Source organism: Drosophila mojavensis, unplaced genomic scaffold (genome assembly GCF_018153725.1).
Source record: "Drosophila mojavensis isolate 15081-1352.22 unplaced genomic scaffold, ASM1815372v1 contig_72, whole genome shotgun sequence".
Classification (NCBI taxonomy): domain Eukaryota; kingdom Metazoa; phylum Arthropoda; class Insecta; order Diptera; family Drosophilidae; genus Drosophila; species Drosophila mojavensis.
This window is the reverse complement of record NW_025318897.1, coordinates 3262181-3384076: the sequence shown is the minus strand read 5'-3', so window position 1 is coordinate 3384076 and position 121896 is coordinate 3262181. Positions and strand designations below refer to the sequence as shown.

Below are 121896 nucleotides of genomic sequence, written 5' to 3'. Positions count from 1 at the left end.
AGTATATACATATATTCTTTCCGTCTGTCCGTCCATCCGTCCGTCCGTCCGTATGAGCAAGCCGATCTCAGAAGATATATGAGCTAGAGCTACTAGCTGAAATTTGGCATGCAGTACAAGTTTATCTTATTTTTTGGATAACTCATCCGATAACTTTTTTATCGAGAATAATCGAAAAATCGATTTTTTTCAGCCTAATTTGAACACTTTTAGACCTAGAGACTTCAGATTCACTGTGTATATACTTTAGATAAATATGAAGAGTTTACAGATTTTGGATACCACGACCCCTTCGCCCCCAATTCTTAAAACCGTATTTCAAGTACTAGAGACACATTTTAACATTTGTATGATCACGCTCTGAAAGTTTCATAATGAAACTCCTACCAAAAGATAAATTATTCAACTAATAAATTCTCATAATATTGCCCACACTGCAGCGTAGCCCAAGCGCAGTCAGCAGAGCGCATGATTACACGTGCGTGTGGATGAGTGTGTATTCATGCTTGCATAAAAGAAATTCAGAATGAGTAGAATATCAGCTTGGAGGGTTCAGGGTATCTCCCAGTCGATCAGTCTCGACTGGAGCCGTCTTACTTGTTGAAATTGTGATGCAAAACTGAAATAGATTCACTGATGCAGCGCCATCTAGCAAAACTAAACCAAACCAACTGCTGATGTGATTCTAAGAATGAACACGTATAGGAAAACTGTTGTAGCTGCTGCAGTGCGTTTGTTAATTGGCAAAACATTAACATTAACATTTTTTACGTCGATTGACTTAACGAAATTTAATGAAACTTTCAGCTTATGACTCTATTGAATACATATTCTACATATTCTATTATTGAATATTTGACAAATTTAAAAAAATGAAAAATCATTCACAATTAGCTATACTGGCATCTGACTTGAACCACTAACCATAGAACGCATAGACCGGACAAGTAGTGTAAATCATTTTGCACATTTTTTTTTTCGAGCGTTAGCACCCCAGACAACTTCGTATTTACTCAGCTCCTCACTTTTAGGTTTGGGCTACGAAAATATACGAAAGCACAATCATTTCGCTTCATGCGCTCAACCAAAATGGTCAACATTTCATTTTAAATGCCTCTATGCTCTATTTATATACCCTGAACCCATTGAAAATGGGAAATCAAGGTATAATGGTTTTGTTGCTAGCTACTAAATTCCTTATGGGATGTGACTGAGTATTCTGCAGTTGGTAACGCCCGAGTGTAACCTTCTTATTTATTTTGGCTTAGTTTATAGGGAAGACAAATGTGATCGACAACAATTTTCATTATAAATCCTCAATAACTGGTTTCGTTTCCATTAAAATAAAAAATGGCCAATATAAAATGTATTTTTATAACTATATTATGGTACCTTCATTGTTGTTTTAAATAATGGTGTTAAGCAATAATACAAATAATTAATGCTCTTGAACCGAGACTAAGGACTTTATTTTTTTTATGTATATTATATATATTTAAACATTAACTGCATTCTGCAGTGAACTTTTATCATCGACAATAATATTAGCAGCTGCTGTGGTTGTATTAGAGCTAAGCAACTGCTTGGTTGATGAGCTCGATGAGTAGCTGTCACTAGAGCTTCGCGTAGATGCTGAATTACCACTTATCGGGCTGTCCAACATATCTGTAAATTTATACTGTATTTTAGATATATGGGTAGACATGTTTTAATAGCTTACCAGGAAGTGAGCTTATATTATTGCTCTTTAAATCAACTCCAGTACTAGCAGGAGCTACAGATTTAGGGCCAACAATATTACCCGCGGAAGTAGATTTTTTTTTTAGATTTTGATTTATTTTCACCATTGCGTTGAAACCTATCCCAGTAGCATTAAGTATATTCATATCGCAATTACCATGATTCAAAGCAGCGCAGCTACAACACAAGGAATCACCGCTCTTTACTCGCTCTGAAGAATACAACGGACTAAGTATATTGCTTTGAATGTCATCAGGTGTATAGTAATCAGAATCCTCAGCACTCAAGTTGGTTGCCAATAGACCTGGATCTTTCAGTGGCCCATTAGCATCGGTACGATCGAACCCATGTACATTGTGCTTCGTCGAAATATCATCATCACCATCAATATTAACGCTGATTGCGGTATCATTAACAGGGTCGTTTGTTACCATATCCTCGTTATCACTATTGTCGAGACTATCCAATACTAGCTTCACCGACTTATTTGAACTATTCTTGCTATGTGTCTCTGACGATAATAATGGTGACAGCTTTTCGCTCTCACTATCTTCATCTTCATCCTGCATGGCAGCGTTACTCTTCTGGTAATTTAGACCATTGCGTTCGTTGATTATATGCACATCCTGTTTCTCAGAAGATGAACGAAGTGTCTTGGGAGAAGGGCAGGTAGTCGGAGATTTTTTTGAATTACTTTCTATTTCCATCACTGAAAGAATGGAGCTATCTCCAGTAGTGTTAGTAAGCGTACCCACTTCATTGGTGGTGGTGCACGTAGAAACATTCTTTTTGCTCTTTGGCCGGCGTTGGCTACCTGATTTAATAGGCGAACCGGATTTTATGTCTTCACTTGTCAACGTTGAAGCGGCCATCGAAATACTGTCCATAATATCGTGATCACTTTTTCTATAGAAATATTTAAAAATAAAAATGGATTAGTCGTAGCTTAAATATGTATTTGTATATACACATATCATACATTAAGATAGGAATAAAACGTTGAAAATGGAAATATACAGTGGTTTTGTTAGCTCGAACACAAAAGTGGACCACATAAAAAATATGTTTTTTTGAACCGGAACCGACCACTATTTTACTCCTAAATTTCACTATAGCAAGCGGCGATCGTTAATATTAACAAAGCTCTAGTATCCAAAATCTATGTATTCGTCACACACATCCACATGTCCTCCATATGAACTCAATTACGCCACTAACCAGACAACACATAGACCGGACACGCAAAACAAATTTTTATACTCATTAGTATATTGGTTTTGTCCGTCTTGCTGTCCGTCCGTCTGTACGTCTGAACGCAATCTATTTCGGCGTTACTGAAGCTAGAGACTTGAAATTTGGAACACATACTCGTGTATATCCGATTTATAAAGTGTTAAAATTTTCCTGATCCGCCCACTAGGGCGTGGCACTAGGCGTGGCAAATCGGAAAATGCATTTTCCAAAATACCAGAAATCAAGTTTGTTGAAGAGTGCTATATTTTAAGCACTATTGATGCTAGAGACCTGAAATTTTGTATATATACGCGGGTTGACCACCCACGTCCAACGAGCTATGGTAGATATATGTCCGCCCATGGGGGGCATGGCAAACCGCAAAAGTTTATATCTCCTACAGTTTAAGAGCTAGAAACTTTAAATTTGGATAGTTGAATTACTGGTAGCCTCCTCTATCGATGCCCCAAAAATAATTTTAACGCCTCTTTAGGGGCGTGGCATATCGAAAAATACCATGTAATTTTCACTTTTTTTGAGCGTAAGAATTCAAATTTGGCATATATGCGTCAGCTATCTATGTATGTATTTGTACATATAAATAGGCCTAATAAATATTCATAATACGGAAAGAAACATTTTTATGAAATTCAATATATATATAAAAGAAGCTAAAATAACATAAATTTGCCATTTACAAAAAGAGTTTTCCGTGGGATTTGAACTCGCACCCATGCCAAATAGCATGTTTGTCAAAATAACTAAAATAAAGATCGCCGGCACTTCTGCCTACAGCACCACCGCTTCGTTTCGAACAACAATAGTTAAAACGAAATCACATTATTGTTATGACGCCATATAACAAAGAAAAGCCAGTGTAGCTGGCTGGAAATTCAAAAACAATGCAAAGACAAATCAATCGCAACGAGATTCTTAGAATATGCTAGAGTACGCATTTATGTCTGGCTGGAATGCTTGATGCTATGCGTGCAGACTTACATACATATATACATATGTATATATTTGCGTATATGTATTTGAGGGCTATTTAAGAAGAAACAAATTTAAACTTATAAAATTAATCGACTAAGAAAGAGAAAAGTATTAATTGCCATTCATTCAAGCTCGCACCTTCCCAATAAAATATCTATTTTATAAAAAACGAAATATGTATGAAAAAAAAAAATATCATCGAAGAGGCTAAAATAGAATAACTTAATAGCAGAGCGTCATCCGAAAAAACTACAGTAACGACTAGAAAATCCAGAAATCAATCGAAATTCTAAGAATGTGCTAAAAGGCGCGCTTCTCTCGGTATGCATAGAATAGACCATGAGTGTGTGCACATGTATAGGAAAATCGCGCTGATCTGCTGCTAGCTTGAAGTCGGTATCCAAAATATGGATATAAATATATAATCAAAATCAAAATTGTATAAATGATATAGTATGTAATTTGAAAATCCTAGCTGCAATGATTCAATGATGATAGCAATAGCTATAGATGATTTTCCAATTTTAATGGGATCATGCCCTGTTTTTTGTTGCGCACTAGACTTGAAAATTGCACTATATACTCTGGTTGACAGTGTTTGGGCTGTGAATGAGTATTCTGCAATCGGTATCGCCCGACTGCAACGTTCTTACTTGTTTACAGCAAAAAATGTTAAGTTGGCGGACCACTACACTTTGTAATTGGTCGGGTCGGTCGCTGGAGGCTCGGGCAGTGCATTTCAAAAACAGTGCGCTGCTAACGTCCCGTTGGTCCCGTTGTAATATAAAGTACAGCTTTGCGCTATTTGTCCTACTCTCTCTCAATCTCTCTCTCGCTTTCTCAGGTCATCATTAATCTCATGAAATACGACAAACTTTTGGGTGAGGGGGTGGAAATAGGTGTGGGGAGTAAATTTTAACAAAATCCGAAATTGTATAAAATGCAAATTTTAAATGTATACATTTTAAATTTGGAAGCTCTAACTCATATATCTTCTGAGATCGACGCGTTCATACATACGGACAGACGGACAGACAGACGGACAGGGCCAAATCGACTCAGCTCGTCGCCCTGATCAAGAATATATATACTTTGTGGGGTCTGCCACGCCGCCTTCTGCCTGTTACATACTTTTAACAAAACCATTATACCCTGATTTCCCATTTTCAATGGGTTCAGGGTATAAAAGTTCTCGTGATACACTAAGCCTGATGTCAGAGTGGCCACGATAAGCGATGCGATGCTATAAGCGATAATTATCGCAGCGATCTGCAAAGCGATGACATGACAGAGTGAAAGCTATTCGCAAAGAGAGAAACATTGCGAGTATTCAAATTGTAGTCATTGCGAGTGTTCAAATTTTAGTCTCAGTCGCAATGTTTTCTGAAAAATAGCAACGGGATCCATCCAATGCTATCAATACTTTTGATTATTGACAGTTTAAGTATAATTGAGAGTAAATACATATATACAAATATAAATAGGTTTGAATCAAACTGTTATTAAAGCTTGAATTGCGAAAAAGAACATGCTTCACCGACTAAGCAACGGATATTTAAGCTCAGAACGCAACAAAAACACACGTATCAGAAAAGCATTTTCATGCGATAAATGCGATGCTATAAGTGATATTTATCGCAATGGTCTGCAAAGTGATGACATGACAGTGAAAGCTATCCGCAAAGAAAGAAACATTGCGAGTATTCAAATTGTAGTAATTGCGAGTGTTCAAATTGTAGTCTCAGTCGCAATGCTTTCATGAAAAATAGCAACTGGATCCATCCACTAAATGAAATCCGTGGAAACAAGTAAGAGAGCTCTAGTCGAGACTGCTCGACTACGAGATCCCCTGAACCCTTCGAGCAATAGTTATTTCAATCATTTTTCGCATCTTTCTGCTTACACAACACACACACACACATGCCAATTGGTGGCCCAAATACAGAGTGCCTGCAATAGCAGCATGTTACGCCGCAAGCAGTTCACGCGACAACAAGAGCCTACGTATTGTGTAAGAGGGAGGCGAGAAGAAGCTATCAACGTCTACATTTTTCGAAAAACAATTAACTTACCAGGCAGCTAGAAGACATTGAAGAAGGCCATTCGGGCAAGCAAAAGAGAATGCTTTCTAGAGTTGTGCGACTCAGCCGAATATGACCCTTGGGGCAGGGCATATAAGACAGTAGTTAAAAGACTATACGCAGGTAAACAGGTGCAGCCGACGGATCGTCTGGAGCTTAAATCGATTGTGGAAACGCTCTTTCCAGAAAGATTAAGCTCCATTCATGCCCCGGAGTCCGAGTCTGCTAATCAGGGCTCAATGAGCACTCAAATTGTTTTAGTTACAGACGAAGAAATCTTAGTAGCTCTCAGAGGTCTTAGAACCAACACAGCTCTAGGGCCGGACGGGATCCCAAATCGTGCGCTAAAGCCTCTTAGACACCATAGGAAAGGTGTTTGAGAAATTGATCTGCTCTAGACTGGAGACTGCTATTGCTAGCGCCGGGGGCCTATCACCAAATTAATTTGGATTCCGGAAGGCCCGGTCAACAACGGATGCTCTAGAAAAAGTTGTTGGCCTGGCAACTTCCGCCATCCAAGGCACCAGATGGAGGCACGGGACGAAGCAATACTGCATCATCGCGACCCTGGACGTTAAGAATGCCTTCAACACAGCTAGTTGGGATATGTTACTGAAAGCGCTGTCACAATATAATATCCCTAAATATCTAAAGGAGATAATAAAGAGCTACTTCAGAGGAAGAACACTGGTATACAACACGAGGGTCCTTAAACTCATACAGTGTCAGCTGGAGTACCCCAAGGCTCAGTCCTGGGGCCTCTCCTATGGAATATCATTATCGACGGCGTACTGCGCTTGGAACTACCAACAGGTGCGCACACCATTGGCTTTGCTGATGATGTGGCTGTCGTCGCCATAGGCAAGGAGCTTAAAGATACAAACAATATGTGCAGCGAAAGTATCAATCGCATACGAAGCGGGTTGACAGGAGCTGGGCTCGAGCTAGCGGCGCACAAGACGGAAATCGTCCTAGTAAGCAGTCGCAAAAAGTGGAGACTGTCAATATAAGGATAGGCAGCGTTACCATCGCGTCAAAGAGGGCGTCATGGCGTCATGTTAGACACAAGATTAACTTACCGCGAGCACTTAGAATATGTGCATAAAAAGGCAGCTGATTCTTGTAGAGCTCTCTCAAGAATTATTCTTAACACGCGGGGACCTAAACAGCAACGACGTGTTCTTCTAATGAGCGTCACTAGGTCTTTCATCCTCTATCCCGCGCCAATATGGTCAAGAGCGATGGCAACGCCGAGCTACAGCCGGGGCATTTGCGCGATCTACAGACTGAGCGCAATCAGAGTCAGCTGCGCTTTCAGGACTATCTCCGATGATGCGGCGCTTGTCATGGCATGTCATGGCATGGTGCCACTGGAGTACCTGGTCGCCGAAGCCGTGGAGCGGGATTCGCACGCGCCTGTGCGACACAGCGCTATCAGGGCGAACAGCATTGCACGATGGCAAAGAAAGTGGAATAGCTCAGCTAAAGGGCGGTGGACGCACAAGCTCATCCCGGAGCTCGAGCCATGGGTTAACCGCAAACACGGCGAGGTTAACTTCTACCTTTCGCAGATCCTCTCGGGCCATGGATGCTTTCGGAGTTATTTGAAGCGCTTTGGTCACGAGGAATCTGGCGAGTGGCCCTGGTGCGGGCGAGGGCATGTGGAAGACGCCAACCACATCCTTTTCGTATATGGACGGTTCAACGCCATGCTGGAATCGGAGGAAGCTTGAGAATTAACAAGCACCTTCGCGACCACAGTGATGATGGAGATCCGCAGAGTCGAGCGAATAAGAAGACGAGCTGTCCCAGGCTAAGGTAGCGAATAGTGCTTGCGAAGCAATGCTTTACGGCCATCCCGCAAGCATCGCGTGCTATCCTAGCCACCACACAACCTGCAACTTGTAATATAATAAGATTGTCAATAAACGAATATCTATATATATAAAAGAGAGTTGTGTAAAAGTGTCCAAACACTTATAACTTGATATGTGCTGGACCAATTTTCATGGTTTTTGATTTGTTGGATTTGTCTCCGCCCCGAGTAGGTCAGTAGATCTTTAAAATACTGAAAAAATTTGACGAATACTTGAAAACGCAGTGACAGTTTCGGTCATTTTTTTTCCAAATCAAAAAGAAAAGTATCGAGCAGACCTGACTATTCAACACAAAAAAAAACAAGTAAGAAAGCTCTAGTCGAGACTACTCGACTACGAGATCCCCTGAACCCTTGGAGCAATAGCTATTTCAATAATTTTTCGCGTCTTACAGCTTACACAAGAAACACGCACACACACACACACGCGCACGCACGCACGCACACACAGGCAAACATACACATACACACACATACATACACACATACACACACACATACACAAACAATTACATACATATACACACACACAAGCATAAACACGCATGGGCGGCAGTGAGCGCTTACTATGAGAACTTAATTGCTTAATAACTTTTTTGTGGACGTATGATCATCATGAAACTTTCAGATTATGATTATGACATGGATATGCATGTAATTGCCAAAGCACAAGTCTCTAGTATTTGAAATACGCTTTTTACAAAAGTGAGGGTGAGGGGGTGAATTTAAGGGTGGGGGGTAAATTTTAACAAAAACCGAAATTGTATAAATTGCATATAGGCATACATTAAAATTTTGAGACTCTAGCAATAAAGGTGTAGAAGATATAATTTTATAACTGGTTTTCGATAAGGTTTTTTATCGATAAAAAAAGATCGGGATGAGTTATCGATTTTTAATGATAAACTTGATATGCGCGCTGTAATTACGAACATTTAAAAAAAAATTTGAAGTCTCTAGCTCTTATATCTTCTGAAATCGACGCGTTCATACATACGGACAGACGGACAGACGGACAGACGGACGGACGGACAGACGGACAGACGGACAGACAGACGGACAGGGCCAAATCAACTCAGCTCGTCGCCCTGATCAAGAATATATATACTTTATGGGGTCTGCCACGCCTCCTTCTGCCTGTTACATACATTTCAACAAAACCATTATACCCTGATTTCCCATTGAAAATGGGTTCAGGGTATAAAAAAAAAAAAAAAAAGACTATTAAAAAAAATAATTTTTTTTTTCTAAATCAAAAAGAACAAGTAAGAAAACTCTAGTCGAGAGTGCTCGACTAGATACTACCCTGAACCCAACATATAAAAATGCCCATTTAGTATGGCTGAAAATTCAATTTCGATGTATTTAAAAATATAAATAAAATATCAAACTCATTTAATAATATATAAAAATATTTTGAAACAATTAAAAAAGTTAACATCAGTTGTACCGATCGGGATTCGAACCACAACTTCTCGATCGAGCGTCATGCAGCTAACACACCACGCCACCTCACTCCTGCTAGTGGCGCTGGCAAAACTCAAATAGATTCACTGCTGGTGCGCCACCTACCAAAACTAAACGAAACTAACAGCTGATGTGATTCAACGAATGTTTCTAGAAGAAGTTTGAATGTATGTGTGGCACACGCATACGATGCTGTTGTAGCTGCTGCACGTGCGTTTGTTAATTGGCCAAATATTTGATTATTTTTTATTAATTTTTGACTGAACGGAATTTAATGAAACTTTCAGCATATGATCTACATATTATATTGAATATTTGAGAAATTTAAAAAAAAAAAGAAAAATCATTCACAATTAGCTATAGTGGCATCTGATTTGAACATGAATGTTTTTACTCGATAAAAACATAACGAGATTATTTATCGAATTTTAAAAGCAAATTCGACGTCCGCGCTGTATATACGGTCATTTAAAAAAAAAATTCAAGTCTCTAGCTCTTATATCTTCGGAAATCGACGCGTTCAAACATACGGACAGACGGACAGACAGACAGACGGACAGGGCCAAATCGACTCAGCTCGTCGCCCTGATCAAGAATATATATACTTTGTTGGGTCTGCCACGCCTCCTTCTGCCTGTTACATACATTTCAACAAAACCATTATACCCTGATTTCCCATTTTCAATGTTTTCAGGGTATACAAATATTTCAAATCAAAAATCTGCAAAAATCAAAAGATTAAAACCTGACTGTTCAAAAAATAAAAAAATTCAAAATTCGAAATTAAAAAAAAAAAGTTCATTATTAAAAAGTGTATTTTTGGCTTTTTATATTTTTGGACTTTTAAACTTTATAAATATTTCAAATCAAAAATCTGCAAAAATTAAAAAAAAATCAAAAGATTAAAACCTGACTAATCAAAAATAAATAAAAAATTCAAAATTAAAAAAAAAAAGTTAATTATTAAAAAGTGTATTTTTGGCTTTTTATATTTTTGGACTTTTAAACTTTATAAATAATAATTGTGCGCGTGCGTACAAAAGCTAAATATCTCGAAAGTTCAGGTATTTGTTTGTCTCAAACATAAATTTGTGTAAATTATTTATATTTATATTTCTCGATTGTTTTATATGGTTTTGTGCGAGGGCAGTATTACTATTAATAAAAATGCTGCGTCCTAGAAGATCTAATCTTTCCCGGCGGACCCATAATGCAATTAGGCAACGGAATATCGCGAGTCAATTATCTGACGAAGAGCGAGAAATCGCCCGAGAAAGGCGCCGCGTTAGTACCCAGCAAAGAAGGGCCTTAATTCGTGCTTCTCAAAGAGAGGCAGCCCGTGAAATGGCAATAAGAAATGGTTCAAGGATTGATTTGAATCGAGAAGCGTTTCGATATGATTGCACCATTGACTATAGCTTGAATCGTTTAGTTTGCATTGGTCCAATGCAAATTTTATAATTCAAAATAAAATCGTTGGTACTCTGTATTCATTCAAATCTATCGACTGTGTAACAAACGAAGAAGAAGCCACTAATTATCCAACTGAATTTTTGAACTCCTTGGATGTGCCTGGTTTACCACCGCACAATTTACAACTGAAGGTTGGCTCGGTAGTTATCATGCTTAGAAATTTAAACCAACCAAAACTGTGCAATGGAACGCGTTTGGTGATAAGAAAACTGATGAGCAATGTGATTACGCGTCGATACTCAAAGGAAAATTTAAAGATAAGGAAGTTCTTATTCCTAGGATTCCGATGATCTCAACAGATATGCCCTTTGAATTTAAACGAATTCAATTCCCGCTTCGTCTTGCCTTCGCCATGACGATCAACAAGTCACAGGGCCAATCTTTGACTATTTGTGGCCTCAATCTAGAAAATGCGTGTTTTTCTCATGGTCAATTGTACGTGGCATGCTCACGTGTTGGCAAACCATCCGCATTATTTGTTCTTGCACCCGACCAAAAAACGAAGAATGTCGTTTACCACAAGGTGCTTGAATCAAAATACGATTAATAAATTAATCAGAGTGTATCCCAACCTGAACAACATAGCTTTCAACGATTTTTTACCTAGAAATAATATAGAGGGCAATGCAACGTTTGCCGGGCCAGCTAGTATAAAAATAAAAAAAGAAACACACACACACAAGCACCCACGCCTAATCACGCATGGGCTGCAGTGTGCGCTTACTATGAGAATTTAATTGTTTAATAACTTTTTTTGTAGATGTACTTTCTTCATGAAACTTTAAAATTATGATAACATCATGGATATGCATGCATGCTAAACCACAAGTCTCTAGTATTTGAAATACGTTTTTTACCAATATGTATATATATATATATAAAAAAAATATATATATAAAATGCATATACATATACAGTTTGGCAAGAAAGTGTTTACACACAGGGAAAAAATTTGAATTTTTTACTTTGAAGCGAAATATAAGCAGTAAGAATATGCATATTCAATTTTTTTAAAATGAAAGTAGGTATATTAGACTATAAACTATATTAGTAAGTAAAAAAAATTACAATATGTTTCCATTAACAAAAGAAAATAACAAAAAACAAAAGAAGTAACAAAAATCAGCTGACAAGAAAGTGTTTACACAACTAAAACAATTAATTCATTATAATGTTTTAACTACTTTTTAGTTAAAACTAATACTTTTTTTGGCCACCGTTTCTGACATATTCCACTGGGATATTTCGCCATTCCTCCAAAACAATGGTTTTCAGCTCAGTTTTATTCTTTGGATGCCTCTTGGCGGTTCTCTTCTTCAGATAAGCCCACAAATTCTCAATGAGGCTTAAGTCCGGGCCTTTAGTTTGCGTATCCAACACATTTTTTCAGTTATAAAGTAGCCAGCACCTCACAATATGCGCCTTATGTTTGGGATCATTGTCTTGATAAAACCTTATAGTTGTTTTGCCATTGACAAAGAATCCAAATTTGTTGGCACTGGTTACTAAATGTGTGCGCAAAATGTCAAAATACTGTCCAACATCCATGGTGTTCTCAATAAAACATAGATATCCAACTGCTTTGCTTGAGATGCACCTCCAGACCATTACCGAAAGCTTTCAAAAATCAACAGTCGGTATTATATTTTTCTTCTCGAGGGCTTTTAGGGGCTTGCGCCACTCTCTAGTTGGACCATTGTTATAATATACCATCATTTTGGATTCATCGCAAAATATTACATCATCCCGATATGAATCTGGCTGATTTCCGTGCATTTCAGCAAACGTTAGACGCTTTTGAGCGTGATCTGCCGACATCAGTGTTTTTTTCCGGACTAGTCGGGACGACAGATCATTACTTTTTGTATTGCTCTTCTGACACTTTCCCGGGAAATGGTTATGCTACACTCCTCCTTCAGCTCACTGGCAAGCATCCTGGTCAAAATAGTTGGTTTCTCGTCCATTTTGCTGAGCATAATTCGCTCTGCCCTGGGTGATAATAGATGAGGGCGTCCTTTAACTTTAACCTTTAACCTTTAACTCAAGCCTATCCTCTTTTTTTGCACGGCTTAGTATATTATATACTGAAATCCATTGTTTTGGAGGAATGGCGAAACATCCCAGTGGAATATGTCAGAAAAAAGTATTAGTTTTAACTAAAAAGTAGTTAAAACATTATAATGAATTAATTGTTTATAGTCTAATATACCTACTTTCATTTTTAAAAAATTGAATATGCATATTCTTACTGCTTTTATTTCGCTTCAAAGTAAAAAATTCAAATTTTTTCCCTGTGTGTAAACACTTTCTTGCCAAACTGTACATTTAAAATTTAGAGACTCTTGCTTTAAAGATGTAGGAGATTTAATTTTAAAACTGATTTTCGATAAGGATTTTAATCGATAAAAAATATTTTTTGTGATAAAGGATAAGGACATTTACAACAAAACCATTATACCCTGATTTCCCATTTTCAATGGGTTCAGTGTATAACAAGTAAGAAAACTCTAGTCGAGAGTGCTGCGTTGGCGCGCATAATGAAAAAGTTTTCGCGACGAGCATGCACACACACACTTACAGTACTATGAGCATTTGTATGCCTGTGTGCGAGGCTCTTGCTGGCTGTAGCAATTTTAAGGCCCAGCATTTGCATTTGGTTGATCTTGTGAACTGCTCACAGTTACATACATATGTTTGATGTATTTGATTATTTTTATACCCTGAACCCATTTTCAATGGGAAATCATGGTATAATGGTTTTGTAGAAATGTATGTAACAGGCAGAAGGAGGCGTGGCAGACCCCAGAAAGTATATATATTCTTGATCAGGGCGACGAGCTGAGTTGATTTGGCCCTGTCCGTCTGTCTGTCCATATGTATGAACGCGTCGATTTTTAAAATGCCCGTAATTACAGCGCGCATATCAAGCTTATCATTAAAAATCGATAACTCATCCCGATCTTTTTTTTATCGATAAAAAACCCTATCGAAAACCAGGTTTAAAATTATATCTTCTACACCTTTATTGCTAGAGTCTCAAAATTTTTAATGTATGCTTATATGCAATTTATACAATTTCGGTTTTTGTTAAAATTTACCCCCACCCTTAAATTCACCCCCTCACCCTCACTTTTGTAAAAAGCGTATTTCAAATACTAGAGACTTGTGCTTTGGCAATTACATGCATATCCATGTTATAATCATAATCTGAAAGTTTCATGAAGATCGTACGTCCATTAAGCAATTAAGTTCTCATAGTAAGCGCTCACTGCCGCCCATGCGTGTTTATGCTTGTGTGTGTATATGTATGTAATTGTGTGTGTGTGTGTGTGTGTGTGTGTGTATGTGTGTGTATGTATGTGTGTTTATGTATGCCTGTGTGTGCGTGTGTGTGTGTGTGTGTGTGTGTGTGTGTGTGTGTGTGTGTGCGTGTTTCTTGTGTAAGCTGAAAGACGCGAAAAATTATTGAAATATCTATTGCTCCAAGGGTTCAGGGGATCTCGTAGTCGAGCAGTCTCGACTAGAGCTTTCTTACTTGTTTATTATTTTTTGACTTATCGGAATTTAATGAAACTTTCAGCATATGATCTACATATTATATTAAATATTTGACAAATTTAAAAAAATGAAAAATGATTCACAATTAGCTATAGTGGCACTATTCAAGTGTGTAGCTCTTATATCTTCGGAACATACGGACAGACAGACAGACGGACAGGGCCAAATCAACTCAGCTCGTCACTTTGATCAAGAATATATATACTTTGCGGGGTCTGCCACGCCTCCTTCTGCCTGTTACATACATTTCAACTAAACCATTATACCCTGATTTCACGTTGAAAATGGGTTCAATGTATAAAAAGAGTTGCATATACACAATTTAACTATAGGATCACGTTTTGAAAGTTTCATAAAGATAGTGTTACTACAAGAGAAATTATTCAGCTAATAAATTCTCATAATATTACCCACACTATAGCGCTGCCCAAGCGCACTCGCTGCTTACTGCAGAGTCAATACAACGCATGATTATACGTGCGTGTGGATGCGTGTTTATGCATGTGTACATAAAAGAAGTGCAGAATGAGTAGAAAATAAGCTTAGAGGGTTCAGGGTATCTCCTAGTCGAGCCTTCTCGACTGGAGCCTTCTTACATGTTTCATGAAAACATTGCGACTGAGAGTAAAATTTCTCTCTTTGCGGATAGTTATCACTCTGTCATCGCTTTGCTGACCGCTGCGATAATTATCGCATCGCCTATCGCGGCCACTCTGACATCGGCCTTATCATTTGCAGTTTAAGAAATCTCGGAGCAATGGCTCTCTATAGCAACTCAGGTAATCAAATTGATTAATGGGGTCCGCCATGCCTCCGTCCTTGATTTCCTATATTCAATGGGCTCAATGTTTTTTTTTTTTTTTTTTTTTTTTTTTTTTGAAATATGTTTCATGTTAACTCTGGAAGAATGTAGACGTGCTTCATAAAAATGCTCTACTTCAATAATTTTTTTGCTTATTTCCTCACATGAACAACACACACATACCTGGGACGAGACACATACTGTGGCGGACCATTCAAGGCTTCTATAAGTGAGACAGGTATATATCCAGGAGGAACATCTGGAGGGGTTGGCTCGCCAGACACTGTTGTTGGGGCATTCTGGTGCAGCATCTGCGTGCTAATTCCCTTTTGAACGGCTCGTATTTGTAAGAGTGCACGAAATGGCGCTCGACAGATGGGACAGTTATTGGCTTGGTAACGCAGAGAATCGGCACAAGAGTTACAGAGACAAAGATGTCGACAAGGCAAAATAAGTGTGTCACGGGTTTCGCTCATGCAAATAACGCACTCACTGCCATGATCGTCAATTTCTTCATCCATGGACGTTTTGTTTACTGCTTTGTTTTCAATGCCGTAGATCTCTTGCAGTAAGTAGCATAGACCGTCCACAAAAATTTTTTGCTTAAGTGCCCGTAGCACATAACTGCATGTTTCTGGGTGGTGGTCTATTACGCAAATTGTAGTATGTGACTGACGACATTCTTCATTGCCTTCTTCGATGACGCAATGTATAGCAACTGGGTATTGCTCGCGACCAGCATTGTATATAAGATCATCTTCGGGTATTACGTGTGGGTTAAATACATGGCTAGGTTGTGAAAAACATTGATTGATACCTTTTTCGTAATAGTACGTATCAGATGTCAGAGAATATCCATCGCGTGGCGTTAGTTTAATGCCACTGGAACCCACATCTTCTGTACAAAAGTAATATATAGTTATAGCACATTTTGCGTCGGAATCGAAGGTAAACTCAACATTGTAGTTTGGTGGCACTATCTCTGTCCCTTTATCAACTCCACCCATATTACAAAGAACGCTGCCGTCCACTTCCTCTATAGATGCAGTTTCCGTTAGTTTCTTATTTTTTTCATTTTGTTGCAAGGTCTCAACATCAGCACAGCTTGATATTTTCTCATTTGGTACTCTCACAAAACGCACAGATTCTTTTCTTATGTTGACGAGGCTCTTGAGAGTTTTCGTAGGTTCGTTAGCCTGTGGTGGCGGATATGGAAATGCTGTGGGGCGACTACCCAGGAAATTAAGATCCGCATTCTCACCAAATAAATATGACTCTGGTTGGGGCGTGTCAAATCGCTCACCACCCATTATAAAGTGGGTGCCGAAGAAATTTCCAATACGTGGTGGATATTTATAGGCATGATTGGTAATATGGTCAGCTTCCTCGACAGCTGCGTTTTGTCTACTTACAAAATTACCCATTTCTGCAGATATGCTTATTAGTTTCTAGCTTTCGTCCTGCACTGTTTTCTATTTTATCCTTAACTTACTATTTCCGTAGTGATGCTAAATCGGAACATCGATGTTTTCTTTATCGATACTAGTCGTTTGCTCGCAAATGTAAAAACACGATTGTGTGATAGTAGGGTATACAAAGCGAACAGCTGAATTGACAGCGTGACGTCATGATTTCAGAAAATGGTTAGAGCGCGCTTAACTTTGTATTAAAATCAAACAATTTTGACACTGTTGTTTGTCTTAAAACTAGTATAGTATATAGTATATGTGGATTCATTAATCAGACAATATAAGGGTTTTTGCTAATTTTATATTCTAAGTCGTTTTAGGCATTTTAGGCAGTTACTGACTTGAAATCCCTTGACTACTTATACTTTTGCATAGAACGGTTTAAACCTTACTATCTAAGGCTTTAGTTTGTAAAAATAAATATTTACTACTAAGTTTTATGAATTTCCCATCAATCCGTATCAACATACATTTGTACTAATTTCATTCATTATATTACGAATATGATGGCTATAGATTATTTAGGCAGATTACATGTTTCCGGAAATTTCTGACATGATAGCAGGTGTGAGCGGCACCTTTATTGATGAAGCTTCAACATGTACTATATTTGAATGTGCAAGTAAATAGGCATAAATAAACATTACTGATGGCGAAAACTCAGATAAAATTCAAACATTCCTGCTGACATATTGGACATTTTGGCGGGAGGCATCTCAGTTCATTCCATTATATACGAAGTTTCTTTATTATAGGGTAATAATATTAGTAACTGGCCATTTTTATGGTATTTACTATTAAAATTTGGTCATATATACCACTAACCTAAACCTAACGAAAAGCACTGACCAGAGGACACGTAGACTAGACATGTAGAACAAATTTTTCTACAGCAGAAAATGTTAAGTTGGTCGACGACTATACTTCGTATTTGCTCGGCTAGGTCGCTGGAGGTTCGAGCAGTGAAAATATTGCACGTCAAAGTCAGTGCGCTGCAAGCTAGAGCTGTAAAACTATCGATGGTTGCAACATTCAATAGTTTCGATTGTTTTACAACAATTATTCAATAGCATCGATAGTACTATCGAAAGTATTTTCAAGTTCAAAAACAAACTAAATAAATGCATATTTAAAAGTAAAAATAATAATGAGATCCTTCATGGACTACAACAACATGTCCACATGCTTAGCTTTTAAGGCAGCTCGTCGTTCCGTGATAATCTGTCCAGCCACCAACACCAACGAAAATTTACCTACAAATAAATACTTATTTTTTACTTAATTGCTTCTTAAGCTAGGTACACACGATGCAAACAATTTGCAGCAAGTTGAAAATAATTTGCACAAATGTTCACACCAATGCAAATATTGCATGCAAATTACTTGCTGCAATCAATTTTTATTTTGCACGCAAACATGGCTATTTCGTTCAATATATTGCATTAATGTCTGCACAACAATCGAGAGCTGCTGCTGTTGCTATATTAGCAATTTTGATAAAAAAAAATAAAATAAAAATGAGAAGATCAAAGTCTGCAAAAAACAAAAAAAGTTTTGGGTGAAAGAGTGGATTTCTAAAAGAGATGAACAAGGAGTGCATCAGAACCTTTTAAAAGAGCTACAATATGGTGATAAAAAAACTATTACAATTTTCGCATGTCAGTCAGTTTTTTCAATTTTTTATTAGAAAAAGTACATTTTTTTTTAGCAATTTCGCGATAAGCCTTTTGCTTTTTATAATTACTTTTAGTCTGCTGACGAAACATCCCATAAAACTCAAAAATTCTCTTACAATTCAATTAATTCAATCGTTTTCTCGCGATCCCACATTTTGCTTTGCTTGCTGCAATATTGCGGCTGAAAGCAAACAGCACATGCAAACAAGCAAACAACTGACTCAACCAAGCTAACGGCAAAATTCTGTGTTCAGACGACAAGTAAAAAAAGGTTACCGCAAACAGTATTTGCAAATTTTTTATTTGCAGCAAAATGTTTGCACTCGTGTTCAAACGTGCAAATTTGATTGCAGCAATCAACTTGCTGCAAATTGTTTGCATCGTGTGTACCTACCTTTATAAATGTATTTCTTACCAAAAAGAGCCGCCGACTTGCGAAGTTGCGCCAAAGTAAATGATGTTCAATGCACGATATCATCTCTATCGATAGTATAAAAAACAATCGTTATGGACGCAGAAATATAAATATTCGATAGATCGATAGTTCAATCGATAGTTTTACAGCACTACTGCAAGCGCTCAAACGAAATGGTCCCATTCTTATATGAAACACAGCTATGCGCTATTTCTCCTACTCTCTCTCTCTCTCTATCAATCTCTCTCTATCTCTCTCTATGGTCGCTCAAATCACCGAACTCAGCAGCGCTCAAAAATTGATATTTGTTGGCGACGATCCCAGCTCTTTCCTTTTGAGTGAAGGGTAACCTAAATCATAAAAGCGTTTGTCAGGCTCATGCAAACAAAATGTAGCGTTTCGATGGATATTCGTGGGGAGGGTATGAAAGCGTTGATACGCACAAAGAATATGAATTCGCGACGGGCAAGCACACACACACTTGCAATCTCTGGAAACATGTGTGACTATGTATTTGTGGCCGAGCAAATACGAAGTTGTCCGGTCTTTTCAGAGCATTTTTTCATCGTTGAAAAAATTTGTTCTAGTCTATGTGTTCTCTGGTTAGTGCTTATATGCATTTTATACAATTTCGGTTTTGTCCACCCCTAGGGAATTGGGCTTTGGCAAATACTTGCATATCTATATTATATTCATAATCTGAAAGTTTCAAAAAGATAGTCCATCCACAAGAAAAGTTATTAAACAATTAACTTCTCATAGTAAGCGCACACTGCAGCCAATGTGTGTTTTTGCGTGCGGGCGTATGTCTGTGTGTATGCGTGTATGTGCATATGCGAATAATTATTGAAATATTAGTTGCTCGAAGGGTTCAGGGGATCTCGTAGTTGAGCAGTCTCGAGTAGAGCTTTCTTACTTATTCTCTTTTAACTTTAAGGGCAGGCAAAAGCTCGTCAAAGAGAAAAGCAATAACAGAAATTTTACCAAGGAACAAATGAAAGCACTATACTACAAAATTAACAAAGTCAAATAATTAGATTTATACATACATATGTATGTATGTACATAAATAGATATACTTATATATAAGTATGTATATGTATATACATATATATGTATATAGCATATATTATATATGTATGTACATATGTATATTATAGTATGCTCGTACTTGTACATATGTATGTGAAAGAGCCTCCGCTTGATACATCTTCGCTTTTAAAGACATTCGCTTATATCGCTTATATTGTTCAGTTATTCAACGGCTTTTACGACATGCAAAAATACAGCGAAACGTATGCACACATATGTACATATGTATGTATGTAAGGACAACACATTTAATCAACAAAAGACATTGTTAGAAATAGGGAGATAATATAGAGGAAGAGAGAGACGAGCTGCAATGCCGACGTCACACACATGTTTCTATGTACATATGTATGCTTCCACGTATTGAAATAAATTAAATTTTTTTATTGTTTTATCACAAAGTTATTTAATTTTATTTTACAGCCCATTATAAAGTCAATAAAGTCACCATAAAAATATATACATACATATGTATATAAAAATCAGAAATAAACACAGATTGTGTTTCCATTTGTTTACTTTTTTGTGTTGCACAGTGTAATCAACCTTTATATGGAAACAGGGTGTAAAAGCTATAACAGCAGCGCGACAGCAGTAGGCCGCAGCAATAGCAGTAGTATCACCAGTAACGGCGGTGGCAGCGACGCAACTTTTGGCGCTTTGTGAACATTCATACATACATACATGCATATGTATAAATACTCAGAGCCCAACGCGAATGCTTTCATTCTCCTGTAGTGTTTAAAGTGACATGAAAGTGACGACATTGGTGCACTACATCAAGTCATGTATCAGCATGTCCAACCAAGCAACACAAACCATATTTATGCCGATGGTGAGTGGACTTATTACGCCTTCAAATGGCAAATCAGCTACCAGTATGGAAAATATCACGTATCATGTATGTACATACATATGTATGTATTGTATATTTTTTGGCAAGTGTAAATTTTTTGTGTTCAATATTTGTTGTGTTAAGTGGCAGATCATACAGTGACATTGTATGTATGTACATACATATGTAGACATATATAGAGTGTGGTGCAGCATGTGACACCGTTTCGGTTGCACTAAAAAAATAACTTACTAATCACAAATGAATAATATCAATGCATACATACACAGATGTGCGTAAAAAAAAAAAAAACGATGTGGGCGTCACTGAGACCTGAAAGTTGAAACCTCAATAATACTCAGAATTTACATGCACTCATACGCATGCGCTAAAAATAAAAACCAACCTAAATATTTGGCGGGGAAACGCACACCATGGTGGGCTACACACGTACAAATGTGGATAATTACGTGCAAAACAGCTGTTGCAGTCTCCATACATATGTATGTACATGCGCATATGTACATACATACATACATATGTTTGTAGGTAGCTAAACCGAATGAAAATACACTTCACATGGGGACAACATCCTAATAGTGTGACAATGAAACAAACATACTCTCCCAAGCCTAATAGAACTGTTTTAACATAAATATATATATATATATGTACATACAAGTGTGTATGTACTATGTACATATTGTTACTGCCCTCTTAAAAGCTTGTCAATTACTTAAGATACCGTTGGAGAAATAATACGTGATATACATACATACATACAAGTAGGTATACATGCATATGTATGTATGTTTATGTAATAAAATACAATATACATACGTACATACATACATCTCTGTTTATATGAATTAATGTACATATACATACATACATATGTATATGTCCATGTATACATACATACATACAAACACAGCTGGGAATTAATTTAGAGCAACGCACCCAGCATTTTTATACCCTGAACCCATTTTCAATGGGAAATCAGGGTATAATGGTTTTGTTGAAATGTATGTAACAAGGCAGAAGGAGGCGTGGCAGACCCCACAAAGTATATACATATATTCTTGGTCAGGGCGACCAGCTGAGTCGATTTGGCCCTGTGTGTCTGTCTGCCCGTCCGTATGTATAAACGCGTCGATCTCAGAAGATGTAAGAGCTAGAGACTTGAAATTGTTTTCCTAGGTCCGTGTATATCACGCGCATATCGAGTTTCTCTCTATATATCGATAACTACTCTCGATATTTTATTTTTGATTAAAATCCTTATCGAAAGCTAGTTATTTAATTATATATAATACGCCTTTAGAGCTAGAGCTCTAATAATATTTGTTGTAATATGCCCCCCACCCTTATATCCACCCCCTCGCCCTCACCTTTGTAAAAGGCGTATTTCAAGTACTAGAGACTTGTGCTTTGGAATGTACATACATTTTCACCATATGATTACTCTCTGAAGTTTCATTAAGATTGTACGTCTAGAAATTAAATTATTCAACAAATAAATTCTTATAATTTTGCCCACACTGCAGCGCAGCCCAAGCGCAGTCACTCTTACATCGCAGTTAACAGAGCGCGTTCTAATACGTGTGTGTGTATGTGTGTGTGCCGAAAAGAAGTGCAGAGTGATTAGAATATCAAATTAGAGGGTTCAGGGTATCTCCTAGTCGAGCAGTCTCGACTAGAGTCTTGTTTAATCATAAAAGAGTCTTCCACGAGTCATCTTTTAATCATAAAAGAGTCTTTCACGAGTCATAGTTTAATCATTTCTGACTCATATTCGTATACAATTTTTAATAATTTGCAACGAAAATAATTTTTTATACTCATTCACGAAAGTGAATCAGTATATTGGTTTTGTGCAATGTCCGTCTTGCTGTCCGTCCGTCCGTCTGTGCGTATGAACGCAATCTATTTCGGCGCTATTGAAGCTATAGACTTGAAATTTGGAACACATACTCGTGTATATCTCCGATTTGTAAAGTGTTAATATTTTTCCCGATCCGCCCACTAGGGGCGTGGCAAATCGGAAAATGCATTTTCCGATATACCAGAAATCATGTTAGTTGAAGAGCTAGAAAGCTGAAATTTGGTATGTAGGTCCGCGTCGACCACCCAAGATCACGAGCTATGGCGGATATATCTCCGGCCACTGGGGGCGTGGCAAATCGGCTAAAACTGTATCTCCTAAAGTTGTAAATCTAGAATGCTGAAAATGCACGTCAGCTAATGTTATGATTCTGTAAAGTCAAAAGATAATTTCTAAGTCTACGCCTTTTAGGGACGTAGCAAATCGGACCTGAAGATATAGTGATTTTTTAAATTCTGCTCTATTTTGGACACTATTGATGCCAGAGACCTCAAATTTTGTATATATACTCGGGCTGATCACTTAAGACCAAAAAGCTTTGTCGGATATATGTCCGCCCACTGGGGGCGTGGCAAACCGCAAAAGTTGATATCTCCTAAAGTATAATAGCTAAAAGCTTCAGCTAAAAGCTTCAAATTTAGAGAGTTAAGTTACCAGTAACCTCCTCTATCGATGACAAAAAGCTTTGTCGGATATATGTCCGCCCACAGGGGGCGTGGCAAACCGCAAAAGTTGATATCTCCTAAAGTATAATAGCTAAAAGCTTCAAATTTAGAGAGTTAAGTTACCAGTAACCTCCTCTATCGATGACCCAAAAATAATTTTTACGTCTCTTTAGGGGCGTGGCATATCGAAAAATTCAAACTTTGCAGCTAGTGTACCGTTATCACGTTCTAAGAACTGACCAAAAAGAGGTGTCTGCGCCCAGTAGGGGCGTGGCTAATCGGAAAAACCTGTATATTCTACAGCATTAGAGCGAAACTTAAGTACTATATTGTTGATGGGATGTGAATGAGTATTCCGCAGTCGGTAACGCCCGACTGCAACGTTCTTACTTGTTTATTAATATAATTTTCATTTACTATATATATATATATATATTATCTTAAACAAGTAAGAAGACTCTAGTCGAGAGTCTGTATGAACTCGTCGATCTCAGAAGATATTAGAGCTAGAGACATGAAATTTGTTTTCCTATGCACGCGCATATCGAGTTTTGCCTTAAATATCGATAACTTGTTCCGTTATTTTGTTATCGATTAAAACATTATCGAAAACTAGTAATAAATTTATATCTCCTACACCTTTAACGCTAGAGTCTCAAAATTTTAAATGTATACTTATATGTATTTTATACAATTTCTGTTTTCGTCAAAATTTACCCCCACCACTAATTCACCCCCTCACCCTCACATTTGTAAACGGCGTATTTCAAATACTAGGGACTTGTGCTTTCGCAAATACATGCATATCTATATTATAATTTAAAAGTTTCATGAAGATCGTATGTTCACAAGAAAAGCTATTAAACCATTAAGTTCTCATAGCAAGTACACACTGCAGACCATGCGTGTTTAGGCGTGGGTGCCTGTTTTCGTGTATGTGTGTGTGTGTATGCGTGTGTGTGCGTGTGTGTGTGTGCGTGTGTGTGCGTGTGTGTGTGTGTATGCGTGTGTGTGCGTGTGTGTGTGTGCGTGTATGTGTGCGTGTGTGTGTGTGTGTGTGTGTGTGTGTGTGCGTGTGTGTGTTTGTGTGTGTGTGCGTGTGTCTTGTGTAAGCAGAAAGACACGAAAAATGATTGAAATATCTATTGCTCGAAGGGTTCAGGGGATCTCGAAGTCGAGCAGTCTCGACTACAGATTTCTTACTTGGTACTTGATATAATTGATATAATAATTGATTTGTTTGCACTTCGCACTTGCACTTCACTTGCGCTTTCACGATCGAATAACAAAATTTGCACATTTTGGCATGTGTGTAAGAAAAAGTGCCGTTTAACTTAGATCTAAGCTTGCTGGGAAATTAAAACTAATAATATCTGCACAAGCTACATATGTATCTATACATACATACATATGTGCATACATACATATGTGTCAGAGATTTATGTAATTAACATTGAACATAACATTGATAACATGAATGTGAAATGTTGATGGCGTAGCAATGTATTGGTGCGCTGCTGCATCAGTCAGTCTGACACAATGTTGCCATACTTCTTTGCGATGTTGTAAAACTTCATACTGTATACAATCACCAATGATGCCAATTTGTCCGTTTTTCGGACCGAACAGTTGAACAGAACTTTAGCATTAGATACATATGCTAAATTCTGTACCGATATTTGGCTAAGAACCGTGCCAAAATGAATTGTGTAAAATTAAATTGTGTAGGTGCTTTGTTGGTATTATCGATATCGTTTTTAATTGTGTTCAATGCGAATAGAGTGATAAAATGCCCAAGGAGGCTTATAGGCAACAATTTCTTCTTTGCTGGCCAGAGCAGCCAGATTTCAAGTCGTGCATAACCCGAGATGAAGACGACAACAATAAGGCGTACTGTAGAATCTGCAAATGTAGTATAAATTGCAAGTTTATAAAAAAATTGTTTATCCTGTTTTCTGTACTTTTTTTTTTTAGACTCATTCACGAAAGTGAAATGAGTATATTGGTTTTGTGGAATGTCCGTCTTGCTGTCCGTCTGTCCGTATGAACGCAATCTATTACGGTGCTATTGAAGCTAGAAACTTGAAATTTGGATCACATACTCGTGTATATCTCCGAGTTATAAAGTGTTAAAATTTTCCCGATTCGCCTGGATCGTGGCAAATCGGAAAATGCTTTTTCCGATACACCAGAAATTATCTTTGTTGAAAAGCTAGAAAGCTGAAATTTGGTATGTAGGTCCGCGTCGACGACCCAAGTTTAAAAGCTATGGTGGATATATCTACGCCTATTAGGGACGTGGCAAATCGGAAAAAACTGTATCTGCTAAAGTTGTAAACCTAGAATGCTGAAATGCAAGATGGGTGAAAAAATTATATATCTACGCCTACTAGGGGCGTGGCAAATCGGACCTAAAGATATAGAGATTTCTCGAATTCTGCTATATTTTAGGCACTATTGATGCTAGAGACCTGAAATTTGGTATATATACGCGGGTTGACCACCCAAGTCCAACGAGCTATATATGTCCGCCCATAGGGGGCGGAAAACCTCCCACAGTTTAAGAGCTAGATCCTTTAAATTTGGATAGTTGAGTTACTATTAGCCTCCTCTATCGATGCCCCAAAAATAATTTTTACGCCTCTTTAGGGGCGTGGCATATCGAAAAATACCCTGTAATTTTCACATTTTTTGAGCGTAAGAATTCAAATTTGGCATTTAGGTTACCGATTGCTCGTTCTAAGAACTGAGGAGTCTACGGCCACTAGGAGCGTGGCAATTGGCATTTATAGTGCCCGGATTGCGGCATTTATATGCGTCAGCCATCTTTGTAGACATTCGATCTTCATGAAACTCTTAGATCGTAAGCACATGTCTCTAGTATTTGAAATACGCCTTTTACAAAGGTGACAGTGAGGGGGTTGATTTAGGGGTGGGGGGTAACTTTCAACAAAAACCGAAATTGTATAAAATGCATATCAATATACATTCAAAATTTGGAGACTGTAGCTCTAAAGATGTAGAAGATATAATTTTAAACCTGCTTTTCGATAAGGTATTTTATCGATAAAAAATATCGGGATGAGCTATCGATTTTTAATGATAAACTCAATATCCGCGCTGTAAATACGGACATTTAAAAAAATTGAAGTCTCTAGCTCATATACCTTCTGAAATCAACGCGTTCATACATACCGACAGACGGACAGACGGATGGACGGACAGACAGACGGACAGGGCCAAATCGACTCAGCTCGTCACCCTGATTAAGAATATATGTACTTTATGGGGTCTGCCACGCCTCCTTCTGCATGTTACATTCATTTCAACAAAACCATTATACCCTGATTTCCCATTGAAAATGGGTTCAGGGTATACAAAATAAAAATAACATCGAAGAGGTTTCGAACCTCCACTACTCTAACATAATTTGCGCTACTGCTTTGCTTGACCAGCCAGTTGCTAAAATAGAATAGCTTAATAAGAGAGCGTCATCAGACAAAACTACAGTAACGGCTAGAAAATCCAGAAATCAATCGAAATTCTAGGAATGTGCGAAAAGGCGCGCTTCCTAGGGAAATCGCGCTGATCTGCTGCTAGCTTGGAGCCGGTATCCAATATATGTATGAAAATATATAATAAGAATCAAAATTGTATAAATTATATATGTAATTTGAATGCAATGATGATTTTCCAATTTGAATGGGATCTGTTTTTTGTTGCGCACTAGACTTGAAAATTGCACTATATATTCTGGTTGACAACGTTTGGGTTGTGAATGAGTATTCTGCAATCGGTATCGCCCAGCTGCAACGTTCTTGTTTTATTTAATACCAACTTTTAATTTGGAAAATATGAATGTTATGCATTTATTAAAGGCATATACATAATAGCTTTTGGTTAATTTTGAATAAATGCATGAAACTTTAATAAAAACAGACCAAACAGATTTTTTTCTGCCATTTTTGAATTTTGAGAACGTAAGCCCTTATTTTGTACTGAATCCATGTTTCGCTTAACACGAGGATTTCTAGGAACGTAACCCCCGTATTAAGCGGGGGCCAAGTTAACATACTAAATCACCTGCTAGCCTACTGTTTCACACGTTTCCAAGGTCTACGTCATACATATATTTAAGTGACGAAAGGAGCTCTCGGAAAAAATGTGTTTATGTATTAGACATTAAGATGAATATATAATTGAAACTGACCTTAAATTTAGTACTGGAATTTTCGAGTTGATGTTGTCACCAACTAAAATCTTATTTGTAAATATTACCAATCTCCTACTATTAAAATTAGATTCATCTCTCTTTCAGTGTCAAATAAGTAATATAAGAAATATATGCTTTATTGTTTTAGGAAAAGTAAAAGGAAGCCGATTAAAACTGTGCATCAGCTTGTCAATTATGTTAATAATTTCCTTTAGTTTTTTGCAACTTACAATAAGATTAATTGACATTTGGATTCGTTTCACGACTGTCGCACTGCTGTTGGTTGTCGGTGCGCAATTCAATTTAACTCAATTGATTCTTCGTAGCACTTCGTTGATACCCCACGTTTTTCCATTTAATTGGTGATGATAGTGCTAATGATCAGAACTAATAATTACAAAATGATCAATTTATTTGCTGGGCTATGGCAACGCAATATACGGACTGGCAAAAACAGCACGAATTAAAAATGTATTGATATGAGAGCAAAGTACTCAAACAAAAATATAACAAAATAAAATAAAATAAATAAATAAATACAATAGAAAAGAATTATTATCCACTTTATTAAAGAATATATATGTATACATACAGTGACGAGCAAAACTGTAACACGAATTCAATGTTGCAATTTCAAGAGTCTATATTTTTGCTTCTACTCTATGGATGTTTAAGATCTTATTTATACTCATTCACGAAAGTGAATCAGTATATTGGTTTTGTGCAATGTCCGTCTTACTGTCCGTCCGTCTGTCCGTCTGTCCGTCCGTCCGTCTGTCCGTCTGTCCGTCTGTCCGTATGAACGCAATCTATTTCGACGCTATTGAAGCTAGAGACTTGAAACTTGGAACACATACTCGTGTATATCTCCGATTTATAAAGTGGCAATCGGAAAATGCATTTTCCGATATACCAGAAATCATGTTAGTTGAAGAGCTAGAAAGCTGAAATTTGGTATGTAGGTCCGCGTTGACCACCCAAGATCACGAGCTATGGCGGATATATCTACGCCCATTGGGGGCGTGGCAAATCGGATAAAAATGTAACTCCAAGAGTTTTACAGCTAGAATGCTGAAATTTTGCACGTCAGCTAATATGTAATATGTATAATATGATTCTATAAAGTCTAAAGATAAAATTATAAGTCTACGCCCATTGGGGGCTTGGTAAATCGGACCTGAAGATATAGTGATTTTTTAAATTCTCCTATATTTTGGACACTATTGATGGCAGAGACCTCAAATTTTGTATATATACTCAGACTGATCACCCAAGACCAAAAAGTTTTGTCGGATATATGTCCGCCCTCAGGGGGCGTGGCAAACCGCAAAAGTTTATATCTCCTAAAGTATAATAGCTAGAAGCTTCAAATTTGGATAGTTGAGTTACTGGTAGCCTCCTCTATCGATTCTTCAAAAATAATTTTTACGCTTTTTTAGGGGCGTGGCATATCGAAAAATACCCTGTCATTTTCACATTTTTTGAGGGTAAGCATTCAAACTTTGCAGTTAGGGTACCGTTATCTCTTTCTAAAAACTGACCAAAAATGAGATGTCTACGCCCAGTTGGGGCGTGGCAAATCGGAAAAACCTGTATTCTGTATACTGTATTCTACAGTATTAGAGCGAAACTTAACTACTAAATTGTTGATGGGATGTGAATGAGTATTCCGCACTCGGTAACGCCCGACTGCAACGTTCTTACTTGTTTTATTTTGTTAGTATGATATTTATCTGTCTTATCTGAAAATTTGAAATCATTCGGTTGGCTGGAATAATTATAAGAAATATAAATTTTAAAGAAAGTCAAATGTTACAGTTACATGTTACATACCCTCGCACCATTTTAGGAAGTATCGCGCACCAAATATCCTTGTTCCTCTCCCACGGCTCTTTCATTCCACTTGGAGCCACCCATAATTCGCAGGCTGCGATTTCACATGACTCCATATATTTTCAATGATATCCAAAAGAGAGCAGCCACCGCGCTTGTTTGCCTTTCTTTACTGTTACAGTCAACAGACTGAACTGTGGGAGCTTTCAGCTAATGCCAGAATTGTCCATATGACTCAAAATGGTTGTTCATTGTTTTATCTGACCATATTAAGTTTCAAGCTATGCATTAATTATTAAAAAATTATTAATAAATACATTTGTTGAAAAATGACCCGGGTGCAAAACTGTAACATTTGACTTTCTTTACATTTTTATTTCTTATAATTGTTCTAGCGAACCGAATGATTCCAAATTTTCAGGTAATATAGCCAAATATCGTACTAAAAAAACAAAATTAAGATCTTAAACATCCATAGAGTAGAAGCAAAACTTCAGACCGTTGAAGTTGCAACATTGAATTCGTATTACAGTTTTGCTTGTCACTGTATGTATTTATTTGTGGCTCATATTTTTAACTCACCTACTCACAACTGATGAGTCTGATACTAGTTGAAGCTTCTAAGATAGTTAAAAGTTATGTCAATGCGTTAACCAGTATATGGTATAAATGTACCTATACATATGGCTGCTGTAATAATAAGGAATAATTTTTTGGAAAATGTACAACAAAACAAGTAAGAACGTTGCAGTCGGGCGTTACCGACTGCGGAATACTTATTCATTCATAATACTGTAGAAAATGCAGTTTTTTCCGATTTGCCACGCCCCTACTGGGCATAGACGCCTCATTTTTTGTCAGTTCTTAGAACGAGATAACGGTACTCTAACTACAAAATTTGAATGCTTACCCTCAAAAAATGTGAAAATGACAGGGTATTTTTCGATATGCCACGCCCCTAAAAAAGCGTAAAAATTATTTTTGGGTCATTGATAGAGGAGTTTACTGGTATCTTAACTATCTAAATGTGAAGATTCTAGATATTATACTTTGGGAGACATACTCTTTTGCGGTTTGCCACGTCCCTGTGGGCGGACATATACCTGATAATGCTCTTTGGTCTTGGGTGATCAACCCGAGTATATATACAAAATTGGAGGTCTCTGGCCTCAATAGTGTCCAAAATATAGCAGAAAAAAAATCACTACATCTTCAGGTCCGATTTGCCACGCCTTTAATGGGCGTAGACATATAATTTTGTCATAAGACTTTATAGAATTATAACATTAGCTGACGTGCAAAATCTCAGCGCTCTATCTGTAAAACTCTTGGAGATACAGTTTTATGCGATTTGTCACGCCCCCAATGGGCGTAGATATATCCGCCATAGCTCGTGATCTTGGGTGGTCGATGCGCCAATATATTGCGTTCATACGGACAGACGGGCGAACGGACGGACAGCAAGACGGACATTGCGCAAAACCAATATACTAATTCACTTTCGTGAATGAGTATGAAAATGTAACAAAGATTTGGTCATCAGATTAGCGCCCCTTGCGATATATTCAATTTGTTTAAGTTGATGACCAAAAGTAACACCTGTATATGAAGTTATTATTATTTTTGTTTAAATTACTTCAAAAATTCGATTAGGAATAGAATTCTAAAGTTGTTCAATATAATTCAAGGATATGGTTGACCAAGCATGTCCAATACCTTCGATTAACAATGCCTTTGTACTGAGGACTTTTGATCTGCTCCGTAACGGCTGTTTTTGTTGTTGACTCGCTCTCTCAACATATATTTTCGTTGCGCTCTGTAACGGCTGTTTGTTGTTGGACTCGCTCTCAACACATTTATACCTCTCTTTGTTGTGACATTTCTGTTTACATTCAGTAATTTTGTGATTTATCCCGATTGCCAATATGAGTTGCTGCAAAAAAGCTTGCACTTTCAGGCAAACAGTTGATTCTGCACAAGCGCAATTTATAAGTTGCTGGCTGTGTGATAACATGATGCATACTAAGTGTGCAGGTCTTACTGGGCGTGAATATGACAAGATTATGTCTACTACTAAAGCTGGTAGTGGAGGCATACGCTGGTCTTGTCCGATTTGTTTGGAAAAACAAATAAACTTTTCTAAAATGTATAGTGCTGTGAGGTCTCAGTTTTTAAAACTGAAGAAGATTTCTATGCAGTTGACCAGTGACATGGCTGCTGCTGAGGAAATCTTAAATCAGTACGGCTTTGAAAGTCCTCTCTCTCAATTGGATACTCCTTTGTTGTCGGTAACTCCTTCTGTAATAGTACCGTCACCTAATTCGCTTGCTCCTCCCCTCACCTTGCGCTTCTGTTTTGTCGTCGGCTCCCAATTCTCTAGATCCTCCTTCACCTTGTCCCATATCTGTTTCTCCTATTGACGCTTCTATTGAAACTCAAGCCCCTGTCCCAAATTTGGATGCTACTTCTATTGTTGCTCAAACAAAGAGTGACAATAAGTCAGCCTCTCATAGCATTACCTTATCTGTTGTCTCTCCTAGAAAGCAAGTTTTCTTATCTAGGCTTTCATCTGACACTACCATTGAGGCAGTATCGGCTTTTATCTCAAATAAGATTCCGGTTAATGTTTTTATATCGAAGTTTAGTTTCGCGACACCGCGTGAAATTGCTTCGTTCAAAATCAATGTGCCTGTAGAACACTTTAAAACCCTTTGTGACCCTAATTTCTGGCCACCTCATGTAGTTGTTCATGAATTTAAACCCAAAAATCGTAACAGATCGATGCCTATTTCAGTAAATTTACCTTCGGTGCAATCTTCATCAAACGTTGTACCAAAAAACTAAATTACTTACAAACCTCTTCTCAGCTGTCCCTGATTTATCAAAATGTACGTGGCTTAAACTCAAAACTTAAAAGTCTTTTCTTGCATAGTTTCAGTGTACAATATGATATTATCGCTTTCACTGAAACATGGCTAAGTAGTAATATTCATAATAGTGAAATTCTTTCAAGTAATTTCACTATTTATAGACTCGACCGTTCGTCGCGCAGAGGTGGTGGGGTGTTAATTGCGGTTAAGTCCATTATCCACTCTGAATTGTTCACCTTTTCGTCCCTTTATGATGTGGAGATTATAGCGGTTAAATTAACTCTGCCATCGTGCTCATTATACATCACATGTTCTTATATCCCTCCCTCTTCTGATGTACAAGTTTATGCACACCACATAAATTGTATTAAACAAGTTAATGAACATGTAAATGATAGAGATTGTCTTCTTGTGTTGGGTGATTTTAATATTCCGAACACTTCTTGGTCTTCAACTTGTAATGCAAATTACTTTATTCCGACAATTGATCACTATCTTTTTGATGAATTGTTTAACCTGTCTATGTTTCAGATGAACTCTATTTCAAACCATCTTAATCGCACTCTTGATCTTGTGTTTGTTAATCATGATTCGCTAATTAATGTCGCGAGATCAACTCCTTTCTCCTTACCTGAGGATATATATCATCCCACTTTAGAGGTTTTATTAACTATCGACAATCCTCCCTCTAATACTCCAATGCCTTCTAAACTTAGTCGCTGTTATCGTAAATGCAATTTCGTTTTGCTTAACGAACTAATTAATTCAACAGACTGGTCTATTTTATATGAGTCGGTTGATATTAATTTAGCATCATCGTTTTTTTATTCTACCTTAAACTCTATTCTGGATGTTTGTGTCCCTCTCCGCCGTATTTCGCCAGTTTCAAATAAGCCACCTTGGTTCACCAAAACTCTTTCGAACTTAAGAAACATTAAAACTAAATGTTTTAAAAATTACAAAAGTCTGGTTCAAGTATTGACTGGTCCAAATATTCCATTGCCAAGTCAAACTTCAATCTTTTAAATTCTAGCTGTTATGAGAATTATCTTACACGTTGCAAACGTCAGTTTACTCGTGATCCCAAACAATTTTTCTCATTTGTAAACTCGAAGCGTAAATCCTCTGGTTTGCCGTCCTCATTTGTCCTTGGAGGTGAAAAAACATGCAATGATCAGGATTCCTCTGATCTATTTGCTGATTTTTTTCAATCCACTTATTCTTCTGCTGATCTCTACAGCAACTCATATCCTTATTCTCTTCCTGAATATGGATCTATAAATACTCCCAAAGTTACTGCATCCTCTCTGGCTGCAGCCATTAAGACATTGAAATCATCTTTCTCTCCTGGTGCTGATAATATTCCTAGTTGTGTGATTAAAGAGTGCAGTGTTTCTCTTCAGTCACAATTACTAAAATTGTTTAACTTGTCCTTGGATACTTCTGTGTTCCCTTCAATTTGGAAAGAATCTTTCATCATTCCCTTATATAAAAAAGGTGGAAGATCTGATATTTCCAATTATAGAGGCATCGCGAAATTATCTGCTATTCCGAAGTTATTTGAGAAAATCATAACATCGGCCTTGCAGCATTTTTGCAAATCGATTATTCAACCATCTCAACATGGTTTTGTTCAAAATCGATCTACGTCCTCTAATTTACTTGAGTTCACGTCGCTTGTTAATGACAGCTTTTCCAAAAAAATGCAAACCGATGTTATTTATACGGACTTCAGTAAAGCATTTGACTCAGTACATCATTACATACTAATTCTTAAGCTTGAACGCTTAGGATTTTCACCCAGTCTTGTCTCTTGGATTTCATCCTATTTAACGGGTAGAACCCAAAGAGTCTTGCTGAGAACAGCTATGTCTAAACTTATCTTTGTTTCGTCTGGTGTACCTCAGGGTAGCCATTTGGGCCCATTGCTCTTTTCCCTTTTTATAAATGACCTTCCTAGTTGTATCTCGTATTCCACTATATTTATGTATGCTGATGATGTAAAACTTTGCCTTCCATACTCCAGGGCAAATGGACATCTTCACCTTCAAGATGACCTAAATGCATTTCAACTTTGGTGTGTGGCAAACCAGCTTGACCTAAATTGCTCAAAGTGTATGACAATGACCTTCAGTCGTACCGTTCCTCTAATTGTTGATTATAAAATTAGCAATAATTCCTTACGACGCATCTTTACAGTCAAAGATCTTGGTGTATTCTTTGACTGTAAACTTAACTTTAATCTTCATATTTCTACCATAATTAATGAAGCCAAAAGTGCGCTTGGCTTTATTAAACGTTGGTCTAAGGAATTTAAAGATCCTTTTATTACCAAGCGCTTATTTACTTCGCTTGTGCGTCCTATCCTAGAGTATTGTTCTGTCGTATGGTCTCCGCAACATAAACTGTATCAGGATCGTATCGAATCGGTCCAAAAACAGTTTCTTCTCTTTGCCTTAAGAGACCTTAGATGGGACAGTAATTTACGATTACCGTCTTATCATAGTAGGCTCCAGCTAATTGATCTTCCATCGCTAACCAATCGCAGAACAATTTTAGGAATTGTTTTTCTGCATAAATTGATTAGTGGTGATATTGATTCGTCCTCTTTGTTGGGTCGTCTAAATTTTTTTGGTTCCGTCCCGAGCAACTAGACACTATCGTCCGCTTCATTTACCTGTGTGCACTAGGGATTATTCTTTGCACAGTGCGTTTCATGTTCTTTGTGTTAATTTTAATAAATATTATCACGTTTTTTCCTTAGAGCTCTCTCCTCCTAAAATAAAAAGTGTACTATCAGCTTATCTTAGGGAAATCACTCACAATGCCCAGGCATAAGCATTGGCATACGCTTTTGCTGCTAATGTTGTGTTAGTGATTTCTCAATTCTATTCTTATACTCTATTTTTGGCTCTTCCATTACTCTTTTCTTTTTATTATTTCTTATTCTTTTTATTAACTTTTCTTGCAACTTCTCTTATTACCGGCCTTTTTCTTTTTCTATACTTTACCTCTTCTTATTTTATTCTTTTTTTATTATTGTTTTTTTTTTTAACTCCTTTTATTTATTTATTTATTTTTTTTTTTTAATATTATTATTATTTTTTTATTTTTTATTATTATTTTAAGAATTATTTTAAGTATGCTAAATATTGTTTAATAACCTACATTTTAATATTTTATTTTTTTAAGTTTTCTTACTAACACTTTCTTTTCATAGCTTCAATAGTATCACTGACCATATTTGGCTGTGAGACGTGGGCATAGCCGGCCGGACTGGCAAATAAAATACCCCCATCGGGTTGGTATTACTATTGAAATTATATCGTGTACTTTGTATAGGCTTTTTTAAATTAAAATTGACTCTCATTTTTGTCAATAGCTTTAAGAAAATAAATAAATAAATAAATATACTGCTTTCCGGACTCATACATACCTGACCAACCATCCCCAGACGTTTTCACTGATATTAAGGTCGGGTGAGTATGAGGTCAACTTTTTGTCCCGCAATCCAAAATTTAACGGATCGGGCGGTCTGAATTGGAGCATTATCATCTACTGTGGGCTTTCAGACAGGTTTTAGAAATGCGGAACAACAGTTTTAAACACGGTGTTATAGTCCTATGCGTTCATGCGCGATGTCAAAAATTGAAGCTTGCAAGTGCCGTAGTAAGATATTGCTACCTACACCAATGCATTTTTTTTTCAAAAGCAAAAATGCTTTTTAATACCGTAAACTAGACATATTGCTTAGTAACTTGTCATAATTAGTTGCATGTTTTGATATGCACTTTATAAGTAATAGTCCACGGAACACAATTAAAATTGTTAGATTTTTGTTAAAAATACAATTAGCAATAACATGTACAATAAAAAACACACAAACATTTATGCATATATAATGTTAGCTACAGATTACAAATATCTTGAGCTTTGTTTTACTTTTTGATTTTTTTTATTTTATATGAAAACAATAATAATTTGAGCATATTTTTGTGCCAATTTTTATACATAGAAGCTTCAACAGATCAGCTGACTTTAAGGCGAATTGACCCCCAAAATTCACTATAAAATTTTTCCATCTAATTGGAGTGTTTACTAGGGAATAAAAAAATTTTCTTAATATTTCACAAGAAATTTTTGGACTTGATGTCACCTATCATGGAAAATCGCCCATAATTCATTGGGTAGACCACGTCATGTTCGCCCGGGCAAAATTAATGCGTATTTCTTTTCTCAGCATATTGACTGTTTTTTTTTTTATTTCGCTCTTTAAGTAATTAACTTTTTTAATTACTCTTTGGATCGTTGATAAGCTCGTCTTAACACCGGTCTTGTCCCTAGTCTTCGTGGTCGATGCGTGGGAATTCGAAGCTTCCCGAACGAATACTCTTCTATCTCCTTGTGAAATCACTTTATTGCCGCCTATATACTTTTTTCTAAAGTTTTCCTTATTTTTAAGAAAATTGCCAATTGGTTTTCTGTTTATTCCTGTCTTTTCAGCAATTTTATGGTAGCATAACGCAGATTAAAAGTATGCCTCAATCTTTGATTTTTTAACCAAAGATAAAACTGTTGCTTTACCCATACTATAAATATATTGAGTACTTTGAGCTTCATAAGAAATTGGGTGTGTGTAAATGCCAAAATAAGCAAGACAACTACATTTGCATTTGGGGGCGCTAATTTATTGACGCAAAATAAGTGCACGCATTCTTTGCGAAAATAAAGAAGAATAGAAAATAAAACATAACGGGTTTACTCTCGCTCTTTTTATACCCTGAACCCATTTTCAATGGGAAATCAGGGTATAATGGTTTTGTTGAAATGTATGTAACAGGCAGAAGGAGGCGTGGCAGACCCCACAAAGTATATATATTCTTGATCAGGGCGACGAGCTGAGTTGATTTGGCCCTGTCCGTCTGTCTGTCCGTCTGTCCGTCTGTCCGTCCGTCCGTCTGTCCGTCTGTCCGTATGTATGAACGCGTCGATTTCCGAAGATATAAGAGCTAGAGACTTCAAATTTTTTTTATAATGTCCGTAATTACAGCGCGCATATCAAGTTTATCATTAAAAATCGATAACTCATCTCGATATTTTTTATCGATAAAAACCCATATCGAAAACCAGTTATAAAATTATATCTTCTACACCTTTATTGCTAAAGTCTTCAAATTTTCAATGTATGCTTATTTGCAATTTATACAATTTCGGTTTTTGTTAAAATTTACCCCTCACCCTAAAATTCACCCCCTCACCCTCACTTTTGTAAAAAGCGTATTTCAAATACTAGAGACTTGTGCTTTGGCAAATACATGCATATCCATGTTATAATCATAATCTGAAAGTTTCATGAAGATCGTACGTCCACAAAAAAAGTTATTAAGCAATTAAATTCTCATAGTAAGCGCTCACTGCCGCCCATGCGTGTTGTTGCTTGTGTGTGTATATGTATGTAATTGTTTGTGTATGTGTGTGTGTGTGTGTGTGTGTGTGTGTATATGTGTGTGTATGTATGTGTGTTTATGTATGCCTGTGTGTGCGTGCGTGCGTGCGTGTGTGTGTGTGTGTGTGCGTGTTTCTTGTGTAAGCTGAAAGACGCGAAAAATTATTGAAATAGCTATTACTCCAAGGGTTCAGGGGATCTCGTAGTCGAGTAGTCTCGACTAGAGCTTTCTTACTTGTTTTTTTTTTTTGTTATGAGAGACGATAAGAGATGATAATAAAAATAAAACAAAAACTAAGAAGTTGCGTTTAATAGGCAAAGAAAAAAAGTAAAAGAAAATGAGTAAGGGGGGCGCTAACCTGATGACGCGCAGTGTATAATCGAATTATCTGAGGTGAATACAAATTTCCCGATTGGCAGCATCAGAAATGACAATAAAATATATATATTTGTATGAGTATATGTACAAATGTACATGTGAATTGTAAAATCAAATTGTAAATTTACAGTAAAAACTGAAATTTGATAGCATCGACTAAATGAAATATAAATAAGCCAATTCACTAAGGGGTCGATTATACAAATGTAAAAATGCTCAAAACTTATTCTATTCTATGTTAGTTTTATCAATTATCCATTTATTATGTAGCTCCTTAAAATCCCAAACTTTCAGAAACTGTTTAAAATTAAGATTGATTTTGCAATCTATGTGGTCACACTCAAAAAGTCAAATTGGATTTCAATAAATTCAATAGCAATGATGTTTGAGTATCACAGAGCATATTAAATAAAATTTTTTTTCTAAATGAGGTATACACAAAAACTATTCTAAGAACGGAAATGTCGATTGAATTATGTTGCAGCTGCCATTTTTGCGGCCACCAAGTAGCGGTGTTGGTTCAGGTGATACTCGTTGATGAGGTGATGTTGGATTCATCCTAGGTGCTTATGGTTATTATACCCCGAAGCCATTGAAAATGGGGAATCTGGTTTGTTAAAATGTATGTAACAAGCAAGAGGAGAAGTGACGGGCCTCATACAGTATAAATATTCTTGATCAGGGCTACGAATTGAGTCGATTTAGCCCTGTCTGTACATCTATCCGTCGGGCTGCATGTACATACGTCGATCTGAGAAATCGCTAGAGACCTGAAATTTTATTTGTGAAATATCATCATTCATCGAAAGGTTCAGATCTCGAACTGTTTCGACTAGACCTTTCCACCGTGTTCTTTTTATACCCTGAACCCATTTTCAATGGGAAATCAGGGTATAATGGTTTTGTTGAAATGTATGTAACAGGCAGAAGGAGGCGTGGCAGACCCCACAAAGTATATATATTCTTGATCAGGGCGACGAGCTGAGTTGATTTGGCCCTGTCCGTCTGTCTGTCCGTCTGTCCGTCCGTCCGTCTGTCCGTCTGTCCGTCTGTCCGTATGTATGAACGCGTCGATTTCAGAAGATATAAGAGCTAGAGACTTCAAATTTTTTTTTAAATGTCCGTAATTACAGCGCGCATATCAAGTTTATCATTAAAAATCGATAACTCATCTCGATATTTTTTTATCGATAAAAACCCTTATCGAAAACCAGTTATAAAATTATATCTTCTACACCTTTATTGCTAGAGTCTCCAAATTTTTAATGTATGCCTATATGCAATTTATACAATTTCGGTTTTTCTTAAAATTTACCCCCCACCCTTAAATTCACCCCCTCACCCTCACTTTTGTAAAAAGCGTATTTCAAATACTAGAGACTTGTGCTTTGGCAATTACATGCATATCCATGTCATAATCATAATCTGAAAGTTTCATGAAGATCGTACGTCCACAAAAAAGTTATTAAGCAATTAAGTTCTCATAGTAAGCGCTCACTGCCGCCCATGCGTGTTTATGCTTGTGTGTGTATATGTATGTAATTGTTTGTGTATGTGTGTGTGTGTGTGTGTATGTGTGTATGTATGTGTGTGTATATGTATGTATGCCTGTGTGTGCGTGCGTGCGTGCGTGTGTGTGTGCGTGTTTCTTGTGTAAGCTGAAAGACGCGAAAAATTATTGAAATAGCTATTACTCCAAGGGTTCAGGGGATCTCGTAGTCGAGTAGTCTCAACTAGAGCTTTCTTACTTGTTTAATTTTTTTTTTTCAGATGTTATTTTATTGTCAGTGCGATTTTAAAAATGTATGCGTTGTATAAACTATGGAGTATAGTTAAAATTCCAAATGTAGCGGGGCTCAGTGTATAAATTTTAGGGAATCTCGATCTAGCGCATTGTTACTTTACTTACAAGCTACTTATTTTACAATTTTTTCACACAATTTTATACACACGTGGAGCTCTACAATAAATTTGATATTGCAAAATTCATAGTGTTTGTATTAGCTGATATTTTACTTTTGTGTTAATAGAGAATATAATATATAAGTTTAAATCATTCAATGCTTTAGCCTAATTATTGCTTTAGCTACGTTCAATTTTTATACCCTGAGCACATTGAAAATGGGAAATCAGGGTATACTGGTTTTGTTAAAATATATGTAGTAGGTAGAAGGAGGCATAGCAGACCCAGGGCAGAGTTTGCTCAGGGCGACGAGCTGATTCGATTTAGCACTGTCCGTCTGTCTGTCTGTATGAACGTGTCGTGTCTCAGAAGATATAAGATCTAGAGACTTGATTTTTATACCCTGAACCCATTGAAAATGGGAAATCAGGGTATAATGGTTTTGTTAAAAGTATGTAACAGGCAGAAGGAGGCGTGGCAGACCCCACAAAGTATATATATTCTTGATCAGGGCGACGAGCTGAGTCGATTTGGCCCTGTCCGTCTGTCTGTCCGTCCGTCCGTCCGTATGTATGAACGCGTCGATCTCAGAAGATATAAGAGCTAGAGACTTGAAATTTTTTTCCTAGGTCCGTGTATATCACGCGCATATCAAGTTTTTCTTTTTATATCGATAACTACTCCCGATATTTTATTATCGATTAAAAACCTTATCGAAAGCTAGTTATTTAATTATATCTCCTACACCTTTAGAGCTAGAGCTTGCAAATTGTAAATGTAGACTTATATGTATTTTATATAATTTCAATTTTTATTATTATTTACCCCCCACCACTATATCCACCCCCTCACCCTCACCTTTGTACAAGGCGTATTTCAAGTACTAGAGACTTGTGCTTTGGAATGTACATACATATTCACCATATGATAATGTTTAAAAGTTTCATTAAGATTGTACGTCTAAAAATTAAATTATTCAACAAATAAATTCTTATAATGTTGCCCACACTACAGCGCAGCCCAAGCGCAGTCGCTGCTTACTGCGCAGTTAGCAGAGCGCGTTCTAATACGTGCGTGTGTATGTATGTGTGTCGAAAAGAAGTGCAGACTGATTAGAATATCAGATTAGAGGGTTCAGGGTATATCCTAGTCGAGCAGTCTCGACTAGAGTCTTCTTACTTGTTTTTTAATGGCCGTATATGTCGAATTTATCACAAAAATTCGATAACTTGTCCCGTTATTTTTTATCGATTAAAACATTAGAAATTAGTAATAAAATGATATCTGCTTCATCTTTGGAGCTAGATTCACCCTCTCCACCCCTCACCTTAAATTAAAAAAAAAAACGTATTTCAAATGCTATACAAATCACTACAAAAAATTGCATGAAGGTAATCCATCAACAAGAAAAGTTATTGTTAAGGCACTTGCATGTAATTGAATTGAAATGTATTGAAATCTAATATAAGAAATTAAAGTAGTGAATTATTAATTAGGAGCCACTGTTAAATATTTGTTGTTGTGAGCGCGAGCACGGGAGTTCGCTTCGTTCTGTGTTAATTCCAAAGAGACCGCAAGTTGCAGTCTATATATTTGATAATATATTATACACTGGCCCATCGAAGGACCAGACTCCTTTTGGAAGGACAGTTATTAAATAATCAAGTTCGCATAGTAGGCTCTCACTGCAGGCCATGCGTGTTTATGCGTGCATGTATGTGTTTGTGAGTGCTTTTCCTGGCCAAGTAGAAAGACGCAAAGAATTATTGAAATATAAGTTCCTTGAAAGTGATTAGGGGATCTCGTAGCAGTCTCGAATAGAGCTTTCTTACTTATTGCTAGATTAGCCGACACAAAACAGCTATTTATGTACTCATAACAACTCATACAAAAGCTACTTATTCCTGAATATTTCTTGGCTTTACTCGCACTAATTTAAATGAGATATGGGCATTTCTCCAGAAAGGTCAACCACAGCCAAAACATTCAAAGTCAATGATAGCATGTTCTGCTGAGATATTTTTATACCCAGAACTCATTTTCAATGGGAAATCAGGGTATAATGGTTTTGTTAAGTGTATGTAACATGCAAAAGGAGGCGTAGCAGACCCCATAAAGTATATATATTCTTGATCAGGGTGACGAGCTGAGTTGATATAGCCTTGTCCGCCTGTCCGTCCGTCTGTCTGTCCGTCCGTCTGTCCGTATGTTTGAACGCGTCGATCTCAGAAGATATAAGAGCTAGAGACTTGAAATTTTTTTTCCTAGGTCCGTTTATAGCACGCGCATATCGAGTTTTGCTTTAAGTATCGATAACTTGCCCCGTTATTTTGTTATTGATTAAAAACTCCATCTTTAAAGCTAGACTCCAAACTTTATATGTATACTCATATGTATTTTATACAATTTCGATTTTTATAAAAATTTACCCCCACCCCTAATTCACCCCCTCACCCTCTTATTTTTGTATGGCGTATTTCAAATACAAGGGACTTTTGCTTTGGCAAATACATGCATATCTATGTTATATTCATAATATAAAAGTTTCATGAAGATAGTCCATCCACAAGAAAAGTTATTAAACAGTTAAGTTCCCATAGCACAGTGTTTTTTTTATACCCTGAACCCATTTTCAATGGGAAATCAGGGTATAATGGTTTTGTTGAAATGTATGTAACAGGCAGAAGGAGGCGTGGCAGACCCCACAAAGTATATATATTCTTGATCAGGGCGACGAGCTGAGTTGATTTGGCCCTGTCCGTCTGTCCGTCTGTCCGTATGTATGAACGCGTCGATTTCAGAAGATATAAGAGCTAGAGACTTCAAATTTTTTTTTAAATGTTCGTAATTACAGCGCGCATATCAAGTTTATCATTAAAAATCGATAACTCACCCCGATCTTTTTTTATCGATAAAAAACCTTATCGAAAACCAGTTATAAAATTATATCTTCTACACCTTTATTGCTAGAGTCTCAAAATTTTTTTAGGTATGCCTATATGCAATTTATACAATTTCGGTTTTTGTTAAAATTTACCCCCCACCTCTAAATTCACCCCCCTCACCCTCACTTTTGTAAAAAGCTTATTTCAAATACTAGAGACTTGTGCTTTGGCAATTACATGCATATCCATGTCATAATCATAATCTGAAAGTTTCATGAAGATCGTACGTCCACAAAAAAGTTATTAAGCAATTAAGTTCTCATAGTAAGCGCTCACTGCCGCCCATGCGTGTTTATGCGTGGTTGCTTGTGTGTGTATGTGTGTGTGTATATGTGTGTGTGTATGCGTTTGTGTATGTATGCGTGTGTGTGTGTATGTGTGTCTGTATGTGTGTGTGTGTATGTATGCCTGTGTGTGCGTACGTGCGTGTGTGTGTGTGTGTGTGCGTGTTTCTTGTGTAAGCTGAAAGTCGCGAAAAAGTATTGAAATATCTATTGCTCCAAGGGTTCAGGGGATCTCGTAGTCGAGCAGTCTCGACTAGAGCTTTCTTACTTGTTTTTGCGTTTATTTTGGCATAAAGTCTAAATTTATAGCTATTGCAGTGAAATTTGGTTTGTATACATTTTTTAAGTTTTTTTTAATGTTCTACTCAGTTTTAAGGAATTTGGAGCACTTTTTCAAATGGCTGTAATACAAGTGGCATTAAAAATTTTAATTAAAAATTTTAAAAATCATAATTTTATAAAAATTCATATATACAATTAAAAAAAAAAACGTTTTATAAAAATGCATTCATTTATCTCCTTCGCAGTCCTTCCAAAAATTAAGGAATATTAAAAAAAATCTAAAACAAACAAGTTATGTTACATAAGTCATTATAAACAAGTAAGAAGGCTCCAGTCGAGACTGCTCGACTAGGAGATACCCTGAACCCTCTAATCTGATATTCAAATCACTCTGCACTTCTTTTCGACACACATGCATACACACGCACGTATTAGAACGCGCTCTGCTAACTGCGCAGTAAGCAGCGACTGCGCTTGGGCTGCGCTGCAATGGGGGCAACATTATAAGCATTTAATTGTTGAATAATTTGATTTCCAGACATACAATCTTAATGAAACAACAAAAATCGAAATTATATAAAATACATATAAGTCTACATTTAAAATTTGGAAGCTCTAGCTTTAAAGGTGTAGGAGATATAATTAAATAACTAACTTTCGATAAGGCTTTTAATCGGTAATAAAATATCGGAAGTAGTTATGGATATATAGAGAAAAACTTGATATGCGCGTGATATACACGGACCTTGGAAAAAAATTTTAAGTCTCTAGCTCTTATTTCTTCTGAGATCGACGCGTTCATACATACGGACGGACGGACGGACGGACGGACGGACAGACAGACGGACGGACGGACAGGGCCAAATCGACTTAGCTCGTCACCCTGATCAAGAATATATATACTTTGTGGGGTCTGCCACGCCTCCTTCTGCCTGTTATATACATTTAACAAAACCATTAAACCCTGATTTCCCATTGAAAATGGGTTCAGGGTATAAAAATAGTCAATTCTCTTGAAGCTCAAAATACTCATCTTCTGAAGCAGTAACCTCAAGTCCATCCTGTTCTTCATAATATTAATCTTCATCTTCTTCTGGATCAGTATTGCTGGACTGCATTTTAAAATGTGGTGCTAATAACAAAGATATTACTTCTTTTGGCATCGTTTTTCTTTTTAATGAGTTTGGTCGCTGTTTTAAGTAGATACTAGATAAAAATGGATCAGAACTATCTATGGATCTGTTGAAGACGTCCGTGATGTTGTCTAGTCGAGTACATTTTCTTGCCTATGTACTACAACTTTGTGAACAGTGGGCGACATGGGGTACCAAGGATACTTTTCCTGATATGCCACAAAAACTTTAGCACAGTAAGCTTTAAACTTTTCGGAGTCTATATTGTACTCGCAGTTAATCGTTATTAATATAGTCTGAAAGCTTTTTAAAATGTCACAGTCGAAATCAAGAATTGATGACAATAAATCAGGATTGGAAAATGCTCTTCTCGCTGTGTTCCCATCATTGGAGTTGCCACTGCCATTTGTAAGAGGTTTGTCCACATTCAATCCCATTTTTTTCATCATTTTTAGCTGTAATAATTTAAGCTTTTAGTTTTTAATTTAATCTTGTCGGCATTCCTGACATGCCACTTTTTGAATTCAATTCTATATGAGATTTTTAGCACGAATTCGAAAAAGCGGATCCAAGCGTGTAATGGACTGACTCCAAATTGAAGGGCGTGTGATTTAGGTATGAAAACCTCCGAATTCATATCTTTGATGTTCAGCAATTGTTTTGGCGTCGCTCCACAGATTGGATAAGATTGACACGAGTTGGTTTCTGACAACACATTTAGAACTTTTCCATCTATCAGTGTCATGTGTATAGTATACTGCACATATATACATTTTTCTTTAAATTTATACAAAAATACTTGCACATTGAGAATCTGGGCATCTAAATTGTCTTTTTCTGTTAATATGAGCTCAGTATTTTCCTTGGTGAATTCGATTTTTAAGGGTCGACAAAATCTAACCGATTGCGGAGCCCTATTAAGCCAAATTATTTGTTGCGTGTCATTTATTATTTTTAATGGGACAATTGTAGTAATAAACAGTGAACTATCAATCGATTAACAATCGTGGTTTTTGAAACGCTGTTTATATACACTCTGGCCGGACAAACCATCAAATCCATAGCTAACAAGTAAGAAAGCTCTAGTCGAGACTACTCGACTACGAGATCCCCTGAACCCTTGGAGCAATAGCTATTTCAATAATTTTTCGCGTCTTACAGCTTACACAAGAAACACGCACACACACACACACACGCGCACGCACGCACGCACACACAGGCATACATACACATACACACACATACATACACACATACACACACACACACACACACACACACACACTACACAAACAATTACATACATATACACACACACAAGCATAAACACGCATGGGCGGCAGTGAGCGCTTACTATGAGAACTTAATTGCTTAATAACTTTTTTGTGGACGTACGATCATCATGAAACTTTCAGATTATGATTATGACATGGATATGCATGTAATTGCCAAAGCACAAGTCTCTAGTATTTGAAATACGCTTTTTACAAAAGTGAGGGTGAGGGGGTGAATTTAGAGGTGGGGGGTAAATTTTAACAAAAACCGAAATTGTATAAATTGCATATAGGCATACATTAAAAATTTGGAGACTAGCAATAAAGGTGTAGAAGATATAATTTTATAACTGGTTTTCGATAAGGTTTTTTATCGATAAAAAAGATCGGGATGAGTTATCGATTTTTAATGATAAACTTGATATGCGCGCTGTAATTACGAACATTAAAAAAAAAAAATTGAAGTCTCTAGCTCTTATATCTTCTGAAATCGACGCGTTCATACATACGGACAGACGGACGGACGGACAGACAGACGGACAGGGCCAAATCAACTCAGCTTGTCGCCCTGATCAAGAATATATATACTTTGTGGGGTCTGCCACGCCTCCTTCTGCCTGTTACATACATTTCAACAAAACCATTATACCCTGATTTCCCATTGAAAATGGGTTCAGGGTATAAAAATTAGTATGCAATGTACCAAGTTAGGAAGTATTTCCAGGACTTCATGTTGCATTTCCAGAATACGATAAGATGTATGGTCCAAAAAATTTTGCAATGAAACATACGCTTTATTTTCATAATATTCAATTACTTTTGGCCGGAGTTTTAATTTCGAATTAAGTACCACCGGATATGTTGGATATATATCACAACCCTGCATTTTTGCATTTCGTTGTATATTTATATACTGACTGTTTGTGAATCCATTTTCCAATAAAAAGGCAAGTGCATTGTCAGCTGCTCTTCTCTATAAAGTTTACTTTTTATCTCATTTAGATTTTCACTACTCCCAGCAGCTTTCAAAACATCCAATTAATCTTTTTCTTTTGATTTTTTAGCAGAAACTGTAGCAGCATGTATAAGTAAAGCAGTTGAGTTGTTATTCTGATCTGAAAGCTCAGCAGCTAATTTCCTTTTCAGGCGAGGGCCAGCGCTCTCGTAAACACTCTTAAGACGACCCATTTTTTTTCTGTTGCACAATGACCGGAGATTTCTATTAACATGTTTTTATACCCTGAACCCATTTTCAATGGGAAATCAGGGTATAATGGTTTTGTTGAAATGTATGTAACAGGCAGAAGGAGGCGTGGCACAAAGTCACACAAAGTCAGGGCGACGAGCTGAGTCGATTTGGCCCTGTCCGTCTGTCTATCTGTCCGTCTGTTATGTTATGTTTTATAGGCGTTTGAGTTGAAAATTAAAAAACCAAATATTAAATTTACTGTATACGTAAGAAAATTTCTGCTCAGGTATTGTTTCATCGCTAAAAATATCTTATTTTATTAAAAGTCTTTACTAATTTACCATTAATATCTAATAGGATTTACAAACTGTCCATTAATATAAATGTGTGGAGATATAGTACTTCCAGTTTACTCAGCTTTAAAATGGTGTGCAGCTTAGACGTCTTTTAGTTTATAGATCAGTCAAAGCCATACCACGTCTATTATTGAGAGCCAAAAGTTTTCCCAAGCTTAGGCTAAATTCTTTAATTGTTCAACTTTAATATCCATAAAATATATTCATATTCGATATTGCGCCAAACACAAATAATCTTTTCACCTCGTGAACAAAAATATAAATTTATAATTCGTATTTTCGTTAACGTGCACGCAGATCGCTCTTATTAATAGCATCAGAATACAGACACAAAATATATTTAAAAAGTATGTTAATTTTTGCTTTAATGGATATATTTCTGTATAGCGACAAGAAATTCTATAAAGAATATGAGGCTCTTTGCAAACGCTGTCGAAAACAACAAGCAAAGCGAAAAATCACAAGATTTTTATTTTAGGCACACAATGAAATAAATAAACGAAAGAGAACTCGGACTGCGGAACATTGTAAATATAGCTCAAGTATAAGTAAACAGGAGAGCGTTTGGTGTACCCGAGAGATCTCCACATTGCAACATTCGACGCAATCACATCGTGAGTTTATTGTGTGGTATTTGATGAGACGCCAGAAAACGATTCCAATAGTTGCCATTGATTAATCGACCATATAGCACGCGCTCTGGCCGTTTGACACCATTTGCTCGAAATATTCTTTGCTGAGAGCAAAAATTCGTGACGAAATAATTTTGGCTACTTTTTATCCGTCCATGCCATGCGCGATAAAATTTCGCAACTATTTTGCTTGCAAAAAAACGCAATCAACAATAATTCGACTGATAGTAGAGGTAGGTAAGCGAAAGGGTTTAGTGAAATTTCAGAAATTTAATGATGCACACAATTCGTGATATATATATATATCCAAAAATTTCCTAAACGCCAAAGCGCAACCATTGCGTCAACTGCACTGTTATACGGCGCGTGGCTATGAAGCGTGTACTTGTGAAGCGAAGAATTATTTGATTTATTATCTGTTGTCATACGAACATATTTAATATATGGACAATTTTCTAGTGGCGAATGTGACGTTCGTACGTTTTTGAGTTAAAAAAAAAACGAATTCCAAACATTCTTTTATTATTTTTACGAACAGTGACTCCTTGAGCTCTTGATTAGCTCTATAATTGGTACTAAATCTTATTTTAAGCAAATGTTAGTTTTAAAGATAATCACAAAAAACCAAGAGGCAGGCTCCAAAAAAAATTAAGTCGTTTTTTTAAAGAACAGTTTATCCTGAGATTTTAACGAAACCTTAAGTGACAAATTATTAATTATTAATTAATTACGAATAATTTTAAATTATTAGAAATTGGCACATTTTTACAATGTTTTTTATTTGATTCAAAAAAATTAAGTAGTTTTTTTTATTTTTCGAAGGTGACGTGTCGAATGAGACATTTTTTCCACCATTCTTTTTTTTTTTTTTTTTTTTTAATTGTTTAGTAATTTTACATAAATAATAGCATTAGAAATGATTTTCAATATATTCAATTTATTAATTATAATAAAATAGAGAAAACTCGAATTATCATATTTCATAGCATAGTGTCTCAATAATAAGAACAAAATGTGATGTCTCTGGCATCAATAGTGTCCAAAATATAACAGAATTTAAAAAATCACTATATCTTCAGGTCCGATTTTCCTGGCATATCGGAAGAAGCATATTCCGATTTGCCACGCCCCTAGTGAGCGGATCGGGAAAATTTTAACACTATAAATCGGAGATATACACAAGTATGAGTTCAAAATTTCATGTCAAGCTTCAATAGCGCCGAAATAGATTGCGTTCATACGGACAGACGGACAGGGAGCAAGACGGGCATTGCACAAAACTAATATACTAATTCACTTTCGTGAATGAGTATAAAAAATTGCTCTCATATCTTCTGAAATCGACGTGTTCAAACATACTGACAGACGGACAGGTCTAAATCAACTCTGCTCGTCGCCCTGGTCAAGAATATATATACTTTGTGGGGTCTGCCACGCCTCCTTCTGCGTGTTACATACATTTCAACAAAACCATTATACCCTGATTTCCCATTGAAAATAGGTTCAGGGTATAAAACAGAAAATTTTAAAAATGTATGTATCTCAGAAGATATAAGAGCTAGAGACTTGAAATTTGGCATGCATTCTCGTGTATACCATACGCACTACAAGTTTACCAAATAATTCATATAGAGGTCAGGTCTGGGGGTTGGTAAGGATTTTTCCAAAAGTTTTGGGTAACTAAACAATAGACACGACTCGATTTTGTGGGCCTTATGCTTAGGATCATTTTTGCCAGGTAGACTGCCAAGTCACAAAACATCGATATCTTCAATATCTTACCTAAAGATATGCTTAAATATAATGGATATCATACTAAATATTAAATGTGACAACAAATTTCTGCATAAAAAGACTCGGTTAGAAAGGTATATATGTATGCATTTATCAGTGATCAGTACCATTAACCAGGGAACACATAGACTAGACATCTAGACCAAATTTTTTCAACGACGAAAAAATGCGCTGAAGAGACCGGACAACTTCGTATTTTCTCGGCTCGGTCTTTTGAGGGTCAAGCAGTGAAAAAAAGGCACGTCAAAATCAGTGCGCTGCGACCGCTGCCACGAAATGCACACGTTCCCAAACGAAGTACGGTTATGCGCTCTTTTTCCCTTACTCACTCTCTCCCTCTCTTTATGCTCTCTCTATGGTCTCTCAAATAGCAGCAGCGCACAAAAATTGAAAATTATTCGCGACGATACCAGCTCTTTCCTTTTGAGTGAAGGGTATACCGAAATCATAAAAGCGTTTGTTCACGCTCATGCTAACATAATGTAAGCGTTTCGATGGCTATTCGTGGGAAGGTTATGAATGCGTTGATGCGCATAAAGAATAAGGTTTCGTGACGGGCAAGCACACACACACTTGCTGTCTCTGGAAACATATGTGAGCATTTGTGGCTTGTGTGCGTAACTCTTTCTGCCTGAGCAAATTGTAATGTCCAAAATTGACCGTTGATTGGCCTTTGAGTAAGCACATACATTTGCATACATATGTGTACATATGTATGTATGAGATGGGATGATAATTGTCTGGCGATTCAGTAGTTTGTCAACTTTGTATGGTTTGAATTGTAGAGTGACTGTCAAATAAGCCTTTATGACTTAATCAGTAATTTTCGCAATAAAGATCATTTCGACATGTGTATTTCATTTCCATTTGAAGTTTTTATAGTCCACTAGGCAATATATTGCAAAGCATTTAATAAACTTATTAGTGTACCCCGATAAAATTTTTTCGGTTGAAATTTGAATAAAATTTATAATTATAATTATATACAATGTGAGGAGCAATATAAGTATGCACGTATTAATGTATATGAACGTACGTATTTGCTGTTCGTTTATATGCATACACGTGCATATACATGTTGCTCCACACAGCGACGCGAATACTGTAGGAGCGACCCTCGCACTGGAAAGGGGGTCAAAGTCCTGTTAGAGGCGGTCTCTTTCGGTCCTACAGATTCAGCAATGGGTTCGCGTCGCACGCACGACGATCATCGATGACCGTTAGCCGAGGTGCCTTTCGGGCCGGGTGATAGCAGTGGACATTTTCACCCGCATGGCAACAACGGTACTTCGGCCAATGGGGGGCTGCCACGCAATTTGGCGGGAAAGTGGCGTCAGCCAGATCACGCCACTTTACCGTTTTTATGGGCACGAGCAACAGAAAGGCCCCGCTCCAGAGCCGAACAGGCCCCGTTACCACAAGAGGCATGGCCTGGGGTATAAAATGCCACCAGGAGCTCCATACGGCGGTCGAAACTATAGTGAAGATAAGATATAAAGTGAAATTCGTTCAAGCTTTAGAATAAATATCTGATGATGTACTGAGTCATATGCTTTACTGAAGTCAGTATAAAGTCAGTTTGCATTTGTTTAGAAAAACTGTTATCGTCAAGAGAAGTAAATTCTAGTAAATTAGAGGACGTTGATCGATTTTGAGCAAAACCGTGTGGAGATGGTTGAATAATCGATTTGCAAAAATGTTGTAAGGCCGATGTTATAACTTTTTCAAATAACTTCGGAATAGCAGATAATTTCGCAATACCTCTATAATTGGAGATATCAGATCTACTACCTTTTTTATAAAGGGGAATAATGAAAGATTCTTTCCAAATTGAAGGGAACACACAAGTTTCCAAAGACAAATTAAACGATTTTAGTAATGGTGACTGAAGAGAAATTATCGGCACCAGGAGAGAAAGATGATTTCACCGTCCTAATGGTTGCAGCCAGAGGGGCTGCAGTGACCTTAGGAGCATTAATAGAACCATAATCAGGAAGTGAATATGGATATGAGTTGCTGTAGAGATCAGCAGAAGAATAAGAGGTTTGAAAAAAATCTGAAAATAGATCAGAGGAATCCTGGTCATTTCAAGTTTTTTCACCACCAAGGACAAATAAGGACGGCAAACCAGAAGATTTACGCTTCAAGTTTATAAATGAGTAAAATTGTTTAGGATCTCAAGAAAACTGACGTTTGCAACGTATAAGATTATTCTCATAGCAACTAGAATTTAAAAGATTGAAATTTGACTTGGCAATGGAAAATTTAGACCAGTTAACACTTGAACCAGACGTTTTATAATTTTTAATACATTTAGTTCTAATGTTTCTTAAGGTCGAAAGAGTCTCGGTAAACTTATTTCAAACTGGCGAAATACGGCAGAGAGGGACACAAACATCCAGAATAGAGTTTAAGGTGATATAAAAAAAAGGATGCGGCCAAATTACTATCAACCGACTCATATAAAATAGATAAGTCTGTTGAATTAATTAATTCATTAAGCAAAATAAAATTGCATTTACGATAACAACGATTAAGTTTAGAAGGCAAAGGAGTATTAGTGAGAGGATTATCAACAGTTAATAAAACCTCTAAAGTGGGGTGATGTATATCCTCTGGTAAGCAGAAAGGAGTTCATATCACGACATTAATGAGCGAATCATGATTCATGATTAACAAACACAAGATCTAGAGTGCGATTTAGATGATTTGAAAAGGAGTTCATTTGAAACATAGACAGGTTAAACAATCATCAAAAAGGTAGTGATCAATTGTCGGAATAAAGTAATTTGCATTACAAGTTGATGACCAAGAAGTGTTAGGAATATTAAAATCTCCCAACACAAGAAACAAGTCTCTATAATTTACATGCTCATAAATTTCTTTAATACAAGTTTTATGTTGAGCATAAACTTGCACATCAGAAGAGGGAGGAATATAAGATCATGTGATAAATAATGAGCATGATTGGAGAGTTAATTTAACCCCTATGATCTCCGCATCATGAAGGGACGAAATGGTAAACAGTTCAGAGAGGATAGTGGATTTAACAGCAATTAACACCCCACCACCTCTACGCATCGAACGGGCAAGTCTATAAATAGTAAAACAAGTAAGAAAGCTCTAGTCGAGAGTGCCCAACTACGAGATCCCCTGAACCCTTCGAGCAATAGCTGTTTCAATCATTATTCGCGTCTTTCTGCTTACACAAAACACACACACACACACGCGCATACACACACAGGCATATACACACACATCATACACACACACACATACACGCGCACACACAGAGATACGCACGCACGCATAAACACGCATTGGCTGCAGTGGTGGCTTACTAAGGGAACTTAATTGCTCAATAACTTTTCTTGTGGATGTAGTTTCTTCATGAAACTTTCAGATTATGATTATATCATGGATATGTATGTATTTGCCAAAACACAAACCTCTAGTATTTGAAATACGCCTTTTACAAATGTGAGTGTGAGGGGGTGAATTAGGGGTGGGGGGTAAATTTTGACAAAAACCGAAAATGTATAAAATGCATATAAGCACTGACCAAAGAACACATAGATGAGACATGTAGAACAAACTTTTTCACCATCGAAAAAATGTGCATTAGGGACTACTCACCTTCGTAGTTGCTCGGCTCCGTCTCTTACGGCTCGAGCAGTGAAAATACAACACTACAAAGTCAGTTCGTTGCGAGCGCTCAAACGAAATGGTCCCATTCTTATATGAAGCAATACTATGCGCTATTTGTCCTACTCTCTCTCTCACTCTATCTCTCTCTTTAGTCTCTCAAATCACCGAACTCAGCAGCGCACAAAAATTGAATTTTGTTCGCGATGATCCCAGCTCTTTCCCTTTGAAGTGAAGGGTATACCTAATCATAAAAGCGTTTGTCACGCTCATGCAAACAAAATGTAAGCGTTTGTATGGTTATTCGTGAGAAGGGTATGAAAGCGTTGATACGCGTAAACAATATGATAATAAACAATATATACGCGACGGGCAAGTACACACACACTTGTAGTCCCTTGCTACATGTATGAGTATTTGTGACCTGCGTGCGTTACTCTTGCTGCTTGTAGCAATTTTAAAGCCCAGCATTTGCATTTGGTCGGTCTTACGGACTGTCATAACCACTTTACACAGATGTACTATGTATGAACATACATACATATGTACATAAGTACATTTATATATTATTATTGCTAATCATGTTTATAAATGTGTTTATATAAATAATTATATATAATTAAAATTATTTTATACACATTTTTAACCGAAAAAATTATCGTAAAACACTACTAACTTTATTAAATGCTTTGCAATATATGAAATACACATGTCATATTATACTCAAGCGTTACTCATTATTGTCAAAAATTTCTAATTAAGTCATAATGGCCCATTTGATAGTCACCCTACGATTCAAATAATACAAAATTTACAAACGACTAAATCCAGAGACAATTAGCTTGCCATCCCATACAAGCATACACATACACAAATGTATGTATGCATGTGCTCACTTCACAAGGCAGACCAACGGCAACTTTTGGGCTGATAATAGACGAAAATACTGAGAAAGAATTGAGTTTCGCGACGCACGCACACAAAAGCACATACACGTAGCAAGGATGTGTGTGCATGCTCGTCGCGAAAATGTATTCTTTCTGTGCACAACAGCCTGTGCAAATTGTAAAGCCCAGAGACTGCAAGTGTGTGTGTCTGTGTGCACACTCGTCGCGAAAGCATTTCCATGAGTATCAACGCTTTCATACCCTTCTCACGAATAACCATACAAACGCTTACATTTTGTTTGCATGAGCGTGACAAACGCTTTTATGATTAGGTATACCCTTCACTTCAAAGGGAAAGAGCTGGGATCATCGCGAACAAAATTCAATTTTTGTGCGCTGCTGAGTTCGGTGATTTGAGAGACTAAAGAGAGAGATAGAGTGAGAGAGAGAGTAGGACAAATAGCGCATAGTATTGCTTCATATAAGAATGGGACCATTTCGTTTGAGCGCTCGCAACGAACTGACTTTGTAGTGTTGTATTTTCACTGCTCGAGCCGTAAGAGACGGAGCCGAGCAACTACGAAGGTGAGTAGTCCCTAATGCACATTTTTTCGATGGTGAAAAAGTTTGTTCTACATGTCTCATCTATGTGTTCTTTGGTCAGTGATATAAGTATACATACAAAATTTGGAGACTCTAACTTTAAAGATGTAGGAGATATAAATTTATTACTGGTTTTCGATAATATTTTTAACAAAATAACGGAGCAATTTATCGATATTTAAAGCAAAACTCGATATGCGCGTGCTATACACGGACCTAGGAAATGTATGTAACAGGCAGAAGGAGGCGTGGCAGACCCCACAAAGTATATATATTCTTGATCAGGGTGACGAGCTGAGTCGATTTGGCCCTGTCCGTATGTCTGTCTGTCTGTCTGTCCGTCTGTCCGTCTGTCCGTATGTTTGAACGCGTCGATTTCCGAAGATATAAGAGCTAGAGACTTCAATTTTTAAAATGACCGTATATACAGCACGGATGTCGAGTTCGCTTTTAAAATTCGATAAATCATCCCGTTTTTATCGAATAAAAACATTCAAGTTCAAGTCAGATGCCACTACAGCTGATCGTGAATGATTTTTAATTTTTTTAAATTTCTCAAATATTCAATATAATATGTAGATCATATGCTGAAAGTTTCATTAAATTCCATTCAGTCAAAAATTAATTAAAAATCATCAAATATTTGGCCAATTAACAAACGCACGTGCAGCAGCTACAACAATATCGTATACGTGTGCACACATACACTCAAATTTCTTCTAGAACATTCTTAGAATCACATCAGCTGTTAGTTTCGTTTAGTTTTGATAGATGGCGCTGCAGCAGTGAATCTATTTGAGTTTTGCTAACAGAGCTTTTTGAAGTGAGGTGGCGTAGTGTGTTAGCTGCATGACGATCAATCGAGAAGTGTGAGGATCGAATCCAGAGCGCGCAGTTCATGTTAATTTCTTTATTTCAAAATATTTATTTATGGCGCTGTAGCAGTCAACTAATTTCAATTTCGCTACAAGAATTCTTCGTAGGGTTGTGGTGCTCTTATTAGAAATCTGATACGCGGGACCATGAACCATGGGTTCGAATCCAGCTCTGGTTTTCCTTGGCAAATTTGAAATTTTTTTTTTTATGCAAATCAACATTTTGGATAGCAGCTAAATGAAGAAATTTATTAAATATTTTAGACTTTTATTTTTACTAAATTAACAGATATAAAGCCAACAGATATAAAGTCAAAGTCATTGAAGTAAATAAATTAAACGCTTGAAAAATGGGCAACGCTTACGCAGTTTTTTATGCGCTCTTTACATATAGAATTTAATAAATTGTAATCGCATTTCAATAGTGCTTAATTTTCAGCTTTTACTTTAGTATTATATATGCAGTTATTATTTTTATATACCGGTGGTCTAGTGGTTCATATGGTTGAGCTATTATGCATTGGGCTCCGAGTTCAAACCCCGCGGCCGAGCGAAATTTTTAAATAATCAGCTGAAACCGCTCTTTTATGTGTAAGCAGAAAGAAATATTTTTGTTATTAAATCAAAACTAATTTTCATTAAATATAATGTTCCCTATAACAACTAGTAGAAGAGCGTCATGTCATCTATTACTTTTGTTTTGGCAACACATACATACATATGTATGTATGTACACATTGTGTGCTACAATTTGCTTTACATATAAATGCATATGTACATACATATACAAAACATTGTCTTCCACTGCAAATTCTTGTATCCACATACATATGTATGCATGTGTATATTGTACACATATGACTTCGGCTTTTACAAGAAATTTCAAGCGCTACACACACACCCTTGCATATGCATGTGTATATGTTCTAATATATACATATCTATCATCACTATTCAAATGAGCCTTTTTAGCGCTGATTTGATGTAATCGGCGCGCTTTTTAAAAATTTTATTTATTTTTGTTTTTTGAGCCCTAATAAAAAATAAGTCCGTAATTATTATATATGACGACAAAATAAGCATGAAATTAGTTGTAAATCTAATCGGCTGACTGTTTATTTTTTACTTTTGTGGGTTCATTTACATAAAAAACATATGTTTTATTGATTTTTGGCACTGTCCAACACTAAAACTGTAAAACGATTAATCTGTAGCCTACGATTGCCATTGCAGAACAAATTATTGCGAGCTATCTATTTGCGTTAATTATCGTTTTTGTTATCTATTTACAAATAATAATAATTTAAAGAGTTCATTGTATTAATTAACTTTGCTGATCAGTTAAGAGTGACAATAAACGGCGGGTATATAGAAAAGATCGTGTTTTTGGCAAAAGAATTAGTTAACCGATTTCGCTAGAAGTTTTTCGGCAATCGAAGACGTGTCGGTGTGAATGCTGTCTGCTTGGCGCGTAGCAAACGGCCGAAATTTTATGTATGTGTTAGTGAATATATTTACACATTTTCATTTGTATATATATACATATACTTTGTGTGAGAGTGTAACGGACGCCGCGTAACGGCTGAGTGTATGTTAATGTGCATAAATATATACATATTGACTGCATATGAACCTTGTGTGCGTGCTTTAGAGAAGAGACTTTTGCGTGATTCATTAGTGGCGCGTGTTATTCAACTCTGATCTCGGCAAGTTAATAATATAATTATCTCAGTCTTTTTAAAGACTTTTAATCATATTAAAATAATTAATTTATATTTATCTAATATTATTTTCTATTATATATATATATATTATTATTATTATTTTTAAAATATATACATATACATAACCATATATCTACATTTTAATATATAATATTGTTTTCATATATATAAATAATAATATATATATATATTATTATTGTATATGCATTGAAAATAATTAGTATCATTTATAAGTAACTTAATTTTTAAAGTATATATATATATATTTATTATTTATAAAAAAATATAAAAATGCCTAGAACAAAGAGAATTTCTGCTTCAACTAGGTCTCAGAGACAACGAAATAGAAATTTGTTAAATAGGTCCAATCCTGAATATTCGGAGCAGGAAAGGACTCTTAATTTAGAGTCTCTACGTGAGCGTAGGGAAAATGAAGAATACAGTCAAAGTGAAAGAAATAGAAATAGACAGAGGAATCAAGTTCACAGGAACAATATATTAAATAGACTTTCTGATCGAAGCCAAAATACTCTTTTTCGAGCTAATTTGCGCTCAAGCTCTCAGACTAGACAGTTAGAGTTAGATACTTCGCGTCGCTCGCAACGCAGACAAGACCCGATCTACCGGGCAAACGAACAGGAACAGAACACAATAGACCATGCGATTCGGCGAGCCAATTCTCCCGTTAGGCGACTGGAGCAATTGGCTGACACTTCGCGTCGGTCAAGACGCAGACAAGACCCAATCTACCGGGCGAACGAACAAGAACAGAACACAGTAGACCATGCTATTCGACGAGCCAATTCTCCCGTTAGGCAACAGGAACAATTGGCTGACACTTCGCGTCGGTCAAGACGCAGACAAGACCCAGTATATAGGGCAGACGAACAAGAAAGAGACACTCTACGGCGAGCTCACCGTAGGAATGACATTGGACAGCGCCTTTTAGAAAGGGCAAGAGATAGAAGCCAAAGATCGCAGGTTAGGGATGATCCAATTCGTAGGATCATTGAACAAGCACGAAATACTAGTGCAAGGCGAAGTGCTCGCATTCAAGCACGACAGGAAGCTTTTGACGCTAATAGAAACGTATCACAGCGAGTTAGCCAATACCGCAACAATGTGAATAATAGAATAGCTGAGAATAGGCGTAACGCAGCTAGGAACAGGATAGAACGCTCTAATGCCTTTACAGCAAGTAGATCTCAAAATAATAGTATTACTCTTCAGGATCTCATAACAGCTTTTAATAGTACAGTGAAACAGGGACCTGATCAGGTCTGCATTTGTTGCAAAGGTTTATGGTTTTCACACCAAGTAGAAAAAATTTCTCGAGAGGCTATTGAAAGCAAGTGTAGTACAGAAGTTGCTTCAGATATTTTATATCTTTCATCTCGTTTTCCAACCGAAAACGATAAATATAACTTTTGCAAGACATGTAGTTATAGTATCAAGTTAGGTAAAAAACCTAAAGCTTCCATTACAAATGGCTTAGACTTTCCAGAGCTTCCTGATAGCTTAAAGGGCTTAACGCCGCTTGAGGAAAGGCTTATCTCACCACGCCTTCCTTTTATGATAATTAAGTCTTTAGGATATGGTCGCCAAAATGCTATAAAAGGAGCTGTGGTCAATGTACCTATTCATGTGGCCAATGTTGTAACGTCCCTTCCAAGGGCGTTTAGCGAAGCTGAGGTAGTACAGATTCACCTGAAGCGTAGGATGGAATACAGTCATGATTTCATGACTGAAACCATTAGGCCATCAAAAGTAGCTGATGCAATTCGATTTTCAGTCGATACTGAGCTTTACAGGAAGCACCAGGTTACTGTTAATGAACAGTGGCTGTCTTCCTTTTCGTCTGACGAAATTCCATTCGTTGCATCAGCTGAAGACAGGGACTTAGTATCAGAATTAGTACAAAGATCTGCTCAAGCCTCAACAAACGAGCAGAACAGTAGAGAGTCAGAAGATATCAACCCAGGAGGTCAGGAAACACTTTTAGAAAATGTCCCTGTAGAAAATATTGCGATGCAAAGAATAGTTATAGCTCCAGGAAAAGGTCAGCGTCCATTAGATATGATCGAAGATTGCGATTCAGAGGAGCTGGCCTTCCCAACTATCTTTGCAGGCGTAAAAAGGAAATGTAAGGAAAGTTTTACAACCATTGTTAGATCAGAGCTTAGGAATTTTGATAGAAGAGGTTGTAGAACAGACAAATTATTTCTTAACTATAAGAAGTTAGAAATGATTAATATTAGAAACAATACTTCTATTTGCTTACGTAAGCACAGCGCCACTCACGGTATCACTGCAGCTAACGCTCTTAATGAAGAACATATAGATCAATTAGTTCGCCACGATGATGGCTATAGAGTTTTAAAAGGCATTAGGACTTCGCCTGCCCACTGGGAAGCAGAGAAAAAGAAAGTAATGGCTATGATCAGGCAGTTTGGTCTTCCGACCTTTTTTATCACATTTTCGGCAGCAGAAACTAGGTGGACGGAGCTATTAGTAATACTTTCTAGAAATGTAGACAAAGCAGAAATTTCAGAAGATGCAGCAGGCTGCTTAAGTTTTAACGATAAAGCCCGTCTTATTAGAGCCGATCCTGTGACTTGTGCTAGATATTTTGACTTTCGCTATAGACAGATTTTGAAGCTAATGAAGAAGGAAAATGGTGTTTTTGGTAGGCATTTTGTTTTAAAGTATTATTGGAGAGTTGAGTTCCAGCAGAGAGGCTCCCCCCATATTCACGGCATGTTTTGGCTGAAAGATGCCCCCAAGTTTGATTCATCTGATGAGTCAAGCATTCCTAGAGTAAAGTCGTTTATTGATCAGTTTATCACAACTGATACTGATTGCCCGGATGTGGCTCCATATTTGGAGTACCAAATCCACAATCACGGCCACTCATGTAGGCGAGAAGTTAGGGCACACAAAATTTGTAGATTCGGTATTCCATACCCCCCTATGCCCCAAACAGAAATTTTGTTTCCTTTTGAAGAGGATGCTCAAAATTTAGATGAGCATCGTAGGAATTTTCAAAAAATTCAGAGCTTCTTGGAGCATTCGTTTGATCGTGAAACCATAGAGTCTCTAAATAATTTTAATAGTTTTTTGTCCCACGATCAACTTAACCTTAGTTATGAGTGCTATATTAATGCACTTAGGTCTAGCATCAAGAAGCCGAAGATATATTTAAAGCGATCATTCGCTGCAATTAAGCTTAACGCTTACAATAAACATCTTCTCCAACTGCAGCGAGCCAATATAGATATTCAGTTCATATTAGATCCCTATGCTTGCTGCAGTTACGTCGTTAATTATATTAACAAGTCCCAGAGAGGAATTTCAAAATTAATGCGTGAAGCAGTTAGTGAGATTAGTAGGGGCAATGTATATCAGGGCAATATATATCAATACTTCCTTGCCAGAGCATCGGGTTAGGATGCTTAAATCTAGACAGCAGTTAGAAAATTTACCCGATGGCTCTACAGACATATTTTTATTGGGGCTCTTAGAGCATTATGTTCAGCGCCCAGATGCTTTAGATAATATATGTCTAGCTGATTTTGCAGCTTTTTATAGTTTTAGCAAACAGCAGGGTGGAGCCCGCCAAGAGTCAGTAGATCTAGATGACCCAGAAGCACCAACATCTGAATCAATAGTTTTTGCACTTCGCAATGGTAGTGGTTTTATTAGGAAAAGACGCTCTCCCAGTATTATTAGGTATAGAAGATTTAATATTAATACTGAGAGAAGCCAGTATTTTAGGGAATTAGTAATGTTATATGTTCCGTGGAGAGACGAGGAGGTAGAACTAGTGAGAAGAGACTGCGAATCGTTTTGTAGCAATAATCAGGAGTTAGTGGAAACAAACCGTAGGAAGTATAATAGCTTAGATGATAGTGAGCTTCAGAATGCTCTTAACGACGCAGTTCAGGAAGAGAATGAAGGCAATATTGAAAATGGAGAGGTAGTAGATGATAGGTTTAGAGTGTTAGGATTGCCAGAAATAGATTCAAGATTGAATGTATTAAACATCAATGGTAGGGATGAGAATCAGGATGTAGATAATAACAATATCCGTCTAATTAAGCTGCCACCTTTGTTTTCGTCCGATAGAATCCAAGATCTAGTCAGATCTTTAAATTTAAAACAGAAGACTTACTTTACACATGTACTGCACAATGTGAAAAGTAAGTCAACATTTTACGAATTCCTTGGAGGTGGTGCTGGTGTCGGAAAGAGCCGACTGATCACCTCCATTTTTCAAGCATTATCCCATATGTTTAATAGTAGGCCTGGGAATAGTGATTCAGCAAAAATTTTACTCTGTGCCCCAACAGGTAAAGCTGCTTTCGGAATTAGTGGTTCGACACTACATTCCATGTTCTCTCTACCAGTTAACCAATCAGGTTCTGATTTGAGAGCTTTAAGTAATGACTTAGTCAATAGCTTACATTCAAGGTTAATAGACCTTAAACTTATTATAATAGATGAAATATCTATGGTAGGCTCCAAAATGTTTTCCCAGTTAGACTCCCGTCTAAAACAAATTTTCAAAAATACTTCTCCATTTGGTGGTATATCTGTCATAGTGTTTGGGGATCTACGACAGTTGTCACCAGTAGGCGATCGTTGGATTTTCGAATCCAACTCCCATGATCCCTACAGTGCAATATACGCTTCATCGCTCTGGGATCTCTTTAAGTATTTTGAGCACACAGAAATAATGCGACAACGGGAGGATCAAAGTTTTGCTTCGGCTTTAAATAATATGGCATCGGGAAATATGACACCCGATGATATTACCCTTATCCGATCCCGCATTTGTCAGCCATCGGATGTTCCCGATGATGCAATTCATCTGTTTAGCACAAATGCGGCGACAGATACATATAATACTATAAAGCTTAACGCTATTGCAACGGATCCATTTATTTCCGTTGGCGAAGATATTATTAAAGCTACCCATTTAAATGCAGCAAATAGGGAAAGAATTTTAGATGTCGTGGGTAGCTTTAGGTCGTCCGAAACACAGGGTCTATGTAAATCCCTCCTTTTAAAAACAACTGCCAAGTATATGATTAGGGTCAACGTAGATACTGAGGATGGGTTAGTTAATGGGGCAGCAGGAATTTTGATGCAAATAGATTTCGATGCATCCAACGCTCCAAATGTTTTATGGATGAAATTTCCAGAAGATAGTGTAGGAGTTCTTGCTCGCTCAAAGTGTACACATCGTACAGAACCTTCATGGACCCCAATTCAGAAAATAGTTCGAAACTTCCAATATAGGAAAAATGAGCAAGTTTCCATTGACCGTAGGCAGTTTCCAGTTGTACCTGCAGAAGGTATAACTATTCACAAAAGCCAGGGAGCTACGTATAGCAAAGTGGTGGTTCACACTTGCTCTCGAATGCAGCATGCTGCAACATACGTAGCTTGTAGTAGGGCAACAACTGCTTCGGGGCTGTTTATTATTGGAGATTTTGTTCCTCCTAAACCTCCCAAAAATGATGATAAGGTCCAAACCGAAATAGTCCGATTGCGCACTGAAAAGCTTCTTCGATCACATTATGATCATTTAGTTGACAGTTCCGCCTTAGATATTTTTTTCCACAACACTCACAGCATTAATTGTCACATTGAAGACATTCGATCTGACAGATTAATGCTCCTGTCCTCCATTCAAACGAAAATGTAAATATTCCAGGGTTTAGTATTGTTGTCCGTCTTGATTGCGAGGTAATACCTAATGCAATTCGACCTAAAAGGGGGATCATCATTTATGCTAGGGATACAGTCTTAAATAGTATGTCAAGCTGCTTGAGCGTCAGGAAAATAAACGGATCAGCCGTTTTTGAGTACGTCGCGTTTAGGTACAAATCGTTAAGCTTCATAGTTGGTTATAAAAGTCCGTCTTATCCCGTCCGATTGGTTAATTCAGAATTTCAGAATCTATTTTTGCAATATCCCTTTTTGACAGAAAGCTGTCTAATTTTAGGAGATTTTAATTTGTGTTTGAACAAATTTGAATCAGCTAGGAATTTATATGATGATTTAGTTAGCAGAAGCTTTAGAAGCTTATTGGATTTGAAAACGTCTACAACCAATTGTGATTCGCACATTGATTGGGCGTTTTCAAATCTATCTCATGAATATATTAGTGCTAGAACTTTCGAAACAGTTTATAGTTACCACAGTGGTATTTCAGTAAGTATTCAGGATAGGGAAGTTTAGTATAGCTTTAGTGTAAATATTTTACAATATATATGTATATGTAAGTTTTTTACTTAATTTATATTTTTAAATAAATTAATTTGAAGTTTGAATTTAATGTGATTTTTTATTAGCTTGATTAGTTTAAGTGTTTCAAAATATTTATGTATTTAATTAAATGAGTTTTATATTTATCTTTTTTAAATACATCGAAATTAAAATTGTAACCATACTAAATGTGCATTTTTATTAGTTTGGTTCAGGGTATTATCTAGTCGAGCACTCTCGACTAGAGTTTTCTTACTTGTTTGGTATAATGTTCGATGATGATTGCACCGAAGGTAGATTTAATGAAACAGGAGTCGATTTGTTACAATTCTTAGGTTTGAATTCATGCACAGCTACATGAGGTGGCCAGAATTTAGAATCACATATAGTTTTAAAGTATTCCAACGGCACATTAATCTTAAATGAAGCTATTTCTCGCGGAGTTGCGAAACTAAACTTCGATATAAAAAAATTGGCTGAAATCTTGCTAGAAATAAAAGTAGATACTGCCTCACATGTCGTATCAGATGAATGTCTAGTTAAAAATTTTTGCTTTCGAGGAGAGACGACAGATAAGGTGATGCCCGTAGTGGCTTGTCACTCTTTGTTTGAACAACAATAGGAGAAGTATCCAATTTTTGAACAGGGACTTGAGTTTCCATAGCAGCATCAATAGGAGAAACAATAGGTTGGTGACCTGGTGCTATAGGATTTAGTGAATTAGGAGCCGCTGACAATACATAAACACAAGGTTAGGGAGGAGCAAGGAGGACTTTCAAAGCTATACCTTTTTAATATTTCTTCAGTAGAAGCAATATCACTGGCTAACTGCTTAGAAATCTTCTTCAGTTTTAAAAATTAAGCCGTCACAGCACTATACATTTTAGAAAACTTGACCTGTTTTTCCAAGCAAATCGGACATGACCCGCGTACGCCTCCACTACCAGCTCTAGCTGTGGACATAATCTTGTCGTACTCACGCCCAGTAAGACCTGCACGCTTAGTATGCATCAAATTATCGCACAACCAGCAATTCATAAATTGCGCTTGTGCAGAGTCAACTGCCTGCCTGAAAGTGCAAGATTTTTTGCAACTTATATTGGCAATGGGGATCAAACCAAATTACAGAATGAAAACAGAAACATAATAAAGACAAAGAGAGATATTAATATGTTGAGAGAGCGAGTCCAACAACAAACAACCGTTACAGAGCGGAACGAAAGTACACAGCGAGAGAGTATACTTGCACAGCACAAGATCAAAATCGAGAGAGGCAAATACAACAACGATAGTAAGTGAGAGCAATTATGCAAGCACTCACACTAAGAAACGTATAAAGAGTGAAATGGGGAGAGCGCCAAAAAATAGAAACACAAAAGCAAAATGCAAATACTGTAAATACTAAACCGACGCTGCACCAAAACTTCACAAATTAACAAAGCTGTTATTAACAAGTAAGAAAACTCTAGTCGAGAGTGCTCGACTAGATACTACTACAAATAATAACAAGTAAAAAAGTTGCAGTCGGGCGATAGCGATTGCAGAATACTCATTCACAGACCAAACGTTGTCAACCAGAGCTTATAGTGCAATTTTCAAGTCTAGTGCGCAACAAAAAACAGGGCATGATCCCATTAAAATTGGAAAATCATCATTGCATTTAAATTACATATATAATTTATACAATTTTGATTTTTATTATATATTCACATATGTACATATATTGGATACCGGCTCCAAGCTAGCAGCAGATCAGCGCGATTTTATACATGTGCACACACTCATCGTCTATTTTATGCGAACAGACAGAAGCGCGCCTTTTCTCACATTCTTAGAATTTCGATTGATTTCTGGACTTTCTAGCCGTTACTGTAGTTTTGTCTGATGACGCTCTCTTAATAAGCTATTCTATTTTAGCAATTGGCTGGTCAAGCAAAGCAGTGGTGCGGGTGCTAAAGGCGAAGTAATGTTAGAGTAGGAGGCTCGAACCTCTTCGGTGTTATTTTTTTTTTTTTTTTTTTCATACACATTTCGTTTTTTATAAAATAGATATTTTATTGGGAAGGTGTGAGCTTGAATGAATGGCACTTAATACTTTTCTTTTTCTTAGTCGATTAATTTTATAAGTTTAAATTTGTTTCTTCTTAAATTGCCTTCAAATACATATACGCATATACATACATATGTATATATGTAAGTCTGCACGCATAGCATCAAGCATTCCAACTTTATACACGCGCTCATTTGTATGTATGTATGTATATACACATAAATGCGTACTCTAGCATATTCTAAGAATCTCCGTTGCGATTGATTTGTCTTTGCATTGTTTTTGAATTTCCAGCCGCTACACTGGCTTTTCTTTGCTCTATAGCGGCATAACAATAATGTGATTTCGTTTTAATTACTGCTGTTCGAAACGACGCGGTGGTGCTGTAGGTAGAAGCGCCGGCGATCTTTATTTTAGTTATTTTGACAAACATGCTATTTGGCTTGGGTGCGAGTTCAAATCCCGCGGAAAACTTGTTTTTGTAAATTTTTGTTATTTTAGCTTTTTTATATATTTTAAATTTCATAAATATGTTTCTTTCCGTATTATGAAGCTTATTTATATGTACAAATACATAAATAGATCGCAGACGCATATAAGTGCCGCGATTCGGGCGTAGATATATGTACATATTTTTCACCCATCTTAATAGAATCGAAACATCAGCTTACGTGCAAAATTTCAGCATTCTAGGTTTACAACTTTAGGAGATACAGTTTTATCCGATTTGCCACGCCCCCAATGGGCGGAGATATATCCGCCATAGCTCGTGATCTTGGGTGGTAAACGCCAAATACCAAACTAACTGCTGATGTGATTCTAGTAATTTGCTAGAATAACCAAACTAATAATAACGCACATTTAGTATGGTTAAAATTTTAATTTCGGTGTATTTAAAAATATAAATTAAATAGAAAGAAACTCATTTAATTAAATATATAAATATTTTGAAACAATACTGAAATCGACGCGTTCAAACATACGGACAGGCGGACAGGGCCAAATCAACTCAGCTCGTCGCCCTGATCAAGAATATACATACAAAATTTGTGGGGTCTGTCACGCCTCCTTCTGCCTGTTACATACATTTCAACAAAACCATTATACCCTGATTTCAAATTTTCAATGGGTTCTGTGTATAAAAATAAAAATAATAACAATAATAAGTAAAATTAAAATATGATTAAATAATAAGCAATGAGACAGAAGTTTTTGAAGAAACAATTTTTTTTTTTAATCTTCTTCTTTGCCGGTATTGCGCGAGTTACGTCTAGGGCCTTATAGGCAAGCTCTCGACTATTTTGCAGCGGCGACACAGATAGAGAAGCTACCAAGAAGAAGACAGTTCTTAGAATTCTGTCAGCCGCGATGCAGGCAGCAAAACGACAGAGGCAAGAAGTGCAAAAGCAGACCTTGCAGGCAGATCTATTTTTGACAATCAGCCGACAAGTTAAATAAAAACAGAGCTAATCAAATTTAAATAAAAAAAGTCCATTAATCGAAGAGACTAGATACCATAACTCGCGCAAATAAAAATAATAAAAAAATAAAGTTAATACAAAACAAGTAAGAAAACTCTAGTCGAGAGTGCTCGACTAGATACTACCCTGAACCCAACAAATGAAAATGCCCATTTAGTATGTCTGAAATTTCAATTTCGATGTATTTAAAAATATAAATAAAACACCAAACTCATTTAATAAAATATAAAAATATTTTGAAACAATTAAAAAAGTTAACATCAGTTGCACCGATCGGGATTCGAACCGCGGCTTCTCGATCGATCGTCATGCAGCTAACACACTACGCCACCTCACTTCGCCAAGTGGCGCTGGCAAAACTCAAATAGATTCACTGCTGCAGCGCCATCTACCAAAACTAAACGAAACTAACTGCTGATGTGATTCTAAGAATCTGCTAGAATAACCAAACTATAAAAAACGCACATTAAGTATGGTTAAAATTTCAATTCCGGTGTATTTAAAAATATAAATTAAATAGAAAGCTCATTTATGAAAATATAAAAATATTTTGAAACAATTAAAAAAAATTAACATCAGCTGCACCGATCGGGATTCGAACCGCGACTTCTCGATCAAGCGTCATGCAGCTAACACACTACGCCACCTCACGTGCTGCTGCACGTGCGTTTGTTAATTGGCCAAATATTTGATTATTATACCCTGAACCCATTTTCGATGGGAAATCAGGGTATAATGGTTTTGTTGAAATATATGTAACAGGCAGAAGGAGGCGTGGCAGACCCCACAAAGTATATATATTCTTGATCAGGGCGACGAGCTGAGTTGATTTGGCCCTGTCCGTCTGTCTGTCCGTCTGTCCGTCCGTCCGTCTGTCCGTCTGTCCGTATGTATGAACGCGTCGATTTCAGAAGATATAAGAGCTAGAGACTTCAAATTTTTTTTTTAAATGTCCGTAATTACAGCGCGCATATCAAGTTTATCATTAAAAATCGATAACTCATCCCGATCTTTTTTATCGATAAAAAACCCTATCGAAAACCAGGTTTAAAATTATATCTTCTACACCTTTATTGCTAGAGTCTCAAAATTTTTAATGTATGCTTATATGCAATTTATACAATTTCGGTTTTTGTTAAAATTTACCCCCCACCCTTAAATTCACCCCCTCACCCTCACTTTTGTAAAAAGCGTATTTCAAATACTAGAGACTTTGGCAATTACATGCATATTCATGTTATAATCATAATCTAAAAGTTTTATGAAGATCGTACGTCCATAAAAAAAGTTATTAAACAATTAAGTTCTCATAGTAAGCGCACACTGCAGCCCATGCGTGTTTATGCGTGGTTGCTTGTATGTGTATGTGTGTGTGTGTATGCGTTTGTGTCTGTATGCGTGTGTGTGTGTATGTGTGTCTGTATGCGTGTGTGTGTATGTATACCTGTGTGTGCGTACGTGCGTGTGTGTGTGTGTGTGTGCGTGTTTCTTGTGTAAGCTGAAAGTCGCGAAAAAGTATTGAAATATCTATTGCTCCAAGGGTTCAGGGGATCTCGTAGTCGAGCAGTCTCGACTAGAGCTTTCTTACTTGTTTTTATTAATTTTTGACTGAACGGAATTTAATGAAACTTTCAGCATATGATCTACATATTATATTAAATATTTTAGAAATTTAAAAAAATGAAAAATCATTCACAATTAGCTATAGTGGCATCTGACTTGAACTTGAATGTTTTTACTCGATAAAAACATAACGGGATGATTTATTGAATTTTAAAAGCAAACTCGACGTCCGCGCTGTATATACGAAGTCGGGTGTAGTTATCGATTTTTAAAGCAAAACTCGATATCCGCGTGGTATACACGGACATTTTACAACAAAATTTAGGTCTCTAGCTCTTGTATCTTCTGAAATCGACGCGTTCAAACATACTGACAGACGGACAGATGTAGAGACGTACAGACGTACAGACGGACGGGCAGACAGACAGACGGACAGGGCTAAATCAACTCAGCTCGTCGTCCTGATCAAGAATATATATACTTTGTGGGGTCTGCCACGCCTCCTTCTGCCTTACATACATTTGAACAAACCCATTATACCCTGATTTCCCATTGAAAATGGGTTCAGGGTATAAAAAGAAAAGAGCCTGTGAAAAATGTGTACGTACTCTCTATGTTAAAAGATGCGTGGGGTCGACTACCTTCACAGGTCAAATAAAGAAATATTAAAAAGTTGAAAAAGCTTTCTTGTCAGCTGTTTTGTTTTTATACCCTGAACCCATTTTCAATGGGAAATCAGGGTATAATGGTTTTGTTGAAATGTATGTAACAGGCAGAAGGAGGCGTGGCAGACCCCACAAAGTATATATATTCTTGATCAGGGCGACGAGCTGAGTTGATTTGGCCCTGTCCGTCTGTCTGTCCGTCTGTCCGTCCGTCCGTCTGTCCGTATGTATGAACGCGTCGATTTCAGAAGATATAAGAGCTAGAGACTTCAAATTTTTTTTAAATGTTCGTAATTACAGCGCGCATATCAAGTTTATCATTAAAAATCGATAACTCATCCCGATCTTTTGTTATCGATAAAAAACCTTATCGAAAACCAGTTATAAAATTATATCTTCTACACCTTTATTGCTAGAGTCTCCAAATTTTTAATGTATGCTTATATGCAATTTATACAATTTCGGTTTTTGTTAAAATTTACCCCCCACCTCTATGTCCACCCCCTCACCATCATGTTTGTAAAAAGCGTATTTCAAATACTAGAGACTTGTGCTTTGGCAATTACATGCATATCCATGTCATAATCATAATCTGAAAGTTTCATGATGATCGTACGTCCACAAAAAAGTTATTAAGCAATTAAGTTCTCATAGTAAGCGCTCACTGCCGCCCATGCGTGTTTATGCTTGTGTGTGTATATGTATGTAATTGTTTGTGTATGTGTGTGTGTGTGTGTGTGTGTATGTGTGTATGTATGTGTGTGTATGTGTATGTATGCCTGTGTGTGCGTGTGTGCGTGCGCGTGTGTGTGTGTGTGTGCGTGTTTCTTGTGTAAGCTGTAAGACGCGAAAAATTATTGAAATAGCTATTACTCCAAGGGTTCAGGGGATCTCGTAGTCGAGTAGTCTCGACTAGAGCTTTCTTACTTGTTTTTTATTATCTTCTGTTAATAGAAACATATTTTTTTTTTACTTACTAATCTATATATATAAAAGAGAGTTGTGTAAAAGTGTCTTAGCACTTATAAGTCGAGATCTGCTGGACCAATTTTCATGGTTTTTGATTTGTTGGATTTGTCTCCGCCACGAGTAGGTCAGTAGATCTTTAAAATACTGAGAAAATTTGACGAATACTTGATAAACGCGGTTTTTTCCCTAAAGATTCAAATTTCCATTTATACTCAGTAGCCTTGACAACAGTGACAGTTTCGGTCCTGTATAGAAGTAAATAAACAAATGTAGTCAGTCAGTCTACGGCACAGCCTCGAGCAGACCTGACTATTCAACAAAATAAAAAAAATAAAAATAAAAAAAAAGACTATTCAAAAAATAAAAATAAAAATAAAAATAAAAAAAAAAAAAAAACAAAAAAAAAAAATGTTTTTTTCCAAATCAAAAAGAAAAATATTTCAAATCAAAAATCTGCAAAAATTCAAAAAAATCAAAAGATTAAAACCTGACTGTTCAAAAAATAAATAAAAAATTCAAAATTCGAAATTAAAAAAAAAGTTAATTATTAAAAAGTGTATTTTTGGCTTTTTATATTTTTGGACTTTTAAACTATATAAATATTTCAAATCAAAAATCTGCAAAAATTTAAAAAAAAAATCAAAAGATTAAAACCTGACTAATCAAAAATAAATAAAAAATTCAAAATTCGAAATTAAAAAAAAAAAAAAAAGTTAATTATTAAAAAGTGTATTTTTGGCTTTTTATATTTTTGGACTTTTAAACTTTATAAATAATAATTATGCGCGTGCGTACAAAAGCTAAATATCTCGAATGTTCAGGTATTTGTTTGTCTCAAACATAAATTTGTGAAAATTATTTATATTTATATTTCTCGATTGTTTTATATAATAACAAGTAAGAACGTTGCAGTCGGGCGATACCGATTGCAGAAGACTCATTCACAGCCCAAACGCTGTCAACCAGAGTATATAGTGCAATTTTCAAGTCTAGTGCGCAGCAAAAAACACGGCATGATGCCATTAAAATTGGAAAATCATCGATAGCTATTGCATTCAAATTACATACATATATAATTTATACAATTTTGATTTTTATTATATATTTATATCCATACATTTGATACCGGCTTCAAGCTAACAGCAGATCAGCGCGATTTTCCTATGCTTGTGCACACACTTATCGTCTATTCTATGCGTACAGACAGAAGCGCGCCTTTTCTCACATTCTTAGAATTTCGATTGATTTCTGGAATTTCTAGCCGTTACTGTAGTTTTGTCTGATGACGCTCTCTTATGAGGCTATTCTATTTTAGCAACTGATTTCTGGAGCAAAGCAGTGGCGCGGGTGCTAATAACAATAATATGATTTCAATTTAACTACCAATCGAAACGACGCGGTGGTGCTGTAGGCTGAAGCGCCGACGATCTTTATTTTAGCTATTTTGACAAACATGCTGTTTGGGTTGGGTGCGAGTTCAAATCCCGCTGAAAACACTTTTTTGTAAATTGCAAATTTTTGTTATTTTAGCTTTTTTATATTTTATTAATTTTATAAAAATGTTTCCTTCCGTGCTATCAATGCCTATTAAGCCTACTTATGTGTACATATACATAAATAGATGGCTGACGCATATAAATGTCGCAATTCGGGCACTGTAAATGCCGATTGCCACGCCCCTAGTGGCCGTAGACTCCTCAATTTTAGCCAGTTCTTAGAACGAGCAACCGGTTACCTAAATACAAAATTTGAATTCTTACGCTCAAAACATGTGAAAATTACAGGGTATTTTTCGATATGCCACGCCCATAAAGAGGCTTAAAAATTATTTTTGGGGCATCAATAGAGGAGGCCACCAGTAACTTAACTATCTAAATTTGAAGCTTCTAGCTCTTAAACTGTAGGAGATATAAACATTTGCGGTTTGCCACGCCCCCTATAGGCGGACATATATCTACCATAGCTCGTTGGACGTGGGTGGTCAACTCGCGTATATATACAAAATTTCAGGTCTCTAGCATCAATAGTGCCTAAAATATAGCAGAATTCGAAAAATCACTATATCTTCAGGTCCGATTTGCCACGCCCCTAATGGGCGTAGATATATAATTTTTTCACCTATCTTCATAGAATTAAAACATCAGCTTACATGCAAAATTTCAGCATTCTAGGTTTATAACTTTAGGAGATACAGTTTTATCCGATTTGCCACGCCCCTAATGGGCGGAGATATATCCGCCATAGCTTGTGATCTTGGGTGGTCGGCGCGGACCTACATACCAAATTTCAGCTTTCTAGCTCTTCAACAAACATGATTTCTGGTATATCGGAAAATGCATTTTCCGATTTGCCACGCCCCTAGTGGGCGGATCGGGAAAATTTTAACACTTTATAAATCGGAGATATACACGAGTATGTGTTCCAAATTTCAAGTCTCTAGCTTCAATAGCGCCGAAATAGATTGCGTTCATACGGACAGACGGACAGACGGACGGACAGCAAGACGGACATTGCACAAAACCAATATACTCATTTCACTTTCGTGAATGAGTCTAAAAATGTCGCGTCCTAGAAGATCTAATCTTTCCCGGCGGACCCATAATGCAATTAGGCAACGGAATATCACCAGTCAATTCTCTGACGAAGAGCGAGAAATCGCCAGAGAAAGCCTCCGCGTTAGTACCCAGCAAAGAAGGGCCTTAATTCGTGCTTCTCAAAGAGAGGCAGCCCGTGAAATGGCAATAAGAAATGGTTCAAGGATTGATTTGAATCGAGAAGCGTTTCGATATGATTGCACCATTGACTATAGCTTGAATCGTTTAGTTTGCATTGGTCCAATGGACGTTGTTTGCCAGCATTGTGGCGCATTGAAGTTTACTAGTGAAACGCCTGGTTTGTGCTGCCTTAGTGGTAAAGTGACATTGCCATTAGTGGTCCCGCCACCAGAGCCATTGCGTTCCCTACTTTTCTAGCGAACACTCAAAAATACAATGCCTGTTTCCAATTCGGGGCAGAGACAAATCCAACAAATCAAAAACCATGAAAATTGGTGCAGCAGATCTCGAATTATAAGTTTTGTAACAAACTCTACTTTGTTTTATATATATAGAGACTGTTAGGCGGTACGAAGTTCGCCGGGACAACTAGTATAGTATATAGTTTAATTGACCTAATTTCATTTAAAAAAAATAGAATATGCATATTCTTACTGTTTTTATTTCGCTTCAAAGCAAAAAATTAAAATTTGTCCCTGTGTGTAAACACTTTCTTGCCAAACTGTATATACTGAAATTTGCAAGTGTTTGAGCATCGCAAGCATTGCTGCAAAACGAAACTAATGGTACTCAAAGTCGCCAAGTATTCTGTTTTACTTTACTTCTTACGCTTTGAGCAGAGTAAAACAAAAACGTAGACAAACGAAACGAAAGGAAACGAAAAGCGAGTAACATCAAAACAAGTAAGAACGTTGCAGTCGGGCGTTACCGACTAGGGAATACTCATTCACATCCCATCAACAATTTAGTAGTTAAGTTTCGCTCTAATACTGTAGAATACAGTATACAGAATACAGGTTTTTCCGATTTGCCACGCCCCAACTGGGCGTAGACATCTCATTTTTGGTCAGTTTTTAGAAAGAGATAACAGTACCCTAACTGCAAAGTTTGAATGCTACCCTCAAGAAATGTGAAAATTACAGGGTATTTTTCGATATGCCACGCCCCTAAAGAGGCGTATAAATTATTTTTGGGGAATCGATAGAGGAGGCTACCAGTAACTCTATCCAAATTTGAAGCTTCTAGCTATTATACTTTAGGAGATATAAACTTTTGCGGTTTGCCGAGCCCCCTGAGGGCGGACATATATCCGACAAAACTTTTTGGTCTTGGGTGATCAGTCCGAGTATATATACAAAATTTGAGGTCTCTGCCATCAATAGTGTTCAAAATATAGGAGAATTTAAAAAATCACTATATCTTCAGGTCCGATTTACCACGCCCCCAATGGGCGTAGACTTATAATTTTATCTTTAGACTTTATAGAATCATACCATTAGCTGACGTGCAAAATTTCAGCATTCTAGGTTTACAACTTTAGGAGATACAGTTTTATCCGATTTGCCACGCCCCTAATGGGCGTAGATATATCCGCCATAGCTTGTGATCTTGGGTAGTCAACGCGGACCTACATAGCAAATTTCAGCTTTCTAGCTCTTTAACTAACATGATTTCTGGTATATCGGAAAATGCATTTTCCGATTTGCCACGCCCCTAGTGGGCGGATCGGGAAAATTTTAACACTTTATAAATCGGAGATATACACGAGTATGTGTTCCAAATTTCAGGTCTCTAGCTTCAATAGCGCCGAAATAGATTGCGTTCATACGGACAGACGGACAGACGGACGGACGGACAGACGGACGGACAGTAAGACGGACATTGCACAAAACCAATATACTGATTCACTTTCGTGAATGAGTATAAAAATTGTACGGTACTTTTATTGCGCGTTGATCACCGCTGCTAAATCAAGATAGAATTGGCTAATTGGCCATGATTAATGAAATTATGGTTTTAAATTTCAATTTGAAAAAATATATATACATACATATCTATATATATAAAAGAGAGTTGTGTAAAAGTGTCTTAGCACTTATAACTCGAGATCTGCTGGACCAATTTTCATGGTTTTTGATTTGTTGGATTTGTCTCCGCCACGAGGCGGATCAGTAGATCTTTAAAATACTGAAAAAATTTGACGAATACTTGATAAACGCGGTTTTTTCCCTAAAGATTCAAATTTCCATTTATACTCAGTAGCCTTGACAACAGTGACAGTTTCGGTCCTGTATAGAAGTAAATAAACAAATGTAGTCAGTCAGTCTACGGCACAGCCTCGAGCAGACCTGACTATTCAACAAAAAAAAAAAAGACTATTCAACAAAAAAAAAAAAAAACAGACTATTCAACAAAAAAAAAAAAAAAAAAAAAAAAAAAAAAACTATTCAAAAAAAAAAAAAAAAATAAATAAACAAAAAAAAAATGTTTTTTTTCCAAATCAAAACGAAAAATATTTCAAATCAAAAATCTGCAAAAATTCAAAAAAATCAAAAGATTAAAACCTGACTGTTCAAAAAATAAATAAAAAATTCAAAATTCGAAATTAAAAAAAAAAAAAGTTAATTATTAAAAAGTGTATTTTTGGCTTTTTATATTTTTGGACTTTTAAACTTTATAAATATTTCAAATCAAAAATCTGCAAAAATTAAAAAAAAATCAAAAGATTAAAACCTGACTAATCAAAAATAAATAAAAAATTCAAAATTCGAAATTAAAAAAAAAAAAAAAGTTAATTATTAAAAAGTGTATTTTTGGCTTTTTATATTTTTGGACTTTTAAACTTTATAAATAATAATTATGCGCGTGCGTACAAAAGCTAAATATCTCGAATGTTCAGGTATTTGTTTGTCTCAAACATAAATTTGTGAAAATTATTTATATTTATATTTCTCGATTGTTTTATATAATAACAAGTAAGAACGTTGCAGTCGGGCGATACCGATTGCAGAAGACTCATTCACAGCCCAAACGCTGTCAACCAGAGTATATAGTGCAATTTTCAAGTCTAGTGCGCAGCAAAAAACACGGCATGATGCCATTAAAATTGGAAAATCATCGATAGCTATTGCATTCAAATTACATACATATATAATTTATACAATTTTGATTTTTATTATATATTTATATCCATACATTTGATACCGGCTTCAAGCTAACAGCAGATCAGCGCGATTTTCCTATGCTTGTGCACACACTTATCGTCTATTCTATGCGTACAGACAGAAGCGCGCCTTTTCTCACATTCTTAGAATTTCGATTGATTTCTGGAATTTCTAGCCGTTACTGTAGTTTTGTCTGATGACGCTCTCTTATGAGGCTATTCTATTTTAGCAACTGATTTCTGGAGCAAAGCAGTGGCGCGGGTGCTAAGGCCGACGCAAGTAATGTTAGAGTAGGGGAGGTTCGAACCTCTACTATGTTATTATTATTATTTTTTTTTTCATACATATTTCGTTTTTTATAAAATAGATATTTAATTGGGAAGGTGCAAGCTTGACTGAATGGCACTTAATACTTTTCTTTTTCTTAGTCGAATAATTTTATAAGTTTAAATTTGTTTCTTCTTAAATAGCCCTCAAATACATATACGCAAATACATACATATGTATATATAATTATATATGTAATCCCGCACGCATAGCATCAAGCATTCCAGCCTTATACACGCGCTCATTTGTATGTATGTATGTACACATAAATGCGTGCTCTAGCATATTCTAAGAATCCCGTTGCGATTGATTTGTCTTTGCATTGTTTTTGAATTTCCAGCCGCTACACTGGCTTTTCTTTGCTATGTGGCGTCATAACAATAATATGATTTCGATTTAACTACCAATCGAAACGACGCGGTGGTGCTGTAGGCTGAAGCGCCGACGATCTTTATTTTAGCTATTTTGACAAACATGCTGTTTGGGTTGGGTACGAGTTCAAATCCCGCTGAAAACACTTTTTTGTAAATTGCAAATTTTTGTTATTTTAGCTTTTTTATATTTTATTAATTTTATAAAAATGTTTCCTTCCGTGCTATCAATGCCTATTAAGCCTACTTATGTGTACATATACATAAATAGATGGCTGACGCATATAAATGTCGCAATTCGGGCACTGTAAATGCCGATTGCCACGCCCCTAGTGGCCGTAGACTCCTCAATTTTAGCCAGTTCTTAGAACGAGCAACCGGTTACCTAAATACAAAATTTGAATTCTTACGCTCAAAACATGTGAAAATTACAGGGTATTTTTCGATATGCCACTCCCATAAAGAGGCTTAAAAATTATTTTTGGGGCATCAATAGAGGAGGCCACCAGTAACTTAACTATCTAAATTTGAAGCTTCTAGCTCTTAAACTGTAGGAGATATAAACTTTTGCGGTTTGCCACGCCCCCTATAGGCGGACATATATCTACCATAGCTCGTTGGACGTGGGTGGTCAACCCGCGTATATATACAAAATTTCAGGTCTCTAGCATCAATAGTGCCTAAAATATAGCAGAACTCGAAAAATCACTATATCTTCAGGTCCGATTTGCCACGCCCCTAATGGGCGTAGATATATAATTTTTTCACCTATCTTCATAGAATTAAAACATCAGCTTACATGCAAAATTTCAGCATTCTAGGTTTATAACTTTAGGAGATACAGTTTTATCCGATTTGCCACGCCCCTAATGGGCGGAGATATATCCGCCATAGCTTGTGATCTTGGGTGGTCGGCGCGGACCTACATACCAAATTTCAGCTTTCTAGCTCTTCAACAAACATGATTTCTGGTATATCGGAAAATGCATTTTCCGATTTGCCACGCCCCTAGTGGGCGGATCGGGAAAATTTTAACACTTTATAAATCGGAGATATACACGAGTATGTGTTCCAAATTTCAAGTCTCTAGCTTCAATAGCGCCGAAATAGATTGCGTTCATACGGACAGACGGACAGACGGACGGACAGCAAGACGGACATTGCACAAAACCAATATACTCATTTCACTTTCGTGAATGAGTCTAAAAATGTCGCGTCCTAGAAGATCTAATCTTTCCCGGCGGACCCATAATGCAATTAGGCAACGGAATATCGCGAGTCAATTATGTGACGAAGAGCGAGAAATCGCCAGAGAAAGCCTCCGCGTTAGTACCCAGCAAAGAAGGGCCTTAATTCGTGCTTCTCAAAGAGAGGCAGCCCGTGAAATGGCAATAAGAAATGGTTCAAGGATTGATTTGAATCGAGAAGCGTTTCGATATGATTGCACCATTGACTATAGCTTGAATCGTTTAGTTTGCATTGGTCCAATGGACGTTGTTTGCCAGCATTGTGGCGCATTGAAGTTTACTGGTGAAACGCCTGGTTTGTGCTGCCTTAGTGGTAAAGTGACATTGCCATTAGTGGTCCCGCCACCAGAGCCATTGCGTTCCCTACTTTTCTAGCGAGCACTCAAAAATACAATGCCTGTTTCCAATTCGGGGCAGAGACAAATCCAACAAATCAAAAACCATGAAAATTGGTGCAGCAGATCTCGAATTATAAGTTTTGTAACAAACTCTACTTTGTTTTATATATATAGAGACTGTTAGGCGGTACGAAGTTCGCCGGGACAACTAGTATAAATATATATTAAAATCCTTTAGTTATAAAACTACGTTTATATGAATAAAATCTTGTTATTATTTTTATTTCTAAATAAAAATGTGTTTCTGTATTCAATAGTAATGTGCTAAATCTAGCTTGAAATAGTCTAAGCTAGCAACACTAGCTGATAGCTAAAACGAAAACAAAACGTGAATGATGTTTTATATTTTCTTTCGTTCGTTGCTTCTTTATTGTACAAGTATTTGCATACCGAACTTTTCGGTATATAAGCATAGCTCGTTTTGTTTCGTTCGTCCGCGATGCTTGGGCTAACCTATTTGAAAAGAACGAGACAGCAAGCACTTCCAAAAAAGAGTGTCTCGTTTAGCGTTTCAAATGCATTCGTGCAGGCTTCTAGTATGTGTGCATAAAATAAGTGCACAATGAATAGAATATCAGCTTGGAGGGTTCAGGGTATCTCCTAGTCGAGCAGTCTCGGCTATAGCACAATTACTTGTTTGTTTAGTTGTTGTGTAAATCTAAAAAGAAAACTAATTCCCTTGCCATTTTTAATTATCGGGACTCGACTGTACTTCATATATACATACTTCATATGTACATACATTCTTTTTTTCAAAATAGGGGATACTACTATTTATAACTGTTTAATATACAAATATAAATTTAAGAAAAACTGTTAGTTATCTAAGATTTTTTAAAGAACATCTCTTGTTTTTTTTTATATGTGCGGCTAACGGAATAATGTAGGACATAATGTGTCATCAAAAGCAACGAGTAATGGGACAATGTGTGCCAATGGGTCTTTTGGAACAGAGGGGCCCGAAGCGACAGAGACCGACTCATCAGGGACCGGGCGGATGCGGAAGCCGTTGGAGAGGAATGGCTCAACGCAGAACGACACTGTTCACCTCGAGAGAAGGTAAAAATTAGCATTGGCAACAAAAAGTATAATAAGATCCAGACAGACGATTTCATGCACTCACGATTTGGATAAATATATATATCATTTATTATACCCTGAACCCATTGAAAATTGGGTATATCTGGGTGTAATGGTTTTGTGAAAAGTATGTAACAGGCAGAAGGAATCATCGCAGACCCCATAAAGTATGTATATTCTTGAACAGGACGATGAGCTGAGTCGATATAGCCATGTCCGTCTGTCCGATCGTCCCTCCGTATGAGTAAGCCGATTTCAGAAGATATAAGAGTTAGAAAGATATAAGAGCTGAAATTTGGCATGCATACTTGTGTATACCATGCGCAGTACAAGTTCATGAAATTTTTTCGATAGCTCATCCGATAACTTATGTATCGAGAATAATTGAAAAACTGATGGAGACTATTATTACTTCTATTTACTGTGTATATACATTTGATGAATACAATCATTTTGTAATTGACAAAAACGTACATATATCAAGTTCTAGAGACCTGTGCTTTGAAATGTACACACATTATTTTTTTATACCCTGAACCCATTGAAAATGGGAAATCAGGGTATAATGGTTTTGTGAAAAGTATGTAACAGGCAGAATGAATCATCACAGACCGCATGAAGTATATATTTTCTTGATCAGGGCGACGAGCTGAGCTGATTTAACCCTGCCCGTCTGTCCGTCCGTCCGTATGTTTGAGCGCGTCGATTTCAGAAGATATAAGAGCTAGAGACCTACAATGTTTTTCCTAGGTCCGTGTTTTCTTTAACTTCTTCAGCTTGGCCCGTTACTTTGTTATCGATTAAAAACATTATCGAAAATCATTAATAAATTTATATCTGCTACACCTTAAGAGATAGAGTCGCTAAATTTTAAATGTAGATTCATACACTGCGCGTCATCAGGTTAGCGCCTCCCATTACACTCAATCTCAAAGCTGAATAAAAGCTAAACCATCAAAGCTTCATCTTTAAATTTTCTTTGTATTATACTACATTTATTTCTCTTTAAAATAAAAAAGCAATGGCTAATGTAACAATAGGGAATCATTTTTAATAATTTTTTTTGTAAAATGTACAAAAAAAAAAATGTAACTGTATTTTATGCTATTATTATTTTTAAGTAATATTAGTAGTGCGTAGTGCCGTTTTTTGTTTGAAATTACTTCAAAAATTCGATTAGGAATGGAACTATAAAGTTGTTCAATATTATTCAAGGATATGGTTGACCAAACGTGTTCAGTACCTTCGATTAACTCTGTCTTTGTACTATAATGCTTTTCGGACTCATATACTTTCCTGAGTGAAGTGAGTATGGTGGCCACTCCATGAGATCAATTTTTTGGAGCATTATCATGCTGGAAAATCTAATGCCGGTTTTACCTACACCAATGCCACACCACCCCCCGCCGGAGCGGCTTGGAAACCGTTCCAAATAATGTTCTTCTATGAGTAGGTCATGGATATAATAATTTTAGCCATCAGTTTCTTCCAAATTCAATTTTTCTCATCATAAAAGACAACATGCTGCCATTGGGTAGACCACGTCATGTTCGCCCGGCCAAAATTAATGCGTATTTCTTTTCTCAGCATATCGACTGGTATCTTTTTTTTTACATTCTGTTTCTTTAAGTAATTAGCTTTCTTAACTGCTCTTTGGACCGTTGATAAGCTCGTCTTAACACCGATTTTATCCCTAATCTTGGTGGTCGATTCGTGGGAATTCGAAGCTTCCCGAACTAATGCTCTTCTATTTCCTTCTGAAATCACTTGATTATTGCCGCTTATATAGTTTTTTCCATAGTTTTCCCTATTTGTAAGAAAATTGCCAATTAGTTTTCTGTTTTTTCCTGTTTTTTCAGCAATTTTATGATAGCATAGTCCAGAATTAAAGTATGCCTCAATCTTTGATTTTCAACCAAAGATAAAACTTTTTCTTTACCCATACTATAAATATGTTGAATACTTTGAGCTTCACAAAAAATTTGGTGAGTGTAATTGCCAAAATAAGCAAGATAATTACAATTGCATATGGGGGCGCTAATCTGATGACGCAAAGAAGAATAGAAATTAAAACATAACGGGTTTTCACTCGCGCTTTTTTTTTGGTATGGGAGACATCTCATATGATGATAATGAAATCAAAATAAAAACAAGTAAGAAAACTGTAGTCGAGACTGCTCGACTACGAGATCCCCTGAACCTTTGGAGTAATAGCTATTTCAATAATTTTTCGCTTCTTTCAGCTTACACAAGACACACGCATACACACACAAACGCATACACACATACACACACACACACATACACACATACACACACACACATACACACACACAATCACCCACGCATAAGCACGCATGGGCTGCAGTGTGCGCTTACGATGAGAACCTAATCATACGATCATCATAAAACTTTTGGATTATGATTATAGTTATTGAAATACGCCTTTTACAAATGTGAGGGTGAGGGGGTGGACATAGAGGTGGGGGGTACATTTTAACAAAAACCGAAATTGTATAAATTGCATATAAGCATACATTAAAAATTTGGAGACTCTAGCAATAAAGGTGTAGAAGATATAATTTTATAACTGGTTTTCGATAAGGGTTTTTATCGATAAAAAAATATCGGGATGAGTTATCGATTTTTAATGATAAACTCCATATCCGCGCTGTAAATATCTTCTCTTATATCTTCTGAAATCGACGCGTTCATACATACGGACAGACGGACGGACGGACGAACAGACGGACGGACGGACAGACAGACAGACGGACAGGGCCAAATCGACTCAGCTCGTCGCCCTGATCAAGAATATATATACTTTGTGGGGTCTGCCACGCCTCCTTCTGCCTGTTACATACATTTCAACAAAATCATTATACCCTGATTTCCCATTGAAAATGGGTTCAGGGTATAAAAAATGGAAAACATTACTAACAAGTAAGAAAACTCTAGTCGAGAGTGCTCGACTAGATACTACCCTGAACCCAACTAATAAAAATGCCCATTTACTATGGCTAAAATTTCAACTTTGATGTATTTAAAAATATAAATTAAATAGAAAACTCATTTATGAAAATATAAAAATATTTTGAAGCAATTAAAAAAATTATCATCAGTTGCACCGATCGGGTTTCGAACCGCGACTTCTCGATCCAGCGTCATGCCGCTAACACACTACGCCACCTCACTTCGCCAAGTGGCGCTGGCAAAACTCAAATAGATTCACTGCTGCAGCGCCATCTACCAAAACTAAACGAAACTAACAGCTGATGTGATTCAAAGAATGTTCTAGAAGAAGTTTGAATACACGTGTGCACACGCATACGATGCTGTTGTAGCTGCTGCACGTGCGTTTGTTAATTGGCCAAATATTTGATGATTTTTAATTAATTTTTGACTGAGCGGTATTTAATGAAACTTTCAGCATATGATCTACATATTATATTAAATATTTGAAAAATTTAAAAAAATTAAAAATCATTCACAATTAGCTATAGGGGCATCTGACTTGAACTTGAATGTTTTTACTCGATAAAAACATAACGGGATGATTTATCGAATTTTAGAAGCAAACTCGACGTCCGCGCTGTATTTACGGTCATTTGAAAAAAAAATTGAAGTCTCTAGCTCTTATATCTTCGGAAATCGACGCGTACAAACATGCGGACAGACGGACGGATGGGCAGACGAACAGACGGACAGGGCCAAATCGACTCAGCTCGTCACCCTGATCAAGAATATATATACTTTGTGGGGTCTGCCACACCCCCTTCTGCCTGTTACATACATTTCAACAAAACTGTTATACCCAGATTTCCCATTGAAAATGGGTTCAGGGTATAAAAACGAGTGAGTGAGTGAGCACTGAGACAGCGAGCAGCGCCAAAGTATGAGTGTCTCTTTTAGCGTTGCTATTTGTTACTTGTCATGTAAACTGTCTATAACTTTAGATTATATTTTATTCATTTACTCCTACAGGCTGGGCCTCTTCAGTGGGGTGGCTTTAATTGTCGGAACTATGATAGGTAAGTAACTAAAATTTGAAAATTTTGTTTATAGGTTCGACTACGTTTTATAATAACAAGTAAGAACGTTGCAGTCGGGCGTTACTGACTACGGAATACTCATTCACTCCACGCATTCATCAGCCATTTAGTAGTTAAGTTTCTTTAATACTGTAGAAAATACAGATTTTTCCGATTTGCCACGCCCCTACTGGGCGTAGACACCTCATTTTTGATCATTTGTTAGAACGGGATAACGGTATTCTAACGGCAAAGTATGAATGCCTACCCTCTAAAAATTACAGGGTATTTTTCGATATGCCACGCCCCTAAAGAGGAGTACAAATTGTTTTTAGGTCATCGATAGAGGAGGTTATTGGTAGCTTAATTATCTAAATTTGAAGCTTCTAGCTATTACTCCTGAGGAGGTATAAACTTTTGCGGTTTGCCACGCCCCCTGTGGGCGGACATATATCCGACAAAACTTTTTGTTCTTGGGTGATTAGCCCGAGTATATATACAAAATTTGAGGTCTCTGGCATCAATTGTGTCCAAAATATAGCAGAATTTATAAAAACCACTATATCTTCAGGTCCGATTTGCCACGCTCCTAATGGGCGTAGACTTATAATTTTGTCTTTAGTCTTTATAGAATCATAACACTAGCTGTAAAACTCTTGGAGATACAGTTTTATCCGATTTGCCACGCCCCCAATGGGCAGAGATATATCCGCCATAGCTCGTGATCTAGGATGGTCGACGCGGATCTACGTATCAAATTTCAGCTTTCTTCAACTAACATGACTTCTGACGTATCGGAAAATGCATTTTCCGATTTGCCATGCCCCTAGTGGGCGGATCGGGAAAATTTTAACACTTTATAAATCGGAGATATATACGAGTATGTGTTCCAGATTTCAAGTCTCTAGCTTCAATAGCGCCGAAATAGATTGCGTTCATACGGACAGACGGACGAACGGACAGACGGACAGACGGACGGACGGACAGACGGACGGACAGCAAGACGGACATTGCACAAAACCAATATACTAATTCACTTTCGTGAATGAGTATAAAAAGAAATTTCTTATTACTTACACTAACCAGAGAACACATAGATTTGACATGTAGAACAAATTTTTTCAACACCGAAAAAATGCGCTGAAGCGACCGGACAACTTCGTATTTGGTCGGCTCGGTCGTTTGAAGCTCAAGCAGTCAAAAAAAAAATAAGGCACGACAAAATCAACGCGCTGCGACTGCTGCCACGAAATACACACATTATCAGATGTAGCACGGTTATGCGCTCTTTTTCCCTTACTCACTATCTCCCTCTCTCTATGGTATCTCACATAGCAGCAGCGCACAGAAATTGAAAATTGTTCGCGACGATCCCAGCTCTTTCCTTTTGAGTGAAGGGTATACCGAAATCATAAAAGCGTTTGTTCACGCTCATGCTAACAAAATGTAAGCGTTTCGATGGCTATTCGTGGGAAGGTTATGAAAGCGCTGATGCGCATAAAGAATATGGTTTCGTGACGGGCAAGCACACACACACTTGCAGTCTCTGGAAAAATGTGTGAGCATTTGTGGCCTGTGTGCGTAACTCTTTCTGCCTGAGCAAATAGTAATGCCCAAAATTGACCGTTGATTGGCCTTTGAGGGAGCACATACATTTGCATACATATGTGTACATATGTATGTATGAGATGAAATGATAATTGTCTGGCGATTCATGCATGAGCGTGAACAAACGCTTTTATGATTTCGGTATACCCTTCACTCAAAAGGAAAGAGCTGGGATCGTCGCGAACAATTTTCAATTTCTGTGCGCTGCTGCTATTTGAGATACCATAGAGAGAGAGGGAGATAGTGAGTAACGGAAAAAGAGCACATAACCGTGCTTCATCTGATAATGTGTGTATTTCGTGGCAGCAGTCGCAGCGCACTGATTTTGTCGTGCCTTATTTTCACAGCTTGAGCCTCAAACGACCGAGCCGACCAAATACGAAGTTGCCCGGTCGCTTCAGCGCATTTTTTCGGTGTTGAAAAAATTTGTTCTACATGTCTAGTCTATGTGTTCTCGGGTTAATGTTACTTATTACCATACAGCAGCCCATGAGTGTTTATGCATGCTTACGTATGCGTGTGTGCGTGCGTGTCTGTGTACATGTGTTGTTTCTTCTATGAGCAGGGGAGCAGGGGATCTGGTGCCTTGTAGTCTCGACTCACGATTGAGTGATAGTAGGTTATGCAAAGTGAGCAGCTGATTTGACAGCGTGACGTCATTATTTCAGAAAATGGTGGGCGCGCGTTTGAATTTGTATGAAAATCAAGCAACTTTGACATTGTTATTTGGATTCACGAATCGGAAAATATTAAGGTTTTTGCTAATTTTTATACTCTAATTCGTTTTCTAAGCAGTTATTGATCATGTAATCCCTTGACCACTTTTACTTTTGCATATAATGGATTTAACCTTACTATCTAAGACTTGAATTTGTAAAACTAAAAAGTTACTACTAAGTATTATGCATTTCCCATCAATCCGCATAATCATGTTTTGGACGACTTAGTCGATCTATGCTGAAATGCCTGCCAAGCTTCAGCCGGGATAACACAGCAAAATCAGATAATGTGACGTCACAAGAGAGCTGTTAGTTAACATTAAAACTAGGTACACACGTTGCAAACAATTTGCAGCAAGTTAAAAATAATTTGCAGCAAAAGTTTGCACAAATGTTCACACCAATGCGAATATTACTTACTTCAATCAATTTTTGATTTGCACGCAAACTTTTACATGGCTATTTCGTGCAATATATTGTAAACAACGTTTTCATTCGAGTACTGAATAGCTAATGCTCTCCGTATTTTATTCAAATAAAGTCTTAGCCTAAATACATAAAGTTTACATAAAGATTTCTGTCGCTAAAAGCAGCGACAGAATGGGAGTATATAACATGCTGTATGTGTGTGTATATATGTTTGTATGCATATGCAGAAGGCATATACATTTTAGCGTTTAAGCTGCGGCGTGGACAAGAACGCAACAAATATTGCATTAATGTCTACACGTGTTTTCATTTTTTGTTTTTGTTTGCATTGCTTGCAAGTGACACTCATTTGCAAGTTCTGTTGTTTTGAAAAAGTCAAGGATTAACGACGTGTTTATGTTATGTCTGCACAAAAATCGGGAGTTGCTCCTGTTGCTATATTAGCAATTTTGATAGAGCGAAAAAAAAGAGAAGATCAAAGTCTGCCAAAAAAAAAAAAAAAAGTGTTGGGTGAAAGAGTGGATTTCTATAAGAGATGAAAAAGGAGTGCATCAGAACCTTTTAAAAGACCTACAATATGGCGATGAAACAAAGTATTACAATTTTTTTCGCATGTCCGTTAGTGATTTCAATTTTTTATTAGAAAAAGTACATTTTTTCAGCAATTTCGCGATAAGCATTTTGCTTTTTATACCCTGAACCCATTTTCAATGGGTATAATGGTTTTTTTGAAATGTATGTAACAGGCCAAGGAGGCGTGGCAGACCCCACAAAGTATATATATTCTTGATCAGGGTGACGAGCTGAGTCGATTTGGCCCTGTCCGTCTGTCTGTCTGTCCGTCTGTCCGTCTGTCTGTCCGTCCGTCTGTCCGTATGTATGAACGCGTTGATTTCAGAAGATATAAGAGCTAGAGTCTCCAAATTTTTAATGTATGCTTATATGCAATTTATGCAATTTCGGTTTTTGCTAAAATTATTGATTGAAATAGCTATTGCTCCAAGGGTTTAGGGGATCTCGTAGTCGAGCAGTCTGACGAAACATCCCATAAAACTAAAAAATTCTCTTACGATTCAATTAATTCAATCGTTTTCTCGCGATCCTACATTTTGATTTGATTGCTGCAATATTGCGACTGAAAGCAAACAGCACATGCAAACAAGCAAGCAACTGATGCAACCAAGTTAACGGTAAAATTATGTATTCAGACGACAAGCAAAAGCAACCAAGTTAACGGTAAAATTATGTATTCAGACGACAAGCAAAAAAAGTTGCCGCAAACAGTTATTGCAAATTTTTTGTTTGCAGCAAAATGTTTGCACTCGTGTTCAAACGTGCAAATTTGATTGCAGCAATCAACTTGCTGCAAATTGTTTGCATCGTGTGTACCTAGCTTAAAAGTAACCGGACTGTTCTTTGCGCAACCTACTATGTCTTTTAACAGTGGCCTCGACTGGAGCTTTCATACTTGGTTATTTTGCAAACAGTACGTAGAGGCTTGTTATATTCTTCATTTCTTTTATGTATAAATATATTGCCAGTTCATATTATTAAGAGCTACTTATCAGTTTTCTTGTACTTCGCCTTTATTCAATATTTTTTGCCTACTGTTAATTTCCTTTCTGTCTATCTGTCTGTCCGTCCGTATGTATGATCGCGTCGATCTCAGAAGATATTAGATCTAGTGATTTGTATACCCTAACAACATTGAAAATAGGAAATCGGGGTATAATGGTTTTCTTGCAATGTATGTAACAGTCAGAAGGAGGCGTGGCAGATTCCACAAAGTATATGTATGTATTCTTGATCAAAGCGACGAGATGTGTCGATTTGGCCCTGTCCGTCCGTCCGTCTGACCTTATGCTTGAACGCGTCGATCTCAGTAGATATAAGAACATTGACTTGAATTTCTTTTGTGGTTTCATTACATACATTAGCCCGATTCATACGGCATATTCTATTTTAACTATTTTACATAAAAAATTTTAAGATATATTTACATATATAAATAAAAATGGTTCCAATTTGAAATAATTGCAGGGTCTGGAATATTTGTGTCACCCTCTGGCTTACTGGTTCGTACCGGTTCCGTCGGGGTTAGCTTCATAATCTGGCTTGCCTGTGGTCTGCTCTCGCTGTTGGGTAAGTATCTCATCCAACCATACAACCAGTGTTGCCGTTTTGGCTTATTTTCGGCCATATCTGGCTTATTTGACAGTGCGATTGCGGAAGAAATTTGGAAATTGCGGATAGCGTAAAATCTGGCTTATTTATGAATAGAATCAGCTAATACATATTTTGTTTAAAATCTAATATTACCGATTAATTGACAAACTAACAAGCTGGCAACTATTTAAGGCTAACATCACAAGTTCTGCAAATAATTTCATCTCTAACATATAGTGGTTAGATAGATTTGCTGTTGCGCTTCGCATACATTCGTTACCTTGGTGGAATGCCGAAGTTGAAGGGTCTTTAGCCAAGTCAGTTTAATAAAATATCAACCAAAGGGAAAATGTTTAAAGAAATACAGTCTCATTAAAACAGAAACTAATATTTTTAAAAATTTACATCCGAATTGAGCCGAGATAGCAGATGATGTTTTGATTACAGAGTTTTTCTAAACTGCCTCAAATCGATCGCAACCAAGGAATATTTAAATTATGAGACCGAAGAGTCTGTAGACTATCTATTAGCAGATTTATTATTAATGTAAGCATTTAAAATGTATAATGTTAAAATATCAATTATTTTCGTTTTGTTTTTCATGAATATGAAATGTTTGTTACAATATTTGTACGTGTATCTATCTATTACAATATAAAGAAAACAATTCTAAAATATTAGCTTATTTTTCAGCTAATTGTTTCAGAGATTTAGCTTGTTTTTGCTTATTTTATGTCCTGATTCAGATATTTTTTCTCGGGAAAAAACGGCAACACTGCATACAAAACATACGCTGGAGTAATAGAACAAACTTTCACTGCACAAAATCTGTGCATTTGTGTTTGCTGGACACGGTCCCCCCCTTAGCATTGCAGTGCACTATGGGTCAAAAGCCCGTTTTCTGGAATTAATATCTTTTGAACCAGTCAAGATAATTAAATTTTGTTTTGCATTTGACTTTCGTTCGCAACTCGCGTTTGTGATGAAAAAATGGGTGTGGCACCGCCCCTATTTCATATTATTAGCTGTCATAACCTTTTGCTTTTTAAGTAAATAAACCAAATTCACATATTAGGTGTGTTTTCATGTGATCAATGATCAAAATCAGATAACTATATCATATAGTTTTATTGGGAAAAAATGTTTCAAGGAATAAAAGGCTATATTGTATGATTTTAAGCACAAATAACATTAAAATATATCTCTTTTATTGTTAATCATCGTATTCTTCCAGAGCTTGCAAATGAGAGTTGATCGTTTTTTCGTTTATGCTCTGCTTCGCATCATAACCAAAAAAATTGTGCAGACACGACTCCCTCTGAGCGTCACTCTTTGTTTTCTTTAGAATCTGTTTCGCTCAGACGCAATGCAATGACTCATTCATGTGACGCTCTCACATGAGTGCCGCGTAAAGACTAACACGATCTTCCCTCATACAAAGACTCTCAGCAAACAACAGTTTGACTAAAAAACTCAGCAGAAATTGCTTTTGCCTTTGTGTGCATGTAAATACACGCATACATACATACAAAAAGAACGCAGCAATCGCGCGTGATTACCCATACAAACGCAACTGACAGTCAAGCAAACGATCAGTGTTTGACTTGAGGAAACGAAAACAGAAATAACTGTCTCCCTCAGAGTGCGAGCGAGCTAAGCCAGACGCGACAAAAACAGTTTCTGTCTGAGTTTTTTTGACTGTGTCAGTGAAAGACACTTATTTGCAGACAACGAAAAAGTGTTAACAGTTATTTGCGAGCTATGTATTCTTCATTAACTGAGGCTAGCATGCCAAAAACCTCCAAATTTGAAAAGTCAATGACAGTTTTTGACTTACACAAAACTTGACATCACAAAGATTTTGGACAATACAAACACATAAAAACAAAGAACAAGCCCGATTCCATATTTCCCACCAAAATTGTAATCTAATTGCCACACACGCACATACACACACACACGGGAGTCGAGTTGCGTTTTAGTGGAGTACGGTCGACGTCATCGTGATCTGTGTTTTTCCCTGTGAAAGTGGAAAGAACTGTAGACAACGTGGTTGCTGTGGGCGCGACGCACCCAGCGACGGCAAAAACTATCAAAGACTTACTTCGCGGCGGTCTCGCTGAGTACCCCAGTGGTACAATCCGGTGGTGCAAGAGAGGGGGGCAATAGCGTCACTGTTTTTGGCGTCAGGGCTTTCCTCTTTCCCTTTCTTTTTTAAGCGCGAAAAGATTTGTCACATTAAACGTCACATTTGTGCAAATAATAAAAAATCAGGTGCATTCACTCTAACAGCTGTTAGTAGTGCTGGAAATTGCAGCGGACAATCAGCTGCTCACTAACTTTGGTGAGTTGCTAAGTCTCAACAAAGACAGCAACCTAGCTGCTGGTGTGAGGTAGCAGGTATTAAAAGTAGTGCATACTTTCGGGCTCTCGCTGTAGTCAAGTTGAGTTTAAGTTACTGCGGTCTCTAAACTCAAATTATATTAGTAGGCAGTGCCCACTTCAGGCTTTACGGCGTGGTAGTCGGAGCAATATGGAGGCCATGATTGAAGAAGAGCTGCAAGCTTTCGCGCGCCTTTCCTCGTTGCAGCAATCGCCGCAGCAACAACAGAGGGCGTTGCCGCAGCCGTCGACTTGTAATCAGTCTCCAGTGGCTGAGTGCCAGGCACCCAAGTCTTTAAAAGAAGCGTTAGCTCAAATAGGAGTTACGCTAGAGGGTTTGTCTGCTCTATTTGGGGGGCAGCGGCATATAAATGTACTAATGAGAGAGGAACTGGCTAGGCTGGTCAGTTTCCACAAGACGGCCGAAGGGTTCTGCAACCGACCGGTCAAAGACTGCGAGGTGCAGACCACGCTGGTCAAGAAAGTAGCTGAGAAGGCTAAAACAGCGAGTGGTAGTGCTACAGCAGGTAGTAATACGCCCAAGCGGTCGAGGGAAGTTGCCACTGACTAACTTATGGCTTTACAGTTGCTATCTGGCCCCCAGCATGCAGCTCAGTGAATTCACGACGGTGCTCGACGAGCTTGCCGAGGATGCTAGGGGTCGGAAGGCCATTATAGCTGGAGATTTTAACTCCTGGGCGTTAGAATTGGGTAGCCTCACAACAAATGCCAGAGGTCGTATCCTACTGGAGATCTTCGCGACACTAGATGTTGCACCGCTCAACACTGGCCACGAGTATACCTTCAGTCGGGCGGGATACGGGTCTGTTATCGACATTACTTTTGTCACTTCATCCCTCTTTCGGGGAGCAACATGGAGCCATTGCGATAGCTATACGGGTAGCGATCATACGGCACTTCTATTCACAATAGGTGAGCCACCTGCCAGGGTGTCAACCTTGTGGAGAGAGTCGTATCGGCTAGATACTTTTGATCCCGCGGTCTTTTCAGAGGCCATTCAGTCTCTGGGCACAATTGGTAATGCTGAGGCCAGAGCATGTCAAATGGTAGCCCAAATACAGAGTGCCTGCAATAGCAGCATGTTACGCCGCAAGCAGTTCACGCGACAACAAGAGCCTACGTATTGGTGGAATGCACAAATAGGTAACATTCGTCGCAAACGCATCCAGGCGAGAAGAAGCTACCAACGGGCTCGCGGTAGGTCTACGTTTTTTGAGAAACAATAAGCTTACCAGGCAGCTAAAAGACAGCTGAAAAGGGTCATTCGGGCAAGCAAAAGAGAATGCTTTTTAGAGTTGTGCGACTCAGCCGAATATGACCCTTGGGGCAGGGCATATAAGATAGTAGTTAAAAGACTATACGCAGGTAGACAGGTGCAGCCTACGGATCGTCTGGAGCTTAAATCGATTGTGGAAACGCTCTTTCCAGAATGTTTAATCTCCATTCACGCCCCTGAGTCCGAGTCTGCTGATCAGGGCTCAACGAGCACTGAAATTGTTTTAGTCACAGAGGAAGAAATCATAGTAACTCTCCGGAATCTTAGAACCAACACTGCTCCAGGGCCGGACGGGATCCCAAATCGTGCGCTAAAGCTAGCCCCCGCCTTGCACCCCAGTACGTTCGCTGAATTATTCAACGAATGTCTAATTCAAGAGACGTTCCCGGCAAAATGGAAAGCCCAGAACCTGGTGTTGCTACCCAAGGCTGGCAAACCACCAGATGAGCCATCTTCATACAGACTCTTAGACACCATGGGAAAGGTGTTTGAGAAATTTATCTGCTCTAGACTGGAGACTGCGATTACTAGCGCCGGAGGCCTGTCACCAAATCAATTTGGATTCCGGAAGGCCCGGTAAACAACGGATGCGCTAAACAAAGTTGTTGGTCTGGCCACTTCCGCCATCCATGGCACAAGATTGAAGCATGGGACGAAGCAATACTGCATTATTGCGACTCTGGACGTAAAGAATGCCTTCAACACAGCTAGTTGGGATATGATACTGAATGCGCTGTCACAATATAATATCTCTAAATATCTAAGAGATAATAAAGAGCTACTTCAGAGGAAGAACACTGGTATACAACACGAGTGAGGGTCCCCAAACTCATGCAGTGTCAGCTGGAGTACCCCAAGGCTCAGCGCTGGGGCCTCTCCTATGGAATATCATGTACGACGGCGTACTGCGCTTGGAAGTACCAACCAACATTGGCTTTGCTGATAATGTGGCTGTCGTCACCATAGGTAAGGAGCTTAAAGATACAGAGGATATGTGCAGCGAAAGTATCAATCGCATACGAAGCTGGTTGACAAGAGCTGGGCTTGAGCTAACGGCGCACAAGACGTAAGTCGTCCTAGTAAGCAGTCGCAAAAATGTGGAGACTGCCAATATAAGGATAGGCAGCGTTACCATCGCGTCATGTTAGACACAAGATTAACTCTCAATACGCGGGGACCTATACAGCAACGACGTCTTCTTCTAATGAGCGTCATTAGGTCTGTCATCCTCTATGCTGCGCCAATATGGTCAAGAGCGATGGCAACGCCGAGCTACAGCCGGGGCATTTGCGCGATCTACAGACTGAGCGCAATCAGAGTCAGCTGTGCTTTCAGGACTATCTCCAATGATGCGGCGCTTGTCATAGCCGGCATGGTGCCACTAGAGTACCTGGACGCCGAAGCCGTGGAGCGGAATTCGCACGCGCCTTTGCGACACAACGCTATCAGGGCGAACAGCATTGCACGATGGCAAAGAAAGCAAAGGAATAGCTCAGCTAAAGGGCGGTGGACACATACTGTCATGCCAGAGCACGAACCATGGGTTAACTTCTACCTTACGCAGATCCTCTCGGGTCATGGATGCTTTCGGAGCTATTTGAAGCGCTTTGGCCACGAGGAATCTGACGAGTGCCCCTGGTGCGAGCGAGGGCATGTGGAAGACGCCAACCACATTCTTTTCGAATGTGGACGGTTCCTGGAGGAGAGGCGTCGTCTGGAAGAGGCAGTGGGCTGCTCCATCAGAGCGGACAACTTAGTAAACGCCATGCTGGAATCGGAGGAAGCTTGGGAACTAACAAGCACCTTCGCGGCCAGGGTGATGATGGAGCTCCGCAGAGTCGAGCGACTGAGAAGACGAGCTGTCCCAGGCTAAGGTAGCGCATAGTGCTTGCGAAGCAATGCTTTACGGCCGTCCCGCAAGCACCGCGCGCTATCCTAGCCACCACGCAACTTGCAATTTGTTATATAATTTTGTCAATAAATGAATAAAAAAAAAAAAACACACACACACAGACACACACACACACAGAGGTTGCGAGTTGCGTTTTCACGGAGTGCGGTCGATGTCATCGTGATCCATCGTAGACAATAGCTTGAACTGTGTTTTCCCCTGTGAAAGTGGAAAGAACTGAAGTCAACGTGTTTGCTGTGGGCGCGGCGTACCCAGCGACCTCAAAAAAACTACCAGAGACTTACTGCGCGGCGGTTCGTGGAATTCCCAAGCGGTATAATTCGGTGGTGCAAGAGAGGGGGGCGATGACGTCATTGTTTTGGCGTCAGGGCTTCTTCCTTTCCTTGTCTTTTGTGGGCGCGTAAATTTTGTTACTTTAGGCGTCACACTTGCGCAATAATAAAAATCAGGTGCATTCACTCTAACAGCTGTTAGTAGTGCTGGGAATTGCATCGGGCAATCAGCTGCTCAACTAGCAAAGACAGCAACCTCCTGGAGTGAAGTAGCAGTTATTAAAAGTAGTGCATACTTTCGGGCTCTCGCTGTAGTCAAGTTGAGTTTAAGTTACTGCGGGTTGTAAACTCAGATTATATTAGTAGCCATTGCCCACTACAGGCTTCACGCCGTGGTAGTCGGAGCAGAAATGGATGACATGATGGAGGACGAGCTGCAAGCTTTCGCGCGTCGTTCCTCGTTGCAGCGATCGCCGCAGCAACAACAGAGGGCGTTGGCGCAGCCAGGCTCCAGTGGCTGAGTGCCAGGCACCCAAGTCACTAAAAGAAGCGTTAGCTCAAATAGGAGCTAGGAGCTACACTAGAGGGTTTGTCTGCCTTATTTGGGGGTCAGCGGCATATAAATGCCTTAATGAGAGAGGAGCTGGCTAGGCTGGTCAGCCTTCACAAGACGGCCGAAGCGTTCTGCAACCTTTCGGTTAAAAACTGTGAGGTGCAGACCACGCCACTCAAAAAAGTAGGCGAAAACGTTAAGGCAGCGAGCATTAGTGCTACAGTAGGTAGCAATACTCCCAAGCGGTCGAGCGAAGTTGCCTCCGAACAGAGGAAAACTCCCTCAAAAAAGCCGAGGCCCAATAGAAGTGCAGCGAACCCAAAAGAACCAATGGCTCTACGGGCTACAGCTGAAACTTCAAACCAGGCCGCCCGACAGACAAACCAGAGCAGCTGGACAGTCGTTAAAGGGCGAAAGCCTATGCAAAAACGTTCTAGGACTGACGCGATTGCGATTTCAGGCGTAGGGGGTTGCGGCTATGCGGACATGCTTCGTGTAGTTGAAAGCGACCCAAATTTGAAGCATCTGAGCAGCGACGTTCAAGGCATTAGGAAGACAGCTAAGGGGGACCTTTTATTGCAACTGAGTAGGAAGCCGGAGCATAGCGCTGAGGCTCTGCACGAAGCTGTAGGCAAGGCCTTGGGTGACCGAGCGGTAGTTAAAACACTTACCGAATCGGCTCAAGTTGAGATTCGCGATCTAGATGAGTTAGCGACCAAAGAGGAGATCTTGGAGGCAATTAGGGTGGAGTTGAAGGATAGCTCACTCCCCATTGAGGCTATCACATCGCTTCGGCCAGCTTTTGGTGGACAGCAAAGAGCTACGGTTGCTCTTCCAATTGGGAAAGCTAAAACTCTGCTCGAGCTGTCCAAAATTAGAATAGGATGGGTAGTTTGCCGTATCCGAGCCGTGGAGCAGCCTAAACGCTGTTTCAAGTGCCTCGATTACGGTCATATGGCAGCTAACTGCGGCAGCGACTGTGACTTAAAGGGCGCCTGTTTCAGGTGTGGAGAGATGGGTCACAGTGCCAAAGCATGCACCAAGCCACCAAAATGTAGCCTCTGCATCCGGAAAGGTGAAAAGCAGACAAGTGCCCATCTTACCGTGAAGCTGCTCGTAAAATGAAATGTTAAGGTTTTTGCAGCTTAACTTAAATCATTGTGTTGCTGCCCAAGATCTTCTAGAGCAGACCATTAGGGAAAAATGTATAGATGTAGCTTTTCTCAGTGAGCCTCACCACTGTAGAACCAGCTGCCCTAGGACATGGTTAATGGTGCTCGACGAGCTTGCCGAGGATGCTAGGGGTCGGAAGGCCATTATAGCTGGAGAGATTAACTCCTGGGCGTTAGAATGGGGTAGCCCCACAACAAATGCCAGAGGTCGTATCCTACTGGAGATCTTCGCGACACTAGATGTTGCACTGCTCAACACTGGCCATGAGTACACCTTCAGTCGGGCGGGATACGGGTCTGTTATCGACATTACTTTTGTCACTTCATCCCTTTTTCGGGGAGCAACATGGAGCCATTGCGATAGCTATACGGGGAGCGATCATACGGCACTTCTGTTCACAATAGGTGAGCCACCTGCCAGGGCGTCAACATTGTGGAGGGAGTCGTATCGGCTAGATACTTTTGATCCCGCGGTCTTTTCAGAGGCCATTCAGTCTCTGGGTACAATTGGTAATGCTGAGGCCAGAGCATGCCAAATGGTAGCCCAAATACAGAGTGCCTGCAATAGCAGCATGTTACGCCGCAAGCAGTTCACGCGACAACATGAGCCTACGTATTGGTGGAATACGCAAAATGTGTGACATTCGTCGCAAATGCATCCAGGCGAGAAGAAGCTACCAACGGGCTCGCGGTAGGCCAACGTTTCTTGAGAAACAGTTAGCTTACCAGGCAGCTAGAAGACAGCTGAAGAAGGCCATTCGGGCACGCAAAAGAGAATGTTTTTTACAGTTGTGCGACTCAGCCGAATATGACCCTTGGGGCAGGGCATATAAGATAGTAGTTAAAAGACTATACGCAGGTAGACAGGTGCAGCCTACGGATCGTCTGGAGCTTAAATCGATTGTGGAAACACTCTTTCCAGAAAGTTTAAGCTCCATTTACGCCCCTGAGTCCGAGTCTGCTGATCAGGGCTCAACGAGCACTGAAATTGTATTAGTTACAGAACAAGAGATATCAGTAGTTCTCCGAGGTCTTAGAACCAACACAGCTCCAGGGCCGGACGGGATCCCAAATCGTGCGCTAAAGCTAGCCCTCGCCTTGCACCCAAGTACGTTCGCCGAATTATTTAACGAATGCCTAATCCAAGAGACGTTCCCGGCAAAATGGAAAGCCCAGAATCTGGTATTGCTACCCAAGGCTGGCAAACCACCAGATGAGCCATCTTCGTACAGACCGATCTGTCTCTTAGACACCATGGGAAAGGTGTTTGAGAAACTGATCTGCTCTAGGCTGGAGACTGCGATTGCAAGCGCCGGAGGCCTGTCACCAAACCAATTTGGTTTCCGGAAGGCCCGGTCAACAACGGACGCGCTTAACAAAGTTGTCGGTCTGGCCACTTCCGCTATTCAAGGCACCAGATGGAGGCACGGGACGAAGGAATACTGCATCATTGTGACCCTGGATGTAAGGAATGCCTTCAACACAGCTAGTTGGGATATGATACTGAATGCGCTGTCACAATATAATATCTAAGAGAGATAATAAAGAGCTACTTCAGAGGAAGAACACTGGTATACAACACGAGTGAGGGTCCTCAAACTCATACAGTGTCAGCTGGAGTACCCCAAGGCTCAGTGCTGGGGCCTCTCCTATGGAACATCATGTACGACGGCGCACTGCGCTTGGAACTACCAGCAGGCGCGCACACCATTGGCTTTGCTGATGATGTAGCTGTCGTAGCCATAGGAAAGGAGCTCAAAGATACAGAGGATATGTGCAGCGAAAGTATCAATCGCATACGAAGCTGGTTGACAGGAGCTGGGCTCGAGCTAGCGGCACACAAGACCAAAGTTGTACTAGTCAGCAGTCGCAAAAGAGTGGAAACTGCCAATATAAAGATCGGCAGCGTCACCATTGCGTCAAAGAGGGCGATAAGATATCTTGGTGTCATGATAGACACAAGATTAACTTTCCGCGAGCACTTAGAATATGTGCATAAAAAGGCAGCTGATTCTTGTAGAGCTCTCTCGAGAATCATGCTTAACACGCGGGGACCTAAACAGCAACGACGTCTCCTCCTAATGAGCGTCATTAGGTCTGTCATCCTCTATGCTGCGCTAATATGGGCAAGAGCGATGGCAACGCCGAGCTACAGCCGAGGCATTTGCGCGATCTACAGGCTGAGCGCAATCAGAGTCAGCTGCGCTTTCAGGACTATCTCCGATGATGCGGCGCTCGTCATAGCCGGTATGGTGCCACTGGAGTATTTGGTCACCGAAGCCGTGGAGCGGAATTCGCACGGGCCTACGCGACTCAACGCTGTCAGGGCGAACAGCATCGCACGATGGCAAAGAAGGTGGAATAGCTCAGCTAAAGGGCGGTGGACGCACAAGCTCATCCCGGAGCTTGAACCATGGGTTAACCGCAAACATGGCGAGGTTAACTTCTACCTTACGCAGATCCTCTCGGGTCATGGATGCTTTCGGAGCTATTTGAAGCGCTTTGGCCACGAGGAATCTGACGAGTGCCCCTGGTGCGAGCGAGGGCATGTGGAAGACGCCAACCACATTCTTTTCGAATGTGGACGGTTCCTGGAGGAGAGGCGTCGTCTGGAAGAGGCAGTGGGCCGCTCCATCAGAGCGGACAACTTAGTAAACGCCATGCTGGAATCGGAGGAAGCTTGGGAACTAACAAGCACCTTCGCGGCCAGGGTGATGATGGAGCTCCGCAGAGTCGAGCGACTGAGAAGACGAGCTGTCCCAGGCTAAGGTAGCGCATAGTGCTTGCGAAGCAATGCTTTACGGCCGTCCCGCAAGCACCGCGCGCTATCCTAGCCACCACGCAACTTGCAATTTGTTATATAATTTTGTCAATAAATGAGTATATATAAAAAAAAAAAAAACACACACAGACACACACACACACAGAGACACACACACACACAGAGACACACACACACAGACACACACACACACACAGACACACACACACACACACAGACACACACACACACACACAGACACACAGGAGTTCGAGTTGCGTTTTTCACGGAGTGCGGTCGATGTCATCGTGGTCCATCGTAGACAATAGCTTGAACTGTGTTTTCCCCTGTGAAAGTGGAAAGAACTGAAGTCAACGTGTTTGCTGTGGGCGCGGCGTACCCAGCGACCTCAAAAAACTACCAGAGACTTACTGCGCGGCGGTTCGTGGAATTCCCAAGCGGTATAATTCGGTGGTGCAAGAGAGGGGGGCGATAGCGTCAGTGTTTTGGCGTCAGGGCTTCTTTCCTTTCCTTGTCTTTTGTGGGCGCGTAAATTTTGTTACTTTAGGCGTCACACTTGCGCAATAAGAAAAATCAGGTGCATTCACTCTAACAGCTGTTAGTAGTGCTGGAAATTGCATCGGGCAATCAGCTGCTCACTAACGTTGGTGAGTTGCTAAGCCTTAGCAAAGACAGCAACCTAGCTGCTGGAGTGAAGTAGCAGTTATTAAAAGTAGTGCATACTTTCGGGCTCTCGCTGTAGTCAAGTTGAGTTTAAGTTACTGCGGGTTGTAAACTCAGATTATATTAGTAGCCATTGCCCACTACAGGCTTCACGCCGTGGTAGTCGGAGCAGAAATGGAAGCCATAATGGAGGACGAGCTGCAAGCTTTTGCGCGTCGTTCCTCGTTGCAGCGATCGCCGCAGCAACAACAGAGGGTGTTGGCGCAGCCGTCGACTTCTAACCAGGCTCCAGTGGCTGAGTGCCAGGCACCCAAGTCACTAAAAGAAGCGTTAGCTCAAATAGGAGCTACACTAGAGGGTCTGTCTGCCTTATTTGGGGGTCAGCGGCATATAAATGCCTTAATGAGAGAGGAGCTGGCTAGGCTGGTCAGCCTTCACAAGACGGCCGAAGCGTTCTGCAACCGTTCGGTTAAAAACTGTGAGGTGCAGACCACGCCACTCAAAAATGTAGGCGAAAACGTCAAGGCAGCGAGCATTAGTGCTACAGTAGGTAGCAATACTCCCAAGCGGTCGAGGGAAGTTGCCTCCGAACAGAGGAAAACTCCCTCAAAAAAGCCGAGGCCCAATAGAAGTGCAGCGAACCCAAAAGAACCAATGGCTCTACGGGCTACAGCTGAATCTGAAACTTCAAACCAGGCCGCCCGACAGACAAACCAGAGCAGCTGGACAGTCGTCAAAGGGCGAAAGCCTATGCAAAAACGTCCCAGGACTGACGCGATTGCGATTTCAGGCGTAGGGGGCTGCAGCTACGCGGACATGCTTCGTGTAGTTAAAAACGACCCAAATTTGAAGCATCTGAGCAGCGACGTTCAAGGCATTAGGAAGACAGCTAAGGGGGACCTTTTACTGCAACTGAGTAGGAAGCCGGAGCATAGCGCTGAGGCTCTGCACGAAGCTGTAGGCAACGCCTTGGGAGACCGAGCGGTAGTTAAAACACTTACCGAATCGGCGCAAGTTGAGATTCGCGATCTAGATGAGTTAGCGACCAAAGAGGAGATCTTGGAGGCAATTAGGGTGGAGTTGAAGGATAGCTCACTCCCCATTGAGGCTATCACATCGCTTCGGCCAGCTTTTGGTGGACAGCAAAGAGCTACGGTTGCTCTTCCAATTGGGAAAGCTAAAACTCTGCTCGAGCTGTCCAAAATTAGAATAGGATGGGTAGTTTGCCGTATCCGAGCCGTGGAGCAGCCTAAACGCTGTTTCAAGTGCCTCGATTACGGTCATATGGCAGCAAACTGCGGCAGCGACTGTGACTTAAAGGGCGCCTGTTTCAGGTGTGGAGAAATGGGTCACAGTGCCAAAGCATGCACCAAGCCACCAAAATGTAGCCTCTGCATCCGGAAAGGTGAAAAGCAGACGGACCATTCAGCAGGCAGCTTCAAGTGCCCATCTTACCGTGAAGCTGCTCGTAAAATGAAATGTTAAGGTTTTTGCAGCTTAACTTAAATCATTGTGTTGCTGCCCAAGATCTTCTAGAGCAGACCATTAGGGAAAAATGTATAGATGTAGCTTTTCTCAGTGAGCCTCACCACTGTAGAACCAGCTGCCCTAGGACATGGTCAACAGACGTTAATGGCAAAGCTGCGTTGTGGGTATGCGGCAACTCAACGAACTTACTTTCGAATGTTAAGTCATTCAATGGGTTCGTACGTGGCCGATATGGTAGCTTGTGGCTTTACAGTTGCTATCTGGCCCCCAGCATGCAGCTCAGTGAATTCACGACGGTGCTCGACGAGCTTGCCGAGGAATCTAGGGGTCGGAAGGCCATTATAGCTGGAGATTTTAACTCCTGGGCGCTAGAATGGGGTAGCCCAACAACAAATGCCAGAGGTCGTATCCTACTGGAGATCTTCGCGACACTAGATGTTGCACTGCTCAACACTGGCCATGAGTACACCTTCAGTCGGGCGGGATACGGGTCTGTTATCGACATTACTTTTGTCACTTCATCCCTCTTTCGGGGAGCAACATGGAGCCATTGCGATAGCTATACAGGCAGCGATCATACGGCACTTCTGTTCACAATAGGTGAGCCACCTGCCAGGGCGTCAACATTGTGGAGGGAGTCGTATCGGCTAGATACTTTTGATCCCGCGGTCTTTTCAGAGGCCATTCAGTCTCTAGGTACAATTGGCAATGCTGAGGCCAGAGCATGCCAAATGGTTGCCCAAATACAGTGTGCCTGCAATAGCAGCATGTTACGTCGCAAGCAGTTCACGCGACAACATGATCCTACGTATTGGTGGAACACGCAAATAGGTGACATTCGTCGCAAATGCATCCAGGCGAGAAGAAGCTACCAACGGGCTCGCGGTAGGTCAACGTTTTTTGAGAAACAGTTAGCTTACCAGGCAGCTAGAAGACAGCTGAAGAAGGCCATTCGGGCAAGCAAAAGAGAATGTTTTTTACAGTTGTGCGACTCAGCCGAATATGACCCTTGGGGCAGGGCATATAAGATAGTAGTTAAAAGACTATACGCAGGTAGACAGGTGCAGCCTACGGATCGTCTGGAGCTTAAATCGATTGTGGAAACACTCTTTCCAGAAAGGTTAAGCTCCATTCACGCCCCTGAGTCCGAGTCTGCTGATCAGGGCTCAACGAGCACTGAAATTGTTTTAGTTACAGAGGAAGAAATATCAGTAGTTCTCCGAGGTCTTAGAACCAACACAGCTCCAGGGCCGGACGGGATCCCAAATCGTGCGCTAAAGCTAGCCCTCGCCTTGCACCCAAGTACGTTCGCCGAATTATTTAACGAATGCCTCATCCAAGAGACGTTCCCGGCAAAATGGAAAGCCCAGAATCCGGTATTGCTACCCAAGGCTGGCAAACCACCGGATGAGCCATCTTCGTACAGACCGATCTGTCTCTTAGACACCATGGGAAAGGTGTTTGAGAAACTGATCTGCTCTAGGCTGGAGACTGCGATTGCAAGCGCCGGAGGCCTGTCACCAAACCAATTTGGTTTCCGGAAGGCCCGGTCAACAACGGACGCGCTTAACAAAGTTGTCGGTCTGGCCACTTCCGCTATTCAAGGCACCAGATGGAGGCACGGGACGAAGGAATACTGCATCATCGCAACCCTGGATGTAAGGAATGCCTTCAACACAGCTAGTTGGGATATGATACTGAATGCGCTGTCACAATATAATATCCCTAAATATCTAAGAGAGATAATAAAGAGCTACTTCAGAGGAAGAACACTGGTATACAACACGAGTGAGGGTCCCCAAACTCATACAGTGTCAGCTGGAGTACCCCAAGGCTCAGTGCTGGGGCCTCTCCTATGGAACATTATGTACGACGGCGTACTGCGCTTGGAACTACCAGCAGGCGCGCACACCATTGGCTTTGCTGATGATGTAGCTGTCGTAGCCATAGGAAAGGAGCTCAAAGATACAGAGGATATGTGCAGCGAAAGTATCAATCGCATACGAAGCTGGTTGACAGGAGCTGGGCTCGAGCTAGCGGCACACAAGACCGAAGTTGTACTAGTCAGCAGTCGCAAAAGAGTGGAAACTGCCAATATAAAGATCGGCAGCGTCACCATTGCGTCAAAGAGGGCGATAAGATATCTTGGTGTCATGATAGACACAAGATTAACTTTCCGCGAGCACTTAGAATATGTGCATAAAAAGGCAGCTGATTCTTGTAGAGCTCTCTCGAGAATCATGCTTAACACGCGGGGACCTAAACAGCAACGACGTCTCCTCCTAATGAGCGTCATTAGGTCTGTCATCCTCTATGCTGCGCCAATATGGGCAAGACCGATGGCAACGCCGAGCTACAGCCGAGGCATTTGCGCAATCTACAGGCTGAGCGCAATCAGAGTCAGCTGCGCTTTCAGGACTATCTCCGATGACGCGGCGCTCGTCATAGCCGGTATGGTGCCACTGGAGTATTTGGTCGCCGAAGCCGTGGAGCGGAATTCGCACGGGCCTACGCGACTCAACGCTGTCAGGGGCGAACAGCATCGCACGATGGCAAAGAAGGTGGAATAGCTCAGCTAAAGGGCGGTGGACGCACAAGCTCATTCCGGAGCTTGAACCATGGGTTAACCGCAAACATGGCGAGGTTAACTTCTACCTTACGCAGATCCTCTCGGGTCATGGATGCTTTCGGAGCTATTTGAAGCGCTTTGGCCACGAGGAATCTGACGAGTGCCCCTGGTGCGAGCGAGGGCATGTGGAAGACGCCAACCACATTCTTTTCGAATGTGGACGGTTCCTGGAGGAGAGGCGTCGTCTGGAAGAGGCAGTGGGCCGCTCCATCAGAGCGGACAACTTAGTCAACGCCATGCTGGAATCGGAGGAAGCTTGGGAACTAACAAGCACCTTCGCGGCCACGGTGATGATGGAGCTCCGCAGAGTCGAGCGACTGAGAAGACGAGCTGTCCCAGGCTAAGGTAGCGCATAGTGCTTGCGAAGCAATGCTTTACGGCCGTCCCGCAAGCACCGCGCGCTATCCTAGCCACCACGCAACTTGCAATTTGTTATTTTGTCAATAAATGAATATAAAAAAAAAAAAAAAAAAAAAAAAAACACACACACACACACACACACACACACACACAGACACACACACACACACACACAGACACACACACACACAGACACACACACACACAGACACACACACACACAGACACACACACACACAGACACACACACACAGACACACACACAGACACACACACACACACGTCGTCTGGAAGAGGCAGTGGGCCGCTCCATCAGAGCGGACAACTTAGTCAACGCCATGCTGGAATCGGAGGAAGCTTGGGAACTAACAAGCACCTTCGCGGCCACAGTGATGATGGAGCTCCGCAGAGTCGAGCGACTGAGAAGACGAGCTGTCCCAGGCTAAGGTAGCGCATAGTGCTTGCGAAGCAATGCTTTACGGCCGTCCCGCAAGCACCGCGCGCTATCCTAGCCACCACACAACTTGCAATTTTTATTTTGTCAATAAATGAATATAAAAAAAAAAAAAAACACACACACACACACACACACACACACACACACACACACACACACACACACACACACACACACACACACACACACACACACACACACACACACACACACATGGATGTGCATGTATTTGCTAAAGCACACCTCTAGAATTTGCAATACGCCTTTTACAAAAGTGATGGTGAGGGGGTGAATATAGGGGTGGGGGGTAAATTTTAACAAAAACCGATATTGTATAAATTGCATATAAGCATACATTAAAAATTTGGAGCCTTTAGCAATAAAGGTGTAGAAGATATAATTTTATAACTGGTTTTCGATAAGGTTTTTTATCGATAAAAAAGATCTGGATGATTTATCGATTTTTAACAGACGGACAGACAGACAGACGGACAGGGCTATATCGACTCAGCTCGTCACCCTGATCAAGAATATATATACTTTGTGGGGTCTGCCACGCCTCCTTCTGCCTGTTACATACATTTCAACAAAACCATTATACCCTGATTTCCCATTGAAAATGGGTTCAGGGTATAAAAATGCCCATTTAGTATGGCTTAAATTTCAATTTCGGTGTGTTTAAATCAGAGCTTGCAAATGAGAGTTGAGCGTTTTTTCGTTTATTCTCTTCCTCGCATCATAACCAAAAAAAATTGTGCAGACACGTCTCTCTCTGAGCGTCACTCTCTGTTTTCTTTAGCATCTGTTTCGCTCAGACGCAATGCGATCACTCATTCGTGTGACTCTCTCACATGAGTGTCGCGTAAAACTAACACGATTTTCCCTCACACAAAGCCTCTCAGCAAAAAACACTTTGACTAAAAAACTCAGCAGAAAATGTTTTTGCCTTCGTGTGCATGTAAATACACGCATACATACATACAAAAAGAACGCAGCAATCGCGCGTTATTACCCATACAAACGCAACTTACCGTTACTTCATTTAACTCAAGCAAACGATCAGTGTTTGACTTGAGGAAACGAAAACAGAAACAACTGTCTCCCTCAGGGCGCGAGAGAGCTAAGCCAGACGCGACAAATACAGTTTCTGTCTGAGTTTTTTTGACTGTGTCAGTGAAAGACACTTTTTTGCAGACAACGAAAAAGTGTTAGCAGTTATTTGCGAGCTATGGTTTAAATATATAAATGAAAAAAAAAAAAATAAAACAAAACTCATTTAATAAAATATAAAAATATTTTGAAACAAATGAAAAAATTAATATAACCGCACCGTTCGGCACTCGAACCCGCGACTTCTCGATCGAGCGTCACGCAGCTACTCACTACGCCACCTCACTTTCGGGAGCTGCGGTGGCAAAACTGAAATACATTCACTGCTGCAGCGCCATCTAGCTAAACTAAACCAAACTAACTGCTGATGTGATTCTAAGAATCTGCTAGAATAACCAAACTATTAAAAACGCACATTAAGTATGGTTACAATTTCAATTTCGGTGTATTTAACAATATAAATTAAATAGAAAACTCATTTATCAAAATAAAAAATATTTTGAAACAATTAGAAGAATTAACCTCAGTTGCACCGATCGGAACCGCGACTTCTCGATCGAGCGTCACGCCGCTACTCACTACGCCACCTCACTTCGCCAAGTGGCGCTGGCAAAACTCAAATAGATTCACTGCTGCTGCGCCATCTACCAAAACTAAACGAAACTAACAGCTGATGTGATTCAAAGAATGTTCTAGAAGAAGTTTGAATGTATGTGTGCAGACGTATACGATACTGTTGTAGCTGCTGCACGTGCGTTTGTTAATTGGCCAAATATTTGATAATTTTTTATTAATTATTGACTTAACGGAATTTAATGAAACTTTCAGCATATGATTCACATATTATATTAAATATTTTAGAAATTTAAAAAAATGAAAAATCATTCACAATTAGCTATAGTGGCATCTGACTTGAACTTGAATGTTTTTACTCGATGAAAACATAACGGGATGATTTATCGAATTTTAGAAGCAAACTCGACGTCCGCGCTGTATTTACGGTCATTTGAAAAAAAAATTGAAGTCTCTAGCTCTTATATCTTCGGAAATCGACGCGTACAAACATGCGGACAGACGGACGGATGGGCAGACGAACAGACGGACAGGGCAAGATCGACTCAGCTCGTCGCCCTGATCAAGAATATATATACTTTGTGGGGTCTGCCACGCCTCCTTCTGCCTTTTACATACTTTTAACAAAACCATTATACCCTGATTTCCCATTTTCAATGGGTTCAGGGTATAAAAAAAACTCACACACACATAACAATGAATTTGAGTTTTTCCTTCTGCTTAAGTCTATTACAAAGTGTTCATATATGCATATTTTATGTATGGGTTGACCACTTGACCACGTGAGTGCAAGCTCAGCTTTTCCCATATATATAGTATGTATATAGTGTATATATACAGTGGTTCACAGCTTATTTTAACCAGCACCTCAAAAAAAATTGAAACGCAGGTTGTTAATGTGATGTTTAAACTAATACAAAATCAATTCTGTATCCCCCATTTAATATTAAATATTATATATATATTTATTTTTATTTTCATTTTTTCCTGTTTATTTCTGTCGTTTTACTTAGGAGCTCTGGCATATGCTGAACTAGGCACAATGAATACCTCGTCTGGTGCGGAATGGGCGTATTTTATGGATGCGTATGGACCTGCTCCGGCTTTCTTATTTTCATGGGTATCGACATTGGTGTTAAAGCCATCTCAAATGGCTATAATATGCTTATCATTTGCACAGTACGCTGTTGAGGCTTTTGTGACAGAATGTGATCCGCCTGGAGGCGTTGTAAAGATGGTTGCACTAGTGGCAATAGGTAAGCTTTGCATGCAAAGTACAATACACATTTGAAAGTCTACAAAATTATTTTCTTGTATTGTTATTGCCAGTGATGATATTGTTTGTGAATTGCTACAGTGTTAATTTGGGGATGGCCGTGCAGAATGTCTTTACGGCTGCAAAATTGGTAGCTGTTATTATTGTGATATGTGGCGGCACTTGGAAACTATTTGAAGGAAATACGCAACATCTATCGAATGCATTTAATGGGCCAATGCCAAATATTGGCGCTATCGCAACCGCATTTTACACGGGCCTTTGGGCATATGATGGTTGGAATAATTTGAACTATGTTACCGAGGAGATTAAGAATCCCAGTAAAAACTTACCGCGATCTATTATTATTGGCATACCACTGGTTACTCTGTGCTACGCGCTAATCAACATCTCCTATCTGGCAGCTATGTCGGCGCAAGAAATGATCGAATCCGAAGCGGTTGCTGTGACCTTTGGCAATCGCATCCTTGGCGCCCTTGCCTGGCTAATGCCACTCAGTGTCACTGTCAGCACATTTGGAAGTGCTAATGGTACGCTCTTTGCCGCAGGACGGTATGTTACAAATGTAACCCCGCGACGTTTCACGGTGTCTTACTTATTAACTATTTTATTTGCAGTCTTTGCTTTGCAGCAAGTCGAGAGGGTCATTTGCTTGACATATTATCATATGTACATGTACGACGCTTGACTCCTGCTCCTGGCCTTATATTCCACGTAAGAGCACAAGCTATTTCTTCGAATTTAATCCATATTATTTCTTTTCTTATTTTTTGTTGTTTTTGTTGTTGTTCCAGTCGTTAATTGCATCAGCAATGGTGCTTCATGGTACAATTGATTCTCTGATTGATTTCTTCAGTTTTACCGCATGGATATTCTATGGTGGCGCCATGTTGGCACTAATCGTGATGCGTTACACCAAACCCAATCATCCTCGGCCATACAAAGTACCAATCATCATTCCCGTTCTGGTTTTGGTAATATCGGTGTACCTTGTAGCGGCGCCAATTTTCGAAACTCCCCGTATTGAATATTTATATGCTTTACTTTTCATTTTTGCGGGACTGATATTTTACGTCCCTTTTGTCAAGCTGGGAATGACTCCACGTTTTATGAGTAAGTATATGTAAGTTCAAGTTACCGAAAGCATAAAGCTATTTTCAAATTGTCTTCCTTCCTACTTTATTGCAGATAAGGTAACTCTTTTCTTTCAGTTGCTACTGGAAGTTGTTCCAACGTCATCAATGGCCATGTTTGAATAATTTGATTCAATGTGCGCAATAAACATAAAAACAACCAAAATGCAAAAAACTCTGAATGAAACGGAAATTCTAAGATTCTTATTAGTAATTGTTAAGTAATTAATTATATATATATATATATATATATATATATATATATATATATATATATATATATATATATATATATATATATATATATATATATATATATTATATTTTATATATATATATATATATAAAATATATATATTTTATTTATTTTTTTTTATTTTATTTTATTTTTTTTTTCAAATCATTGCAATCTCTCCAGCCAAACAAAAAACTTAACATTAACTATATGAAAACTACCATAACATTGTATGAAAGATACTATAAATTATAAATGTTGCATTTTATACGATTTAATGTGTATTTATAGTTCCTAGTATGCCATTAAATCAAATCGGAGTGTTGTGCTTTATTTTACCAACTAGAAATGTTAAATGTGAGTACGCACACTTGCGACCTTAGGACGGGATAATTGAATGAAATAAAAATTCAGATTGAAGGTTTGTTTATGGTTTTATTAATTTTTAGAAACTAAGGCTCACGGACGGACGGATAGACAGACGGACAGGGCTAAATCGACTCATCTAGTCGCCCTGATCAAGTACTGTAAATCATTAATTTTCAGCGGGGGCAGACTCAGTCTGCCCAAGGTACTCTCACAAGAATATTTATATCTGTGAGACACAAGGGAGGGGGTGGGCGCAAATTAAACGCAATTACTTACAATATATTCGGCGCTTCAATGCGCATATTTATTGTTCACTGCCACTTATCAACTAACCGCGTTTTATTATTTTATATTTTCTACATTTCTTCACTCAATTGCGTCTGTTCCGCACGACGCGCTCTCATCCTTAACTAACCTCTAACCTTAACGTCCGATCTGCACGACGCTCTCTTAATAACTCATTCCATGCGTCTGACCTCCGACGACGTAATCCTGGTTTGCCATTAATTCCCCCGCGACTTCTTTTGCAAGGGTGGCTCACCTCAACCGCTTGCCGGTTGCCGGGTGAGTACGTCAGCCACCACATCCAATTTCCCTCGACGGTAAAGATCCCGATACCGCTGCGGCTTAAGCAATTCGAAGTCCGGTACGAATCGCCTATACCAGGGCGGCAAATTTGAACATTGCCGCGACTACCTGAAGAAACTCAATTTCTCTCGATTCATATTGAGGTTGACTTCTCTCAGCCTGCGAAAGACCTCCATTAGATTTTCCACATGTTGCTCCATCGTGGCACCAATCACCACAATGCCATCCAACGCTCTCTAGAATGCTGGGCCTGCAGAAAGTAGCCCAAACGGCATCAGCCGCCGCTGGAACAGCCTTCCTCTTGGCGCTGTGAACGTTGTGCACTCTCTGTTGTCTGTCGACATTGGGATCTGCCAGTGCTTGCTTTCTAGATCCATGGTGGAGCCGAATTGTGCCGAGTGTGTAGCGAGCTGCCGGTAATGTGCGCGTTGCGTGGTCCCAACTCGAATCGATTCATCTACCTGCTCGTCAATTACTTTTCGCATAGCCGGATTCTTGATATAACATATTTTTCAAGAGACTTATTATCCCGCCTCCTGATGCTGCTCTCGGCTATATGCGATACTCCTTCAAAGCCTTTCCAAAGTGCCAACTTTATTTCCTCCTTCGTTTTCCTCTCCTCTGCGTTTTCCTCACAGCCTGCTCTTCGCACATCCCGCGTCGCTGGGCTACTCCAAAATTCGCCCTCCATCCCTAATTCTATCATCTTTGCTTCTGGCGGGAACCTCTCGGCCCGTCCTTCACCTCCTCCGGCCACCCTGTGTCACCGTGGGAAGATTCTACCTTTCTCTCCTCCTCCGCATCCTATACTCCTTGCGTTGCGGAGGGCGCCCTAGGTCGTTTCCCGTGTTGTCCTTTTCGCAGCATTCTCTCGTACTCTTTCCTTTCTCGCCGCAACGCCGACAAACCAACATCTGCTCGTTGCGGCAGTCACACTCGCCGTGACTCCACTCTGTATCCGTCATCAAGCGATGGGCCTCCGGCGCCGCCGCGTGGTCTACCACTGGCCTTCCATGGTTTCCAGTTCGATTCTCTCAGCAGTTTGTTTGGTTTAGTTTTGCTAGATGGCGCTGCAGCAGTGAATTTATTTCAGTTTTACCAACGCAGCTTCGAAACGTGACGTGACGTTGTGAGTAGCGGCGTGACGCTCAATCGAGAAGTCTCGGGCTCGAATCCACAGCGCGCAATTGATATCAATTTTTTTAATTGTTTGAAAATATTTATATATTTAATTAAATGTGTTTTCTATTTCTCTTTTATTTTTAAATACATCGAAATTGAAATTTTAACCATACTAAATTTGCGTTTTTATTAGTTTGGTTCATGGTAGTTTCTAGTCGAGCAGTCTCGAGTATAATAACTAATAACCTCTTCTATCGATGATCCAACAATAATTTTAACGCCTTTTTAGGGGCGTGGCATATCGAAAAATACCCTGTAATTTTCACATTTTTAGAGCGTAAGAATGAAAATTTTGCAGTTAGGGTACCGTTAGCTCGTTTAAAGAACTGACCAAAAATGAGGTGTCTACGCGTGAGGCGTGGCAAATCGGTAAAAACTGAATTTTCAATACTTACCCTGTAGTACTGGAGGTGGCGATTGACCGTAGTTGAACTACCTTCCCCACTAGTCCTTACATGGGTACTTACTTGACTGACCCTATGGTAAGCGAACGCCGAGCCACCGAGCAACAAACTACATGCATACATATATGCATGAAACGGCAGAAAGCATAAACGAAAAAAAAACGGTACTATCATTACATATATTTTTGGTTTTTTGCGAATAGTGCATAGGTGAAGGAATAAAACAATCTTCGCTTTCTGTCACTGTTCCTTTCATAATTTACAAAAACAATTGTTATGGAAGTACCGTTTCTTTTCATTTATGCTTTCTGCTCTTACTCGATGATCGTTCGCCCGAGCATTGCAAGTTTAGTGAAGTGCAAATTTAGTGAAGTTTTGTATTAATACATATGTAAGCAATTGCAACACAATTTTAATAATATAATATATAATAATAATAATATATAATAATAATAATATATAATAATAACAAATATAATAATAATAAAATAATCAAATATGTATAGTGAAAGTGTTGAAGGTTTTTCTTAAATGAAACACGGTATATGTAGGCGCAACGCAAAAAGTTTATTTAACACAATATTCAGTAACAAGTACACTTCTTCACGTACCGCGACGATTTGAACTTAACTAACCGAGCTGACACACTGACATTAATCTTACACAATGAACTTACTGAATGAACTTTGGCTCGACTTACAGCACGCTTATATACCTACTTCTACTGCATATCGAATGTTCTGGATGTCTCCTTATGCTTCTATGTTTGCGTCTATTTCATAATCCAGAACATTCGGTTTCTTATTCTAGAGACAAATGTGCGATCAGCCGACGACTGTGTTTACCGTTAGCTCAAATGCTCACTTGATGATGAGTTTTTCGAGATCAATCCTCAACACCCTCCCTAAAACTCAACATCTCTATAACAAATTTGTCCCTTATTCCTCATTCCCAATTTCTCTCTTAGATACAAAAATCTGGGCTTTGGCAAAGCTTTAGTAAAAATGTCAGCGATCTGCTCTTCACTCTTTACATACCTTACATCTATCTCACCTTTCTCAAATAAATCGCGTACAAAATGATATTTAACATCTATATGTTTGCTTCGTTGATGAAATTCAGGATTTTTGATTAGCTTAATCGCACTTATATTATCTATAAACAAGATGTAGTTACTTAAATTAATGTTACAATCAAAAAAACAATTTCTTTAGCCATATCATTTCCTTACTTGCTAGAGCTGCACTTACATATTCGGCTTCTGTTGTTGATAAAGCTACACATTGTTGTTTTTTACTTTGCCACGTTATTGCAGCATTCGCATATTTACACAAAATTCCAGATGTAGATTTCCGAGTTTTCTTATCACCTGCATAATCAGCATCACTATATGTCTCAAAAATATTATTATTTTTACTGTATAAAATTCCCAAATCCATCGTTCCTTTCAAATAACGAAATATTCTCTTAACTAACGTCCAGTGATGCTGCTTCGGGTTTTCTAGCTCTCGGGAAACTACATTAACAGAAAAACTTATATCTGGCCTTGAAACAACTTGTAAAAACATTAAATTTCCTATTGCTTCGCGGTAAGGTGCATTACAATTATTTTGTTCAGATACATTTTCATCAGACTTTAACGCTTCATTATAATTTAAAGGCAAGCTTTGTGTAATAAATGTAACAGGGCAACCATAAAAATCTGGCATACGAATCTGTGATCTATCTCGCAATCGCCGACCCATTTCACTATTATTATGTTCAGTTGATTCATCTTCAATTTTATTATTTTCGTATTCACTTTCATTAGTCTCACTTTCAGAATTGTCAACTAAAATTTCAGGCCTTTTAAACTGAGCTGTAAAGTTTTCTGGCTTAAAACATACATCTCTACTTATAATTACATCTCTCATATTTGGAACATATACACGATATCCTTTGCAATTTTCAACGTATCCTACTATAAATCCTTTAATAGACTTTTTATCTAATTTTCTCCTTTTTTTCTTTTGGTACATGTACAAAACATTCAGTCCCGAAAATTTTAAGATTTCCGATATCTGGCTCTTTCTTGAACCACAACTCATATGGAGTTTTATTCCCATGTTTTGTTGGACCTGTGCGGTTAATTACATAAACTGCAGTGTTTACTGCTTCTGCCCATAGAAATAATGGTATCTCAGAATTAGAATGCAACATTGATCGTGCAGCTTCAATAATATTTCTATTCTCACGTTCCGCAACTCCATTCTGTTCAGGTGTATAAGGAGCATTAACAATATGTTTTATTCCCTTCTTATTAAAGAACAATTTAACTTCTTTATTAATATATTCTCTACCCCCATCGCTGTGAATTTCTTTTATGTTTTCATGAAATTGATTCTGAATTGCCTGAATAAAAATTTGGAGTTTTTCAAATACTTCTGACTTATGACGTATAAAATAAACTTCCCGATAACTTGAATAATCATCTTTAAAGCTAACAAAATACAACTTTTTACCAATAGACTCTACCTCTATCGGACCGCAAACATCAGTATGAATTATCTCTCGTGTCTTTGTTGCACGGTCAATATTTTTGTGAAATGTTAGCCGATGCTGCTTCCCATAAGCACATCCTTCACAAAAGAAATCATTTTCTAGAAAATCAATATTCTTATTTTTCAAATAATCGCGAACATGTCGAACGTTTTGATGACAAAACCTCTCGTGCCATACTTGTAAAGAATCACTTTCTTTCGATTCTATTTTTCTTGTTAAATTACACAATTTTGGCATCAAAACATTCGCATCTAATTTTAATAAGTTTCCGAACCTAGAACCCGTTGCAATTATTTTATTATCACGTCTCAACAAACACTGTGTTCCTTTATTTTTAATAAGACAATCAACACCCCTTTTTGCAGCTGACATAATAGAAAATAAATTGTAAACTATTTCCGGAACATACAAAACATTAAACATTGTCGTCGCCCTTTTATTATTATTGACATAAGTTTCAATATCAATATTACCTTTTCCGTGCGCCGTGATATATTTACCGTTACCTACGCCTATCCTCAGGGGCTCCAAAAATTCTTCATAAGTAGAATACCAATCTCGACGCCTTGACATGTGATCAGAAGCTCCTGAGTCGATCACCCACACGTCATCTTCTCTGCCGTCCCTGCTCGCAATCAATCCTTTCCTCGATGATTCACCCGATTCTCCTTGATTATTTTCCGTTTGACTTCCTGCATTTCTCCTTTGGTGACAGGTGTTGCTCTTGTGGCCTTTCTTCTTGCATATATAACACCTGTAGCAGTCCTTCTTCAGATGTCCCATCACGCCGCAGTTATAGCACTTCATAATTTTCTTCTTATTTTCATGTTCTCTTTTATTTTTTCCGTTGCCGGCGACTAACGCTGTTGACTCTTCAGGTACCACTTCTTGTTCTTTTGACCGCATTTCTTCTGTCATTAAACGAGTCGTCAAATTGTTCAATGTTCTTTTGCTGTCTTCGACCGAATCCCACGCACTATGAAAATAGTTAAACTTTTGAGGCAAAGATGACAGGATTCGCGACATTAACATTGTTTCAGGCACAGCACTTCCAAGATTTTTCATCTTGCTCCACAAAACTTCCAACTTTGAAATATTGTAGTCCACACTCTCACTTTCAATCCATTTGAAATCAAAAAACTGTTTCTGAATAGCCGATAAATTTTCTTCTGATTTCATATCATACACTGAGTTCAATTTTATCCACATTTCTCTTGCTGTTTTGCAGCTTACAATCAATTCCATCGGTCTTCTCTCGATAGAATGAATAATTATTTTCCTTGCAGTCTTATCAGCTTTCAAGAACCTTTTCGAGTCTCTCTCGTATGTTGCAGACTCCTGTGTCGGACACGTCAAACTACCTTCACAAACGGCAAGAACATCGTCGTCTTCTTCCAATAGCGTACGAATCATAAAACACCACAAATGCCAATTGTCTTTGTCGCGTAATCGTTCAATTCTCATATTTAATGGCTCCATTTTCATTGTCTTTATTTAGTTACAAATTTGCCACTAATTCACTTTTGTACTTGCACTCGATTTCACACTACATTACACGTTTAGCACTGTCTGGGCCCATAACCTGTTGAAGGTTTTTCTTAAATGAAACACGGTATATGTAGGCGCAACGCAAAAAGTTTATTTAACACAATATTCAGTAACAAGTACACTTCTTCACGTACCGCGACGATTTGAACTTAACTAACCGAGCCGACACACTGACATTAATCTTACACAATGAACTTACTGAATGAACTTTGGCTCGACTTACAGCACGCTTATATACCTACTTCTACTGCATATCGAATGTTCTGGATGTCTCCTTATGCTTCTATGTTTGCGTCTATTTCATAATCCAGAACATTCGGTTTCTTATTCTAGAGACAAATGTGCGATCAGCCGACGACTGTGTCTACCGTTAGCTCAAATGCTCACTTGATGATGAGTTTTTCGAGATCAATCCTCAACAGAAAGACATTTTAATTGGTAAGTATTATTTAATTCATTGCCGATTTAATTACAAAATTTAATCTTCACATTTGTTCCCTAGATGCAATAAATCTGGTTGATGGCAATGGATCGGCCGAGAAGCAGCTAAGAAAGGCCATGCAGCTGCAGAAAAAGCAAAAAATTCATGCGTCAACAAAAAAAAAAAAACCGAAAATGAAAATTTATAAATTAATTTAGTATAGAAAAAAAATTATTTTAAAATAAAAAAATAAAAAAATAAATTTTTCAAATTTTTTCATTATTTTACCACCCCTGGTGAACGAATACACTTCACTATGTTGGTGTTTAGTTTCGTATTGATCTTTATTCTTCTGAGCCTGGGTTTATATACCCAGACTCATGCATAATTTCAACCCTTAAATCTAGTGCGTCTATTGCTGAGTGTGTAAGGCTCAGCATTGGTCTATTGCATGTTCTTATCTTATCGCAGAGTTTGTAAGGCTCCGCGTGGTTCTATTATCTATTCTTATCCTATCGCTGAGGTTGTAAGGCTCAGCGTTCGTCTCTTACATATCTGACTCTGGGTTGCAAGGGTTGGTGTCCATTTGTCTATTTATACAGTCCGTACATGTGACCCTTATCTTTTCCCAGCGCACTACATGCTAGTCGTTGAGTGCGTCGGAGGCATGTATACGATCTTCGTATATTCATATGTTCCCATACTTATCATATTTCTATGTTCATGCATGTGCATGAACATTCTGCAGGGGCCAGAGAAAGTAATAGCTGACAATTCCTGTCCCTGGTTTCTTCTCTTACTTGTGTACATGAGAAATAGAGATATGATAATTATTGATAATCTTGACGAAATGTCCATGCTTGCAATCCTTGAGGTCTCATGTTCGTACTTGAACATTCTGCGGGGCCCAGAGAATGTGACATCCAGATGAACCTTACTTTGGTCCTTTGCTCAGGTGGCGGTTCCCATGCCAAGTGAAGTCTTTATATTCCGTGAATATTTGTAGATGCTTTCTGAATTTGTTCTCCATATGCAGTAATCGTGTCATAGCGTGCTTGCGCAATTTTCCTGACTCGAAGTCTTTTTTAAATGGTATGGAGACTACTAGCCGGCCTTGGCCATCCCATTTATTGTTCTCTTTTGAACAGCTTGAGTTATTTTCCAGCTTCCAGAAGCGTTCGAGGTTATCCAGGCATATTGTCGTTGTTGCGCTGATCACCTTGTTGTTTACTGGTCTAGCTATGTTCCCCGAAACAATCCATCCAAGTTCAGTTTTTTGCCCCAGTATACCGTTGACTTTTTTAACTTTTCCCAACATTATTGAGTGGAGTAAATCAACGCCAATCACAACATCGATTCTGCTGGGTTCATTGAAATGTGGGTCTGCCAGCTTGCAGCCCATCCAGTCCTTATTGATGTCCATTTCAATTTCCTTGCTCGGTAGAGCTCTTTGCAGTTTTGGCATAACAAGTGCCTCCGTTCTGGTGACGAATTTGCTTGTTATCCTTGGTTTGATTGTCAAGCAAACGCTGTTTTTTAGAACTTCAACATTCTGTGAAATTCCTTGTACTCCCAATTTCCGCTTGATTCGGCGCAGTTGTAGTCGTTGAGCGGCCTCTTCAGATATCAATGTCTTTTGCGAGCCTCCATCGATAAGGGCCCTTAGCTGCTCATATTTTCCGGACTTGTTTTTAATCCGAATAAGCGCAGTTGCCAACAACGTATCTTGTCCGTTGCTTTCTTTGAGACAATTGCTGCTGAAGGTCTCGTTTTCGTTCGCATCCTCGTGAAGCAGATTGTTGTGTGATTTGGTACAATACTTGCATGACCAATCCTTTTGACACTCTTTCAGGCTATGGGCACCTAGGCATTTAAAACATAGAGCACTTTTAGTTACAAACTCCTTGCGTTTTTTAACTGGCTCTGCTTTAAATTTTGAACACCTGGTAATTTCGTGGTTGTCTAGGTTACAAAAACGGCATCTTTTGTAGCTCGTTCTCTTTGCTTCAATAAGCGTCTTGACGGCCCTTATCTGTACTGCGTCTATTGAATTGTATAGTTGATCAATAAACTCGAGTACATTTTTCAAGGACTGAATTTCTCTGGCCCTCTTTACATGTTGCTCGTAAAGTTGTAGGACTTCCGGTGAGAATCTTCGTAGCAAAATCTGAGCGATTAGTACATCAGCATCGTTACCAATTTGGGCTACTTCTTTAACGATGTGAATATTCTCATTTGCTGTATCCAAGAATTGGCGGATCCTGCTTTCATCATTGTTTTCCAGCAGTTCCATGTCCACTAGCTGGTTAACGGCGTTTGCGAATATCTTGCGCTTATTTTCATAGCGCTTACATATAAGTTCCCATGCCGAATTGTAGCTAGCAGCTGATCCACTTAACAAATGGCTCACTACCATTTGGGCATCTCCTTTGAGGCATGATTTCAGGTAGTTCAGCTTCCTTGTGTCGCTGATATCCTTCCTTTTGTGAACCATGTCGGAGAACAAGTTGAAGAACGTTGGCCATTCTTTGGGACTTCCATTAAATTGAGGAAGATCCGATTTTGGCATCTCTGGAACGTCTTCTTTCATACTGTGAAGGACACTTAACTTCCTGTTAAGTTTCTTCGACAATGTATGGACTTTAAGCTCCAATGCGTCTATGCCGTCGATTTCATGGGAAGGTATATCATATTTTACCTCCAAATCGGTAAGCGTAGACTGGACTTTATTCCAGAGGAACTCTAGTGTTTCTTTGCTATCTAGAGTTTCCTCCTGGTTGCTGAGCTCTAGATTGGCATGCACCTCTTCAATGTGCCGCTTTAACACTAGAGCTCTTTTACTCACAAGTTCTACCAGATAGTCCATTGGGGTTGAACCACTTCGTGAAAACAGTACTTCCTTTTGAGTTTGCTGTTTCCTGGATACCTCAGTTTGCATATGCCAATTCTTGCTAGTGGATGGTTTGTCGGTATCTATATCGAGGTCGGAAGCTTCGACCTTCATCAGGGCCTCCTTGTAGATCCTGACTTTTTCCATTAATCCATCATATATTTTCTCAGTAAAATATATATGGTTTGGGGTACAGATTTTAGTCAGTGTAGAGTGGTTGGCAGTGAATTCTTCTGCCAACTTATCGACGATTTCTAACGCATCCTTATTAGCTATGGCCTTTATAGTTCTGTCATACAGGTCTGATTGCTTTTGTAGCATATCAATAGCCTTTCCTGACAGCATTTTGTTGCGGTTGTTGTAGTTTTTGTTTATTTGTGATTGATCTTCTTTTTGGCTTAACCCGTTGGAGGTGTTTTTGTTTTGATCGCCTTGTTGATCTTGCTGTGCCTCTACTCACAGCGTGGATTGGTAAGCCAAAGAAGAAACCACTTTTTTTAATTTAATATACAACTGTCACAACATTTGGTATTTGGTAGACTTGTGATCCGGCTCGAAGGACCATGAACGAATACACTTCACTATGTTGGTGTTTAGTTTCGTATTGATCTTTATTCTTCTGAACCTGGGTATATATACCCAGACTCATGCATAATTTCAACCCTTAAATCTAGTGCGTCTATTGCTGAGTGTGTAAGGCTCAGCATTGGTCTATTGCATGTTCTTATCTTATCGCAGAGTTTGTAAGGCTCCGCGTGGTTCTATTATCTATTCTTATCCTATCGCTGAGGTTGTAAGGCTCAGCGTTCGTCTCCTACATATCTGACTCTGGGTTGCAAGGGTTGGTGTCCATTTGTCTATTTATACAGTCCGTACATGTGACCCTTATCTTTTCCCAGCGCACTACATGCTAGTCGTTGAGTGCGTCGGAGGCATGTATACGATCTTCGTATATTCATATGTTCCCATACTTATCATATTTCTATGTTCATGCATGTGCATGAACACCTGGCATGGGTACTCATGTAACTAGCCCTTTCATGGGTACCCATGTAACTAGCCCTTTTATGGTGACCCAATTCACTAGTTCAGGGTAAACGATGTGGTGGCGATTGACCCTTTTTGCGGACATTTCATACAAAAAACGAAATGATGAAATGCATTGCTTAGGGTTAGCAAAGTAAGTAGGGGTGGTACCCTAGTAAGTAGTGATTTCACCAGCTACGAACCAGTTACCAGTACTAGAGGGTAGCTACTAAATTGCTGATGGGATATGAACGTTCTTACTTGTTCTTTGCATAAAATCGATTTTTTAATGTTAATGCATCTTTGTTTTAAAGAGCTTTTAAAGAGCTTTTAACTATAGATCAGCTGATTATTGAATAGAGATTGGCGCAAGAATGATTAGTTGCCTTATGTTGCTTCACACGCGTAAGTTTCATCAAAAAAATTCTACTTAATTATGTAAAGTGAACTTCCAGGTATACATTATTTAATGTATTTTGAATATTATGTATAGTTTTCGGATTTTAGTTTTGAGTAATATTCAATTTTTGTTTATTTTTTAAGAAACTTAACATGCGTTCTCTGTGTTTCGTGGAATATAACTAATACACTATTCCATGCTGAAAACAACTAATTGGTCGAAATTGTACTTGTGAGTCTTGTCTTTCATAGGAGACCAAAAACTATAAAAACTTCAAGTGGAAATGAAATACGCATGTCGAAATTACTTATGAAGTCATAAAGGCTCATTTGACAGTCACTCTACAATGCAAAGCATACAAAATTGACAAACTACTGAATCGCGAGACAATTATTGTCCCATCTCATACATACATACACATATGTATGCAAATGTATGTGCTCACTCAAAGGCCAATCAACGGTAAATTTTGGGCATTACAATTTGCTCAGGCACCAAGAGTTACGCACACGACTGCAAGTGTGTGTGTTCTTGCCCGTCGCGAAATCATATTCTTTATGCGTATCAACGCTTTCATACCCTTCCCAAGAATAACCATCGAAACGCTTACATTTTCTTTGCATGAGCGTGACAAATGCTTTTATGATTTCGGTATACCCTTCACTCAAAAGGAAAGAGCTGGGATCGTCGCGAACAATTTTCAATTTCTGTGCGCTGCTGTTATTTGAGAGACCATAGAAAGAGATAGAGTGAGAGAGAGTAGGACAAATAGCGCACAGCCGTGCTTCATATAAAAATAGCACCATTTCGTTTGAGCGCTTGCAGCACACTGATTTTCTCGTGCAATATTTTCACTGCTTGAGCCTCAAGAGACTGAGCCGAGCAAATACGAAGTTGTGTAGTCTCCTCAGCGCATTTTTTCGGTGTTGAAAAAGTTTGTTCAACATGTCTAGTCTATGTGTTCTCTGGTCAGTGCTTTCAAACAGGTTTTTAATCGATAATAAAATACCGAGAGTAGTTATCGATATTTAGAGAAAAACTTGATATGCGCGCGATATATTTCAAGTCTCTAGCTCTTATATCTTCTGAGATAAGGACGGACGGACGGACTGGGCCAAATCGACTCAGCTCGTCGCCCTGATCAAGAATATATATAGTTTGTGGGGTCTGCCACGCCTCCTTCTGCCTGTTACATACTTTTACCAAAACCATTATACCCTGATTTCCCATTTTCAATGGGATCAGGGTATAACAAGTAAGAAAGCTCTAGTCGAGACTGCTCGACTACGAGATCCCCTGAACCCTTGGAGCATTAGCTATTTCAATAATTTTTCGCGTCTTTCAGCTTACACAAGAAACACGCACACGCACACACACACACGCACGCACGCACACACAAACATTTACATACACAAACACATACTCACACAAGCATAAACACGCATGGGCTGCAGTGTGCGCAGCTACAAGAATCAGCTGCCTTTTTATGCACATATTCTAAGTGCTCGCGGAAAGTTAATCTTGTGTCTAACATGACGCCATGACGCCCTCTTTGACGCGATGGTAACGCTGCCTATCCTTATATTGGCAGTCTCCACTTTCTTGCGACT

General features: G+C 38.6%; 3 protein-coding genes across 9 annotated transcripts; 1 reads left to right on the top strand and 2 right to left on the bottom strand.

Annotated features, from left to right (window-relative positions):
• Positions 1 to 1438: 1438 nt before the first annotated feature.
• On the bottom strand, positions 1439 to 16739 carry LOC6585872 (E3 ubiquitin-protein ligase MGRN1). 3 transcript variants are annotated; one of them, XM_044009343.1, is made up of 4 exons: positions 16041 to 16739; positions 15407 to 15980; positions 1721 to 2646; positions 1439 to 1665 (listed from the first exon to the last, which is right to left on the bottom strand). In XM_044009343.1, the coding sequence occupies exons 1-4, from the start codon at positions 16645 to 16647 to the stop codon at positions 1496 to 1498; spliced, it is 2277 nt and encodes a 758-aa protein (XP_043865278.1). In that variant the 5' UTR covers positions 16648 to 16739; the 3' UTR covers positions 1439 to 1495. The 3 variants fall into 3 exon arrangements, with proteins under 3 accessions (XP_043865278.1, XP_002011496.1, XP_043865280.1); XM_002011460.4 differs by having other exon boundaries at positions 15407 to 16738; XM_044009345.1 differs by lacking the exon at positions 15407 to 15980 and having other exon boundaries at positions 16636 to 16734.
• A 3734-nt stretch (positions 16740 to 20473) lies between these two features.
• Positions 20474 to 108848, top strand: LOC6585871 (b(0,+)-type amino acid transporter 1). 5 transcript variants are annotated; one of them, XM_032732922.2, is made up of 10 exons: positions 48037 to 48232; positions 79478 to 79649; positions 83655 to 83701; positions 88498 to 88599; positions 107287 to 107393; positions 107454 to 107529; positions 107603 to 108101; positions 108167 to 108263; positions 108344 to 108662; positions 108738 to 108848. In XM_032732922.2, the coding sequence occupies exons 1-10, from the start codon at positions 48160 to 48162 to the stop codon at positions 108806 to 108808; spliced, it is 1563 nt and encodes a 520-aa protein (XP_032588813.1). In that variant the 5' UTR covers positions 48037 to 48159; the 3' UTR covers positions 108809 to 108848. The 5 variants fall into 5 exon arrangements, with proteins under 5 accessions (XP_043865268.1, XP_043865269.1, XP_043865266.1 ...); XM_044009331.1 differs by lacking the exon at positions 48037 to 48232 and adding an exon at positions 20475 to 20710 and having other exon boundaries at positions 107287 to 107529; XM_044009330.1 differs by having other exon boundaries at positions 48039 to 48232; positions 107287 to 107529.
• Positions 108849 to 116904: 8056 nt separating this feature from the next.
• Positions 116905 to 119007, bottom strand: LOC122757424. The gene has a single exon (XM_044009386.1). It carries the CDS (start codon positions 119005 to 119007, stop codon positions 116905 to 116907), a length of 2103 nt encoding a protein of 700 aa, XP_043865321.1.
• Between the last annotated feature and the right edge of the window lie 2889 nt (positions 119008 to 121896).

Bases quoted from the DNA above. Each gene is read 5' to 3' on its own strand.
- LOC6585872 (XM_002011460.4), bottom strand. From the start codon at position 16,647: ATGGGTAATTTTGTAAGTAGACAAAACGCAGCTGTCGAGGAAGCTGAC. The intron at 2,647-15,406 runs GTATGTGTGTGT...ATATTTCTATAG, and splicing joins CAGTATGTGTCTCGTCCCAG to AAAAAGTGATCACGATATTA. The intron at 1,666-1,720 runs GTAAGCTATTAA...ATAAATTTACAG, and splicing joins TAATATAAGCTCACTTCCTG to ATATGTTGGACAGCCCGATA.
- LOC6585871 (XM_044009330.1), top strand. From the start codon at position 48,160: ATGCGCGATAAAATTTCGCAACTATTTTGCTTGCAAAAAAACGCAATC. The intron at 88,600-107,286 runs GTAAGTATCTCA...CGTTTTACTTAG, and splicing joins TGGTCTGCTCTCGCTGTTGG to GAGCTCTGGCATATGCTGAA. The intron at 108,663-108,737 runs GTAAGTATATGT...ACTTTATTGCAG, and splicing joins AATGACTCCACGTTTTATGA to ATAAGGTAACTCTTTTCTTT.
- LOC122757424 (XM_044009386.1), bottom strand. From the start codon at position 119,007: ATGGAAAAAGTCAGGATCTACAAGGAGGCCCTGATGAAGGTCGAAGCT.